The sequence below is a fragment of the Agelaius phoeniceus genome, chromosome 15 (assembly GCF_051311805.1).
Source record: "Agelaius phoeniceus isolate bAgePho1 chromosome 15, bAgePho1.hap1, whole genome shotgun sequence".
NCBI classification, from domain to species: Eukaryota; Metazoa; Chordata; class Aves; order Passeriformes; family Icteridae; genus Agelaius; species Agelaius phoeniceus.
Genome location: NC_135279.1, coordinates 6,783,093 through 6,893,632, shown reverse-complemented (window position 1 = coordinate 6,893,632; position 110,540 = coordinate 6,783,093). Strand labels below are relative to the sequence as shown.

Sequence of the window (110,540 nt, the reverse complement as noted above, 5' to 3'; positions counted from 1 at the left end):
AGCAAAAAAATGCTTTTTCTGCTCTATGTTCTGTTTGCTGTAATGAGTTCAGAAGGAATAGTGCACATGCCTCATGGAGCTCACAGGAGGAAATCTTCATTAGTCCAGTCCTCTCCAGTGTGGTAGCAAGGACTGGGAACATTAGAGGAGAAACCCTCTTGTTTATAACTAGCTTATTGAAGTGCACAGACATGGAGTTGTCACTGTGTTGCTCTGCTAATGTGTCACAAACTTTCAGACACTGCTCATCTTCAAGATTCACAAGCAGCTCAGCCACATGGTGCTTCTTGCTGGTGTGTGGAAGGAAGAAGAAAATCAGGGGATAGACAAAGATTTCAAGATATTCAGGAGAAGATGAACCCTTGGATGAAATCTGGAGGTTGTATGGGTCTTTATGTAAGCTGGGGTAGATTGTTGGCTTTATTGGGAGCAGGATCAAAGGGGAGTGAACTCTGCCATGGTGCAGGAAGAACACAGCCTCCATCAAATTAGAGACAAGTAAGAAATAACAGCAAACCTGGATCCATCATGTCCACTGCTCTGTTGCAGATTGAGGCAATAAAAGATGCTATTTAGGGAAAGCACACATGCTTGGCCACTTTAGTGGTCCATTCCCCTCATTCCTGTAACAGCAGCCACAATTGTTGTATCAGCTATGCTAAAGTGGACATCCCTGCCTAGGGCATTTAGTGTCCATGTCTAGGCTTTTTGCTTGTGATTTTGTCTAATTGCTGCCTGACTCTAACAATTCTGTCTGCTTCCCAGGGCAGCCAGTTCCAGAAGTTCACTTCCACAGTGTGAAAAAGCACTTCCTTTTATCTGTTAAAACCAACCCCCTATAAGATTCAGCAAATGCTGCTGGTTCCAGGACTTCCTGAACAGCAGCTGAACCAGAGCTTACCTAGGGCCTTCTTCCTTTTACAAATCTTGCTGTTGTCCTCATTTTTCAGCATTCTTCTCTCCTGGTTCAATTCACATCTCCTAAGACAGTTTCTTCATACCTCATCATCTTGTTTGTCCTCCTGTGGATCTCCTTTAGTTCCACAAATACTGCAATGAGCTGAATTTTGCTCCCAGTTCCTGTGAAGGAGTGGGATGTATCAGTTTTTTTCTGACCTTGCTTGGGATTGATGATATGAGTGCTTTTCAGTAGGTGAGGAGGAAGGACACCTCTTGGAAAAAATGTCAGGCTGCCTCTCCCTGGCTGCAGTGTTGCTTATTCTTAATGAAATCTCATTACACTGGTCACTGAGTCAGTTCAGTGAATCGTGAAATGCATCCCCAGTTTTGTTTTTGAAGATGAGAGACAAAAGGGCAGTTACATCCCTTCCTCACCCTGAACTCTCTATCCAATAGATTTATCAGGGGCAAGACTGGAGTCTAAATGATCCTGATAGTGAACAAGTGTCATTGATCACAGCTTCATCTGTCCATTCCATGAAACTGAGAAATGAGGAATTATGCATTTCAGAAAAAGAGTGATGAGGTTTTGTTACTTGGCAACTGTAGCTCCCACATATTTTGGAAAAAACTGAGAACATCCTGTACCTCAGAGAAATCAACCAGCTTAGGTGAGGAGGAAGGGAGCTGGCAGCAGATCTCCAAAACGTTGAGCTGGAAAGATCTCGTGGGGCTTCTGGAAGCAAAAATTGCTTTATGTCTTCATGCTCCTCAGCTTGTCTCCTCCACATGACTGTCTGCATCAGTTTCTGGGCTTTTCATGGTGAAATAATCCATTGTTCTGCCATTTCTGTCTCGCAGAGGCATTTCACAGCCATCTGAATGGGCTCTAATCCACCTGCCAGCTGCAATCAGCACACAGCATGGCTGCACTCCTGTCAGCCAAGACTTGAGCGCCAGAAACAAAAACCTTCAAAAGAGGAATCAGCAAGAGATCTGGATGTGAAAACTGGGGAGGGGGCAGCCAAACCTGAGGGCTGGTGAGTGCACACACAGGGATAGCCAACCCAGGCAACGAGGCCACAGTAAACTTTGACTTGCCCTCTGCAGTAGCAGTTGACTTCAGACAAGAATTCAGACATGATTATTAAAATAATAATTTAGGGTTTCAGTTGCTGGGAGCCAATCTCCAAGGTTGAGCTTAGCAGACTGCTGTGTTGCTGGACACCAGATAATGCATTTATGTAGTGGTTCAGCATTTTTGGTCCAGCTTTGTTACTGACAACTTTGCTGTGTGAAATCCCATTTCTCTTTCCTAGGCTGCATATAAGAATCCAGTGGTTTCAAAGAGCACATCTTAAGTCTCCAAGACAACCCAGCAGTAACCAATTAAGTAAAAGTCAGATAACAAAACTACCATGGCAAGAACTGATTGAAACGGTCTGTTGCTTCAAGGAATGAGATTGCTACAGTGGCAAAGATGTCTTACTGCAGTCCTTGTAAGGTCTGCCTGGCACTGCAGTCTGTTCTGTGAAATTCCAGTTGGCTTCATGTAAAATCAGTGACAGTTGGGTTGTTGATACCCAGTAGATCATTTGGAATCCTGTTTTTTCCTAATTATGTCATTAAAAGGACATGAGCTGATCTCCCTGCAGCCCAAGCAGCTGGAACAGCCTGGCAAGAGCCTGTCTCTGAGGCACAGATATTAAAGCACTGCTCAGGTCTCCCAGAGAGTGGGGAGAGGTTCTGGGACATTTTTATCATGTGGATAGTATAACAAAAGATCATAGGAAATAAATGTGAGGGAGATGGAACTTCTTTGGCTAAACCATTCCTGGTCACAGGGTGTCTCACCTCTTCCAAGGCTCCTGTGCTGGTGGTTTCATCTGCTCCCCACACAGTCTAATGTGAGCCCTTCCTAATTGTAACCAATAAATCTCCCTTACTGCAACCTATCACTTCTTGTCCCCTGGCAGACACAGATGATAGTTTATTACCTTCTATACTGCACTTTTACCTATTTGAAGGGTGTCATCATGCATCTCTTCCATTTCCCCCAGATTAAATCAAGTAATCTTTTTTCTGCACCTCCTTCCAGGGCTCATTTGCTGTACCTCTGGTTGTTCTTTCCATTGTCCTCTGGACTCTCTGTGCTCAACAGCCACAAGTCAGGGGGCAGGGGCCAGGCAGTGTGCTGCCACAATGAACACAGAGCAGGTGATGTGCAGGTACCACGTGCACTGAGAGTGTTGGGAGGCAAACAAGTGTCTGTTCTCACATGATTTCCTTCAAGTAAATCCTCCACCATCTTCAAGTACTTCCAGAAGGGACAGTGTGCCTACAGTGCTTGGTACAGGTGAGATCAGATGAGGCTCACAGCCTCGGGGTGAGCCACAGCCACTGTGCCATCCCTGGCACTCCCCCACAGCCTGACAGGGGTCCCACCACCACCTGGAGCACAGAGCAAGAGGGGGCTCAGGGACAGAAATCTGTGTGGCTTGAGTGAAGAGCAGCAGAAGTCCAGTGCCCTCAGAGCAGTGCTGTGCTGCAGTGACCAAAATAACAATCTGGAAGTGAAGCCCCATTACCACTTGGAAGTAATTTGCAGTTGATGGAAAATCTGGGAGCTCCTGTGGTGACAAGGAGCAGCTGTGTCCATACAGGGTGGAGGGAATGTGGCACTTGGGAGAGTGCTGCATGTCATGGCTGAAATGTGGGCAGCAAATGCTTCACCCTTTCAACCAAGAACAGAGGAAGGCTCACAAGATTATGTGCATGGCAACATTTGAGCTTGATATGGAGAAGGCCTTTGCTTTCCAGGCCTGTCAGGTCAAGGTGTGCAGCATCTGTGTGGAAGTGCTGTGTGAGAAACCACCAGCCTCTGAGAGGAGGTTTGGGATCCCTTCCAACTGCAACCACACACACTTCTTGTCCTGCATTTAGCAGTGGAGATGTGCCAAGTAGTTCAAGAAATCCATCATCAAGTCCTGTCCAGAGTGCAAAGTAATATTCAAGTTTGTCATTCCCAATGTGTACTGGGTAGAAAAGCAGAAGAAAAATGAGCTGATTAAGGAGTTTAAGCTGAGTGGGGAAAAAAGCCCTGCAAGTACTTTGAAAAAGGGAAAGGAATGTGCCAGTGTGGATGAAAGTGTCTTTGGAAAGAAGTTTTGCAGGGAACAAAAGGGCTGAAGGAGGCAACAAGGTCCTGCAGAAATGCTGGGTTCTCTGAGCAGTTGTTCTGTATGCTGGAATGCACAATTGGGAATTACTCTTCTCCAAACACAGTGACTGCCTCTACACTATGGCAGGAGCCCAGGCTCTTTGTTCCCCTGTCAGCTGAGCTATTTCCATGTTCTGACTCATCCACGGCTGTTTCTACCCCAGTAAAAGCAGCAGCATTTGCAGCATTGTTCAAGCCCTCACAGGTGAAAACAATTATGAGGCAAAAGTTTCCCCACAAGTTGCACCAGTCATACTGAGTTTTTCACTTTTCCCTTTGCCTCATGTGTGCAGCATAGCCAGGGTTCTCTAGGACAGAGGGACACAAGTGACAGGAGGCCACAGTGATCAGTCCAAACCTGCCTTTCCTCAGGAACCTGGTGCCTCACAAATTGTCTCTGAGTCAACCTCAGGACTATTTCTTGTGCTGCCTTCACCTTTCTGCACTCCCCGTGTCTGTTGTGAGTGCAGCAGTCACTTCTCACTGTCCTGTGTAGCTCCTTTAATTAATTAAGTTCAGGCAACCTTTAATTGCTACTTCTTCCACCTTCCCTTGAAGAACAGCACTTACATTATATTTCCTTCTGGATAGAAACTATAATTCTTTTCAGCTAGTTCTCTCTTCCAGTTTTGTTAAATCCCTGATGAGTTCATCTTAAACAGCTGAGCCTTGCTTTCCTCTTCTAGGAGATAGGACAAGTGCAGCACCCAGAGGCTTGTAAATCCTGTCATCTGTGCTGCTGCAGCAAAAGGCATTGTCATTGAACACATCTTACAATGATTGTCTTGCCATTAGCTGGGGATCTTGGAGGCAGATCTTATTGGAAAGTGCTGCTAAATACTCAGAGAAAAGCAAATTTTGAATTCTCAGGGGTAAATGTTTATTCCAGACACTCAAAAAAGTAGTGATTTGTGAATCAAGGTGTGGGAGGGTTTTTAGTGGTGACAGCGCCTGGAATTTTTCAGCAGCTTTTTTTTCTCTTGTTGAGACTTCCCATTAACAATCACTAATGGTGATGGCAGCAGCTCCACGGGTGTCCTGGCAAATGGAAGAGCTGGGGCAGAAACTCTTTGTGCCCTCCAGTGCACTCATTACTGTTTGGTCTCTTCAAGTTCTGTTTCAAGTCACGGATTCCCCTTGGATCCTTATGGGGCCATTCCACAGATAATAAGCAGCTGCTTTCTGATTCTCAGCACATATTTTCCCTTTGTTACAGTGTTCTCATCAGGTCTGGTCACACTCCCATGTATTCTGATATTTCTGTTACCCTGCACCATCTTAGGAGAAATAAATTAATAAACTTCCTTGCATGCACATCTTTCCCTGTGTCCACTTAAAAACCAGTCCTGTGGCAAAAATTCTTCAGTTCTGCATTCAGATAACTGATGATCTATGAAAGCAAGTTACAAATGAAGTTCCTAAACAGAATTTAATACAACATTGTTGTTGCAGTGACTGTAACACAGTGCAGATTTGATGTTTTCAATCCAGAGTTACAAGGGCATGCACTCTTATCAGTCTATTTGATTATAAAATCCCCATCTCTGTTGTACTGTAGGCATTGGGGTAGCTCAATTTGTGGGTTAATAAACTCTCTTGGATGTCTATAGCACTTTTATAACATCTAGGACTTCTTGAGTTTCATGGTTACCACAATGCTATATAGAGCTCATTCCTTCTATTCACAGGCCATTGTGCCAATAAATATGAGATAGATGCCTTTGGGCATTAATAAACAGGTGCAGCCCTACAGTGTGACAAGGAAATTATTTTGGCTGGGACTTTGCAGCAGTATATTATCAGATGGGATTGTATAAACAAGTCAGTGCTCGTTGGAAGGAAGCATGGGGTATGGGACTTCATTCCTGGCTGTCATCCCACCTCATAGTCCACAAAACCTCTGTAAGACAGTGGATCTCTGAAGGCTGGAGGCAGCTTGCCTCTGTCTCTCTGTGCAAACTGTTCTACTGAATGTCTGTTCAGGGACTTTCCAGAGTCATGAATATGCCAAGTCACCCCAAGGTATTACATGAAAAGAGACCCTGGCACCAAGTTCTGCTTGCCAGAGACTTGCAGACATTTAGAAATGCTGTCATGCAAGCCAAGATACAGCTCCAAGTTCTTTTAATTCCTGCACTGATCAGACAACTGCTGAATGCGATAAGGCAAGGATTTCAGCTCAAAATGGACTAGGGAACAGGAGGGGAGAGGAGAGAGACAGTAGACAGATACCAGGTAGGAGGTGCAGATGTTAAAGCTTTGATGTTCTCTCCTTCAGTGGAAAGAGTGGAGCCAAGATTAGCAGCATTGTGCTGAGTAATGGCAATATCCTGCTCAAAACACCAGGAGATGCAATTGTTGTGAATGTCACTGTGTGAGTATTTGATTGTCCACTCAGTTTGCTCTGTTTGAAACCAGAAGAATATCTGAGACCAGGATTGCACCTTTTATACTTGACAGCTGGAGCTGGTTATTGTTTTCAAGCAAAATGCCTCCTTGCTGGAGTGGCACTCCAGTACCTGTCCCAGAGCAGGAGTGTGGTGTGAGCCAGCAGCTTCCACTGGAGGAGCATTGCTCTCCAGCTGTGCTCTGACTGTACAGCCCTGGTGCAACACTGTCAGCATCCCAGACATACCTCAGACATGACACTGGACAGCACACCTGAGCCTCTTTGCTTTCACAAACATCGCAGAGCAGGAGAATGAGCAAGACTCTGGAGGGATTCAGATGTGTTCTGTACATCCCAGAGAAGCTCTAGTGGCAAATGAGCTCTTTCCAATGTAGCACTAAATGATTCACATCTCTCCTGTTGCTCATTGCATCTCCAGGGGAAGATGAGAGTGCAAGGAGTGGCTGTTCTGGTGGCTCTCTCTAAAAAATATGTATTTAATTATCTTGTAGGAGGCAGGATGGAAAAAACAGTCTCACTGCTCTGGGACCAGAAATCAGTGGAATTTATCATGGATCCCAGTCCAGGGATCCTGTTCATTTCGCATTCTGAGATCAGCTTTGAGAGGACTCTGCTGTCCCTACCCAGTCAAGCTCTTCCATTATTGTGGCAACCAGCTGTGCTGTGCCAGGAGAGAAGCTGTTGGCTCTTGCTTTCCCCCCGGTACTGTGCTGCCCTTTGCTGCCACACTGAAAAGTGTGTCCATAACTTCTGTCAGCCTTTTGAGGAAGCTTTTATTGGGCAGGGGTGAGGACCAGCACTGCTGGGAGATGGTGAGGCTCAGCCTTCCTGAGGAGCCTTATCCTGTTCTCTCAGAGGTCCCTGCTGATGCAGCTAAACAGTGACCAAATCCCTGCCTGTGCCAGGTAAGGCACAGCTCTGTGTGTGATGTGTGGGCCTGTAGGGCAGAGACTTCAGACAGTGTCAGCCAGATCACTTGAATATTCCCTTTCCTTGTTGGCTCTACATTCCTGAGAAAAAATTAAGTTATGGTGCGAGTCACCCCGCAGTCCTGCTGTTTTGGTGACAGCTGTGGGGCAGCTGTGCTGGAAGATGGAGTTTCACAGTGAAAGGGGTAGAGATTTATCTCAATCCAGTTCACTGCTCTTGGGTTGAGAATATTTTAGAGCACCCCAAAAATCATGCCTGACTGTTGCCTGAAAATGAATTTTCAGGGATGCTGAACAGTGAGTGACTCTACTGGGTTTGGGAGATATCCATCTTCAGGTATTCTCTTTAATCTCTTTATACCTCAGTTTTTTAATCATTCAGGTGGGGAGTGGGAAGCAGCATTCTCCTGCCTCCCCTCACATACACTATTGTTGAGGAGGCTTCACTGCTGCTGCTGGCAAAGTCTCAGATCAGAGCTGCACCCTCAAATGCCAGAGCTTTGGGTAGCTTCTCCTTCACAAACCACAGATAAGTCAGGCTTGTCATAGTGAACAGGCTCAGCACAAAGAACACTCTAATTCCACCTGGTGATGCCTTCATAAGGGGCAGCTCCTTATTAATGAATGGATTTCCCATTCAGTGAAACACATTTCTGTACTTCACAAGTTGTAAAGGGATCTGAGCAAACACACTGCATTGGGAACAGTGAAAAACACCCAACATGGATCAAAAGCATCACCATGCTCATAAAAGGAAGGAGGGTTTTATCCTGATTCATTTCAGGAGGATGTCATGAGTGTGCCACAGACAGACCAGGGCTCCACAGGGGTTTGTGGGAGTAAATAGAGAACACAACTTACAAACTGTGGGAGAAAGCTCAGAATCTGTTTCTTGAGGCAAGACCATTTTTCTGGTTCACTGGGGAGAGCTCCAGCTTAATCAGGGATATTGGCACATTATTCCTGATGTTCCTGAGGAAAGAAATGAGTAGGACTGAAATGTTTACTTAAAGAAATATCTTCTGGATCTTATGAAGAGTCAGACTTCATCAAGAATTTGCCTTCAATAGCCACCAGCTCTGTATTCAATCCTCTCTAATACACTCTTAGAGTGACACAGGGCCTTGGGGAACTTGTCCTGGTCTATTAGACAGTGATGAATTTATTCTTCAGATGGGAAGTTGTTCAGTTCCTGTGTTTTTTTTTATCTTGACACAGTTTTTTAGGTGGGTGCATTATCCATGGGAAGCTTTAGTGGGTTTTGGATACTTGCTGATATCCTATACTGCTCTGTGATCAACTGGCAGTAAAGCTGGAGGGATTTCTTCCTCTGAGCTTTGAATGGTCATGTTTCCATTTCACTTTCCAAATCTGAACGAAATTAGAATTTCCAATTTCAAAAGCTCTCCCCTTTCCTTTATCAGCAATAAAGAAGAAATGGGAACGCTTGCCTGGCCTGTTCTACACTGTTCATTATTTTACACAAATGTATCACTAGGCTTCTCTTCTTCATAAAGTCTCTACAGACAGGCTTTTAAACTGTGCTTCTTCTGATAGCTTTCATTATTTTCAACACCTAACATATAATACTTTTATGTCTCATTTAGTGGAAAACTGTAAAGATCAAATTTCTGTTTAAAATATGAAGCCTTGTTAACAGTTTTTTGAAACTGAAATAGAGAAGTCATATGAATCATTGCTTCTCTTCTATTACTTAGGAAATAAAAAGAATAAATGTCTAGAAAATGTTTTCTGTAACCTTTTTGAAAGAAAAATATTTCACTGACTGTAAAATATGTGCTTGTTTGCCTGCTGAGGACAAGATTGGTTGGATGGTGACTCAGGAGCCAAAGCAATTTCAAAGGAGAGGTGGGTTCTGTTTTATAAACACAAAAATCCCAAGTGCTGTGCGTGGCTAGACCTGTCTCACCGAGAAATTGAAATTTTTATGATCCTAGAAGATTAAATGAGAGATTGGTGCAATAACTCTATTGGTTTAATGTATGCTTTGTTTTGGATAACATAAGAGATCTTTTGCAGCCTAAACTGAATGTAACACTTTTGGTCCCTTTTCTTATTGATTTTGTGCTGTGAGTTCAGTAACAGCCCAAGTTTTGTTTTGTTACTCCCACTGCCCAAAACCTGTGTATATAACCAGAAACACCGAAAATGTTAACATTTCTGAGATACTTGATGTTTATTCTTGCAAGGAGCTCCCAAACAGACCAGAATTCATCAGAAATACAACAAATCCCTTTGTTGCTTTTCCACTGGTGCCATTTTAAAAATAGTAACATCTTTATTGCAGCACTTCTGAGGGAAAGGGGCTCCTTTACCCTTCAACAGTCAGACAGATGTCTCCAGTCCTTTGGCTGCTGCTCTCACACCGTGCAGTTACTGCCAGCACACAGCCCACGGATGGCACCATGACATGGGAGCTGCAGCAGATGTGTGCATAGAAAGACAGGCAGGTTCAGTGGGGTTTTACTCTCAGAGGAAAGAAAGTGCCCACAGTCACCAGTGCAGTGTCAGAGCAAATCTCAGGGAGGTTTAAAGCAGCTTGGAAGGACTCATGGAAACTGTCCCTGGTGACTACAGCTGACAGCAGCTCCCCCTGGCTACTCCTAAATCCCCTCCCACACCCTCTTTACCACAGCAGGTCCCATGGGGGTTTAAGCTCTCCACCTCCAAGGGGAAGATGACCCCCCCAAGCCCTTGGCAGTGTTTTTCTCCTTGCTGCCACACTGTCTCAATCTCATCTGGCTTCTGTTTCAGGGGATGGGGTCACGAAAGCCTCCTGGAAAGTGATGCTGTTGGAGGTGACACACAGAGATGATGTCAAATCACATTTTTGAGATGACACCTCTGCCCCACAGCACTTGCACAACTTCAACAACATCGTGGTGGCTGAACTGGAGCAGGGATGGAGCTTTGGGAGGCGTGCAGGTGGGGGAGCTGGAGCTGCATGAACTGCTACTGAATAGCTGAATGATCTGTTACAGCTTCTCGTCTATTTAAGCAGGCTCTGAAGTCAACTCTTCAGAAGTAAAGGCTGGTACCTGCTGCAGTTCTGTGTGCCTGCCTGTCTTTTGAACTCCTTCAAAGAGGCCCTTGTACTTTGTCAGGTAAATGAAGAGGGAGATCCCTGTGTAATCTCCACCAATACCTTTCATTTCCCGAGGTAACGATGCACGAAGTGTCCTGGGGAGAGAGTGCCCTTCCCCTCCTGACACAGCAGGGGCTCCTGTGGAACCCTCCTCGGGCTCACAACAGACACAGCTGCTTCCCCTGCTCCTCAAAGTGCCAGCACCGTGTAGCTAAAATAATTTACATCTTGTTAATGTAGTTTTTTTCTGAGATAAAGCAATGTGAATGTCCATGGAAGAGTCAAAATGCCCAATTTAGGAAAGAATTTGAGTTTCTAATGCCATCCTCAGCATGCACGTTGTTAGAACTCCTCCATGAACAATGAGAGAAACACGGCTGCTTTCCTTCTAGTGTTCTTCTCTTAAATTATTACTTTCAGTTGTTCTGTAAAGTCAACCAGCCATTTTGTTCCAAATATTTGGCTAGGTAATAATTCCAAGAAAATTCTAGTGATCGTGTATTGATCTGAATAAAAATATGGAGCTTTGGAAAAGTAGAGGGGTTGGGTGGAGTGTTTGATGCAGAACAGACAGCTTGCCTCAAATTATAAGAAATAAACATTAACAGAGCATAGAAATGACTGCAGGACTTCAGGAGAATAAATAACTATTTGCAGATTGAATACTGGCTGTTGTATCACTGCTTTGTGAGGTTTATTAATGACTGGCTCGGTGAGAGGAGCCCTTTTTCTGCTCCTCTGCAATCAGAGGAGGCACGAGATAGATGTGGTTTGCATTAACCTAAAGTTAGAAGTCATGATGTAAATTGCAGAAATAGACATGAATACAGAAAAAATCAAAAATGTGTAATTTGAAAAACGTGTTCAAGCAATAGCTGCACGATATCCTGCTTCCCAAAAGGTTCAAAGGAAGAGGGTTATGGGTAGAAAGCCTAATGGGGCTGTTTGTTTCCTGAGGAGCAAAGCACTAAGTTTTAACATTCATGAAAACTGAGAAAACAATTACTTTGTTGTGTATGGAAATTTTCCAGAGAAAAGGAGGCATAGGGGTGATCTTATTTCTGCAAGTCCCTGACAGGAGGGTGTATAGCCAGGTGGGGGTCAGCCTCTGTTCCCAGGTAAGCCTTGGAAATTATGTAAGGCTCCTAATTAATTATTTTTATTAACTTTTCTAATTGATTTTTAAAATTACACCTATTTGTATTACAGTGACATAACCAGCAACACAATGAGAGGACTTAAGCTGTCCCAGGGGAAGTTTAGGTTGAATGACAATAGGATTTTCTTCACAAATTCAGCTATTAATTCTTCTAACCCTTTTCTAGCTTCTCATTTTTAAGTATATTGTTTCTGTCTTACCACTCAGGTTTCAGCTGTATTTTTACTGGTTCTTCTGCTTTTGACCTCCCTGGAAAACTATTTTATTAATAGCTCTGAGAGCTTGTACTAGCCTGTACTCATTAATATGGGCCTTCTTTATATAATACCGGTAGGGGTATTATATTCTGACTCACATTCCCCTAATAATCCATGTTGAACACATTTTTTTCACAAAAAACGTGATTAGACACTGGAATGGGCTGCTCGATGAGGTGGAGTCACCATCCTCAGAGGTGTTTAAGGAAAGACTGGACATGGCACACGCATGGTCTGTTTGACATGGTGGCGTTGTGTTGGGTTATGGGCTGGACTCGGTGATCTCAGAGGTCTCTTTCAACCTAAACGATTCTGTGATTGCTGGATGCCATCCCCGGAGCCTGGAGCAGCGCTTTGCCCCGGGGTGCTGCGCTCCACCAGGGGAAGGGCCAGGCCTGGAGCGCTGCTCCAAGGAGCACAGAAGGGAGGAGCACGTGAAGACAGCGCACAAACGGGAACACACTCCTGGTACTAAAGTGATTTCAGCATTTATTATAATAAAAAAAGGCCTAAAGGATGGGGGCTTGCAGGCTGAGCAGGAGCATTCCCGTTGAGAATGCTGCAGTGCTGGGTTTCCTTGGGCAGTGATGTCCCCTGTGGAGTGGCACAGGTTCACTGGGTCAGATGCTCCTTTTTATCCTGTTTTTTGTCCCTTTGGATTGGTTTCTGTTTGGATCCTTCATTTCCATGAAGGTTTTAGGCCTTGATTGGCCATTACAGCTCTGTCCAGGCTGGCTCGTGGTGCACTTTACTGAGATGTAACACGGTACATTGAGTACCCTATTTCTTATAACGACCCTTCTAACAATATAACAACCAGAGTAACAATGCTTAGCAATTATCAACTATTCTACAACAGTTTCAAATCTATTTTTGACAATTGCACGCACTGATGAACCGAAGAGCTCGATGCTATTCCTGCAGAACGCACTCCCACTGCTGGGCCCAAGCCCGTTACAAACTAAGCGCTGATTAAGCGCTAATTAAGCGCTAATTAAGCATTAATTGCGCCGCGCTTCACGGCCCGTGCCCCGCCCCGCCCCACCCCACCCTCGCGCGCCGCCGCCCTCACGGAAAACGGCGGGTACCGCGCACGTGCGCACCGCCTCCTCACGGCGCACGCGCAGGAAGAGTGACCCCTCCCGGCCGCCATCCCGCTCCGCCATGCCCCGGACGCCGTTTCTGCGGTCACTTCCGGCGGCGGCCCCGGCGCGGAGGCCCCGGTGCAGCCCCGCTCCGCCCGGGCCCGGCCCGCAGCCGGCCCAGCATGCCGGGGCGGCCCGCCCCGCACAGCCCGCCCGCCCCGCACCGCCCGCACGCACGCTCCCCCCTGCGCGGCCGGCCCCTGGCCCCGGCGCTGCCTCCTCCACGCCGCCGCGCCCCGGCGGGAACGTGACCACAGCTCGCCGCCTGTCCGCCCGCGCGGCCGCGGGGCTGTCCGGTGAGTGGGGACACCTGGGAGGGCACCGCGGAAACGTTTGGCAGGTCCGGAGAGAGCCGCGCCGCTCCGCTTGGCCTCGGGCGGTGCGGAGGAGACGGGGCTGGGGGGTAACGGCCCGAGGCTCGTCCGGCATCACCGGCTGCCGGGGCCGAGGTGCGGGCCCTGCCGGGCCTGTGCTGCCGCAGGTGCTGCTGCCTTTATCCCTTATGGCCTCTCCGCCTCCCAGAGCCGTCCGTCACCGCTGTCGAGCGGGGAGCACGGGGAGCTGGCGGTGGGTGAGGGTTGCGGGGCTCCCGGCTCCCGCAGTCTCCGGCCGTGTCTCTGCATTGTGGCCCTGATGTGACACCTTGTCGCAGGCAGCTCTTCTGAGTGTGCGGCTCCTCTGGGTCACCAAACTGACCTGAGAGCTCCCCTTGCAATTACAGCTGTGGAAATGCAGATGAATGTATCTGTGCCCAACTGATGGTATTGAAGTTGTAGAAATAGAAGTTTCCTTCTAAAAGTAGATAAATAGAGAACACATAGTTACCTTGTTTTAATTAGAGTCAGACTTAGATGCCAACAGTGCTGTCAGTTTACTGAAGTGATTAAAAGCCCTATTTGTTGGGAGAAACGTTGTATAACTTGGCAAGAGCATAACACAGACCGTGTGTTTTAGCCATGGAGGCTCCCTATGATGGCGCTGAGGTCACGGTGGTGATGGAGGAGATAGAGAGCACTTACACTTACACCTCTCCGGTGCCATCCAAGAAGAAGAAGAAACATAAAAGTACTGGTGATCATGGAGAAAAAGCCAAGAAGCCTCGGTAAGTTCTTTCTGCCTTCATTTAGTTCCTTTGTAGGGTGTGGGAGCAGTTTTCCCTGTTTCTGACATGATTGGACTTTGCAGTGCACTTGGAACACTTCATAGTGTAAAACATTGTTTATCAAATATCAACTTGGCACTTTGGGCCTGCTCAGACATTCTTTACAGGTGCCACTGTTGCTCAGTTTAGAGTTTGTTTACCGCGGAATAATTTGCCTTAGGCTGTTCCTCAGAGGTTCTCTTTTTCTTCTGAGGTTCTCCCCAGAGAGAGAGTTTTAATTTGGTTAAAAAATGCATTTGCAAATAAAATTAAATGTAACTTGCTTGCCACATGACCTTGAGACAAAGCTAAACCTTGTGGATTTATTTTTCCCCAAGGAATTTATATAGAACGACCTTAATATTTCAATTTCTGGTTGTGTTTCAGATCTGCTTACCTTCTCTACTATTATGATATTTACTTGAAAGTACAACAAGAGCTTCCACACCTCCCTCAATCTGAAATCAACAAAAAGATCAGTGAGAGCTGGAGATTGCTCAGTGTGGCTGAAAAGAGCTACTACTTGGAAAAGGCCAAGCTAGAGAAAGAGGGACTGGACCCGGTGAGTTGTCTTTCTGGAAGTTCCTTGGCTGCTGAGAAGAGAGGCAGTTCCCTGCTGACATAGCTCTGTGTGGGAGTCATTTTACTGCAGATTCCAGTTTGTATCCTAGCTCAGGGCAGCCTTTAGAGAAGCCAGTGAGGCCACTGCCTTTTGCCTTTGCCTTCTGTTCAGTTGAGGGAGGATGGTTTGTAATACAGGATGGATATACCTGGTACCTGCTCATGGCAGGTTTTTTTGTGCCCTTTCATCAGAGTGAGTGTTGGTAATGTGGGTGATAAAACCAGGACTGAGCGGGATTCTGCAGGCTCTGTCATGTGGAGAAATTCCCAGCAAACTACAGGAAACTGTTTGAACCTTAGGCACTAAAACAGCAGGATTGAGAACTGAATCTCTTCCTTTTCTCATCTTCATTTATTCCATCCTCTGCTTTTGCCCACAGAACTCCAGGGCATCCACTCGAACTGCAGTAATCCCTGACATTCCAGGCTTCCGCAAGATTCTTCCTCGCTCCGATTATATCATTATTCCCAAAACCACTCTTCAGGAGGACAGGAGCAGGCAGTCTCTGGAGCTGTGTGTGACACAGAGCCCAGCAGCATCTGAAGGCTTGGCACCTCCCAGGAATGTCACCAGTGTGCCCCGTGACACCGTGCAGAGCATCCTTTCCGTGGACTCGGGCCAGGCCAGCGTCTCGGAGCCCTGCATCGCCATCGAGGGGCTGGCAGAGGACACGGCAGCCTTTGCCCAGCCCGAGGCTGCAGAAGAAGCTGTTACCTCAGAGGTTCTCTCTCACTATGTTGGGCCTGTGACAGAGAAAGTGGCTGGAGAGATCCTCTTGGATGAGACTTCTTTGGAAATAGAAGGGCAGCCGTACCAGGCAGCGCGAGTGGTTATTGAGGAGACGCTGGTGAGCAGCTCCACAGACATCTCCAACGGGGGCATCGCTGTGGCCCGTCCCCAGGTGCCCGATGGGGTGTCTGTGGTGACTGTAGTCACTGGGAGGGTAAGTTTGTCCAGTGACACTCAGGCTCCTGCCAGATCTCACCTGAAATATCTGGGTGCTGTTTCCCCCATTTTACCTGAGATCCTCTGATTGCCCAACTTGCTGATGCTCAATGCTGAGAGAAAGAAAAACTTTTTTTTGTAATAAATGATATAAAAGTAACTCCTTGACTGAGTTGTCTCTGCTTGCAGATTGACTCAGCCCTGTGGTGATATCAATTGTCTTAACATGACTGAGTTCTTTTAATTGTTTGTTATAACAATATTTGAGGTATTGCGGTGCCAGTAATTGGGTTCTGCAGGTGCACTGCAAGATTTTGGTGAGAAAAAATGCTACTGCTGTTCTCCTGATAGCTGTTTTCCTGGTTTTAGAGAGCTAGAAGGGAGTCCTTTTAAGCTGGAGTCCTTTTTAGGGATCAGTCATAGAAACTTTAGTCTGTGAAGAGTTGGATTCTCCATTTTGTTTGAGGAGTTTGGTAATTTCCAGAGTACATCTGGTAAGGCTGTTGCTTTTGAAATGATTGCTGCTCTGTTCTGTATTCTAGTCTCATCACTCCTTAAGACACATTAATCTTCATGAGAGGGAGGGATACAGGTCACCATGTCTTGTTTTCTGCATGTATTTTACCTTTGATTTCATTTTAGGATACTGAAGAGAGTAGCTCCTCCACACCTGCAACACAGTTTATCATGTTACCTTTGCCAGCTCACTCTGTTGTGGAGAACCCAACATCAATTAAATTGGTAAGAAATTCAGAGTCTTGTATGGTATGTTAAAGTTTGGATGTATTGTCATAGATTTCTCTTAAAGATGTTAGAGGGAGGGATTCGCTCATGGTTCAGTTTTTAAAAATAATCCAATTTGGTGTTGCTGTATCACTTGATGTATTTCTTGTCCCTTGTGTTATGTCTTGCATAGGCTAAGAGGATCTCTGACTTCTTCAGTGTCTTACAGGGCCCATTTCTTCTATCTTCTTCCTCAGGGAATTCTTGGAAACAGGTGGAGTAGATAAAGCTATCACAACACATCTGGCCAACAGCAGTTCCTGTGTAGCCATCTGCATCCACTAGTTGGGTGCATATTTCTCTTTATAAAAAGCAATGTCCATCCCTTTGAGGGCAGGGATCTGCTCTTATGGCAGGAAAACATGAACTCCAAAGCTTGTGCTTTGGCAGGAGGGGAGCAATGACCTGAGGTTTTGAGAAGCCATATTAAAGGCTGTGTGGCCTGCTGCATGAGGAAGAATAGTATTATTTCACTGATCTAACCACTCCAGCCACCTGTGTTTTTGTAGCCATTTTGGGAGTTCATTGTACAGTCAGTACTGCAGCTCCTTCTGTTATGTAAGCTAGCATCAAATCTTTTTTCCAGGTTCTCTATGCTTCCAGCTGGTGGAACACTGCAGATATTTATAGTGGTGTATAGTGTGATGCTCTTCCAGTTGTCCTGGGGAGAATGGAAATACCTCAGGTTTTTATGCCTGAGAAGGATCTGGTTAAAATTGACTCATTTCCTTGACAGCAGCACTTGCAGTTCTAGAAAAAATCTGTACCTAGTTAGGGAGCTACAGTACAACAGCTCCCTCGGGAGTGTTGAGAACAGGATATTGGAAGTGCTGTGCTGACAAAAACTCAAGTGTGTTGCTGCAGTTGTCCTGGCACAGATGACATGTCCTACTTTAGTTGTTTGTATAAATAGTGCCTGGTGATGCTGCTCGTGTTTCAGTAGTTCATAGCAAGTTACAGTGAAGGACCAGGGAACACTTGACCATCCCATCCAGCACCAAGTTACTGACAAAACTGCCTTTGCATCACGAGTGTTTCTCTTCAAGTCTTTTTGCTGTGTTGTCATGAGTGTTAATCATATCTTGTCTTACTGTGGATTGCTGTTAGAAGCATTTTAATGCCATCTTACTGTGACTTTTTCATGCTCAAAAAGAACTTTCCCATCACTGTAAATGCAAGATTAGTTTCTCCAGGAGGTTATGTGCATTGTTCATCTCTGCTCTGCAGGTTGATCTAAATTCAGGTAATTCCAGAGGCTATTGTGTAGACTGAGCATTTAGACTCACAGTAGTTATGGTGCTGACTCACCTGGTGCTGACCCAGCTGTGTGGTGTTTGTTCAGTAAAATGAGTATTAGTGGAAGGCTGGTGATTTGCCATATAGCATTTGTAAGGTGCTTATGAGGAAAAAGAAGTGATCAACACAGCTTTGTGGTTTTCAGGTCTGTAGACAAACTCTTGACAATTCTTGTTTCAGACAACCACCTATACTCGCAGGGGACATGGAAATTGCACCAATCCTGGCTGTTCCTTCACTTATGTCACCAGGCATAAGCCACCAAAATGCCCAACGTGTGGGAACTTCCTGGGAGGGAAATGGATCCCAAAGGTAAATTTGTCTTTCTTTTCCTGACTTTGAGACGAAAAGTGCTGGTTTTGTGAATGCCTGTGATACTTCTAGACTGTAGATCTAGCACAGGAGGTCAGATACACCAGAAATGATCCCTGCACTCGTGTTCCAGTGCACGTGCTGGAGCAAGTCACTGTTGCAGAGGACACTTGGCCAAGGTGAGACCTCAAATCACCACAGCTTGGGTAAAGATGCTGCTCATATCTGTTAGAATAGATGGGGCTGCATTTGCTAAAATATCTCTCATTGAGAGGATACGCATGCTTCTGGCCCTCTGCCTGCACAGCTCCTGTGACTGGAAGGCATTGCCTGTTCCTCCTGCTACAGCCCAAACTAAGCTTGGGAAGCTGTTTTGTGGTAATTAATATCAGCATTTGAAGTTTTCCGACAAATTTCGTTTTCTGTGGTCTTTCAACATTGTTTTTTTAACAGAGAGGAGGAACAACTCTCCATTAACAATCCTTTAGGAGCTTGTTAATAAAGTTGATCTAGTGGAAGCTGAAGTGCTGTTGGGTATTGTTGTCTCATGGCCATGTGCCTGATCATGGTGTTCTGACCACTGACTGGAAGGAAATTTCCAGGTGTTGGTAGAGTTGTAAAGCCTGTCTGAGTGGAAAAGTCTTTCTCCACATGATGCCTACTCTGCTTAAGTTATTGGCATCTCTGCTAGCTGTGTATAGAAAAACACACTTGATCCTTAAACCTTGGCACTATCCTGGTAATTAGTCAGCTCTGAACAGATGTGCATTTCTGTCTGAAGCAAGACTCCTCAGGCACAATTAAAAAGATGTTCTCAGTGTGAAAATTGGCATTGACATTCAGTGGCTTTATGTGGATTTGTTCTGAACCTCCTTTGTTTTGTGTCTGGATCCATTAAACATTCAGGGATGAGAACTCTTTTGGGCAGCCTGCAGACTCTGTGGTGTCTGAACTGAAGGCTGAGCTTCCTGTGTGGTAGGGTACAAATAGTGATGGTGACATCTTTGCTTTTGTTTGGTAAACTTGCTGATGTAGAGAGATGGCTGAATGCAAAAAGTATTTCTGGATTCTGCCTGAGCATGGCATGTCTGCTGCTGTTCAAGCCTACTCTGGTTAGAACCTGAAAGGTTTTAGAGGGAGCTTTACTTTTTGTCTTTCAGACTCACTCTGGTCTGCTGGATTCCATTTCTGATATATTTTTCCATATTCCAGTTTAGTGTTCATTGTACCTTTGTTGATTCCAGTGCAATGATTTTTGTAGCCTTAGTCTTGGAACTAACATTTTTCTTAAAGTCAGAAAATTTTCCTAAATAATCCTGTTTTCTGGTTGGCTCACATGCTTGCTTTTTTGAAAGCTTATATCCAAAAGATGCAGATCCTCTGTCTTAACTCCCTTTGATTGCTGTCTGTTCTTCCACATTATTAAGCATCAGAGAGCTGAAGCCAGGAAAGAGGAGCGTAGGAGGTGGGCCCTTGGTGGGTGACTTTGTGGTGTTGATGCTAATGGTGATATTTTAGGGAGTTTAAGAAAGATTGATTCTTCAAAGTAAACAATGTCTAAAAATAATACATGAAGGGCCAAGAGGCCAGATACAGATAGCAGGGCCTTTGCTGTTGTAGGAGATGCTGTCTGTCTACTCCCATACAATTCACTGCTTAAACACTTAGAATTCTGCTGTTTTGAGCCAACATTAAATAGGCCACGGCAAACATGGCATATGTGCAGGGGACTTGCTTATCTGTGAAAGCTGAAAGCTCTGAAATGTGACTCTCTCCTTGTTTCCAGGAAAAGCAACCAAAAAGCAAATCTGAGCCAAATTCAGGCACCTCTCTTAAAACTCCAGCAGCTAAAAGAGGTCAGCAGTCAGCCCTCACAGAACCCACGGCCGCCAGCGAGAGTTCCTCCAAGTCTGCCTTGGAGAGCTCCGAAGCTGTCAGCCAGCTGCTGAGTGCTGTGCCTGGTGGAGGGCAGATGCCTGAGATGGAGTGGGAGGAAGTGATCATCTCTGAGGACCACTTTCTCCCAAATAATGTGCCTGCTGAAGACAGGAGGAGTGCCCAGCAGCAAGCAGACACCTCTTCAGAGCAGGCAGAGAAAGGAAGTGTAGGGCTGGGGATGCCCACATCTTCTGAGGTGTTGAGTCCAAATGCCTCTGTGAAAAAGCCAGTGGTGGGGTGAGTCAGTTTTCCATGTGTTATGGGAGCATATGATGCCTATTGTGTGCTCATGGGACTAGTCCCAGAAGTTGAAGGTTGTTGGCAGTGCTTCCTGTAAGACTTACTGTGTTTGCTGTCTGTTTTATGCCAGTTCAGGATTGTTCCTTTGAGTCTTTGTCCATCAGAACTAATATTTTTCTTTAAATGACAGATTGTAGTCACAGGGCAGATGCAGCCTTAGCACTGTCTCTCTTTCTATTGCAATAGCTGTGGTTAGTGTGGTAACAAAGCACAATTCAGGGAAAAGAGGAAAACTGAAGCTGAGGGGAAATAGATGGAATGTTTTTCCACTTGTAGCTCTTATTTTTCAGAATTGATGCAACAGCTGCTACACACAAGGGACAAGAAGCAAAGAGCAAACCAAGACCCAAGCCCTCCTTGCTGGCTGCAGCCAGACCCATGCGAGCCATTCTGCCTGCTCCAGCCATCGTGGGGAGAGAAGCCAGCACGGAGCAGCTGAGCAGCAGGCAGGCCTTTGCAAGTACTGGTAAAAGCAGCATCTCTGTGTGCTTTGGGAGCTGTTGTCTTTCCTCACCTTGCTGAAGTGGTGTCTGCCAATAATAAGATAGGTTTCAGGGGAGGTGGTTACCAATGCTAGGAAAAAACCAGTTTGTCTCTGCCTGAATGGAGTAAATGGGCCATGAAACACCTGCTTGGGTTATTTCAAGCTCAGAGGAAAGATCTCACATGACTATAGTGGCATTTAACTAAGATGTCAGAAAGAAACAGAACCTGTTTTCTTACATTTAACCTGATGCATCTCTTTCCTCCTTCTAGACAAGCATTCCCCTGTGAGAACATCAGGCTTGAAGCCCAGTACACTGAAACAGTTGGGCCAGTCAGTTCTGCAGCCACCAACTGCTGAGGAGCAAAAGGTTGTTCTTCAAATGCAAACTATTTTCATGAATTTTTTGGGGGGAGGGTTTTGTTTGTGGTTTTGGTTTTTTGGTTTTTTCTTTTTTCTCTCAGGTGAGTGATATGACCTGAGTGAGAAATAGAACAAAAAATGTATCTGCCTTATGATGATGAGATCTGTGAGTGGCTGTTTTTATGATATGGCTGGATAGCAGAATGACTGCTTGGTGGCTGAGTGTGGGAGCTGAGCTGAGAGATGCTGTTGGACAATCCTGCTGTTGGTTACTTTGGGAACCTCCCAGCTACTTCCAGAAGATGCATTAAGGATCTGCTGGTGCTTTGATAATCTGACATGCAATATTGAATACTGAGCTTTTCACCCATAAAATATGACTCAGTATGCCAAGGTGCTGAAATGAATCTGTGAATTGTATTGCCTTTGCATGCAAAATGGTGTCTTATGGTATTTGGGATATTAAATGGACATTAATCAATCTCTTAGCGGCAGTAATGCTAATAGATATTGATATTGGTGCATGTATTTAGTAATAGGTGTCTGATGGGTGTTGTTTTTTCTGCTTTCAATCTCTAGCTCCACAGTTCTGTGACAAGCAGGGCATCTCAGGTTAAAGTTGTGGAGGTCAAGCCAGACATCTTCCCTTCCTACAAGTACAGTTGCACCGTAACTTTGGTGAGAATTTTTCAAAGTGTGGAAAACTATTTCACTTCTGCCACAGGGAGTGTCCTCTCTGGGATGAGGATGATATGGGACTTCTGTTTTACTGACTGGCACAAATACATTTCATTTTTAACATGAAATAATCTGTGCTTTATGTCATCTCTAGACCTAGTCCAGGATGGCTGTGCAGGGCCTTGTTAAGAGATGGATTTTAACTCATGTCCCCATGCAGAATCCCCATGCCCTCCTTGAGTTAGCAGGGAGGATCAGGGGTTTCTGAATGAATTTAATGTGCTTCTGATCTGGAGAACTGGCCTCAGAATGTTTAAGTGCTACTTACAGGATTCTGTGCAAAGTGACAGGGCTTGCTATTGATTAAACAAGATGTTATAAAGTGGAGATAAAACATATAATAATCTTTCTTAGAATCTTGTTGGCTTAGAATCATAGAGCCATTCAGGCTGGGAAGGACTTTTAAGATCATGGAGCCCAGCTATTAAAAGTCAAGGTCAGCAAACATCTCCTTTGTGTCATTCAGGATTTGGGATTAGCAACATCACGTGGCAGAGGGAAATGCAAGAACCCCTCCTGCAGTTATGTGTATACAAACAGGCACAAGCCACGCATCTGCCCAAGCTGTGGATACAACCTTGCCAAAGACAGGACTGAGAAAACAGCAAAATCCCTGGTAAGGTTCAAGTTGGCTTGTTTTATCACATGTCTGTTGTGAGCTGGGCAGAGAAGTTTGCAAGTCCCTATGGAAACATGGTTTTGGCTTTGCTGCTTTTTTTTTCCTTTTCATTATGATAAACTTTTTTGACAGAATGGTTCCTATTTAAAATATCTGTGGTGATGTTTGTTGAATTCCTTTAGCAGTGGTGCTTCAGGCTGAGAGAGTCTGAGCACACCCATTGCTACCACTGGGTGTCTCCTCAACTTAAAAATCCTTCTATTGTATCAGCACATGCTGGGAAAATCGACCCTGAAGTCACCACATTGCTGTGTCAGCTTTGTTGAACTTCAGACTTCATCAAGAAACTCCCAAGTATGCTCTGCTTTGTGAGCAGTTTGGGGCTGGTGTCAGTTAAGTTGGTACATCTTGTATTAGAGCTTCCTGTTTTTAAGGGTTTGTAGAGCAATTTTACTTCCAACCTGAATTTATTTCTGTATGTAGGGGGTTTTTTTCTGATGTATAAATATGTTTTCAGTTGTCTGCTGTTCTATGTGGATGTAATTAATTCTGGGGTTATTTTTTTTTTTGCTTTTGCAGTTTCAGAGGTTATCTTTTCTCATACTGAATTGTCATGTTTTTAAAACAATAAATGAAAAAAGGACCTTTCCTGCTCTTAGCTGAAATGCCTACTCAGCAAATAGACAGAATTTTAGTCTGTGTAGTAATGACTCATCCACTTGCCCTTTTTTTTATTTTGAAGAACATAACTTTGTTTGGTGGTGGTTTTGTTTTTTCTTTAAAAACACAAACAAACAGAGATGGCCTGTGTGAAACTCACACAAACAGCTGTGTAAGGAACAGCAGTGTGCTTAGCTCAGCTTCCATTCTGAGAGGCATGTGGCTTGTCTCTTCCTCATTTAGGTTTTGTCTTTTTTCTGGTTGTAGATCTGTTTAACATTCCTGTCGCACAATTCAGTGTTGTCTCGGGGCTTTTGACTGATCATTTATCTCATTGCTGGACTAGTCATAAAACCAGGTTGAAATGTTGACAGAAGAGTTTGAGGGATTAGACAGACCAGCCTGTTTGGGTTCTCTGTTCTCCTGGCACAACCTGGAGTTTGGTTCTCCTGTGTTTGTGCATTTTGTTGTGATGGTATGTGTTGGAGAAGGGTAGACTGTAGACCCATCAATTGTTATTGATTAGTGTGTTCTGTGTATCACAGCCCCAGTTCTCTATTGGTTCCTTGATTCCTCCAGCTTCTGGAGAGCTGTGCAGGCTGCCCTGAGCCTGCCCTGATAGCCTGTGGAGAAAGACAGTGATAACTGGAGGTTCAAGTGATGAGGGTTATTGAAGTGTACCTGTTGGTGGTTATCCTCACCTTCTGGATCCCCAATCCCTGCACTTAACAGTTTAATGGCCAATCTGTGATGGTTTGGCAGTGCAGGAGTTGGGCTGTAATAAACTATTTTTGTTGATGTAATTTGAGCTTGAAGTGGAATCAATGATTCAGCAGTAGAGTAGAAGTTGGGTTTACTGAGTGCAAAGGCTGCTGTGTTTCTGCTACCTTTATGACTTCTTTGGGCTTAATATTTCATCCCCACGCTTGCCTGTTTGGCTGTGCTGCTTCCTAGGAGGTCAGTGCAGGTCAGCCGAGCGTGCTGAACACCAGCGAGCCCCTGACGCCGTCGCAGAAGGAAACCCAGCGTCAGTCCACGCTGCAGCTGCTGCGCAAGGTGATGCAGATCCCCGAGAACGAGTCCGAGCTGGCAGAGATCTTCACCCTCATCCACGAGCTCAACAGCTCCAGGCTCATCCTGTCCAACGTGAGTGAGGAGACAGTGACCATCGAGCAGACCTCCTGGTCCAACTACTACGAGTCTCCGTGCGTGCAGTGCCTCCTCTGTAACAGCCCCTTGTTCAAAGGGGGACACAAGTAAGATTCTGCTTTGCATTTTGACTCTTTCAAACTCGTGCTGATTTTCTTTGTTCTGAGTCTGCCTGAAATAATATTTGCTTTGGCCCCTGGTAGTGAAGCTGGTGAAAGTGACACTGAGTAAGCTAGATGTGTGTGGAAAGGGTTTGGCAGGATCAAAGAGTGACTGCAAAGTCCAGATGTAACTTTTTTCTTATTGAAACAGAGTATTTTCATTAGTCATCCTCTCTTTGTTTTCCATTCTGATGCTTCGAGGCTGAGAGAGGAAAACTTGTGTGTTTATAGATGGCATTGTGTGATTTCCTTTTTCTCTCTCTCGCTGGTCTGAGTATTTCCTGTGTGGGTCTTTTTGCTTATGATATTTTCATTCCTTTCACTTCTTAGTGTGTGCTTGAGTGAATGCTTTTTGGAACAAATATCCAAATTGAAACCTGAAGGACTTAAGGAAACTTTTAGTAAATAAGCTAGATTGCCTTAACTAGATTTAAATGAAAGCCTGTAGGATATCTCTTCCCTTAGTCTGGCAGGCATTCTCCTGTTTCTGAAAATATGATCTAAGATTTTTCCTACAGCAAAATGTCAGGGAGTTTAATGTTGTGTTTCTTTCTTCCACAAAAAAATTCTTGATATGAAGGATGGACATTTGCTTTGGTCAGGCTTGCACTAACTGAGATCTTTCCAGAAGAGTTACTTTTTATGCTCTGTATTGTTTTCAGAACAGAGCAGTCTCACACCCTGTCCCTCACCATGGGTCTTACCAACCTGTGCATTGTAAATCCTTGTCTGTGCCTGGCTGCTTTGCAGTGCTCTGCACATGGGACTCTCCCATGTGCCTGCACAGGCTCTAATTGAAGCCCTGCCAGTGGGAAGGAGGTGACTTTGGCTTTGATTCCTGTTTTCTCAGGTGGACAGCAGTATTTCAGCCACTGGCACTCTCCTGTCTGAACTCCCCCCTTGTCAGTTACATTGTAGAGGAGCAGACCTTTCTGAATCTCTGTGTGCAGGACAGGCTGGCTGGTGGATTATTGATCACCACAGCAGTGGTACAGCCACTTCTCCCAGGACAGCTGGGGCCATGGTTTTTCTCCACCTCTGCAATAGTAGGTGCCCAGTGTATGAAGCTGAAGGGATGCTCTAGTGCTCTTTAAAAGAATGTGAGCAGTGACCTGCCTTTGCCTGAGAAATCTGTTTTAAAATGTAACTTTTTCTGGTGTGATGTGATGTGGTGAGCTGGCTTAGATTTACATAATAATGAACTCATGTCAACTAGAATGTCTGAAGTTACTGCAGGGTTGGACAAAAAAACCCATTGGCTTCACTCAGAGTGTTTGCTGTTTTTTTTTTTTTGTTGTTGTTGTTGTGTGTTGCAGTTCCCTTGCTGGTCCTCAGGAGTGCTGGCTGCTGACAGCCAATAGATTACAGGTGGTTACAGCTCAGGTCAAAGTGTGCTTGAACCTGCAGTGTCTGGCCCTCCATAGCTTCACTGACATTTACACAGGTAGGAGAAATATGAGCATACAGCATGACTACAGTCTGAACCCTTTGGAAGCCTTGGGGTTGTATCAGGGCATTGTCCATGCATTAGAAAAGCTTGTTCCCTTCCCTGGTATGCTAAATTTGAATTATTTTTTATTTGCTTCTGCTTATTCTGCAAGTAAATCTATATTTGTGAGTGAAATTTTCATGAATGTTCTGGTGAGCAAGACCTTGCCTTGATTCACTGGTGTAGGTGTCTGTAAATGTTGAGTTCTGCAAGGCAGAGATCATAGTCAGAGACATAGTTTGAGACTCTCCCTGAGATCATAGTCAGAGACATCTCTGGAGAGTGCTGTTTGATGGCATTGGCTAGTGAGATGGATTGACAGCTGTTCCTTGTGGCTTTTAAAATCAACAGACAAGTCTGTGAAAGGATCTGATGTTTCAGCAGGGAACTCTGCATTTCAGAGGTGCAGAAGCACTGTTTGTGTTTCCATTATCCTCTAAACTGTACTCATGAGTGTGTTGTATATCAAGAAGGAATAAATTTCTTTGTGAGGAAGATCTGGAACCCTACAGAAAATAACTGTCTTGTTTTAACTGCAGGCCTTTTCAATGTGGGTAACAAATTGTTAGTGAGCTTGGATCTTCTGTTTGCAATCCGAAACCATATTAAACTTGGAGAGGATCCCAGAGTGGCTGTTGGCAACATCCTTGACTCTGTTCAGGAGCAAACTGGTGAGTTTTCCTTCTTGCTTTTTACCATAATATACCAAAATGTGACCTGATGATGATGGTTAGGTTATAAAAAGGCAAACTTCACCTATTTTAGTGTGGTATGGTTCTATTAAACCACTTCTTGAACCAAACAGTACCTCTATGACCAGTTCTTTGCAACAATTCTCTGGAGGGCAGGTTTGGTTTTATCCTGTGTAGAAGAGCCCTAGTACCTCTCCAGTGGCTTCAGGATGTGAAAACTGTAACAGTGGCATGTTCTCTTTTCAGATAAAAGCCTGAGCCCTGATGAGCAGGCTCAGCTCCAGGAGCTGCTGTGCAATGGCTACTGGGCTTTTGAATGCCTGACAGTCCGGGATTACAATGATATGATCTGTGGAATCTGTGGCATAACCCCCAAGGTGGAAATAGCCCAGAGGAATACGGAAAATGTCCTAGCACTGAAAAATATAGAGGTAGGTTTTTCCCACAGCTCACATCCTGTTTGTGTTCAAAGCAGATCATAATGATTTTTTGCTGACTCTGGTCTTCATGATGCACAATAAATACATGAGACCTTTGTGAGTGGTTTTCTGCTGATGCCTGAGAAGAGGATGTGGCTGGTGCAGCAATGCCTGTGCTTCCTCTTAGAGGTGTTGATGTGTAGTTCAGGGAAAACGAGATCCTTTGTCCCTGGACCACAGCTTTTGTCCAGCAGCCTTGGGTAGGAGGAACCTTGGATGGAAGTTGTTGAATTTGGTCTTCTTCCTTTGACATGAGCACATTCCTTTTTTCCTCAAGTTTCCCTGAAGTGCTGTCTTGTCTAATGGGGAAAAAAGCACTAGTAGGAGAATGTAGCATGTCTGGCTTTTATGTCAAATAGGTCAAGTTTTGAGTCTTACCTGATGCAAAGTGGTTGTGGGAAGCTTTAGGAGACTGAAATCATCTTGTTATATTTGAGCTAAGCACTCTCCTGGATAGTCCTCATGCCATGAGTGAGACTGACACAGAGCTGTTAAATGAACTGTGTTTTTTGTATTTGACCACTCTTTCTTTCTTTCTGTAGTTTACTTGGCCAGAATACTTGCCATCAAGTGAAGTGAATGTGGAAGACTTTTGGTCCACGATGGAGACAGAGGTGATTGAGCAGGTGGCTTTTCCTTCTAGCATCCCCATCACAAAGTTTGATGCCTCTATTGTTGCTCCTTTCTTCCCTCCACTGATGAGAGGAGCAGTGGTGATCAATACAGAGAAGGACAAGAACCTGCATGCACAGCCAGTGCCAGGTAATGGCTCAGGTTGTGCCTATTAAGGGAGTGCTTGATGTGTTGGTGACTTCAGTCTTGGTGATGTTTAACATTAAGAATAGCTGATTGCATGACACTTTAAAAGTCATGTGTGCTGAGGAAAGACAGGAACACTGAGGTTATTTCAGCTGTTCTCAGGCTACTTTGTTACTTGAGGCTTGGCTTTTCCTGTGAAGTTTGGATGCACTGGTGGGCTCTGATGCATTTGAGACGTGGGGGACATGAGAGCATTGCACCCCAGGTGAGGTGGAGTCTGATTGCAGAGGGGTGCATGCACATCTTGAATGCCAGTCAGTGTTTGTTTCATGTTAGACTGATATTTGGAGTGTGGAAGTTACTGGTAGTGCTTGGTATCTCAGTGTTACAATCTCAATAAAGGGTGAATAAGTTTTTGCAGAACTTGAGAAAAAACTAGGAGAGTGGTGTGCTAGTCCTGATCAGAGTTGTCAACATTCAGTACATCCACTGCATATTGGTTGCATGGAGCAAGAAACAGTGAGAGCAATAATCTCGCATCTAAAAGCCAAGATGAGTTAGCACCTGGTTCCCTTAAGAATTTAAGTGTTGTGTATAGGAAGGAAAACTGGCTTTGCAAGCTTAGCAAGTGTGTGAGTTGGCTTTGCAGACAGGGCTGCAGCTGCTTCAGAGCTGGGCTGCAGAAGAGCTGTGTGGGCTTTTGTGGAAGTGGAGTTCCGGAGAAAGAACCAGGGAGATGTGAAGGCTGAGCCTGGAGCTGTTCAGCCCAAAGGCTGCAGTGACATTTATCTCTGCTCTTCTTCACTTGGTTGTCCTCCCATCAGTCATTTAAAGGTTACAAATGACAGGATAGATAAGTGCTTATGGGATCTGCAGCTATGCTGGGCTCAGTCGAGTGACCTCAGCAGTGAAGGGCTCAAGACAAGTGGTCTGTGACGTGCTCTGTGTGTAGGACTGTTCACAGCTCTCTCTTGCTGGCTGTGGGTTGTGCAATCTCTGCTTCTGTCATCTTCTTAAGAAATTATTTTGGTAAGTTCCCTTCCTGAGAATGAGTGCTGAGACCTATTTCCTGCCTTTGCAGGTAATGGGAGTGCCTTGGTGAGGCTCCTTCAGGAAGAAGTCTTCAGGCCTGAGCTGATAAACTCTTACAGTGAGGAAGAGCTGCAGAGCTTTCTGACACAGTGTGGCATCCCCTGGGAGGCATCACATACAAAGGTAATGGCTTGTTTGCCCACAGACAAGCCTGCAGGAGTGGAGCTGTTCTTCAGTGTCTTTCCCTCATCCACTCTTGCCATCCTAGACAATTAATTTCTCATCTGACTGCACTAAGGGCAGGGATGGGTGCCAGCAGGTTATAGGATAATTTACACATGGTGAAATAAATTGAACCTTTGTGGGCTAGAAGAAAGGAAGCCTGTAATTACCTTGTCACTGGCTCAGCATTGTGTAATTGGTTGTCATCCTCACACTGCTGAGTGTGGGATTAGGAAGTTATTGGATGAAGTGCAAATTAGGATTTGGGAGATCTTGCATGCTGCCTTTTCCCTCTCTGCAGGAGTCTGTTAATTTTAGTCAATTTCTCTGGGACCTGTCTTTTCTAGGATGAGCTCTGCTACTCCCTCCTGGCTCTCTATGAGTTTGTACAGAATGGAACAAGCATTACACCATCTTCTGCTCATCACACAGGAGGGAAAATCTACAAAGTGTGTCCACATCAGGTAGGGAAGACTGGAGCCACAATGTTTTTTTTCTTCCTTGGCTCTTCATTATTTGACTTAACAGCATGGAACTTTCTTATTGAACAGAAGCAATGGAATGGGCTTCTCTGAGCCTTGGGAATGAAACCTGTTCCTCAGGGCTTGGAAAATTCCCCATGACAAGGTGAATGTGTATGAGGAGGAAGCAGAGTATCTTTAGAGAAAGTATCTGTCTGGTTACTGTATAGTCTGCAATACCTGGAAGAAACCTGTATTTTTTTAAGACTAGATTTTTTTTTCTGTAAGTTTTCAGTTTTATTGTGCTGCTGATATCAATCATTTTTTTTCCCTAGGTGGTGTGTGGCTCCAAGTACATAGTAAGAGGAGAAAACGCTCGGGATCACGTGGACTTGTTGGTATCCTCACGTCACTGGCCTCCAGTGTATGTTGTTGATTCAGCCTCTTCAGTGGCACTGTGTGCAGACCTCTGCTGGCCTGGCCTGACTTCCCAGATGTGGGGGAAGAACCAGGGCTGCTTCTCTGACCCCATGGAACCTCCAACGGTTAGTTATGTCTTTGCTCTCTGCTCTGCCAATCCAGCATGGAAAAGCTGCAAGGGAGATTAAAATTAACACACCCCCCATATGTAATCTGCATTGTGGCTCAAGATAATTTTGTAGAATCACACAATGGTTTGGGTATGAAGGGCCCTTAAAACTCGTCCAGTTCACCCTCCTGCCACAGGCAGGATCACCTTCCACTAGGCCAGGTTGCTCACAGCCCCATCCAACCTGGTTTTGAGCACTGCCACGAGTGAATTTGACCTAATAAGTGTCTCCTGATTTAAGCTTTGCCAGGGCATCACCCCTAAGCATAGCAGAATGTATTAGGTGTTGCCTGGAGATCGTTTGATTAATTGTCCTTAATAGGAAGAGCTGTGCTGGGAGTGCATTGTAACAGTTCAGATCATGAACTTTGGAGCACGTCACTTATTTTGACACAGCAACTCACTTCTTTCAGACTACTGCTATTCCTTGAGAAGTGGGAGAGAAAGATGGCTCCTAGTGCCTTGGGATTATCTGAGGGCACACAAGTGAGGAGGGAGTGTGGCATGTAGGGGAAGCCTGGATCATTTAGCCCTCCGTGTCTCCTGGGTCGTAGTGTTGGTTGGAGTTTGGCCAGCCAGTAATTTTATCTTCTCGGCTGCGGGGAAGTTGTTGTTCCACCTGCTGTGTGTCTCCCCCAGTACGTGTCCTGCCCTGAGCTGCTGGACCAGCACTACAGCGTAGATGTGACGGTGGCTGAGCCCTCCCTGCAGCACCCCATCACCAAGTCCTGTGCACGCCGCATCGTGCAGGCGGGCCCGGAGCAGAGCAGCCCCTGGGACGCCACGGCCCGGCACCGCTGCATCGCCCTGTGCCGCGAGCTGGAGCCCTACGGCGCCATCGCCGCCGCCATCGGCGACAGCAGGACCAGCACCGTGCGCCAGCGGCCCATCACCTTCGAGAACCCCACGCACTATTACCTCTACAACCGCCTCATGGACTTCCTCACCAGCAGGGAAATCGTCAACAGGCAGATCCAGGAGATCGTGCAGAGCTGCCAGCCCGGGGAGGTGGTGATCCGTGACGCGCTCTACCGGCTCGGCGTGGCCCAGATCAAAACAGAGACGGAGGAGGATGAAGAGGGGAAGCAGGAGGAGGATGGAGGTTGCTGAGTTGGTTTCTCTCTCTGGTTGTGTGGATGGGTGGGCTGAGCCAGCTTTAGCAGCTGTCTGGCTTGAGAGTTTATTTTTTATTTTATTTTATCAACCTCCACAGGTTGGAGATGTGATGCTGGTGGCTTTGACTGCTGTTACTGACCAAAGAGCTCTGTGCTTCCATAGCATCGTGATAGCTGCTGTGAGCATAGGTCTGTCACCCCCTTGCAGAAGGCTGCAGCTGCCTCCAAGGCATGTGATGGACCTGCTGTTCAGGGCTGTGGGATGTTGCCCTCCCTGCAGCTGGAGAGGGGAGAGGAGTTGCTGGTAGCAGGGAGTGTGAGTGGTCAAGCACACACAGGTCATTTAATTCTGAATCTTGCTTGCTGACTTCTTTGTGCTTATTGGTGGCAGGGCTGGGGGTGTGGGACCAGGCATAAACGGTAGATGGCTACGTTTCCCCCAGAACATTCTGAATAGGTGAATTTAGGATACTGACTCCTGCTTGGTAAACTTGCAGAGCTCTCCACAAGCATTGGCTGCAAGGAGTCATGAGGAGGAGGAGCTGTGCTGCTTTAACATGCTGTATCTGGGGAACCTCCCTGGAGGCTGCACTCTTGGTCCAGGATTGTGGGTGCTTTGGCTGCAGGGAGTTTCTAGAATTGTTTGTCTCTTCACATGAGCACTAATAACTTAGAAGCCAAAAGGTACAGTGAGAGGAGAGGTAAGAACTGAGCCCCAGGGCAGCCAAGGGGTTGGAGGATGGTTTAAGTGCTGTGCAGGAGGTGGCTGTGGAGAGGGGAGGGACACTCACATGTTGTCTGTGGGATCAAGGAGGAATGATGAATGCAGCGTCACCAGAGCTGCACCCACGTGTGCAATCTCATCACTTTGTCAGGTGTCACACCTGCCCTGCCCATGTTCCCACAGCACTCTGGGGGTTAGAGGAGTCTCCTGCTGCCCAGGTTGCTTTGTCAGCCCCTTGAGAGGAGTCAGGATCAGACTCTGCCTGTGCAGCACACCTGAGGAGCACCTGGGTCTGTGGCTGCAAAGCTGTGCTGCCACTGCTGCAGCTCCCTTTGGCCATGGCTGGTGGTGAAAGTGTTTGGTGTTTGCTGTGAAACACACAGGAGACAAGCAGGATGCCAGACTGCTAAGTTGCCATCTTGGGAGTTTATTTTGTCTGAGTGAGCAGTGGGGAAGATTCTGAGGCTTGCGGTGTGGTTGAAAACTCCCTTCTGTGAAGGGGAACCTATTGAGTACCGTACTGTTAAAGTAAATGTATTAAGTCTGAGCAAATGCAGTAATCATGGCTTGGGGTTTTTCTGTTAAGAACATTAACTTATTATAAGAGACATTAGTGACTTTTTTCAGTCAGTGATAAAGTTTAATAAATTATCTCCAATTTTGGGGGTGAAACTGTGGTCAAGTGACTTGGGTTGTTTTTTTTTTTGTGTGTGTGTACAAGGCCTGGATGGCTCCAGGAGAAAAGGCACAAACACTGCTGAATCTCTTCTGCATTTGCCCTGCTTTTGCCATTGCACTTGCCCCAGAGACTGCTGCCATGTGCCACATGGTGACTTGTCAGATGTTCCATTATCATAACTGAAATTACATTCCATTATATCCGTGCACAGGGACTACTTCAGAGCTTTAAAACCTTGCTTTTAATACGTTTTTGTGGTACACAAGAATGAGTGGTTTTGAGAACTGGTACTGAGGAACAGAGTTGCAGGGTGAGTGGGTAGGCCAGTGCATCACCCATGCTCTGAGCTGTTCCCCTCTGAGAACAGTCCTTAGAGTCCTAGGAGAGATTAATTTTGTTAAACACATTTTATTTTTTATAATGCTGACAGAGTTACATTAGCTTTTCATTTAGTAAGGAAGAATGAATCACTTGGTGTTAGCATAAAACCAGGTTTAATAGAATCAGAAATGGCCCACAGTGAAATTGCTCAGTGTGACAAAGGCCACCTGCAGTGCAGTTGTAGTTTCCCTGAGCGCTGTCAGTTGCAGTTTCCCTGTACCTGGAATAGAAATCCTTTACCCACCGAGTCAGGTGAAGCTGAGAAGGTTCTTTAGCTGCTTCTGGTAGGTACACAGGACTGGGTGGCCAGGGCAGTAGTAACCCTGAGCAAGAGCTAGCTGAGAAATAGGTTGAAGTGTGTTAGGCCCTAGCTTATGAAAAAAATCACCTCAGCTGTACTATTAAAGTACATTAAGGAAATTTCGTACAAGTCTGTAATAGTGACAAAGGCAGTGATTGCTACATGCTCAGTAACTCAGAAGTTCTGTAGGATATGTGTAATGTTGATCATTTCTAGACCTCTTTAAGCTGCCATTCTTTCCTGGATTGGGGTTGTGTTCAGGGCTCTCATGGAAGAGCACTGTTTTCTGTTGTATTTTACCTGAGAAAGAGCTGTCCTTCTGTCCTGTTAGTGAGGCACAAGTTCACATAACCCTGGGGTTGGCTCTGTGGCTCACTTCACCCAACCACTCCCTGCAGAAGCATCATCTGCAGAGAGGTGGATTGCACAAGGAAGTGTAGGGGTTAATGCATATTTAATGCTATGTAGAAGCTTTACCCATTTCTAAACACACTGCACTCTCCAGGGCTAGACTGACAAAGGGAAGAGAGCAGAACCATCAAAAAAGGGAGTGTGTGGAGTAGTTCCAGTGCCCAGACATTTTTCAAGATGTTCTTATAAAACTCTAGGGTTCAGTAATGTGAGTGACACTTGGAAATGTCTTGGCTGTGACCAGTATTTTTTTTAAAATTACAAAACCCAAACTCCTGCAGCCTTCTCTGGGGCATGGGGAGGCAGCTCCTGGGGACCTCTGTGTACCTTGTAGAGATGGAGCCTTTTTACCATCCTAACAGCTCTATGCTATGTGTGAGATAAGACTCAGGGACCCCAAGGTGTCTTCCTTGCTCTCCTTTTGGTGAGAGAGTCCATAACACTCACACTTCAGAAAGCACAGAGAAGGCCAAAGCAGAAGGTGTCTGTGTCCTAGGGTGAGCTCTGTGGAGCCAGGACAAGGATCAGCCCCAGGGTGAAGGTCCCACCTAACAGAACTGGTAGTTGTTGCCCTTGAGAAGTGGCTGCCCACTCTCCTCTTGCTCACAGGACTCCTCACAGCAGCCAGAGGTGTCACAGCCACTGTCTTCCTCTGCACTGGAGGGGAGGTTGGTGTAGTCCTTGAAAGAAAAGGAAGAAACACAACACCCTGAGTGTGTTTTGGTCCCTTTGATGTCTGACACCTGTTCCCGTGGGGATGTGCTCACTCCACTCTACCACCCTTGCTGTGCCCACAGGGCAGGGCTCACAGGCAGGGCAGGCATGTGCCTGTGCTTTTGTGGCCAGCTAGTCCTGGGAGAGTTCACAGCAGCTCCAGGGGAATGGGGCAGGGTGCTGTGCTGGCAGTGCATGAATGCCTGTCACATTGAGGTTTCTGCCAAGAAGCTGTGCTTCCCTGTCCAGCCCTCTTTGGCCGTGGTGGGGAATGACTTAACCCTTCAGCTGGAGCCTCTCTGCACTTCCCACCAACACTACACTGCTCCCATCAGCTTATGGTAGGGGATATCACAGAAAACGTGTCCAGAAGCTGTGTTCATACAGGGGGAAAGATCCTCCCCCTTCTCTCCAGAGGTCCTCACCTGCTCCTTATGCACCTCCAGCTCTTTCTGGATGAAGCAGCCAATCTGGTCGAAGGTGGGTCTCCGTGTGGGCTCCAGGCTCCAGCACGCCTGCATGATGCTGTACCTGCAGGGCCACACAGGGACAGGGAGGTTGTAGGTGCTGCTGGAGGGGTCTGCAGCCCCAGGCTCTTCCCTGCAGCACTCTGCATGTCAGGGACACATGCAGAGAGAACTGAGCAGTCCCTTCTTGCAAAAAACCCACGGTGAGTGCAGTGCTCCAGGGAATGGTGAACACTGGAGTGGATGGAGCAAACTAATCAACAAGAAGCTTTATGCCATCAAGACTTCAGGCTTACACTCATTACCTCCTGTAGCCTACTCAGGCTTGTCTTCTCATAATCATAGAGTCAAAAGAAGCTAACTAAAAAAAGAAGAAAACCCCACCAAGTTCAGGAATGTAGACATGTAATGTGAGTGTTCCTATCCTCCTGTCCCTAAACAGGAGGTGCTGGGTAGACTGGCCCAGGCCTGGTTTTCCTACAGGAGCAGGAGCAGCCTGGTAGGATCATCCTTAACCTCAAGGCAGACAGCTGGGAGCAGCAAGCAGAGCTGTGGACAAGGTCCCTGTGCCATGTCCCCTGTCCCGGCCTGTGGCCAGCCCCCCTGTTGCTGCTGTGTGAATCTCAGTGCATCCACTCACATTTCCAAGGGAGCAAAGTCAGGCCTGGCCATCTGGTATCCCTGCTTCACCATGCTGTAGAACTTGCTGTTCACCACCATGCCAGGATAGGGGCTCTTCCCTGTGACAGTAAAAGGAGCAGAGGTGGCTCTCAGACCACAGTGTTCAACACTGCAGCCTTGAGGGGTGGGAAGAGGCAGCCTGGAGCATCACCAGGGAGGTCTGAGTTAGAGGAAATGATGTGGGATTCTTTGTTTTGAATGGTCCCTCTGGAAACATAACACAGTGTTTTACAGCCCTGATAAACCTAGATTTTTGTCAACCTTCCTCCTTTCTTGGAAATTTTTCTGCAGATACATTAGGGCAGTAGTGAGCCACAGAAAACAAAAGGGGTTTGCAAGCTTGCTTTCTTACCAAGGGAGAAGATCTCCCAGAGCAGGATGCCATAAGACCACACATCACTCTGCACTGTGTAAATGCAGTCAAAGATGCTCTCTGGGGCCATCCATTTCACGGGCAGGCGGGCCTGGAAGAGCAGAGAGTCCTGCAGACTGGGACAAGCTGGCAGCTTATGCTACACCCTGTCTGTCCTTTCCAGCCCCTTTTACCCTTGTACCTTCTCTTGTGTCCATTTCAATTACTTACATTGCCTTTTACAACATAGTTGGAGTCATTCATGATGTCCCGGGCCAGGCCAAAGTCACAGATCTTGGCTACCCGTCCATCTGATATGAGCACATTCCTGGCTGCTAGGTCACGGTGGATGCACTGGGGAGAAGAGACCACAACTGAGACCCAGTAACTGGCCCCCAGCAATTCCAAAAAATTCCCTACAGCCTAGGCCTGCCACCAAAACAACACTTGTAGGGGCAAGGGAAGCATGTACTGCTTGAAGAGCCCTGTCTGAGGCACCATGTCATGTACAAACTCTGTGTTTGTAGCTCTCTTTCAATCACTTCATTTGCAGTGTTAGACACTGTGACATGTTCTTTAATCACTCCTGGGGCTGTCATCTTCCCCACAAGGAAAGGGTCAGAACCAAAGGCTGTTGACACTGTCCTCATCCCTGAAACAGTCACAGGGTGACGGTCACACTCTGAGCCAGCTCTGGCAGTCAGCTCAACAGCCACTTTCAGTTCCTTGTCCCTGGGGTAGCAGGGACACTGCCAAAGTGAGAAAGCTTCACAACAAAGCTCCTGACCTCGTGTAAAAGCAGGGGAGAAAATGTTGAGACCAGCATGATGCACAGCCCTGGGTTCCCCCTGTAACACTGCCCTCCCATGCAGGGCAACACCAGACACCAGGGCCCAGCCTGTCTGAACCCAGCAGACACAGCAGAGAGGCCCATGTCCAGCAGCAGCTTGCTTGAGCTTGGCTACCCCATCCAAAGACATCCCAAGCCTTCTGCAGCCAGGATTGGGTGGCTCCTGCTTGGCTGGACTGGTGTTTCCCACTCAGTGTGCTGGGGGCAGTGTTTGTCTTGGCACTCACATTCTTTGATGCCAGGAATGCCATGCCCTGGGCCACCTGGCTGGAGAACTGTAGCAGGTCAGAGAGATTGAGGGGACGGAGATCCTCCCTGGCTTCATCTTCCTCCAAGCTTCTCCCTGAAAGTCAAAGCAGAGATTTAGATTTGCTGCAAAGCTGGTGAGTAACACAAACGGTGGCATGTTGGGGTTCCCAGAGCTAAACCAGACAGGATGGCCAAAAGAAAGAAATCACAAATGACAGAAATGAGCCTTTGACTCACCCCTGACTTGTGCAGAATCTGATGCTGCTGAAGATGATGATGATGACACAGGCCTCATTTCAACATAAGTTTCCAAACCCTGGCTTGAGAAGCCACTGTCACTGAGTAAGAAGCAACAGAGAGGGGGGCAGGCTGTTAGAACCCTCCAGCAGTACCTTCTGCCCTGCTCCATATCCACCAAGAGGAGAAACCACACACCTGCCCCCAGAAGGTGACTTAGACAGGGGCTTAAGGGCAAAGGCAAACTAGAAACTGACACAGAGAGGGGACCTGGGCCCTCTGTGTTAAGGGGCTGTAGGGTTCCCCTTTTTTAAGGGTGACGGGGAGCAGTCAGCTCCATCCTACCAAGTGCATGTGCCCAATAGTGCAAGAAACCAAAAGGTTTTGTTTCTGAATTGCGGAAGGTCAGACAGGGCTGAAACCTGCATTTATTGTGGGATATTCAATGACTGCTGTCAAAGTCCTTGAAAAACTTGGAATTATAACCAGGTCTAAACATATGCAACGCCAGTGGCTTTTACATCCTGGTATCCTGCGTGTCCCCAGGCAGGATTTGATCTCTCCCCAGCACAGTGCTCTTCACACTTCTCCCAGTGGGTACCCAGGCCTGCACTGCTCAGCCCTGCACCCCCCGGGCTCTGCTCCTACCTGCGGATGTATTTTTTCTCTAGCTCAATGTTCTTGTAATCAGCAGCACTGTCTAAAGAGGTGTCCAGGGCAGAATCCTGGATAATTATGGATTCAGTCTTCTTCCTCAGGAAGTTCAGCAGATCTCCATAGCGACAGTACTCGGTGATGACAAGGATTGGGCCTGGGAGAGCAGCAGAGAGGGTTCATTAAGGAATGCTGTTACTGTGCCCTGCCCTGAGGACTGCTTTCCCTGGGAGGGCAGCAGAATCCACCCAGCTCATCAGCTCAGCTGTGCCAAGAGGAGGGGCCCTGTCAGGGGTCTGTGGGGGCAGCAGGGCTGGGGGGTCCTACCTCCACAGGTGCATGCCCCCAGCAGGTTAACAATGTTCTCGTGGTGTCCCAGGTGACTCATGATCTTCAGCTCAGACATGAGAGCCTCCTGCTCGTCCCTGTCTGCTGATGCTGTGGGGTGAGAGAAGGACTGTGTGAAGGAGTGAGGGAGGGACAAGGGGGAGGTTAAGAGAGAGGACAGAAAAAGGTGCAGACAGAGTTATGGAACAAAAGGAGGAAACAGACTTAGAGTGAAAACTATGTCCTCTAACTGTGCCTCTGGCCTCCCCTGTCCACAAAAAAGGCAGTAGTGTGATTCCAGCATCTGGTACTTGGCACAGAAACAACTTTAAAAAGTAGCTGTAGCAGCCTGTGAGCACCAACATCTGGTGAACACACTCTATATCCTGCCCAGAGGAGCTTGGAGGATTTCAACCCTTGCAAGTTGCTCTGTGCTCACACTTTAGCATCTTCACAGCCACTTTGAGCACCGAATCTTCTTTGCCCAGCCCAAAAGCTGTGGCTTCTACCACTTTTCCAAAGGCTCCTGCTCCAAGAGTTTTTCCTGCAGAGAGAAAAAAAATGTACTTTTAAGACATTTGCTAGAGCAAGATTGAGCAGCTGTCCTGCACACAGCCTTGAGGAGGATGTCTGGTGGACAGGGATGCCTGCTGTGCTCACACAAGATGACACATCCCTTAGTCAGGAGATGGCAAACATCTGTGGGGAACTCTACAGCGAGCAAAGGTGGAGTGAAAGAGGCCATCCCCAAACGTTGCCTCACCAAGTCTGTGCCTTAGGAATGACCCCACATGCAAGAGGAGGGACAAGACCCCTGCAGCCTTCCTTGGAGCAGGGAGGCAGGCTACACCCTGCCACTTGCCATCCTTTGTGGAAGAGAGCAGCAAGGCTGGTTAAGGATGCTGCTAGAATGTCTGGATGCAGCTTTGGATATCCCCCAGAGCTTTGGCTCTGACCCTTGAAACATTTCAGCTCTCTGATGAGCTTCATGCCACCAGGCAAGCAGCAGGGAAGGCTTCTTACCAAACTGGAGGTTGTTCCTTGGAAACTCCCATTTCTCATTGTATGGCAGCTGGGTGGGATCGATAAAGATGTAATTATTGCCCTCACAGGCCTCGATGATCTTCCACCGCACCTGGTACTTGGGTTTCTGCAAGGAAGAGGCTCCAGTTACTCAGTGTTTCCCAAGCTGGGAGGGTTCTCCAGCCCCAGCATCCCCTCAAGCTCACTCTGCAGGTGCAGAGGGAAGATACAGATTTCAGCTCATCAAATATCTTTTAAATCTGGACTGAGTGAGAGAGGTTTTTTTCTGGACAGCCTGGACTCTTTGCAGTTATGGAGCCCCCCAAGTCATCACCTATGACTGAGGAAGGTTCTCTTGCCACTGGAAGCAGCCTGTTGCCATCATTTGGGATGGCAGATCTGGGAGATCCAGCCTGTCCCACCAGAGCAGTGGCTGACAGTGCCCAGCTGGTGCTGGAGGGAGATGTCCCCACTGTGTCTCCTTCCTTGGACCCCTGGTTGCTGAGCACAGCAGAACAGTGGGGCTGGCCCACCCCCACTTCCCTTACAGGGGTAAAATAAAAAAGGAGAAAGAGAAGTAAGAATTTCTCTTTTCCAAGAATGTCATGGCAGAAGTAACAGGGCAAGGCAGAGAAGCAGAGCTGGAGTCCCTGAGCAGAGAAGGCTGGGACTTGTCTGAGATAGGTAACCATGTTATTTATAGACATGTCCTGCTTCTCTTGGGCTTGCAAGCCCTTCCAAAAAGCTGTTTATTTCAGATCTGTGCTTACACATTGATCCATCTTTGTCTGTCTCTGGACCACTGTCCAAAGGCAGCTCTGCCTGCTGAGCTGTAGGTGCTTGTCTGAGAGAGGGCTCTGATGGATCTTCTGACAACCAGCACCAGAACTTTGCTGCAAAATCTTCAGCCTTGATAGGCTGTCAAAGGAAGGGTGCCAAAAGGGAGAGATGAAAAACAGGAGATTTTCACCCACTGATGGAGCAGAGGTGGCTACTGATTGGTTCAGTTTGTGGAAAAAACAGAGAAGGAATCCAAATGCTGGAAATGAGCCTTGCAGAGAAAATGGGGCAAGTTCTTATATAAAAATAGTGACCAAGTCTTCCTGGAAACAAACTACTTCTAACACCATCCTGTTTCTCCATAAAAACAGTTTTTTATAAAGCAGTGAACAGAATAAAAAGTAGATGCAAACTGCAAACCACTTTTTTTTTTTCCTCCCTCAATTCAGTCCATGGATTTGTGGGGACCAGAGCAAAACCAGCTGCAACTGACAGCACAGAGTGAGCACCCTTGTCTGGCACCAAACAATAACCACACTGACCTGTGGGTTACAAGACTGAAGGAGCAGGGCAGGGGAGGTTTTAATAGCCTGGGTTGGGTGCATGAGCTTGGCCCTGCAGCAGGAAGCTCCAGATGGGATCTGGGAGGCAGGGGAGGTGAGGGAGGCAGCTTGCCTGGTCCCTCCAAGCTGGATGGTCCCAGGCCTGGCTGCCAGCAGAGGCTGTGTGCCCCTGAGGCTGGGCAGCCCTCACAGCCTGAACAGGGAATCTCACCTGGTTGTACTTGTAGAGCAGGAAGAGGAGTAGGAGGAGCAGCAGCACCAATGCACCTATGCAGGTGGACAGAACAGGGCTGAAGAGCTTGTTTGGAAGGGCCACGACACTCCCTGGAAGAGGAAAAAAAGGAGAATGAGTAAACACTCAGTTCAATCCCAACTCTTGGGAGCATTTTGCCCAGCTATTCAGTTTGGGTTCCTCTGTATGCCACACACCCAGCACTGCCCTCAGTACACCCTTTTGGGAGCTGCTGGGAGCTGAGGGAAGGTCTTGATGCCAAACTCTAGGCTGCAATGGTTCTCCACATACCCCCCTATTTCCACACAAACAGCACCAGATGAAGGTCAGACAGAGCAAGACCAAGATCTGTGCTGCAAGAACAGCCCCACCAAAAGAGGCAGCCCCTGTATTTTCATGGGCTGAGAAGCTGCTGGATGCACCATGCCCTGGAGCTGAGTGCTGCAGTTATAAGATGCTCATGGTGTGGCTCAGTCTTTGGCTCCAGGCTATAACCCAGCCAGAAATTCCCACAGGCCTCTCAGGACTGGCAAATGCCAAAGCCCCATATCTGTGAGGGTAAAGGGCTTGTGGAATCTGCTCCAGCTCTCTTGCAAGAGAGTGGGGATATAATACATAAAGGATGTAATCTCCAAGCCCCCAGATCCTCCCCCACTCTGCCCAGCTGATGGTTTGTATCTTACTGGTGATGGTGAGGGAGTGGAACATGTCAGAGGCGTTCCCTTCCCCATTAATGGCCACGCAGCAGAAGGTGAAATTGTCACCCAGCTCCTCGAAGAGGATGCTGCTCTCCACCTCCACCTCTTGGAAGGGCAACACATTCACCACCTGGGGTCTGGAGTCATTGCTTATCAGTCTGTAGTCCTCAGTGTACCTGCAGGGATGGCGAGAGGGGACAGTGAGTGCTGCTCTGCAGCACAGCAGCTCACAGCTGAGGGGGGCTTGTGTCAGACAAGAGAGGAGACACAGGGAATTAGGCTTGCAGCTCTGTGAGATGTGTTACTCTATGCCCAATTAAAGATCTCCCCCTGAACACAGGAGTATTTTTTTCTCCCTTCATTCAGTCCATGGATTTGTGGGGACCAGAGCAAAACCAACCACAGCCCTGTATAGATAGAGCCATGAGTGCCTTTATGTGGCTCAGCACTATTAATTAACACTTTATGTGTTCTGCTATCAGTCCCTTCAGTGGGGCTGGTCCTGAGACACAGCAGCCCTGTCCAGGCAGCTGCAGTTGCTTCCCATGACTCTGTAGCTCAGTAACCCATGCTCTGCAGAGCCTCAGGCCTGTGGAAGTCCCAGAAAGATGACTGGGCCAGCCAGGATGTACCTCTACAGCAACATACACCAGGGCACCTCTCCAAAGGATCCATATATTCCTTGGAAAAGCATGGGGAGAACATGAATCACAGGTGGACAATCTCTTCAAGCTCAGGACTTTAGGAATAGAAAGTTCCCCCTGTTCTCAGGCAGACCCCAAGGACCGCTTTTTCCAGCAGAGCAGCATCCCTGTTGCTGTTACTGGGCAGGATTGCTGTACTGCCTGCCCAGGAGCCCATGTGGTGCTGCTCAGTGAATGCCAGGCAGGGCCAGGGGCACAGCATGGAGGGCTCAGAGCCCTGGGCAGCCCTCACCTGTCAGAGTGCACGGGGCACTGGTACCACTCGATGCGTGGGGCAGGGTACCCGATGGCCACGCACTGCAGGAGGCTGGAGCCATCAGCTGGCACCTTGATTTTGCAGACCCTTGGAGAAGCTGTTGGGGAAGCCACAAAAACAGTGAATGCCGTGACCAGAGGAAGAGCACATCCCCCATGCTCTGGTTTCCTTTCCATGCATGCAACAACAAACCAGAGGAACCCCTGTGCTACACACAGGCAGCTTTGGGCTGGGTCTGTGCCCTGTGCGTGCTGAGCTGGAAGCAGCCTGGAACCCCAACCAACTGTTTTATTCCAACTGGGAATCAGACCCAGAGGCAAGCAGGGTGAAAGAATGGACAAGCACTTACATTTTAGGGAGATGCTGAAGGTAACTGACTCATTGGTCACACTGTGGAAGGCATAAAAGGTGTAGAAGCCTCCCTCTCCCTCCTTCAGGCGGTTCAGGGAGAGCGTGTTCTTGTACCTGCTCACAGAGAGAAACACTGTGAGGAGCACACAGGCCTTGCTCAGTGAGATGCTGCTGCTTCCTGTGCTCTGGAACACTTCCAGCACTAATCCCAGCCCATCAGGGAGCCTGCCAGTTGCTTCTGTGGGGGAAGTAGGGAGGAGCTGATCTTCCTTAGGTGAAATACCTTTTGCCACCAAGAGCACTTCAGCACTTCTGAAAGGCTACAGGTGGGTGAATGCTCAGAAATAATTTAACATCTAAATAATTGCCTTTCAAGGGTCGGGGGATGCTGGTCCTCCTGCCTTTGGCAGAATGAGTTTCTCCATGAAGTTGTGCTCCCTATTGCCCACTCCCCTCTGCCCCCAGCCCATTGCTCAGCCCCCAGTGCAAGAAAGAGTTCACCCTAAAACCATAATTTTTGCTAAGTGGCACAGTTCCTCTTGTGGATTGTTTTTTGTTTTTAAGAAAATGAAAGGGGAATTGCCCAAACCACTAACAAATGAAATTATTTTCTTTTAGTCTCCCCTTGGTCTCAGTTGGCTGCAGGCTTTGGAAGAGCAGACCTGTACCCTCTGTTAGATCACATTCACATAACAATGTTTGTGACATGGGGCTCTCAGTGCCTCTCAGTGCCTCTCAGTGCACACTCTTTCAACCTCAGAGCAGCGGATGGGTCCAAGGACCAGTGAGGAAATTAAGGTTTTTGTACCATTCATCCTCTCCTGCAATTTCTTCTGGCAAGGAGAGTGCGGAATTGAACAAGCAGATCACAAACATGATACTGATTCCCACAAGGCTTTCTAAAGAGAAGGCCACCAATTTAGAGAAGGGTGGTGTCCTCCTTGATCTGATCATACTGTGGTTTGCTAATAATACTGGAAAGAGAAAACAGAAATGCAGAACAGTTTCCCTCTTTAAAACCAGAGAGTTTTCTGTAGAATAGGGCCTGCCTGTTTCAAGGAAAACTCTCTTGGAAACATGCCATAGTAGTGTAGAAGACAAACAGCACATACCAGTTGTTTCCAGAGATCATTTCACCCTTGAATATGGTGGTTTTAGAGTGCTTCAAGGGATTCCTGTGTTCCCAGGCCCACTGGAGAAGTTTTGGGTAAGCCTTAATGTGGACCTGCAGCTCCACATTCTCTCCCAAAGCAACCTCCAGGCTGGTGGCTTGCACTGGGGTCAGGTGCACGTAACCTCTCTCTGCAGGGTGGAGGAGAGCATGGCTGTCAGCAGGCATGTCCAGAGACCTGGAATAACCTTACAGCAGCCCCATAAATGGATCATTATTGGAAAGAGCAGCCTCAGCTGGGAGACTGCAGGAGGGAGTGAAACATTACACAGGTTATGTTCCCAAAGGAGTACTCTTAAATTATTTCTTTGTCATGGCGCTGCCTGAGGAGAGCTAGGAAATCTTAGTGAAGTCTCTGAGGAAAGTTGTACATGCTGTATCCTAGGAAGTGACGAGGTAAAACAATATCTCCTAATTGTTCAGAAAAGACAAGCCTTTTAGCCAAAATCCTGACTTCTCACTAGGAGAGAACAGACTGAGCCTTCTTTCTGAGCTGTGGTTTTGGATCATCAGCAAACTGTGAGCTGTAAGGATAAATTTTACATCTTGAGATACAAACAAGTGTGTAACAGACCTGAATCCCCTTTGGTGGATCTGTGGCTGGGAGAGATCAGATCCATGCTCTGCTCATGTGGCTCACCCTTCCTTCTAACCAGCCTTTCCTGGTCTTCCAGCACAACCTCACCCCACTCCCTTTTTACTGTTTCAAAGCTGTTTATAAATGCACAGAGACTAAGACTAGCACTCCAATTTTTCACCCAGAGCCCAAAACATGTCCTCTGGCCCCTCAAGATACGAAGGGAACACCAATTCCTTTCCTAGCAGCTCCATAGTTCCCATGTAAGCCCTTGGGCACAAGTGAGAATAATGTTTTCAACAACAAACCTAGGAAGAGAATGGAGGCAGAAGCAGCAAATACTCCAGGCTACACATGATTCAGCCCTACTAGGCTTTTGGGGAAGTACTTACCTACTACCTGAAGCATTGTTGAGGCATTCCTGGATCCTACTGAATTGTTAGCTATGCAGATGTACTTCCCACTGTCTTCCATGGTCACAGCTGCAACGGACAGGGTGTCATTGATGAAGTAGTCACCATTTTCCAAGTCAGTCCTTTTAGTTCTCTTGACCTGTCAGGCAGAGAGCAGGGAACAGCACACATTGGGAGGGCAGAACAAGCACATCTCACCTGCTCTGGGCTTGAGAGCTCATCCCTGAGAGCAACCTGTGTGGAGACCCAGAGGCACATTAACCCCAAGGATCCAGGGCAGATATTCCACAGCAGTCAGGTTATAGCTACTGTCAGACTGCACCCTGGCCTTACACTGTGTGATCCAAACATATCTTGTGTGTGGTTTCATCACCTTAATAAAGGCATCAGTTATAATAAGGACTTCTAGCAAACCTCATCCAACCATCTAGCAGAAGATCAGCATCACAGAGATTTTGAAATGTATTCCTTTTCTTCAGATGTATCTTTTCTCTGGACAAGTCTGTCCTGAAAATGTTTGCTGCTTATAAGCCCTGGCAGGGCTGGGTGGAGAAATGTTGCTTTAATAGGTACTGTGGCTCCTGTCCAATAAACTCAGCTGAAACAACACACTCTCCTCTCTTGCAGCACAAATCTGACAACAGGCAGGTGTTTCTTAATCCTGTGTCATCCCAAAGAAAGGATATTCAAATTTCTACAGCTTGAATAGCTGCATTGGTTGGGTAGTTCAAGGCTTTGCTGTGGGTCTGGGCAGTTTTTACCGCCCTGTGTCCCCCATTTTCCAGGAAAGCCCCACACCCCAGCTTACTGTCTTTGCTGCTGTCTCCCATCTGATGTCATACTTGTGGGTAGGAGCAATCACTCTGCAGGTGACTTGGAAAGGTTCTCCCACGATCCGCACATGGTCCACAGGGTCCATCACCACGGACACAGGCTTCTCCAGGGCTGCACAAAGGCAAGCAGGGAAAGATCCATGTCAGCTTGTGCAGGGAGCCCATGAGCTCTGGGGACTCCCCAGGACCTGGCTGCCTTGGGTGCTGAGGCACAGGTTGCCCAGAGAAGTTGTGGATGCCCCATCCTCACGTGTTCAAGGCTGGGATAGGTGGGGGCTGAACAATCTGATCTAGCAGGTTGGAACTAGATGATTTTCAAAGTCTCTTCCCACCCAAACTATTTTATTTCTCTATTCTATGATTCTACCTCCTCCTTTCCATCCTCTTTACCCCCTGCCTTCCTTTCCCTAGAGATCACCACTCCCTTTTGAGCACATGTCTGTGGGAAGCAGTACGGGGGGGAGAGTACAGCAGTCAGGACTGTGGGTTGAAAGGGAAGGAGAAGCTTTTGCCATGGTTACAGATGGAGCATCAGGACCTGAGGACTTGCAGAACATTGGACAGATTTTTCTCTGGTCTGTGATAGTGCCTGCAAAGATTTGGAGACTGCTGAACCCATGCAAACCTGTTGCAGTGTGAAGCAATATCCTGTTTTAGCTACCCCAGTTTCCCAGGTGTGCCAACCTCCCCCTCCCCCTTGCCAAGTGCTGTCCGTCAATCTTAACATTCCAGCAAGGGCCTTGTCTGGTTGGTCAAGTTCAAAAGATGCTTCTCAGCCCTGGGGTCATTGGCCAGTCCAGGTGTCATTGTCCCCTGAGACTGCCCCCCTTTCCACCTGGTTGGTGGCACACCTACCCCTTCCCTCCCCCTTTCCCCGGGCTTAAAAAGACACGGGACCATGTGGTCTGGATTCTGTTGGTGCTGTTACCAAGATTCGGAGGTCTGTGACCATGGAATAAAACTCTGGATTAACCCTCTGGCAGAATCCATCTCCTTTTCCTCTTCACCTCGCCTAAAGCCTTTCCATTAGAGGTAAAAACTGAATTCCTGCTTGCCTGGACTTGTTCCAAGTGCCAGCTGCAACATCCAGCCAGCCAGGGGTGTGTCTGAGGTGAAAACACCACAGCTGCCGCCTCTGGTCAAGCAGCAAAGGCCAGAAGAGCCCAGGCATGTTCCACCCGGTAATATTGGGATCTTATTCCAATACAAACCCATCTGAAGGAACCAGCTTGCCAGAGGCTGATGGAATTTGGCCTCCATGAAATGACCTTTTGAAACTGCAGGTTCAGAAGGTCTTTCCCTAACTATATACTGTGCCCAGCTTAGCTGTATGTGGCCCTTAGGACAGCAACAACCCCTGTTCTTTACCTTCTTCCACAACCAGTTTTATTCTTGATGAAGTCTGTATTTTTCCGTTTATCTGTGCTTGGCATCGGTAATAGCCCTTATGCTTGCTCTGCACATTGTAGAGTGTTATTCCTCTCTCAGCACTGAAGGAGTAGTTGGTCCCAGGTGGGAGAGGAGAGGCATCATCCATTATCAGAGTCACACTGGATCCGTACTCGGGGGCCGTGACGAGACAGGGGAAATCAACATTCCCACCTTTGATTCCCCAGATCCGGAAAAAGGGTGTGTACCACACGTTATTAGGGTCTGCAGAGGAGACAGGACAGCCTTGTGAGAGGGGTCAGAAAATGCACTGAAGTGAGAAACACATTCCAGCAAGGCAAGCCTCCAGCACTGCTGCCCAGTGGGAGTTCGATGCTGGGGCAGCCCTGCTCAGCCTGCCTGACTCAGCCTCCAAACACTCACATGACAAACCCAGCTCCAGCTGAGGCATTTGAGGGGATCACAGCAACCAGCTCACAAATGGCTATGGATAAGAGAGGCTGAAAATATGCATACCTCTAATTAAACTTTTCACCGTGGTGAAAATTTTACTTATGAGACCTCCAGCTTCCCTGCTCAGGGCAGCACTTGTGGTACAAGGGAAGGGGTGAAGTCAAGTGGTAGAGCTACCACAGCACAGCTTCTTTTGAGATAAATGAATATTTGGGGTTCAGGTCATGTTGGGAGGATGTAATTCATGTGACCCTCTCCCTTATCTGAGGTACTGGCAATAGAGTTCTCTGATTTTTTCACTGCTCATTACAACACGGAACAGACTGTTTTTCAAGAAGGGAAGCCACAGCAGAAGGAGGGAGAGATCCACACAAATATGAGATGTAGCTCTACACTTTATCCCAGTGCTTTAACCATGGGCCCCATTTTGTGTGGCCTCACATGGCTGTGGCTCCACCAGGAGCCTGCCCTGCTGCCCAGGCACACAAGCAAACACAGCAGAAAGCACCTGTGCAGTGCTCCCTGCAGGAGGCTGCTCTGCCAATGGGAAGAGACAAGCAGGGTTACCTCTCACAAACAGGTGGATGGCTGCAACGCCCTTGTCACTGCTGTTGACATAAGCACAGCTGTAGGTGCTTGTGTTCCTGTAAGTGGCCTTGGGAATACTGAGGGTGCTGCTGGTGTGGTTTCTGAATGTAACCTCTTTGCTGTTCCATGCAACTTCAGACTCTCCTGAGCAGTGCAAGAGGACTGGATCACCCGTGTTGACAACCAGAGCAGGGGGGTCAGGGCTGATCACTGGAGATGCTGAGCCTGCAAGGGAAAGAGAGAGTGAGAAAGCAAAAATGATCCCTAAAGATTCTCTGTTGGAGTTCACACTGCTGAGAATGGAGTAGCTCAGCATCAGGAAAAGGCTGAGCTTGGGATTCAGACTGGCTTTTTGGCTCACATCACTCCACCATTCTCTGTCCCACCAGACACACATGGCCTGATACTCCAAGGAATGCATTTCAGGGAAGAAACACCACCCTCCACACTTCCCTGCCATTTGAGCATTTAGACAACTGGGACAGGAAAAACAATCATCTGGAGCTGATTAGGGCAAATGCCAGCTTGGCAATTGTTCCTGCTGATTTTTTGCCTCTTCTTACAATAGTTTTCCTTTTGTGGCAGAGCTGGAGCTGCTCTGTGGACTGGGTTAGCCCATAGCATCATTTGGGGGAGTTTAAGCCAAGTTTGGTGCATGGGGCTTTTTGTTGTATTGGTGCTGAGATGAGCTAGAACAGACCTGGAAGGCTCCTGCAGAGCAGGTCAGTGCATATAATTTGGCTTTTTGTTGCCAAGTACTGGATTTTGAAGGACACCTCCTCGTGTGTATCATGGAAGCACACACTGCATTCTCCTCACAGACACCAACAAAACATTAGGAAACGACACAACATTATTATTATTCCTGTTTGGGAGAGGAAACTGAGGCATGGAAAAGCTAAAGAGCTGATGACAGCCCATAGCTGCAGTTGCTCATACAACACACCAGTCCTGCAGACACCAGCATCACAACCAGCCAGAGTTCTGAAGCATCTCTGCTTTGAAGATGCCTGCTCTGCTGGCTGAATAAAGGGGAACCAGGGTCCTACTCCAGCCTTAGTGTCAGAGGGAAATATTTTTCCCCAGTTTTGCCCTGTCAGCGAGTTCCTTGAGTCACCTCCTATATTTAGGGTGGGGGGAAGTGCAGAATGAATCAGTGCCACAGGGCTGGGGAAGAAGTGGTGCAGCCACCCCGCTCCAGGCCCTCAGGGAGGACAGGAAACACATTGCAAATGGCTATCTGTGCCTGGGGGGCTCTGCACCCCCTCCCAGCCCCTGTCCAGGGCTGTTCTCCCACTTCTGCTTTCCTTCTCAGTCGCTCGCCCAACCTCACATTTAAAGGGACACACACCCTCATTCAAATAATACTAACCATAAAGGGAGCTGTGCAATTATCAATTCATTGCTCTGCAGGCAGTGATCCTCCTGCCATGGACACTGGCCCTGTAAGAGCCAGCAGAAGCACAGCCCCATCCTCATCCAGCCCTGATCACAGCTCTTTAGGGGAGGAAAGCAATGCCCAGGGTACAGCTGTGTGTGCTGGGCTGCCAGCTGTGCTCAGGGCTGTGCCCTCCAGAGCCCACACAGCAGAGCCCAAAGAGCAGCATTTAAACCATCTTGGGCTGATGACTCCCCCATGCATCAAAGGGTTGGGAAGACCCTGGAGAGCGTTGCTGGTGTGTGTCAATGACACAGTGGCCATGGGGAAGCTCAGACAAGGCCTAGATTAAACTCACTGGCCCTGTAGGGAGAAGCAGAGAACAAGAATCTTTGGAGCATGGAAAATTTGACATTTTATCTCCCTGTTCCCCCCCCCCCCCTTTTTTTTTTTTTTTAATTCTTTTATCTTTCTGTGGAAAGAGGAGAAGCCCAGAGTGGAGAAAAACATACCCCAGAATAATTTACAAAGCTACATTTTCCACATATCTGAGGGAAAGCATTCCTCCCTTTTTGCTAAGCTGTGTTTTCTAGTGGGGTTTGATATCTCTGTTGCTTTAACTCTTTGTCACTGGATCCTTTTCCCTCACCTACTCTCTGCTTTGGCTATCCATCCACATCCAGGGCTTCGGCACCATTTCATGGGGAAAATGACTCTTTTTGCAGGAGGACAAGGAAAGAAAACAAAACAAACAGAAATTACCTCACTGTGCATCTTTGTTGTCACCAGCTCACAGGTACTACTGAGGTGCTGGGGCCAGAAAAGGCTCTGGGTAGGTGCTCTCCAGAGCAGTGAGGAAAAAGCCTTCAGGCTGTCACTAGAGCCTCACATCCACACTGTAAGCACCACACAGGTGGAGTGAGGACAGACAAGACAGAGACACCAAATGCAGGACAAGGCGAGCTGGAGGTCACTGAGCACCCACTCCTTCATGGGTGCTGGGGGATGAGTCAGAGCAGTGGGTCCTTTCCAGAATGGGGAAGCAGAGCTGCTGGGGGAGGCTCTGTCCCTGCTGACCACTGTGCAATCTTGCACGAAGCCCAGGGATGGCTCTGTTCTGCTCTCCAGCAGCTTCCGCAGCACTGCCAGTAACTGCTGGCCAGAGGTTTTACCACACTTGGGTTGTGTAACCATGACCTCTCCTCACAGCTGCAGACAGTCCCTGCCTCTCCCATGCCAGCCAAAACACTGCTCTCCCCTGCAGAGCATTTGGTGAGGAAGGAGAAGTGAAGGCTGGTATGACAGAAGTGCCCAGGATCCTTACCACAGGAGCCAGCCACCAGGATTTTGAGTTAGTTCTGGGGAGTAATTAGGCTAAGGTCTGGTCCAAAGAGGGATCCATACCAGACCTGAGCTCCCTTTGTCCCACCCTCAGAGATAGCAAGGAAAAGTTTGATTTCTGAGGACCTCAAAGTCACCTACAGTATCTGGATGGACAAAAGTGTGCTCATCACAGCTCTGCTTGGAGCTTCTACCTCAGAGGTTTAGGTTACCCACAAAAAGAAAACAAACCTCCCAGGAATACATCTCAAGATGGCCAAGAACACAGATGCAAGATGATCAGGTTTACAACATTTCCTCTGCTTGATCTGAGCCCCTTACCCTCCCTCAGCAAGAGCCCAGATCACAAAAATCACATTTCATCAGCCCTGGGTGCTCACAGAAGATGCCCTGGCAATCCAAGAGGCAGGAGAAGGAAGTCAGGCTCTGGCTCCAGCTGGAGGCTGTTGCTTTGTAGAACTTTGGCATGGTGCAGCTTTGAGCTGCAAATGGCCAGCAGTGCTGGTACCCACACAAATGTGTGTCCTACAGCCTGGCATGGCAGACAGTGCCTCATGAAAGTGTCACAGATGGTGATCTGGCACTGGCCAGTGGCTCAAGGAACTTTTGGGGAGATCCTAAAAGCTATTGTTATGATCTCTCACAGATCTGCATTAGACCTGCCTAGTCCCTATTATTGTAAAAATCCACAAGACATGAAAAACCCTGAAGCCTTCACAACCCAGTTCCCAGCACAGCAGACAATTAGAAAATTATGCTCAACATATTATAAATGTCACTTGAAGTGAAACAACAAGTGAGAGGGATGCAGATGTCCTGGGCTGAAAAGATGAGCACTGCAGTGGCCCAAGAAGGATTCACTGCCTGTCACATGCTAAATGCTGTCCCCACAGGCTGTGCCCTTCCAAGGAGGACTTCACAGCACAGTCTCCAGGCATGCTCAAAAGGAATATTAAGGTGAGCACCACACAGGACCTGAGAGGTTCCCTGCACTTCAGAATGCAAGATAAGTAATGCTGGTTTCCACCTCTTTGGTTGTAAACCTCAAAACAGGCTTAGTGACTCTTTTTTGAGGTTGGTGGGTTGTCACTTCTTGGCCATCTCTGCAGCCTCAAAAAACAGGCGTGTTCACCTTTCCCTTCTTGCCTGGCTGAGTTGTTTCCATCACACCCTGGCTCTACAGCCCTGCAAACCAGCAATCCTCAGACACTCCAGCCAGGCATAAGGTGCTTTGGAAAGTGCCACTGCAGCTGATTTTCCCAACTCCTCCACCTGCAGACCAAACATCTCCAGCTCCTTCCCCATCTGAGCAAAGTGTTATTTTGGAAAGAGCTTCCCTCAGGACACAGTTGCTGCTGAACCATTCCTTCATCTTAAACCCTATCCAGACCCATGGAGTGGGAAGTTTCCTATCCCCCCAAGGCTCTCCTTTGCTACATGCACCTCTCCATCCTCCTTGGCCTTGCCTTGGCAGGGCTGCAGGCAGCCAAGAGCAAGCCAGGCTCCAGAGCCAACACAGACCAGCAACACACCCTCTTTCCACCACTGCCCTCCCTCTCTAACTGCAGCCAGCTCTGGGTGACCTTCAGGAAGCTGCTACAGCCAGGCCTGCAGTGAATTCCAGCACTGGTATCTCTTCCCTGCAGTGCCACAGAGCACACACCTTCTGCCCAGCCATGCCCAGGGTCCTTGAACCTGCTCACAGCAGTGCCCACTCCATGCAGCAGCAAACAGGGACCATCCCAGCCCACAGCAGCCTTTTGGGACCCAGCCCAGCTTCACTCTCCACCTCCAAGAGCTGAGTGTCTGTGAGTCCAGCTCCAGCACAGCCCCGTCCCCACCAAGGCCTCCTCAGCAGAGAAGGAATGGAGCACTCACACCAGATACCCAGGAAACCCTCACCACATCCCACAGCTCCCCTGGAGTGACCTGGGGCTTTGGGAGTACTCACCATGCCAGAAGCCAGCTGTGGTGAGCAGCAGGAGGAGAGCAGGAGCCATGTCCCCAGGCCCGTGGTGTCCCCAGGCGTCCCCAGCGTGGAGCCGATGCTGCTGCAGGATCCTCTCAAGCAGTGGGTGCCTCTTCTCCAGCACTCCCCTCTCAGGAGCTTCTCCTTTCTGAGCTGACCACAAGTTAACAAATTCCCTATTTTGTTTGTTTTTGAAACAGGGGGAAAAAAACCAGGCCATGCCTTGTCACGTCACCAGTGACAAACCCATGGCAGAGGTGGGGCCATGTGCACACCCCGCTGCAGGGTCCCCTCAGGTCTCAGAGAGGAGCCCATCCCCAGACTGGCAGGGGCCACTGCACCATGCTGGGGTTTGGGAGAATCCTGATGTTCTCTGGCTTCTGCCACTCCAGTGCCCAGGGACATTTATACACTTTTGCCTTGCATGGGGACACAAAGTGTCCCCACACTTGCAGGCAGTGGATTCCATTTTATTTCAGGAGGACAAGTCTCACCTCAGGCCCAGTGCTGGCTTTGGGACCTGAGAACCCTCACAGGGCATGGCAGACCTCTCACAACAGACCCACAAAGGCAATCTAGCCTAGGGCAGCTCCCAGGTGGGAAAAAGGCAGTGAAGATGCCAAATTATTTTGTGTAACCAAAAGTGTGATCCCTGGTGCAGAGAGGGGTCCTGTAGCCACACAGGATCACCCCCAAGCCCCATGCCAGCTTCACCACTTCCCTGGCAGGGAGGGTGTTGGGGTCCAGCATGCAGGCCCCTTCTGGTATGGGGGCACTTGGGAACCCCTGCTCTTTCCTGTCCCCATAACCTCCAGTCCTGGGGCTCAGAATGACCCTGTCAGCCCCAGGCAGCCACAGGGCTCAAGCACAGACCCTTCCTCCCCCAGAGCCCATCCTGCCCTGCTGCTGGGGAGGCTGCTGGGAGCTATTGTATAATTGGCAGCCTGGCAGGCACCTCGGAGTGGTAATTAAACAGCTAATTAGAAGTGTTAGTAATTAATAAATCAGGTACTTTGTTAACCCTCCACTGGGCTGTGAGTATTCCAGAACAGGTGTGAGGGGAGGCTTGACGCTAACCAGTTACCCAGGGACACCCAGGATTAGCAGCTCCTGTCGGACACAGGGAGCCCCTTGCTCCCTGCTCTGTCTCTGGATAACCTCAGGCTGCAGCAGAAGTTCAGGGCTGTCCACAGCAGCTCTGGGGTGGGAAGTGACAGCCATCACCTGACAGTGCTGGGCAGGAAGCTCAGGGCAGGAAGGTCCAGGCTCTGCCATCTGCCCCAGCTGCAGCCCCAACAGCAGGGAGGGGACAGGAACCCCCTGACAAGAGAAGAGTTGTTCCAAAATATCTGCACAGAGGTGGCTGTTGAATCTGCTCCTGCAGTGCCCTGAAAGCCTCCAGATCCTGGAGGGGAACGGGCTGCTCCAAAGGGGGCACTTAGAGAGGCACCAGCAGGACAAGGCCCCGGGGCCAAGAGATGAGAGCATGGCTGACTGTGCTGGGGATGACTAAGAGTCATGGGAGCATGGAGAGCTCTTGGGTTTGGCCAGAAGGATGGCTGGAGACTGTGAGGGAGTCCAGAGAGAAGGAAAGGCAGCTTCTGGCCAAAGAACATTTCCCCTCAGCAGTTTTTCCTGGCAGGATGCAGGGAAGAAGAACATGAATTAGAGGCAGCATGGTGCTCTGGGGGGCTCCTGCCCAGAGCTGGGGGCTGTCAAGCAGCTGGGCCACAGGAGATGTCTGCTTGATTATTCTTTCCTCCTTTCAAGCCAAAGGGGCTTTTTAAAGGATGTTTGTTTCCCTCCTTCTTCTTTTTAAGGCTTCTTTTTTTTCCAGGAACAAATGCCAGCTCAGAGAGAACTGACTCACCAATGTGAATAAGTATTAAACCAGACAGGTTCAATAGAGAGAAGGGAAACAATCTCTCAGCCTTCTTCTCTTTGAGGGGGCCCCTTGCACAGCATCTCTGCTGGCAGTGATCCCCAGGTGACAGCCTGGACTGGGCACACCTGGGGATGCTCACTGGGACAAGCTTGGGGTCTCTCCCTCTTTTGTGTCCCTCTCTTCCTCCTGCACCCCAAATCTTACGTGCAAGCAGCAGCTCAGCCACAGGAGTGCTGCTGGAACTGCAGCTCTGAGCACAGGGCAGGGAGGCTCTCAGAGAAGCTGCAACCTTACTTTGAGCAATCTAAAGCCCAGGAGTATCTGTGGAGGCCCTGCTGGTTGTGAAAGTTGGGATGAGACTTGCTCAGTGCCTGGTAGACTGGCTGGGGAAGGGGGAATGGAGGCTGCTCTGAGCCCTGGTTGGGAGCACTGGAGGCTCAGTTGTATCCCAGGCTGGGACCCCAGCACTGAGCACAGCTGGCCACGGTGCCAAGCCTGCCTGAACTGCCCTGCAGCAGTTTGGGGACACATGTGGAGCACCTGTGTCCTGCTGGTACTGAGCTGTTGGTGCTCCACAGCTCCTGGGTTTGTCACTGCAGTCTCTCTGCTTCCCTGAGCTCCTCCATGGGGTGTCTGTCTCTTCACTGGAGAGGAGACTTGTTTTAGGGGGGGGAAATGCCCTGCTGGGGGTCCCCATGTTGTCCTGCTCGTTTCCAGCCCCAGGACCCCACCCCAGCACGGGCTGACATGCAAAAGGTCTGCTGGGTAGGGATCAGTGGGAGCCTGCAGGGTTCAGGCTGAGCTCTGTCCATTCCACCTCTCTGCTGTCCCCCAGGCCTTTGATGCAGCCTCTCTGGACAAAAGGGGATTCTTTTTCTCCCTGCTGATTCAGCTCCTGGAGAAAAATGCCCTGACTGAGCCGTGCCAGGTGACTCAGAGCATATCTGGGGAGAATCAGCCCGAGCTGGTCAGGGAGGCTGCAAACCTCCACTCTGGAAAAATGAGCAAAGGCAGCAACCCAGGAAAGGCTGGAAAAGGGAGCCTTGCTGGAACCTGGACCTGCTTGCTGCTGCACTCCATGCCTTGGACCTCTGGGTACACAGGGAGCTTCCAGGAGCTGAGGGAGGCACAACTGATGCCAGTGGGGGCTTCATTGTGAAGCCAGAAAACCGGGTCAACACTGATATGATTCAACCAAAAACCCCTCTTTGCAGCAAGCACGTGGCTCAGAGAAGGTGCAAACATCTCTGCTCTGCAGTTTGAGATGGATTTTGGGGGAGCAGTTACATTTGAGCTAGAGAGGAGAAAACTTTGGGCAAGACTCACAGGGTGCTTGTCTCTCATGGCTGGGGGACCTCAGTGCCTCTGAGAGGTGACTGGGGAAAGGGGATAGGAGGGGAGAGCACGTGGGTCTGAGGGAGTGGTGGTGTGGGGAGCCAGGATTTTGGAGTTGCAGCTTTTGAGGGCATCAGCAAATTCCTCATGTTAGAGGGAAGGAGGAGAGCTGGGCAGGGGGGCCCTGTGTGCTGCAGGGTGGCTCCTGCTGCTGCCCTGCCCTGTTGCTGTCTCCAGGCCCTCCCACTGCCCTGAGCTATCGAACTGGGTGGGAAAATCAGTGCTGTGGTACCTGCATCTCCTTCAGCCCAGCCCCTGTTCAGTTGGTCATTTCTCCTGCATGCCCACCCTGATCTGAGCACAGCCCCAGCAATGCTCCAAGGGGCCAAGCCAGTGGGGATACACATGGGAACAACTCCTGGTGTCCTTCCCTCCACCCACATGACCCACAAGCTGCACAGCCACCAGAGATGGGGCAGATCCTGCCCCTTTTCCTTACCCTGCCTCAGGGCTCAGCTGCTCCCTGCAGTGCTTCTCCCTGCCTGGCTCCCAGCTGGGCTTTCACTAAGCACTGGGGTCATGCACAGAGTATTAACATGCTTAGCTTTCACCCACCACAGGGTTAAGCTGTGTTCCCAGCCCCATCTGAGTTGTTCCCAACCAAAAGCAGGCAAATAAAGTAAGAGATGGGACTTTGCAAAATGAAAAACACCTTTATTTTTAAACTCTTTCTTTAAAAACATATTTGTAAAAGTTTACAGCATAAAAATAATCTCATGGCTATAAATGTGACATAGTACAAATCCTACAAATACAACTGTAAACCTAGAAAAGTGTTAACTCTTTGGTACCTTAGTCTGAACTCTGTTTTTCCCTTTGCCCTCGTGCTGATTTTGACAGACAGCATGGGGATAGGTGCTGCTGCTGTTCAGAAAGGCTGCAGAGGAACAGTGTGATGCCAGCAAGCCAGCACAGCAAGATGGGGAGAGGGCACACTTTGGGCAAGATTGGCAGTTCTGGTGCAATCAGCCCATGAAGGAGGAAAGAACAGGAATGATGGGACACTGCAGGCCTCCCAGCACAAGCTGCCCTTCCTGCCTCCTCCCACCCCAGGCAAGAGTCCTCACTCCAAAGTGCTGCTGGAGCAGCTCCCCTGCCTTTGCCAAAGCCAACCAGATCCACCTTGGCATTTCCCAGAGGCCTCAGGTCTCCAGGTGAAACATGGGAATCATGCTGGTAGCCCAGAAACCCGTGTGCTGGTCTATAAAAACTTATTCTTAGCAATATCTGGCCTGCTTTGGACAGGTCCTGCAGATGCCATGGTGCCTCCACTGTTACACTCACATGCAGGCAGGGCTGGGATGTGCTGCAGGAATGACCTGTGTGGCCCTGGAGCTGCCCTGGCTGCTCTCTGCCTGGCAACCACCCGAGGCAAAGGATGCCAAAAGGGCCACCAAAGGGCAACCTCTGTGCTCTCCAAGTGGGAGCACAACCAGGCTGCATCCAGGCTCCCTGATGATCCTGGAACCCGAGCTAGGCACTGAGCCCAGCCAGGGCTCCTCCTCGCACGTGTGTGTTGGAACAGGGGCTTTGTCTCCTTAGCACTCTGTGAAATCCCCTTCTCCAGATCTGCCAGCTCTGCACAGACCTTGGGCTTCCTCACAGGCAAACCCTGAGTGCTCAGTGCCCTGTATTTGTGGTGCTGTCTCCCCACAGCCCAGAGCCCTGGCTGGGAAGAAAGAGAAGAGCTGCTTCTCACTTCTGGCTGACTTCCCCTGGCTGCACATCTGCACTGCACTTCTGCCCCCATCCCCGTGGGACCCTGCCACAGCCCCCCTGGCAGGTGAACAGAGACAATTTAGTTAAAGTCCACTGTGCTCTAGATTTCACACAACACAAACAAACACTAAACGTGACACTCGCGCTTAAGGAAATAACACACTCAAACTGAGAGGGACAAAAGGATTAAAACCTGTGCACACATCAGTCTGAGGAACACCTAAATGTGGAAAGAGACACCAGAGTGCTGCATTAGTTTCTGGGATACACATATGAAATAGTGACTGGCAGTAGGATTATGCATATACTGGTTCTGATAACAATGTAACAGTTGTAGAGTAAAATATAATCTACAAATAAAAAGATATTGCACTAGAGATGGGCCCAAGCTGTGGCATGTGTTCCTTCATGGGGGGCTCAGTTTGGATCCACCTCTAAACACAAAGACACACCCAAACAAAAATACTGATTATCAGAACAGAAAACCCAGTGGGACCGGTTCCCTTCAGAGTCTCACTGGAGAAATGATGGCTACAAAACTGATGGGCCCAGAACAGGCAAACCTTTCTCCTGGCCCTCACCTGCCAGGCCATGCAGGGACTGGAGCAGAGAGAGAGGGAGTATGGGGCTGGATCTGTCATGCCCAGCTCTGCCAGGCCCTCTCTTGGAGGGATGCTTAGCAAAATATGTTGGCTTTGTCCAGCTGCCAGCTTGTCCCTGGCTGAGAAGGTCTGGTCACTGCAACTTGCTAAAGGTGCTGTGAAAGGTTGAGTAAGGACAGGAAAATACCACAAAGTGCAAGACTCAGCCCTTAAAATCATGGGCCAAGGGCAAGTATTTGGTCATATTCCTCTGGAGTGCAGAGTGTACCATTTTGCAAAGTCTGGCGCACCTACTTTGAGAAGGAATAGGGAGGTGAGAGTAGCATCTCAGCAGCAGCCAGAACAGATTTTGATGCAAATAATAATTGCAGTAAATCTACAAAAGGGACAAAATGCAATAGGCATTCAAATATAGCTAATGCCCAGCTAATAGGACAGGATACCTGAGCTCCCCCAGCAGGGAGATCTCCCCTTCCAGGACTGTGGAAACTATTTGATAGTGGGAAATTAGTAATTTAACTAGCAATTAAATCTGTACAAGATGAAGTTTAGAACAGGATTTTTGAAATAAGCAAATGGCCAAAGGGAAAGTGAGAAGGTGTTAATTGATGGGAAGTCTTTGGGCTGGAGGGAGGTAGTAAAAGTATCTCTCTCAGATTGCTCTGGTTGCTAGAAGTATCTAATATTTTTATTAGTCAGTCCAGCCCAAAAATAACAGTTTGTTAACAAAATTTGCTGATGACCCAATGTCTGGAACAGCAGGGAGTATCTTGGTTAGTAATGCTGGAAGTGTAGAAAGACGTAGGTGCCTAGATTGGTCAGAGGATGACTCCAAGCTCTCAGTATGTTGTGGCTGGGAAAAAGCCAAAATTATCCAAAGCTACACCAGATAAGTTGAGACCAGCACAGGCCAGAACTGATAATACCCTGTGTGAGGTGTAGGTTTGACCTCACCTGGAGTACTGGGTACTTCTGGTCACCTTTGGTAGAGAAGGGTGAATTAAAAATGGAGCTGGTGCAGACAGGGGCTGTTGGGATAATCTGATGTGCCATCCTCTGGGCTCAAGTTGCAGTGACACAGATCCTACCAAGCACCTTACATGTTAAAAAAAAAAAAATCAAGTGATCTGACCCAAAGGATCTCATAAATTACTGCTTCTCTGCAGTGAGGATTATTTAATGAACTGTGGCCATAGGAGATGGCTCCTTCATTACAAGCAGGAGGAAACAGAGGATGGAAAAACAGTTGTCATTCACAGTATGTTTCCTATGGATGGTGGGGAATCTGACCACATAGGCTGAAAATATCCTCTGCTGGCTGCCAATAAAAGTGCTATTTCTTATGTTCACATTTTACCAAGGACATCAGCCCACAAAACACCTACTCCTCCTTTAGCTGCATAAATGGCAGAACTGGAATGGTAGAAAACTTTAAACAGAAGCTGTTCTGCTGGGGATTTCTGACAGAAGTTCCATATTTTTTTAAAAATTATTAAATTCTCAGTGGCTCTGAGGTGGCAGAAGCCCAGCAAGATGCTGACTGAATTTCTGATTTTGTAAACCTGCCTGTGCAGTTCTTGTAGGATGCACAGAGAGATGTGCATGAGTAGGGCAATGAAGAGTTAATGGGAGCAGGGGACAAGCAGTGAACAGAGCTCTGTGTGAAGTGAAACTCATTTCAGAGAAAAACCTGCTGTCTTCTGTGGTGTCAGAGCTGTGGTTTGGGGGGTCCAGCTTTCATCTCTGCAGAGGTGGGGCTCACAACTGATTTCCCAAGCCTGGTGCCCCTCCTGCTTTGGGTCTGCTCATTCAGTGCCAGCTGAGAGCACAAGAAGCCCCTGACCCATCTGTGAGAAGTGGGGAAGGAGGGCAGAAGCAGGGGGAGCCCATTTAGTTTACAAAACACTCACCAAGAGAAGGGAATCCTCTCTGATTCCTCTTGCCCTGCTTGGTTCCCTGTGACATTTCACAGCCCTGGCAGGCTGCAAGTGGCTCTGCCTGACCCCAGAAGGTGGCAGGGTGTGAGATACAGCTCAGCTGTGACCAAGGAGCTTCCCAGCCTCTCTCCCTCTCTTTCTTTGGAGCTATCCCTGGGTTGGTGTCCTGGTATCCTTATTTCTGCCCATAATCTTGCTGTGACTCAGGAGGGAAGGGTGAGCCCTCCCATCCTGAGAAGGGGTGTTTGGGTGAACAGTTTATCAAAGGTGAGCCTTTGCTTCCCAAAGATAAAGCACAAGGATTCTGCAGCTGGCGTGGTTATATGATTTCCCAGCAGATGAACTGGGTGTAGTGGCAGTAGATTAATGAATAACCATATTGCTTCCTTATACTGGCCCTGGCTAGTGGATTAATATATTTGTTCCCTTTAAATCTTCAATGGAGAATAATTAGCTTAGTGTCCACACAGACAACACGAACAACAGTGACTGCCCTCCTTGCTTCTATAACCAAGTCATTGTGAGGGCATTTGGAGCTCCTGGCATGTCCCTGGGGCTCCTGGTGCCACGCTGGGCACAGAAGGGTGTGACAGCCTCCAGGGGGATGCAGAGCTGTGCCCCAGAGCTGTGAACACCTGTAGTGCTTGTGATGCTCCATCCACCATGGAAGCACTGCCAAGAGAGGAAAATGGTATTTCTGTACCTCCCAGACACTGGCTGGCCTCTTCAGGCTTGGAGGAGAATCCAATGTACTCCTGACCTCCAGCAGCTGAAGGCTGGCGTTGCAGGTCCTCTACACCCCAGCAATGGGCTCCAGGTGGATGATCTGTCCCAGTGGCATTTCACAGAACCACGGTGTGGCTGGTGCTGAGACCATCAGAGAAGTGCTGGTGCAGAGGAGACGAAACTCTGTGCCATAGAGGAGGAAGAGGCTGGAGTGTCATCTTAGCAATGCAGAAAGTGGCCTCTCATGGAGATCCAACCATGTCTTCCACTTGAAAAGGTGTTGGTCTGTGAGATGTCTCCCTCCTGCAGTGGTTTGATCATTGAGGAGGATGTGGCAGTGATCTAGAGGGTGTCTGGCACTGAGCCACCTCTTTTTAAGGGGGAAGGGGATGACAGTGGGGAAAAGTCTTTAATTCCCCACCCAGCACTGGGAGACAGGAGGGAAGGAGGAATGCTGGGGCAGGTGGGGATGTCCTGATGTACAAGCACAAGCATGGCTCTCTGTGACATCTGGGTCAGCCCCCTCAGCTGGCCTCTCCATAGGGAGATGCAAAGTCAGCCCAGCTCTGACTACAGGAAACTCTCCTCCACTTCTTGGTGTCCTGTGGTTGGCTCCTGGCAGCCTGGTTGTGGGTCAGATTCCTGCTCCTCGTCCTGCTGGAGGCCCAGAGGGCTGTCACAGGATATTGTAGATGATGTGTTGGCCTCGTTCAACATAGAGCTGAAGAGAGACAAGAGGGAGAGAGAAATGAGTGTCTTGTCCCAGGTCTGTGGGTGGGAGAGGATTCCCAGAAACTGGGAAGGTTTTGAGTTCCCAGCAGCCCCACTCTATGTGAGTAGCTTCCCCCAGTGGAACAGACCATACCAGGTGGGTCTATCCAGCCCTCAAACACAACACATGGCTGGGTGGGTTCTACAGAACGTGGTTCCCTGCCTGCTCCCCTCCCTGTAAGTGGGGCTGCTTGTCCTCAGCTGTGCTGGGTGACGTGCAGGGATGTGACACTGTGCCCTATCTTAGCTCATGCCCCAGCTCCTCTGGTTCATCTCCACCCTTGTGGGCTCATGCAGGTCACAGCACCTCAGATGGGGTGACACTGCCCTCCTTCTCTCCCAGTATACCCATCCCTAGTCTGTGCCTCAACAGAGCATCCCCATTTTCTCCTGAGGTCCCCGTTTCAGATTTGGACAGCCGGAGCAAAGGACAATGCTCAGGAGCAATGTTCTTACCTGGCCCTGCTGATGGAGGCCTCCTGGGGGAGGTCAGAGCTCCCCTCAGGTTTGGGGTCGGGAAGGGGGATGATGTAGTCGTTCTCCCCCCCGTGCTGGTGCACGGCTGTGTAGAGGATGTGGCTGCTGGGGGAGCCGGCAGCCAGGCGGGCGTTGTTCAGCACGGGAACCGCGGGTCTGGTGCGCACGACCGCGGGGTGGTCGCTCTTCATGAACTCCTCATCCACCTGCTGGTACCTCTGCTCCCACAGGAGGTGACCAAAGAAAGGGAGAGGTTTTGTGAGTGGGGAGAATGCACTCATGTTGGGTTTCCTTGTCCTGCCTGCCAGGTTTTCCTAGAGGGGCTGGTATCTCCTAGCTGGGTTCAGCTGCTCTTACTCCAAGAAAGATAGGCCATGGACCTTTCCTAAGGGAGAGGTCAGTGGCACAACTTCACAGCTCCAAAATACCACACAGTTGGAGGCAGGATTTTGATCTGCTGCCAGTTCTGATTTCTGCAGTTGCTGAGTTACCAGCTGCCTGTCTGGCGATGCAGTTGTCTCAGCAATGTTCCTGGGATGCCCAAACCACCTTCACTGGCTGCTCCAACTACTGCAGCCTTGGTCACAGCAAAATCCTCTGCCATGATGAATGCCCACATGTCACATTGTGTGTTCTCTGTTCTCTCACTCTTGATGAGGTTGCTGACTTGCACAACCTGACCAAAGACTCCTGAAGAAAGTCCAGACCAGACTAAAGACTGGTCTCCAAAGCCTGACTGAGGGCCCTCACCAAGGCACTGACCCCCTTCTGTCCCTCCAGCACAGGGTCCTTTGGACATACCTTCCTGTAGCAGTCCACCAGGAGGTTTCCCATAAGCACCACCAGCTGTGAGAAGGATGGCCTGATCTCAAACTTCTCCTCCCAGCACTTCTGCATGATGCTGTAGCTGCCAAGAGGGAAAGGAGAACACTGAGTCAGCAGGTGAGGAAAACAGGTAGAAATGCTTCTGTGGCATGTAGAGCACATCCAGGGGAAACACATATTGACAGCACTTACATCTCATCAGAGGCGTGGGTGGGTTTGGACATCCGATAGCCACGTTTGATGGCGTTGTAGAACTGTTCATTCATGGGCAGCTCAGGGTATGGAGTCCCTCCTGGGGGTAAAGGGAGAGCAGGAATTAGGCTGCAGGATTGCCTGCCACCCTCCAGCCAACATGCATTTCACACCAAGGTTTTCTTATTTCTTTACCTTTCTTGTTTCAGTTCACTTCCAAATGCAACGTGAGCATGGGGAAGAAGGAGACAGGGAATGAAGTGCTACTCTGACTGGCAAAGTAGGGACTTGGAGGTTAGAAATGCATTTTTGTTGTTTTAGAAGGGATCCTGCTAACATGTTATCAGAACTACAGACACCACCATGACCTCCAGGGCACTCACCTAGGGTGAATATCTCCCAAAGCAGAATCCCAAAAGACCACACATCGCTCAGGGTAGTGTAGAGGTTGTTGAAGATGCTCTCTGGAGCCATCCACTTAAGGGGCAAGAAGGTCTAAGAGAGAATCAAAAATGAAACAAGAAGAGAGTCAGCTCTACCCACAGCAGTTGTTTTAACAGATAAGAGCCTGACGACCAAATTACAAGCAAAGAAGAGCCTTCAGATCTGCCTGTGAGTCCAACACATCTGTTGACATCTGCTGTCAGTCAGTTCTGGGAGGGACCAGTTGCCTCTTTATTTGTGCAGAACAGACCCAGCAGGCAGGAGGAAAGAATGGATGTGTTGTGTCCATTTCCATCCCAGCCTGCCATGATGAATGCACACATGTCACAGTGTGTGTTCTCTGTTCCCTCACTCTCAATGAGGCCACTGACTTGCACAACCTGACTTTGGAAACCTGAGACCAGGCTGGAGGAGGCTAAGGGGTGACCAGAAAAGAGCCATCCAGCTTCTCTTCTGTTCTTATTCACTCAGAGTAATAAAAATGAAAGCCTCACTTGTCCAGCTTGTATGCAGAACTGGCTGCTGCTCCTGGGATTTGCTTGCACAATGAATACCAAAATAATCTCCAGGAAGGATTGCAAAGGGGCTCAGTTTCATTTCCCATTTTGGACAGGAAACCAGCTATGTCAAGGCTGGACTGAAAACCCCAACCCCTCTGGGGGAGGGTCCCCCTGACCAAGCTCTGAGTATCTGTTTGACAGCACGTGGGAGAAAGCATGAGAGAGCTTTGCAGATTAGATAAAGGTGGGGGTTTAAGGCACCTGTCTCCATTCTCAGCCTCAGTTTCTCTGGGAATTACATGGCCTGTTTTGCTTGGGATTGGAGATTCACAAATGCCTCAGGGCTGGAGTGGATAGGCTGTTGTTAAAATCACAGGGAAATGCTTTCTGGCAAAGATCAATTACAGCTTTATCCTCCCCTGCGTTGAAAGATTGGAGACATCTCTCTGGAAAGTAGCTGCTTGCAAGAAAACACTTCTTCTTAACTTGTGGTCTAGTGGTTAGAGCAGAATCCTGTGAATCTCTTCCCAGAGTGGTCAGTGAGTCACTACAGCCCTACCAAGCTGCCTAACCTTGCCCTCTTCCTGCCTGAAGCTCAGGACCACACTCAGTGCTGGCAGGATGCAGCACTGCTGCTGTGATCAGGACAGTGTACAGGGGACAATCCTGAGTTTTGCTACTTCAGGTTCTTCTGTAAAGAGCCAGGAGATGGGGACAAGCAATTCTGCTACTTGACAGTGTGCAGAGCAAACAAAGTGAAGGATGGTTGGCTGTTGACATCATCTCCTGAGAGTCCTGCTCTGTCACCATTTCTGGGCACAGTGGTGGACAGGTGGCTCACAGGGGGACTATGTAGGGGGTGCCAGGCCCAGAGCCCTGGGAAGAAGGAGCTTGCAAGGCTCACATTGGTACTCACACTGCCTTTGGAGATATAGTTGGAATCCCTCATGATGTCCCTCGCCAGGCCAAAGTCACAGATCTTCACCAGCTTCCCCTCACAGATGAGGACATTCCTGGCAGCCAGGTCACGGTGCACACACTGCAGGGGGGACACAGAGCACTGTCACTGTGAGGAGCCTTCACACAGCCTGAGAACACAGCCCAGCTCCAGCACCAGCCCACGCCTGGGGCTGCAGGGACAGGAGGCACCTCACGCCATTTCAGGTGTCTCCTTCACCTCTGGGGACAATCATGGCTCCACCACCAGCAGAGCTAACACCTTTTTGCTGTTTGCCTGGACTGCTTCCTCCGTGACAGCATCAGCCATGCAGATCCAGCAGGGGAACCTGACCAGCCCAGGAGAGAGGGGATTGCCAGGGCTGGACCCAGCGAGGGGACTTGGTGGGCTGGGAGGAGGGGGTGTCTCTATCTCTGTTTGGACAACCCAGCCCAGCAGCCTGAACACATCTGAGTTACACCAGCCTGGCTTGTGCCTCCTAGTCTGCCAGCATGATGGATGTTTTCTGTATGAGCAGCCCTGACATTTGCTGTGGGAGCACTGAGCATGCACTTCTAGGGATCAGACTGTCTGGCTGGGGGCACAGAGCCAGGAATTTCTCTCTGCATTGATGCCATTGACGCCTTCTGTTAGCTCTGCCCTGTGTGATGCTTCACACAATCCAACTTTATTACTGCCTGCCCTGGGCTAAGCCAGACCTTAGGAAGCCCAGAGCCTAGACCTCCACGGTGGCTTAATTTCCACTGAACAAGCACTTCTGATGAGCTCTGGGGTGCTCAGAGCATGCAGTGCAATAAGGGTGTCTAGGAAGAGTAGTTGCTTGCTGCAGAGTGCCTTGTGCTTTAGCTCCCTGCAGGCTGTTTGGTCATCCCAGTAAACAGGGATGATATAATGCCACAGCTGTGCTGAACACGGCTCAGGAGGAGCAAGAGTCAGGGAATTTCAGGTCTGAAGCTCAGTGTGAGCCAGGGTTAGCTGTCACATGCAAATACAGTCATGCTGATCTCCAGGACTGTGTTTCCAAAGGGAAGTGGTCAGCAGCTCTTCAATTGCACAGCCACTTATCCCACAAGGAGTTTGGCACAGACAGAGGGACAGTGGGAGGAAGCCGACCGCAGGACATGGCAGAAAACACACTGCTGGCCACCACAACAGACCAGCCAGCATACATACATTTTTGGAAGCCAGGAACTCCATCCCATTGGCCACCTGGAAGCTGAAGCCCACCAAGTCCATATAGCTGAGGAGTGGAGACTCATTTATCAGTGTCACCCGGTCTGTCCTTTCAGGAGCTGGAGGGCAAGCAGAGATGGATGTTGGTGTTATCAACATCAGAGATGGATGTTGGTGTCACCCAGCACACTGGTGAGCCTCCCAGTAGTGAGAGGACACACTGGGGAATGCTCTGCCTCCAGCAACAAAGGGACACATCTGGGAGCTCTCATTGTGAGGACATCTAGCACTGCTTCTGGACAAGTCCCAGAAGTGACCTTAGCAAGCAAAGGCATCCAGCACCCAAAGCACCTCTCCCTCCTGCTGTGGCCAGGCTGTTACCTGAGGGGGAGTAGCTGTCCAGCTCATAGGGGGTGCCATAGTTAGAGGACTCGATGTCAGCATACTTGACTTCACCCTTCATGTCAGACATGGGCACATAGTCCAGGGAATCATCCTTGCTCATGTCCATGTAGCCCCCGTCACTCTCGACAGACATGGAGAGGTGGCTGTGGGGGGAAGAGAAGAGGCTGCTCAGGTCCAGAGGAGAGGAGGAGACATGAGGGCTGGGGGCAGTGATCTGTGAGTCTGAAATTCCCAAACCCTCAGCCCCAGCACCGAAATTTCCCACACAGCTGGCAAAGAAGCCCTGCATCATGGATGAAGTGGTGTGCAAATGGCAGAGTGCTTAGGAAGACCTCAGCTGCCTTCAGGCAGAAAGGGCAGGGGGGAGCTGTAACACTGCTCTATTTCACTATTGTTTTGCTATGTTGGAAGGAAGTGCTGCTTTCTAACTTCCCAGGGGAACATTTCTCTGCACTGCTGTGCCTGCATCCCTTACAGCTGGCAAACAGATAAAGGACCATTTCCCTTTCCTTGTGACACCTCTTGTGCAATTGCCCTCCTTTAGCACTTCTCCCTTAGGCTCAGTAGCAACTCAACCTGCCCTGGAAATGCACAGCTGAGATCTCCAGTGGTTCAGACATGCTGGAAAACCCTGTGTCTCTGCACTCACTGCATGGCTATGGTTATGCAAATAAAGTTAATGGTGCCAGGAAATATTCCCAACTGGCATGGAGCAGCTGGCATGTGTGCTAGCAAACTCAGGCTCTGTTTGCTAACTCCTCTCTGTCAGGAGCTGCTTGGAGGTCACTGGTTGGCACGTGGGCTGGTCTAAGAAGGTAACAGAGGAGCCAGCTGTGTCCCAGTGCTGGGCCAGTGTTTATTTCACTGCTCTGGAGAAATGCAGGATCCTTCCTGAGAGTACCAGCTGTTGTAGTGTGTTTTTATGTTTTATAATGGTTCTGTCTTTGTATCCCCTTATTTTCCCCAAATGGTTTACCTCAGATTGTATCCCCTCCCTCTACCTGTGTGATCCCTTTCCTTTGCTGAGATCATCCTCAAATCCCCACCCTGGCTCTCTGTCAGTCACTCAGCATCCCATCCCCTCCATCTAGAACTTTCGGTCCAGGACATCGAGTGATTAGCCAGAAGCTGGGGTCAACCCCCCAGGTGTTATCCCATACGCTGTCCTAAATGTCCATTTCCCAGTACCCATCCCTTAATTTTTCTTATTGGTCAGTAAAATGTTATCTACTTTAGGTTACCACCTCCCTTTAAATGTAACCTTGGCGCCTCTCCCGGAGCTCTCAGCAGGAGCCCCCTGAGGTTGTAGGGGCTCCCCGGAGCTCCTGAAATAAACCTTGCATTAACCTCTGCTAAGAGTCGACCCCTTCATCTTCCACCGTTGTTCCAGCATCTCCTTTGCTGCAGGCATCAGCCTGGCTGCCTTCTGTACCCCCAGGAACCAGCCTGGCTGCCTTTGGTACCCCCGGGGATGGGGATCAGCCTGGATGCCCTCTGTGCCCCCGGGGATGGGGATCAGCCTGGATGCCCTCTGTGCCCCCGGGGATGGGGATCAGCCCGGCTGCCCTCTGTGCCCCCGGGGATGGGGACCAGCCTCGCTGCCTTTGGTACCCCCGGGGCACAGGGGAGCGCCCCCCTCGCTGTCCACCGTGTCGGGGCTGGCCAGGGTTCCCTCAGTGGCACTCAGAGGGACTCAGTGGCACTCAGACAGACCAGCACACAGCCTCCCTCCGTGATGGGGCCAGGACGGGGCGGGCAGCAGGGAGGAGGAGAGAGCTGCTTTCCCGTACCTGTGCACAGGGTCCTCCTTGGGGGTGTTCCCGTAGAGCTCCGCCTCTCGCCGCGCCTTGTCCCCGCAGGCCTGCAGGAAGGTGTGCTTGTTGCGGTGCAGGTAATCCACCAGGTCCCCGTAGCGGCAGTACTCCGTGATGATGTAGATGGGTCCTGGTGGGACACAACACCGGCATCAGCCCTGCCTTGGCCATCCTGGCCGTGAATTTCACTGCACAAGGATATTACCAGACTGCAGGGTGTCAAGGCAGGGCCAAAGGGAAAAGCCACTTTTCTGGTACTGAGCATTTTTTGGCATTTGAAATTTGTGTTTGTGGAGGGAGGTGGAGGTTAAGACACACATGCCTTCCCAGTTTCAATCAGGTTGGAAGAAAGGTGTTCAGAGTCCCACATGGTTTTCTTAGGAGAAGGTTGAATCATTTGGAACCAGAAAACAGGTTGAATCATTTGGAACCAGAAAACAGGAATTACTCTATCTAAGGACAGTTGTCCTCCTAAGCACAGCCCAGGGAAGCAGAGATTGGGTGCTCAGGGCTCATCTACCTCCTTTGGTGCAGGCCCCCAGCAAGTTGACGATGTTGAGGTGAGGTCCCAGGTGGCTCATGATCTTCAGCTCAGACATGAGGGCTTGCTTCTCACTGCTGCGGGCTGTGGCTGTAGGGGAGAGCCAGTGTGAGCAGCAGGGCAAGGAGGGGAGAGTGTGGCACTGACTGGTCCTGTAGCTTTAGGGTGGGGAAAGGGGGAGAACTCACACTTGAGCATTTTGACTGCCACCTTCATGGTGGACCGGGAATGGCTCAGGCCATGGGCTGTTGCCTCCACCACACGACCAAAGGCACCGGAGCCGAGAGTGCGTCCTGCAAGGAAACAGCCAGGAGGAAAAGTTGGCAATGTTCTAGAGGAGGGGTGAGGAGAGGAGCCTGGAAAATACAGCTCCTTGTCTGAAACCACACCAGCATTGCTGCAGTCATCTTGGTGGGCATGGACAAGGCCGTGAGCTATGGTGTTTGGGGTTGGGGCTGGTTTCCAGAACTGCCAGATACAAGGTGGAATAGCCAGGAATAATATGGTGCTTAATGCCAAAGGGGGCAGCTGGCCTCACACCATGGTCTTAGATGATCCCCCTGTTCCAGGACCACATCATATCTCCAGGGAACTCTTGGATTCTGGGTTGGTCTCTTTTGGATTATCACCCCCAGACAGCCAGGACCTCAGGAATCCATCAGTGGGACTGCAGAGCCTTTACCTAACACCAGTTTGTCCCTGGGCACCTCCCAGGTGGAGTCATAAGGGAGCTGCATGGGATCCACATAGATGTACTCGTGCCCATCAGAGCTGACCGACTCAATCACCTTCCAGCGGATTTCATAACGAGGTTTCTGGAAAAGGGAGCAGAGAGAAAAGAGACTTCTGAGAGGGTGGGAGTCAGAGAGGGTGTGGGGGATTTGTCTGGACTTTGTTAAGGAGCCTTTGGTCCCTACAGCCATTGTCTAATTTCCCATCTACCCCAGAGATGCCAAGGGCACACAGGAACTGATGGAGGCCCATAGGTCCTGGTGTAGCTGGGACATCATGAGACCCAGCCACCCTAACCCTGGGGTACCACTGTATCAGGCTGGGAACACTCTCCTCTCTTACCTTCTGCCACAGCACAATCAGGATGATCAAGGAGATCACAGTGAGCACCAGCAGGGCCAGGATGACAGAAATGATGACCACCTTGAATGGCAAGGCTACAAAGATAACAGGGAGAGCAGTCAGACTCCTCCACCCCTGCATGGCCTGAGCACCCAGGGAAAGGAGGGGAGAGCAGTGCAGAGAGGTCCCCGCACACTCCTCCCCCAGACATTGACCCTGAGCTGTTCTCTGAGTGGGGACAGTCTCTTCCTGGGCACACTTTCCCAGCACCTGCAGCCCCCCAGGGATGATGGGGTGATGGGTTGTTACTGGTTTCTGCCTCGGGAGAGGTTTGGCCACAGGAGGGTGGAAAGATCTAGAGGGACTATTTTGCTGGGGGGAGAGGTGTCAGCCCTGGGCCTGGGCTGAGACCATCCTTCTTCATATTTGGGATGTTCAAGTCCGTGGCACCATCTAGTGACCTGTGGGCTAACAACAAGACACTGGGGACCTGCTCAGGCACTCCTGTCTTGCCTCCCTGGAGAGATGACCCTGCCAGTAGTGGGAAGAGCATATCCATGGCCATTGGACATAAGGGCTCCACACTCCAACTGGAAAAATCTTTTCTGTTCAACCCAAGGGAAGCTTCATTTGGGGCAGAAGCAGCCAGGTTTCCAGGCTGGCGACACAGAAAGGTCTATCTCCCCACTACTGCCTCAAAACTTGTCTCATCCCTCACCGTGTGGCACCAGAGTGATGTCCTGGGAGCTGGTGCCCAGGAAGTTGTGCACGGTGCACCTGAGGAGCAGGGGCTCGTGCACCCTGTGCAGCTGCAGGGTGCTGTTGACGCGGTAGAGCTGCCGCTCCGCCTGGTACGAGGCGTTGGTCTGCACGCCCATCTCGGCCGACTCGTTCCCCAGCAGCCGCCTGGGCTGGCCCTTGGTGCTGCACCTGCTCCAGAGAGGACAAAGGCACCTGAGAGCCAGCAGGGACCCCGTGCCACCATGGGATGCCCAGGTGAGTGTGCCAGCAGAATGCAATTAAATAACAGCCTGTTATTGTAATAAATAAAAGCACGGCTGTTCTCATGGCCTCCGTCCCTGCACTCACCATTTGATGTCACTGCAAGTTGACCAGCTGATCTCTGGTTGGGGCATGCCTTCAGCAGAGCATGTTACAGTCTGCTCCCCACTGCTGGCACTGCTGTTCTCCTTGAGCTCCACCACTTTAGCTGGCACTGAAACCAAAAGGCAGTGATGGGAATTAATCTTCCCTCCTGACTGCAGGATGGAAGGGGAACATGATTCCTCGGGAATGTGAGTCTACTGTATCCCTGCCATAGCCTAGGGATGAGGTGGGACTCATCACCTCCATTGTGGTTTATTTTTGAAAGGGAATGGCAAAAAGAGTAAGGTTTGAGGGGGTTATGGAGGAGATCTGCCCCCACATAGCCTGACTGGAGAGCAGGGTTAGCATGGGGGAAAGCCCAGGACATCACAGCTGTGCAATCAATCATCTCTACATCTACTACCTTGGGCCAAGCTGATGGTGTCTGTGCTGCCTCCCTGTCCCCCTTGCTCTGAGGCCAAGTGTGAGATATTTCACCCAAGTGTTTTTGTTGCTTGAACACTCTTTCTTTAAGCAAGACCACTCTGGAGCTGCAGCCACAGGAGTAAGGGCTTCATTCTGAGGGTTCTGCAGCAAAGGATGGTGCCACCCCTTGAGGCTGCTCCTGCTCTCCTCAGCCATGTGTGTGCATGCCCATCCTCACCATTTATCTGCAGATGGAAGGAGATCTCCTGCTCATCATCCTCATTGGAAACCCGAATGGTGTAAAATCCTCCTTCTTCCTGCTTCACCCGCACCAGCACCAGAGCTGTCTGGTACCTGGGGAGACACAGTCCCAGAGTGATGGCTGTGGGGAGGTACCCAGGGACTGGTAGTGCTCCCACCCACCTGAGAAGTGCTCAAAATCTTCTCACAGAAAGCTATTCAATCACCAACTGTGCCCAACCAGCAGTTTGGAGATTCCTTTGTGAATTACCCCTTCTCTGCACCCTGGTGAGGAATGATGGGCCCATACCTGGTTTCTGACAGGTTCCTGCTGGTGATGGTGAACTCGCTGCTGCTCTCCATGGTCAATGTCTTGTTGTTCTTCAGCCACACAATGCTGGGTTGGGGATAAGCCTCCACTTCCACCTGGATAGTGTGGCTCTTGTGGACCTCAGCATACACCGTGCTGGGCAGGTGGGTGTGGAAGTGCACAAAGCCATGCTCTGAGGCAAGAGGAAGAGGGTGGTCAGAAAGGGGAATAACCCCCTCCCTGGCCCTTTAGATAAACATGGATCTGGAACAAAACTCTCTGAACACCCAGAAGTGGTGGGGCAGCTCCAGATCCATCCCTCAAGACCTCAGGCTTGTGTGTGAGAGGAGTGTGGATGCAGAGCCACACCGGAGCAGAGCTCACAGGGTAGAAGCATGTGGCTGTTATCTTGTGGAGATAATGGAGATGGGATAGTTCCCCTCAAATTACATGAAAGAAGGTCAGATGCAGATGGAAGACAACATATCTTAACATCACCCTGGCACTGCACAGTGCAGAGGAGCTCTTACCAATACCCTCAAGAGTCTTAAAGCCATGAAGGGAAATTTGGGATGTTTTGAAGCCAAGAAGCAGGCAGGGGTGACATGGGGTGAGGTTTAGCTCGTTGTCATGGTTACTTAGAGCAGAAGTGAGGAGGGGAGAAAGCTGGAGGCTGTGAGAGAGGAGGGGGGGTCACTCTGGGACATCCTGCCTGAACGCCCACACGGTTTGGTGGCTCTGGGAGTGTGGGCAGTGACGCACCGATCACTTGGACAGTGATGTCCTTCCTGTCTGTCTTCTCATGGTAGCCCTCAGAGACATTGCAGACATAGGTCCCACTGTCCTCCAGCTCTGCATTCTGGATGATGAGGATGGAGCGGATCTCATGAGTGGATCCAGGCAGGAAGTCAGTCACTGGCTCCACAGCCTTCCCTGCCTGCAAAATGGGGACAGGAGATGTGGTATGAGGAGCCAAAACCATGTTCTGCCACTGGGCTCACAGGGAGGGGGGAGAAAGTGGTAGAGGACCCCAGTCTGGCTGCCACAGGACAGGGAACACACAAATCAGAGACCCCTGAGACAGTCTTAACCCAAGCATATCCCCATCAAACCTCCCTGTGTGGCAGCAGCATCCCATAACTTCTGCCATGGAATATCAATGAGTGATTGCCATGGCACATCTGGGTGAAGGCTGGAGCTGCTGCCCAGAGCCTGTGGGTGTGGAGCACTCACCTGCTTGCGGGGATAGTCCCAGTTGAAGTTGACCAGCTCGTTGCCACTCACAGTGCACATGACGGTGACGTTTTCCCCCTGGCGCACCATGGTCTGCACTGCACTGATGGACACGTTCACAGATGACACTGGGGGAGAGGTGGAAGAGAGGAATTAATTATGGAGGGATAAGTGTATTATAAAAGCAGGACCCCCAAAGAAGGAAATGATTGGCATCTGACTCCATGGCTTTGGAATGCTGAACACTCGCTTTATTAAAATTATATTATATTATATTAAAAAATTATATTATATTATATTAAAATTATATTATATTATACTATCCTGTAACTATACTACATCATACTTACTTCTAACTACTACTGAAAACTTGTGACTGTCAGCCAACAGTTCTGACACCCACATGTGGATCCAACTGGTCAATGAATCAAAATACCATCACCAGAATCCAATCAAGTGATCACCCTGGGTAAAAAATCTTCCAACACATTCCACATGTTCAAAACCACAGGAGCAGCAAATGAGATAAGAATTGTTTTGATCATTCTTTTCTCTGCTTCTCTCCATTCAGAGGGCATGTGAATACCACATAAGTGGGCAACCAGTCCATTTACCCTGGGTGGACTGATCCACTGGGAACTGTCTTCCCTGAGGGATGGAGCTGACTTGTAGGCAAAACCCATTCTCTAACAGAGAACTAAATACAGCTTCCAAATTGATCATCACTGAGGAGACAGGGAGAGAGTTTGGGTGTCTCCTGCCACTGGCCTGAATAAACAGCCACAGCAGGTGCACAGGTGTGCTAAGACAATGTCAGCTCACCCTGGATCCTGTAGACATAGAAAGTGTCAGAATCCACCTCCTGGTCATCCACAAATGTCCGGCAGAAATAGGTTTTATCCTCAAAGAAGCCTTTAAATCCCTGTTGTGGATCATATGTAGCTGGGATGGGGTTCTCCACCTTCTTCTCATAGAGGGTGACCTGCATCTGTGGGTTGGTCACACGGCATGGGATGACAGCCTCTGTGTAGCCCGTGATGAAGATGAAGACCTCTTCAGAGGTGACTGCAGGGAGGAAAACCAGGGAGGGATCTGTGGGAGAGAGGGAACATTGGTTAGAGAATGCTGTTTGGAAGCTGCTTTGTGCTCCTCCAGGAATACTCCACCACAGGGCCCTGACTCCATGCCAGTGGGAAGCTTCCCATCCTTCCCTAGGGAAAGTAGAGCTGCATGTTGTGTGCTTGTCACCCCCACCACTTGTCCCAGCACACCACACTCTCCATGAGCTGGCACACCAGAGACATGCCACAGCAAGAGAGACCTACCATGAGGGCTCTCCTGCTATTGGAGAAGGGATCTGGGGATGCCAGGAGCTTGGAGACAGAACAATAAGTCAAAACCCTTTTTTCCCTGGTTGCTAAACCCCATGGGAACCCAGAGGCAAGGACATGCTGTCCCCTACCTGGAACGTAGATGTAGAGGGCTCTCCTGTCTGCTGGCTCTGGAGCCTGCTCAGGGCTGTAGGTGCAGGTGTACTCCCCGGTGTGATGGCCTGTCACGTTCCTGAGGGTGAGGTTGCTGACAAACACACCGTCCCTGTGCTCCAGCAAGGCAGCGAGGGGCTGCCCCTCCCGTTCCCAGACCAGCTCTCTGTCCCCATAGCACAGGAGGGAGAAGGTGCTGTGGGGGCTGAGGACAAGCTCAGTGTCCCTGGGTTCGATGTGCAGCCTGCGGTCCCCAGACGTCACCTCCAGCAGACCTGAGAGAGGGGTGAGACCAAACTGAATTCCTCTGAAACCCACAGAGAAGCACACCTCATGGCAATGGGTTTGCTTTGTAGTGTCAGCCTTTACACTGTAAAATAACTTTCCTGGGCTTGCCTTCCCTAGTGTAATCAGCACTGACAAACCCACGGTCTCCTCAAAAACATCCTGCCAGTCCAGACTGTGGTGGGTCACCCTTCATTCCCTGTACCTCCTACAACCCTTTCTGGAGAGCAAATCAGACATGACAGGATTCAGCAGTGTTCAGTGCAGCCCATGCTGTCTGTGGCAATATTGGGTGGAGAACCCCCAAGGAGGATAGGAGGCAATTCCTTGCTCTTCTGGCTGCCTGTCCACGTAGTGTCAGACAGGACACAGATGAGGATGAAACAATGTCAGTTTACAAGAAAGTGAAAAACCTTGCAGGAAATCCTTTGGAAGCAATAGAGCAGGCAAGGTCTTCCTGAATGGTTCCCCATGTCTCTCCCAGCTTCCTTGCTTCACCATCTGCCCAGATGTCCCAATGGGGCTGTGACACGCTCCCCTCTGGTGTCCCCACAGGTGGGCAGGACAGCTGGGGACAGCTCAGGGACTTGCAGCAATGCTGTGAACAGCCCAGGTGCAGCCAGGAGCCCTGGTGCCTTGCTGGGGGGGTTGTTGGATATTTGGGATCTGACCAAATCCCTCCTGCTCATGTGGGTTCTCAGGTGTCTGCTGAGGAAGGTCTGAGCACACCTGGCACTGCTGCCTGTGGAAAGGTCTCCTCCTCCCACCACAAAGCAGGAGGGCACTCTACATCCATGCCACCACAGGACTGAGTCAGCCCAGGCATCTGAGCAGGGACAGATGTGCCTGGGGCATGCTGTGCACCCCAGTGCTTCCCCATGGCACTGCCCCTTTGCTCCCCTCACCCCGAGGTGAGCCCCCCAGGCACCACACACCCCTGCCCAGCCACAGCACTCACCAGTGAGGATGAGGAGCCAGAGACACGTCCTGAGAGTGGGGCACGGCATGCTGGGCCCTGGGCTTGGTGTCTGAGTCCTGTCAGGAGCAAAGTGACATGAGCACAGCACTCAGCAGAGGAGGGGTCCCTCGGCTGTCCTGGGCAGGGGTCCCTGGCCTCACTTCTCCACCTCAGAAACTTTCCATCTCTCCAGTTTTCAGCCTTTCCCTCCTGGGGGAGTGGTGCTTCCCCCTCATGCTGGATCTGCAGTTTCTAAGGCTTCTCCCACTGGTAAACAGGGATTTTGCTGGAGGCTCCAGCAGTTGTGTCAACTTTTGCTCATCTCAGCTGGAAATGCCTCTCCCCCTTGGCAGAGCCCTGCCTTCCTCCCTCCCTCCCTTCCTCTGCTTTACCACTTGCCTTTTTTTCCTTAGTTTTTCTTCCCTCAGTCACAGTGAGATAAAACTTGCTAGAAAACAGATCCCCCTCCAACCCTCCCACATTGTTTGCTCCTTCCAATGAAATAAAAGAAGCCTTGTCATGGCATTTGGTTGCTGGCTGGGGTTAAACCACAACAAGCCTGAAGAAACTTCACCAAAAAATGAGTTTCGTGCATTTAACTTTTAAATACATAAATTGAACAGCATATCTATGAGGGTTTTTTTTTTTTAGTTTAACATTCTTCTAATCAACATTTCTCAAGAAATCTTTTCTACAGAGCTTTTTCAGCCTTCCTGGTGCAAAGCAGGAGCCAAAGGAGACGAGGCCAGAGCTCCCTAAGAGCAGGGGTGTCTCCTGTGTATGGGGGTGACAGGTACCCCTCCCCATGGTGCTGCAGGGGTGGGAAGGAAGGAGCATTTCTGAAAGGCAAAATGAACACACCAAGAAGAGGAAGAGTAAAGGAAAAGGCTTCTCTGTGCCTGGGGGAGATGAGTTCACTGGGGAGCTCGGGGATGCTCCTGCATGGAGCTGAACCTCCCAGCTCAGCCACTGCAGCCCGGGCTGAGCTCCTGCCCTGCCACGGGGCCCCCTCCAAGGCAGACACCAGGAGAAGCCCCCTGAGATGCTGGCAGTGCTCTGAGGAGCTCTTGCCAGGCTCAAGGAGGGCAATCTGGACCTGCTGAGGCAGCCCCAGGCTCTTACTGAGCTCTGCCTTGGCCCCGGAGCGGCCTCCCGGCCTGCTTGATGTTAAGGAGGAAATGGTTTTTAAATGACGTGTGCTTGTCAGATGTTTTTATTATTCTCTTGCTTTGGCTCAACAGAAGTTTGATCTACCACAAATCCTTCCAGGTCTCCAGCTTATTCAGCAGCGTCCGTCTCCCTCCTCCCGAAAAAATCTCTGTAACTCTTTCTCTCTCTTCGTTTGCCAGAGGGGATGAGAGCACTTAGGGCAAGAGATGGGGGTGGGTAGGATGAAAGGACCCAGGTGAAATTCAGGCTGTAAATGAATGTGACCTCTCTGCACCCACCCTCAGAGCACCAAGCTGCAGGAGAGAGAAGGATGGACAATCTAATCTCTGCCCCCCAAGGCACTGCCATGAGAACAATCACCTTCCTTTCCCCATTCTCCTTTACAGAGGTGTGTGATTCATCCATTATTCAATGTTCAAGGTTGTAAGGACAACTGGGATCCTCTCCTTTGACCCCTCCCTGCCTGCATGCCCAAGCCAGGTTGTGTTCGCCACCCCAGCCCCCAGATACCTGCCTGTAAGGGGCTAAGATCCTCCCGAGCCCGTGCCCAGCTTTTATCTGCCCGTGCAGCTCCCTGGCTGTCACTGCCAGTCCTGCTGAGCAGCCGGGCTTCCCACACAGACAGACAGACAGACAGACAGCTCCCAGCCTGAAGCAGCGATCTCTGCAGGGTCACTGACGGCAAACCCCGCCTGCCGGAGCAGCGGGGAACCGGGCAGAGGGGCTGGGCTAGCAGGGCTGGGCTGGCAGGGGTGATGGAGCTGGGGCTGGGCTGGCAGGGGTGATGGAGCTGGGGCTGGGCTGGCAGGGGTGCTGGTGGTGATGCTGGGCTAGCAGGGATGCTGGTCCTGGCCTAGCAGGGATGCTGTGTGCTGTGTGCTGGGCTAGCAGGGGTGCTGGGCTAGCAGGGGTGCTGTGTGCTGTGTCCTGGGCTAGCAGGGGTGCTGGGCTAGCAGGGATGCTGTGTGCTGTGTCCTGGGCTAGCAGGGATGCTGGTCCTGGGCTAGCAGGGGTGCTGTGTGCTGTGTGCTGGGCTAGCAGGGGTGCTGGGCTAGCAGGGGTGCTGTGTGCTGTGTCCTGGGCTATCAGGGGTGCTGGGCTAGCAGGGGTGCTGGGCTAGCAGGGATGCTGTGTGCTGTGTCCTGGGCTAGCAGGGGTGCTGTGTGCTGTGTCCTGGCCTAGCAGGGGTGCTGTGTGCTGTGTGCTGGGCTAGCAGGGGTGCTGCTGCTCTGAGAGCCCCGCAGCCTCCGCCTGCCGCCTCTGGCCGCCTGCGCTGTGCTCAGAGCTGGTTTCAATAAAGCTGCTGCTTTTGCAGAAAGGCATTTCTCTTGGAGATGCTTCCCAAGCAGAGTGGGAGGGTGGCAACGTCTCGCAGACAGCGGTGACCTCTCCCTTGTTTGCGTGCTCCGGCCGGGCGAGAGGCATGCTCAGAGCCGCTGGCCGAGCTCGGTGCTGCGGGAGGAGAGGGACAAGGCTGTCCCTCCCCGGCACAGGGACACTAGTGCTGGCACATGTGGGCGAGCACAGGCGTCTCACAAGGGATGCAAATGCGCCCAGCTCACTGCCAGCTTTGAGAGCACTTGTTTCTCTCCTCAGTCCCAGCTTTTGTTCTTAGCAGGAACTGTGAGTGCCACTGAGAGTGCCAGACGAGGAGGAGCAATCCTACTCAGCGACACAGAAGCCGGCACCCAGACATTATCCCACCCAGGGACCCAAAGACAGGCACCTACACCATGCTCAGCTGCCTTGGGTGATCTCCTCTCACCCCTTTGGCTTAGCAGGGTGCCACAGACCCCTCAGACTCCTACATCCTTCCCACAAGCCAGGACCTGAGTATTTTCAAGCCATGGCATCCTTTGCCTTCAGCCATCCAGACACAATCATGGAGGCCAGGGAGCTCCTGCAGCAATGCCAGGTCCAGCACCTTCACTGAGCCCTGCATCTCTGTGGCAGCCTCCCAACCTGCAGAGCCACCAAGGTGCTGTCCCAGCTCTCCATCCCCATGCTCCCTCCCTGCCAGCACTGGTACAGACCTTCCCTCTGCCCCTCTCCAGCTCCTCCATGTGAAGGCAAACCAGTCCTAGCCAGGCAGGGAAAGGAGCCTTTCTCTTGAGCCACACTGTTTATTATTCTAAAGGAGGAATTTGGCTGGGAGAGGAGACAGGAGGTCGGCTGGCTGGCGGGGCTGGCTGGGTGACACAGCCCCACAGCACATGCAGCCCCTCATGCCTGTGGGGTGGCTGTGCTCCCCAGGGGCCCAGCTCCACGAGGGCTCAGGTCCTGGGGGCCACGCTGGGGCATGGCCAAGTGCCGTGGGGGAGGCTGGTCCCAGCAGCTGGCACGTCCCTGCTCGCCCCCAGTGAGGCCAGAGCTGGGCACTGCTGGACTGAGAGTGTCTGGAGTCCAAACAAGACACAGATACAGGCAACTGTCCCTGCCTGGTGACACAGACACTGCCTGTCCTTATCTCCCCTCTGTAATCACAGCAGCCTGGCAGAGCAGAGCGGAGTTTGCAGCAGAGATGAGGAGAGCTGAGCCAATCCTGGGGCTGCTGGCTTTCCCAGCTGGCAAAGGAGTGTCCCAGGGCTGGATGAGGTCAGGCACTGCTGGAATCCTGTTTGAGCATCTCTAGCCCTGTGCTCTTGCAGGGAGGATGCAATAAAAGGGGTCACCCCGATATCCCAGAGCAGCACTGAGCACAGGGCTCTGATGTGATCCTGTGATCCCACAGACAGGACACGGGTGACAGGGCCAGAGCAGAGGTCAAACAGCACGGCCAGGGCCATGGCCAGGGCCACACCACACCAGGATCAGATTCAAGTCTCATGATTCCCCATCCCATGACTGCACAGCTTTTCCAGAGCAGCCTGCTCCCATTTCTCCTGCATCCCAGATCTGATGACAGCTCAGCTTTCTCCTCTGCCCCCTCTCTCAGTCCCTCACTCAGCTCAGGGCTGGGGCTGATGCCTCTGTGGCTGATGAACTGGGACAGGAATTTCTGCAGCAGGAGCAGGGCAACGCCCAGGAGTTTGGATACAAGGATTGCTGTATCCAGCCTCTGCTGGGATGGTACCACCTGAATTTAGGGAGCCACCCCTACTGCTCCTTGCGCCTCAGAGTGCCTTGCTAAGCAGCTCAAGCATCACCAGACCTTACTGATTCATTAATGTTCCCCCACTCCAGACCTCTCTCTTGCTTAAGAATGCTAGTAAGCCTAAAATGTCTTTACTAATGCCCAAAATATGCTGTGTGGGTTCAATCTTCTCTATTCCTGGGTAACAAGGCAAGAATTTCCTCTGACTTTGCTCTGTGTGCCCTGCCATACTCTGAGCCCCCTTCTTTGTGCAGTTGCTCCCTGAGTGTCTCCCGGCACCCTGGCAGAACACACATGGCAGCCACTGCTGGTCTGCATGGCCCTGGCAGAACACACATGGCAGCCACTGCTGGTCTGCATGGCCCTGCCCATCCCCAAGCATGGATCATGGGGGACAGGGCCATTTCAGCCCTGTAAACACCATAAACCATGGGAGAGGATGGGTTAGGAACACCAAGGATGTCCTCCCAGCCCACTGTCCTCCTCCCAGCCCACCTAGACCATGTTTCTTGCCCATCCACAGCCAGTGCCCTGTGCAGAACCAGTGTGTGTGTGGGGAGGGAGTCCCACAAGCACCCCCAGAGCTGTGGGAGCTGAGAACCAGCCTGCAGAGCTGGTGCACAGGGACAGGGATGGCTCAGCATGCTGGGGAGTGGGAGAGCAGCCACAGCCACCCTGAGAGCCACCTTGGCCAGAGCTCTGCTGGAAATCAGGGTGCACAGCCCCCCTCAGCAAACTCTAGTTTGTATTTCCAGGGGCAATTCCTGCACCCATTGCCCACGTTGCTCTTCCCTCTGGCCGGGCTCTCACTGCTGCTCCTGTGGTGTTGGGCAGGGGTGCTGGATGCTGGCCCTGCCCACAAGGGCATCTTGAAGGAGCTCTCACACAGCTGCCAATCCTTTCCCTTCCTCTGGATTTCTATTTCTAGCCCCTTTTCTTGCAGGGCTGTGCTTCCAGGTGCTCCCACAATGCTTGATGGCCCCGCTGTCCTGCCAAACAGGCAAGGGACATCTGGTGCAAATTAGTGGGAAGTCAAATATACTTTATTTCTTCTCTGTCTAATCACATCTGAGTCATTAAGTGAGATCATGGGTGCCCATATGCAATAAAAAATTCCATCTATGGATCCTCATGATCAATACCACTCCCAGCCAGGGAGCAAAGGCATTCCTGGCAGGAGGAGGGGGGACACCATGGACACCATCCCCTGCTTTTGAAGGCAAAAAGCTCCCTGAGCAAAGGCTGATGACCCCTGAAACCCAAACCCTGCTTGTCCGGCAGTGAAACTCTTTGGCTTGTCTTGTTTTCCTCTGCCACGCTCCCTCTGGCCTCTGAAACTGCTTCTTTCCCACCCTTTAATCTAAATAAAACTGAGTGGTTGTTGGGTTTTTTTTCCTTTGGCTGGAATTGTCCGGAGTTGCAACATCTCTCCTCTGGGGTCCCTTGGCTCCCATGACACCATGTTTACTCACAGGCCAGATTATCATCACAGAGCCCTTTTTCTTTTTCCCAGCAAAAGGCTGGGATTAGGCAGGGCACACACATGGGGAGCTTGTCATCCCAAGGCCCATAAACGGCTGCTGATAAAACACAGAGGTAGGAAATCTGAAACCAGACTGAGGAGCAGCAGGGCCGGGGAGTCCCTGCGTCCCACAGACCATCCCTGCCCCAGGATGAACACCTGGGGGCAAAACCCTCCTCACCTGGCCACCTGCCAGTGCCAAGGGGGCTCCAAAGCTTTCCCCAGACACTGTGAGACCGGGGGATGCTGAGAGCCTGGGTACCTGCTGGCAATGTGCTGGATCTGGGCGTGTTTCAGGCTGGGAGAGGTGAAGTTTTGCAAGCACAGGAAGTGTCATTAAGGCCAAAACCCTCTGAGTGGTTTTGTGAGAGCTCCTTGGCTGTGAAGATGTTATTAAAGCACAGCCTTGGTAGGGACTGAGCTCTTTAGGAGGCAGGAGAAGCACGGGCAGATGCCACCTCTGGGATGAGCTGAGGGACGAGCCCAGGGACACTGTGCCCACAGGAGGGGTCAGCTCTCCTGCTGACCTCTGCATCAGGGAGCAGCTCTGACATGACCAAAGCCCCTGCCCAGGACCCCAGATTCTGGTCCCCAGCCCCAGTGGCATCTGGAGAACGTGGCTGTGTGGTCATGAGGGTCCTGCATGCAGCAGATGCCAGCACACGGGGTGGCACATCCAGCCTCCTCCAGGGCACCCTGACACAGGCTTTGACAGAAAGCTGGAAACGAGGACTGTGACCCTGAAGCAGGGGAGGGAGACTGCCAGGGGGGATGACAAGTCCACATGGAGCCCCAGCAGAGTGATTCAGCTGCCCTGGGGTCAGCCACGTGAGGAATGGGGTGGGGAGCCCCACACAGCCCTGTCTGAGCACGGCCATCCTCCCCCTCTGAGTGAGGGGGGACCACAATTTCCAGCCCCAGAACCCAGCAAGTCTCCAGCCATGGGCTCTCCACAGCACTGTGAGGAACCAGCACAGAGGGACGTGGGACCAGGGCGAGCCCTGCACTCTCACCCATATCCCCTCCTCTCTCCCCCTCTGTTTTAAACCCATGGGAGACAGAGGAAACGAGTGACCCATTTAGTGCAAGTTTAGAATAAAAAGAAACATCTGTTTGGAGAGGTGCCAGTGTTATAAATAATCCCCCAGCCCCAGTGATGGTATCCATGGCCCTTTTGGCTGCGCATGCTCCCCTGCTTCCGCTGTCAGAGGAAAGGCCAGACCCCGTGGGCTGCTCCCCAGAGCCTGCAAGCCTGGCCTGGACTGTGGGAAAGCCCTGGGTGAGGACCAGGCTTCACCTGGGCCTGGGGAAGGAGGGAGGGGGTGGCCCTGGCACGTGCCAGGCAATGCCCAGCTGTCCCTTGCTGCATCCCCTGCTTCTCACCCAGGTCAGATCCTGCCCACCTCGGTCTCCCTGGGGCAGACAATGTGTGCCAGGGCCATGGGGGTACTGGGGCTGGCTCATGGTGGTGCTGGCACTGCTCTGGGGTGGTGCTGGAGGCTGGGCAGTGTTTTGGAGCACAGCCCTAAGTCTGGCATCGTGCATGTCTGGGGATGCTCTTGGGTGTGGGGAGCAGCCCTGTGCAGACTCAGGGCTCACCCCTTGTAGTGCAATGACCCCCCCAGGGAGGCACAAATGTGCCCCTTGGGAGCATTTCATCCCTTCCCAGTGCTCTTTTCCAATAGGCTGCTTTAAAATATCCAACACAGCCCAGCCAGGGCCATCCATGACAGTCCCATAATTTCTCTATTACCCATGACAGCAAAGACATTTTTGGGAGAACATACCACACTGCTTCACAAGCATGTGAGCAATGTCAATTATGAACATTGCTGCAGGGACCTAAACCAGACCTACACATCTCCCTGCCTCCCCCTGGCCCCTCCAACTGGACAGCAAAGCCTTGGGGCTGGCTGAGTGACTCAGCTCTCCTACCCCTCCACCCCCAAACTGGCACATTTAGGGGTCCCAGCTCCTGGCCATGTCAGACTGGATGGGGGCTGTTTGCTGCTTCTCCCCACCAGAGCACAGAATGAGGGAAGCAGGGGACACAGAACAAAGATCAGGGATTATCTTGGCTTCTCATCCCTTGTCCTGGCATCTCCAGGGCTTTCCTCACTCGTGTTCCATGGCCACCAGAAAGCCCTGTCTGCCTTCCCATGGTGATTCAAGGGAAGCTCTCTGCTGGTGTCTGCACAGGGAGGAGAGTAGTGCCCAGCCATTCAGCACCTCCATCACCTGCTCACAGCCACTGACCCAGGGGGGCAGCTCTGGTGGGGCCAGGGCTGGAGACAAAGGTCCCAGCTGGCTCTAATTAACCACTAATAAGCTGTGAAGGGAAAGCAACGGAGGCAGGATGAGAAAAAGAACCATCCTAAGTCCCAGTTGGATGTAGGGGCTTTGCAAAGCCCCAGGAGCAAGCAGAGTGTTGAGGTCTTACCAGTCCAACACCCCAGGAAAGGCTGAGCAACCTGATCCTCTTGTGAGCATTTCCCTGAGATCTGCAGAGGAGGAGGAGATAATCTCCGTGGCTGCATCAGCTCCTCCCAGCTGCCTCCCAGGGACCCCAGCTAAATTGCTTTGTTCTGGGGGTTTTAGGCTCTCGTGGCTGGGATTAGGCACTCACCATCTCTGTGGTCAGGGCACCCTGTGCCTGTCTGTAGGAGCTGGAGAGGAGCCTGGCACTGTGGCCAGGGTGGGAAAGGATGGAGCCAGCCAGTGCTGGGTGTGAAGGGCAGAGGCTGCTTTCAGAGGGTTTTTTTGTCTGGCCCTGTTCTGGATTTCTGAGAGGGAGCAAAATGCAACTTCTGGTGCAGCTCTTGGTGCTGTGAGCTGATTCTGCCCCTTCCTGCATAGGCTCATGTGTGGGGCAGGAAGATCAGGATGGTGGCACTTGGCACCAGGACTGCAGAGATGGATAATCCCCTCCTGCATGCTCTGCCCAGGCAGTGTAAGCCATTCTTGTCAACCTGCAGGCAGGGTTCTTTATAACTTCCCCTCTCAGTCACAAATTAGAAATCAGCTCCCCTCTGCACCCATGCTCTGCAAACAGCCCCTATCCCCAAAACCTGACAGAACCTCCAGAGGAGAAGCTGAGGCAGGACTTGGCACCAGCAGCTGCCAGCACCCCCTGCCCTCCCCCTAAGTGCAGCTTTTAAATGGGCACTGAGGACTGTTCCTGAATCAGACCATATTCTCCCAAACAGCTCCCAGGCTGGAGAAGGAAACTTGGCACTGCCTGTGGGCAGAGAGGAGGGGACCCTCTCATGGTGCCTACAGCCCCGAGCAAAGCAGTGTTTCTGTTCTGCCACCATTGCTTGGCAAAGGCTGAAACCAAGGTGACTTCCAGTTTGGAAGAGGAGAATGAGCTTGCAGAGCACAGGCCTTGAAATGGTGCATTTTCTGCTGGCACTGGTTCAGACAAACCCACAAGCAAACATATTTTTTTGTATAAATAAGACAGTGTGTCTCGCCAGTTAAAGCAATTCAAACATGAATGTAGCAATTTAATTGGTGCCAATTGCTGGCTCTTGGTAGCATTAAGATTTCAGTCACAGCCTCTTTCACATGGGAGCTGGGCCGGAAGGGGGAAGGCAGAGGGCCTGGCAGGATGGGGCTGAGGAGCAGCACTGCCCATCTGCTGCTGCTTCAGGAGCATCACCCCTGTGCTGCCCAACCAGGCCCCTTCCAGAGCAGGAGAAGGTGCTCCATCTGTTTCCTGGTGCATTTCCAGGGTTGAGCAATCAGTGCAGTGCCCTGATACATCCCTGCATTCTCCAACCCCTTCCTGCCCCAGCTCCTGCACCCCACAGCTTCCCACCAGCTCCATCACACACTGGCTCTAGCTGAGCCCCAGGAAGAGTGCAGGATGGGTGTCAGTCATTCCTGGATGGATAAGCAGGTGCCCCTGCAGGCATGGCCTGGGGAGGATGAGTCCATCCATGGGTGCAGGACAAACACCACACACTGCCCTGCCCTGGCTCTGCTGGCACCAGCCTTTCTGTGGGAGTTTTGTGAGCTCCCAGCTCCCTGCACAGGCTCCACACACCATGGTCCTCTTGTTCTGCAGGTTGTGGTTGCCAGGGAAGGTTGCACACACGGACCAGGGTATGCCACAGCCTGGTGTGCACCCAGGGATGCTGGCACAGCAGGGTGTGGGGGGCAGTCCATCACTGCACAGCTCCTGTGACCACACTGGGGGACAACTGGCCCAAGGGACCCCCGTGCTCAGCACATGAGCCATGCCAGCACCCCTCTGTGCCCCTGTCACAGCTGGGGCTGCTCTGTGCTCCCCGTGGTGCTGGAACGTGCTGCCCTTCCAGGAGGAGGTGTCTGAGTGGCAGCAGAACAGGACAGAGGTGAGCTTAGCTTGGGAACCCTCATTAGGCAATGGGGGAGAGGAGGAGGAGGAGGAGGGGGAACACGACCCCTAAACCCAGCCTCGTTATGTCCAATTTGCCTGGCGGAGCGGAAGGAGCCTCCTGGAGCTGCTCCAGCCCCTCAGGAAACAATGCCCAGCCTGTACCCTCCCCCTGCAGCTCCTCTCCAGGGGATTTCTTTCCCTTGGTTAAAGTACAAACAAACATACTCCACGAAGGGTTCAGCTCCAACCCTGCCTTGCAGGGATAGGACAGATCCAGCCAAGCCCACACGGTCCCAGCTCCTTCCAGCTCTGGGTCAAAGGCAGCCCCAGCTGCCAGGGCTCCCCCGGGGCTCAGCACAGCCCCTCTGCTCCCTGACCTCTGCCACTCCATCCCAGGAGGGGCCTTTGCTGCAGCCTGACACTGTGGACAGCACTGCAATCCCATCCCACTTCCCATCACACACCGAAGCCAAAGGAACCTTGAGGACCAGGCAGAGAAGTCCCTGCCTGGAGCCCCTGGCAGCAGCTGGACTTTTGGCCAAAGCCACATCCAGCCACCATGTTCTTTTTGCATGGCATCACTCCCACAGCTGGAGAGAATTTCTTAATCTCAGCTTTCCTGTGGTGCTCACTGAGACAATCCTGTCTTGCTCTGCTCCTGCAGACAGGCTCAGTGCTCTCCTCTGCCTGAGGGTGTTGTTCTGAACGCCTTGGAAATCCTGTCACACACCCATCAAAACAGGCTGAAAGAGATCATGGGGTCATTGTCCTGTTGCTGTGCCCATGTCTTCCCAGCCAGAGCTTTCCCTGACATGTGCTTTGAGACTTGTGAGGCTGAAGGAACTCAGCCTTCTGTCTTTAAGCCTACAGATATTTCCCCTAAAAGCTCTTTTCACTCTGTGATGACTTTTGCTGTGCATGAAGACTGTGTGTCACCTTCCCACAACACCCAAGGAGTCCCATCAACCACTCTCCCAATCCTTTGCAGCTTCTTCTGGACTTCTCATCATCCTCACAGCTGTCCCTGAGCCCATCCACTCCATGTCTCTCCCTGCTGAAGCACCTGGAGCTGGGGAGGAGCTGCTCCCTCCACCCTGCCTCTCTGAGCTGCCTCCAGCCATGCATCTTCCAGCACATCCCTCAGGAACAGCCTGAGTTTCCTGGCACCCTGCTGCAGTCTGGTTTGTGTCCCCTACAGCCACTCTGGATGGTTCTGGGCTCTGCTGGAGCTCTTGGGATCCCCCCACACTGCCATGCACACCCAGCTTGGTGCCTCCCCAGGGTGAGGATGTGTGCTCAGCCACCTGCAGGTGGTTCATGCGGGGATTGCACAGGACCAAGCCCAGGCCAGAGCCCTGCAGCACACCCCCAGATGTGCCCAGGACTGGACAATGAGCCATGGCTAACTTCTCCCAGCCTGCAGAACTGCAGCTGGCCCTGCTTGCTGCACACTGACCATGGCACCCCACACTGCCCGTCCTGGGCAGGGATGCAGGGGGTGATCCAGGGACAGGGAGTTGGGTGGCTCTTGTCTCCTAGCCTGCTCTTCCTCCATGCTCCTGAGCTAGAGGAAGGGACAGCAGCTTTAGGAAGAGAGAAGAGCCCTGTGCATGCTGCAGTTGAGTTGCTGTGACTTGGTGCTTGCCCAAAACACTGATCCCTCCTGATGCACTGGCTGGTTCAGGGGTGTTTCCTGGGCTCAGGGACACTGCCCAGGGCTGGTGGCTGCTACAGCAGCCAGAGCACACCCAAGCTTGGGTGACATCCCTGTCAAGGAGTGACTCCAAGCCTCATGTCAGGGCTGCCAACCAGGGCAGCTGCCTGGCAGCTCCCCCTCCAAGCCAGCCTGGCCACATCCTTGACACTGGATCACAGTGACCACATGAATCTCACTCCTTCCCCAAGAGCATGGGAGAACAAGCATCTTGTCCTGCAGGGTGCTGAGGGAAAAATGACCCTCCCAGCCACCCCTCAATGGTCTCTGGGAAGCACTGGGTCTCAACATTGCTAATCCTTGTCATCAGTGGGAGACCTTCTGAAAAGATTTGGGAATGCCAAGCCTCTGCCAGCACAGGGTTTGCACACCAGACCAATTACTTTAAGCTATTTGCCCATGCTTTAGAATAAACCCCACTTGCTCTGGAACCAGGATGGAGAAGCACAACATCCCTGTCCACCACAAATCCTGTTTTGAATGACTCCCAGTGGGCAGGTGAGTGCAGAAGCTGGATACTCTGAGCCCACTGTGAGCACCAAAGCCCTGCAGGTCATGCTCACCCCTGTCCCTGGGCTGTCAGAGCCTCACTGCAGACCAGCTCTGCCCTGCTGGAGGCCCTCAGCTCTTGTGCTTTCAGGACAGCAGGGTAGTTGCCCACATCCCTGCCTAGTAGGGTTTTACCAAGCTCTGCCCTCTCCAGTGCACAGCACCCCCAGGCACAGACCCTGGGCAGGGCTGGCAGATGTCCCTCTGCATGGCCCACAGGCACAGGAGCCCTGCCATGGCACAGACAGAGGTGACACGGTCCCTGGAGCAGCCTGCAGTTAGGGATGGCCATGGGTGTGTCTGGACAGGCTGGCAGTGGGGTGACACTGCTCTGCATTCACACCTCTGGAGGATATCTCCCTGGGCATGGTGAGGAGCCTCTTCCCCGTGCACAGCCCAGCCCTCCCACCAGCCTGCAGAGCCAGGGAGAAGCAGAGATCACCCGGGCCCTCCTCCTGCTGCAGTGGGGTCCCTGATCCCTGTCCTACAGCCACAGCATCCCCCTGCTCCTCTCAGCTGTCCCCATCCAGGACTCTGTGAGAGTTAATGCCATGTTCTTTCCCACGGGATGCCACAGAATTCAGCTGCTTCCCACCAAACACCCTCTCCCCAGAGCTGGGTGGGTGTTTTGGGCTGCCAACCCCTCGGAGGGGAGCAAAGCCCCTTCCCAGCAGCCGGGCTGGCTCAGGGACAGGCGGACAGGCTCCTTCGGGGCTGTACCAGCTCCAACACGGCGTTTCCCAGCTGGAGAGGCAGAGCTGGCCAGGAGGGCGAGCCAGCCCCCGGCTGGGCGACACGAGAGCTTACCTTGAGCAGGGTCCCTCCAGCCGCACGTCCCAAGGGGAGGCTCCGAAATTCCTCTCTCTCCTCCGAGCTCTCCCTCTCTCCTGCCGGCTGAGGCTCTCCGTGCCCTCTCAGTCTGCCCCAGCTGGCAAGGCTTTTCCACTTAAAGGCGAAAGAGAGGGAAAGAACGAAATGAAGTGGAAGGGAGGAGGGGGGGAAAAAAAAGTAAAATAAAATCAAAAGGAGAGGCAAGGCTGTGCCAAGGCTGGGCTGCAGCCAAGCCCCTGCTCTGCTCCTCTAGTGCATCTCACAGTGCCCTGAGCAGCCCCCAGCCCAGCTGGGAGGGGGTTCTGCCTGCTCGGACCCGGGGCCGAGGATGTGCACGCGTGTGTGCGTGCGTGTATAAATAAAAGAGACCTCGGGAGGAGGAGAAGGGGGGAGGCTGCTTCGCCAATGAGGAGCGGAGCTCCTCCGACTTCCTCCCTCCACCCTCTGTGGGGACCCTTTGCGGAGCACAACTTGCGATTAACGCCCGGCAGACGAGGGTGATGGGTGAAAAAAAAAATTTTAAAAGGTGGAGAAGCCAAAGTGGCTGCAAAGAGAGGGGAGCTGTGCTGCGGGCTGCGATGGGGCGAGCGCTGAGGGCCCAGACCAGGGAACAAAAGGAGCCCGGACCAGCCCGACTATCGCCTCCTTAAACCGCAGGGAAGGAGCTGCTCGCTCCCTGTGTCTGCTTTCAATTCTGGCCTTTTTCCCTGTTTTCTTTTTCTTTTATTTTCTTTCTCTTTTTTCCCCTCAAGCCCCCCCTCCCGTTTTCTTTTTTTTTTTTTTCCCCTTTCTCAGGATATGAGGGGATGTTTAGAAAATCCACTGCCCACGCCAGCAGCTGACTCATGTTTTTATTAAAGAAGGCCTGCAGTGAACTGACTCCGTGTGCTCCCCCAGATGCCTCCCTGTGCTGGGGGCTGCAGCTCCTGGCCCCTGACCCCGACTGGCCACTGCCCCTTGGGGACCACCAACGCACCCTTGCAACTCTTCTTCTTTTTTGGAAAGGGGGATAAAAGGTCTTCTGCTACTGGGATGCTGCAGCAGAGGGTGGGTTTGCCTGGGGATTTGGGTCTGTTGGGCACAGAGCTGGAGAGGTGGCATCATCTCAGATGTCTTACACCCCTACTGCCCTGGGGGGATGGAATCCAGGTGATGAACCAGCTATAAATCCTCCCAGCATCTTAATGAGTTTAAATCAAGTTTCTGAGAAACTTTCAGTAGGCAGAACAAGAGAGGTTGGGTTTTTTTTTTTTTTTTCAATTTGTTTTAGCACTGTAACAAGGGACAGGATAAAAACTGCCTTTTGATCCATCAGTTCTTGCCACTGTTTTCGTCTTTTGGATGCTAAAGGGTGGTCAGGCATTGGAACAGGCTGCAGAGAGAAGTGGTGGAATCACCATCCCTGGAACTGTTCAAAAACGTCTAGATGTGGCACTTGGGGACATGGTTTAGTGGTGAAGATGGCAGTGGTGGGTTGGAATCTATGATCTTACATATCTTTTTTTACCTTAACCATTCTGTGTTTCTCTCCGATCCAAACAAGAAATAGTGCAAAACTGCATTGGCTATCCTGAAAAGATACCTGTCCATCTTTCTTTAATTTTCCTTTCTAAGAATTTAAAAGCTCCCCCCATAATGACAACACTGCTGAAATCTGTATTTCTGCCTTTTTTGCAAGGCAGACTCATCCCCTCCTGATTCCCTGGCTGGACCAGCCCAAGAGATTTGCTGCTTATCTGACATTATCTCCATGTTTTCTTTGTATCTATGGAAAACCAAAGGGGAGGTGTTTATTCTGTGCAGCTGTGGAGGCTGAGGAGAACCAGGCTGCAGCACCCAGGTTATCCCTGCGTGCCACTCATGGCATGGGGCTGCAGTGCCTGGCAGCAGGACAGCTGCAGGAGGGATGCAGCCCTGGCTTGGATGGATTCCCCCAGCTCCAGACCTGGTGGTGGCCTTGTGTCAGAGCCCTGTCACCCCCCTGTGCAGAAATGGAGCCAGTGAGCCTGAGAGCAGCTTGTGAGGGGAGCAGGAGGCAGAGGGGACGTGCTGTGCACATGGCTCTTCCCAGGGCTTCTCCCAAGGGACAAAAAGATGTGTCTGGTGGATCCATGTGTGGAGACCTAAGGGCTGCTGGGAATTGCTCAGCAGAGTTATTTCCTGGCAGTGTCCCTGCTCTGAGGACGTGACTGCTCCAGGCAGAGTGGGAGAGGGAGAAACTCACTGGTGCAATCCTGCTGGGCCCCTTGCACTGGGGATGGGCTACCTGGGATGAGCAGGGGGTGGAAAAGCTGCCACAGACCATGCTTGAGGGCAGAGCATCCTGAGCCTGAAGTGGGACATATTTCCCCCTCTGTCCTTTGCAAACAGATGGCCCCAATACCCACTCCAGGCTGGGACCAGGAAGAATGTGGCAAACAAAACCTCCCAGTCTGCAAAGGCCAGGATTCATTGTTTGGGGATGCTGAGAGAGCCCTGGGGAGCCCAAAGCATCCCGGCAAGCACACGTCAGCCCACTCTGAGCATCCCCAGGGAGCATCCACAGCCGCACACTTTGTTTAGGAACAGCACGCTGGGGTTACGGCGGCTCCTGGGAAAGGCCAGCTCAGAGGAAGCACCAAAGCCAGAGGAACTCGCCTGTGCAAGTGTGTGGGTGGAGGGCAGCAGCTCTGCTGCTTTGGCCTCATCAGCCCTTCACTGCTCACCTCTATTTTTGGTGCTTCGTGGTGCTGCAGGACCCAGTGGTCCCCCTGGGGCTGGGACAGCTGCGGTGTGGGATGCCAGACCCCTCTCAGTTAAGATTTCCAGCCTCAATGAACATTGTTAAGTGATAATGGGGGCTTGGGGTCATGTTGTGCAGCATCTCTGGTAGTGCAGTGGCTGGTAGGGAAACCAGCCACTGAGACAGACATTCCAGGGTATTTGTTCTGCTCTGGCATCACATGGATCAAAGCAGCTCTCTGTGCTCCTGCCCCATCCCAGGCAGAGCTGGGACCCAGAGAAAAGCCCATATCCCAAGCCTGGCATAAAGGAGAGAGACCTGAGCCAGGTAGCCAAGACAATGGTGGAAACAGCCATGCTGGAGCCAGCAACAGGTACCATGCACCAGCTGGTGACAGGCAGGTATGAAAGAAGCAGCAGATGTTGTCCTACCCCACTTCTCTGAAGGTTTGATGAGGGCCAGATTTGCTCCAGCTTCAGTTTTCAGAGCCTCTATCAATTCCAAGTCAGCCCAGGAATTTCAGCATTGCTCTGAAGTGGTGTCGAGCCACAGACCACAAGAGAGGAGTGGTGGGTGCCAGGGAGCACAGCCCCACATCTGGGCAGCACATCTGGCGTGGCAGCTGCCAGCACATGCTCCTGGCTGCATCCAGCTCCTGCAGGGAGCTGCACTGAGGCTTCATCCAGCGTCTCTAAAGCTGTGCCCTGGTGTCCAGAGGAGCCTGTACCCCGTGTGTGTGTGGTCCTGCTGGGACTGGGTGGGTGACACCAGTGCCCAGGGAGGAAGGGGAGGCAGAAAGTGCTGGGCTCCTTCCAAAGTGAGTGTATGCCCAAGCATAACATGATGGGGAGCACCCTGGGGAGTATCCTGCAGCATTCCCCAGCACTGGGAACACTCCTGCAGCATTGGAAACCCTGGCCATGGACACCACAGGGTGCCAGTGGTGCCAGGAGGTAACTCTGGGCTGTACACATGGATGGTGCTGGCCCCTTGCCTACACCCCTGGGCTGGGGCACTTGGAGGAGGCAGCAGCCAGAGGACGATGTTATCCTGCTCCTTTCCCCACCTCGGGGCCATTCCGACCCCGTCCCACGCACTCCTCCTCACCCCCAGCACGAACCTTGGTATGAAATGTGCTCGGCAGAGCCCCGGGAGGCAGCGGCAGCTCCTGGGTGAATACTAATAGCGGTGCCTCCGCTCGCCCCAGCCTTTCCCACACATCTGCAGCCACTTAACGTGGGAATCGTTAACCCTCTGCTTGCCCCGTGCCCGGAACACAGCCAAGGAGGGAAACCAGGATGCTCCCCACCAGAGCAGGGGGAATCACACCCCCAACCCACTGAGAGCAGGGCCCACACGGGCTGGGGAGTGATGAGGGCTGCCAGCAGTGTCCCTGTCCCCGGTGCCCTCTTGAGAATACTCAGTTTGTGGCATTTGCATTGGCCAAGAAAGCTGATCCAGATCCCAAAGAGGATCAGTGAGCCCTGGATGGGGAGAGGGGAGCTGTGTGGCAGCGCTGGTGGCACATCCACTCAGGCTGTCCTGGTCCCTCTCTCTGGGGACCAGCTCTGCAGACCCTCCTCGGCATGGGGACACCAGTGACAGCACAGGGGTGGTTCAGGCATGTGGGGAGAACCAAAGGCCACACACAAGTCTGTAGGGGGGCTGAGGGAGATGAGGCAGGGGTTGTCCTCTGCAAGAGGGTTGCACTGATGTCTCCATTGCCAGAGAGGAGGGGTCACTCTTGGGGCATTCAGGAGCTAGGGAATGACTGCAAGGTCCTGGCTGGACTGGGATGGGAGTGCGGCCATGCACTCTGGGATATGCTGGTCTGAAGCCACAGATTTGCCTTTGGGAGCAATAGGAGGTGGAGTATTGAATAGCAATAGGAGGGGAGGTGGTGGAGGAAAAGGCTGTGGGGGAAAAGGGGAGCAAGGAGAGACATCTACTTGACTCTCCGTGGGCATCTCCTGCTCCTGCAGAAACCATGGTGGGGTCCAGAGCAAGTTGGGGGACAAGGCAGGACTTGGTTTCCCATACTGAGTGCCTCCTCCACGGGAGCAGGAGCTGATGGGATGGTGTCCCTGCTCCATCTGGGATAGCTGCGTGCAGCCTGGCCCCAGGGACCTCCCAGCCCTCCTCCTTCCAGGAGATGGCATCACTCGATCACGGATAGCAGCACCGAGCCCAAGGGAGCAGCCAGGGAGCCCTAACTGCTCTCCCTCTCCTCCATCTGCCTGGTTTCTACCAGGAGTACCCGGTCTGAAGGACTAGGGGTGGTCCCCAGCTTGGGTGCATTTCTGGGGGTCTCTAGGATGGATGGAGGGGGTACTGCCACCTGCTCTCACCCAGCTGGGGACCCCCAGGGGCTCTGTCATCTGCTCATCCATGGGACCCCGGTGCAGGTGGCATTCTGAGGCACTGAGGGTCCCCCTCAGCACCCTTCAGACCCCTCTGAGCAGCTGAGATGCTGCTTGGGGAGCCCATGAAGGCCTCCTTATCCGGCTCCTCCCCAGCATAAACTTCACCACCAGTAGTAAATGGGTCAAAGAAAGGAAGAAGAGGGAAGTTATTGTTGGTGGATCTTTATGGCCTAATTGTCCTCCCCTTTGCCCACACTGAGGGAGATCATGCCCAGCTGTCAGTGGGCACCTGGCCATGCTGTGCCCTGCCCAGCCTGGGGAGGATGCAGGTGTGGGTTGCTGCCCCAGACCTCTGAGCCCCCCAGTCCCCAGCAGCTGCCTGAGCCCTTGGCATTGGCCCCAGAGACTGGGAAAAGGCAAGGGGGGCCTGGGCTCCCTGTCCTGCCTTTAGGAAACAGCCAGTGGCAGGAAGAACCCAATCCCTAAAAAACACAGCCACCCCTGGGGTGGGACCCAAGAGCCACCTGTGCTCCTCTGTACCTCCCACCATCTGCGCAGGGGAGATTTTTTTCTTGTTTTCCCCCACTTCCTGAGCATCTTTGCTGATGGGAGGAAGAGGAGGAGTAGGGTGGCCTTGACTCTCTAGTTTGCACAGAGCCATGGCTGTCCTGAGATCTTGGGAAAAATCCAGGATAGATGGGCTTATATGGCACATCAAGCAATGTGAGCTGAGTGCTGAGCTGAGATCATCACTGGGTGGGATGGTCATGACAGCCACCTTTGTCACGAGGGAGGGACCAGGGACAAGGCTGAGCAAGGGGTTGGGGACCCCGGGATGCTGCAAAGTGCTCACCTCTCCTGGTGCCTCCAGCCATGCCGGGTTTGGGGGGGCAGAACCCAAGTGATGCCAGCTCTGGGAGTGACTTCCCATTGCTGGGGGTTTACCCTTCTCTGTCCTCATAACCAGACCCCTCACCTCCTATCCCTGTCCCCTCCATCTCATCCTGGCACCCACCCTTGCAGGAAGGGGATGTAGCACAGGGGAATATGTGCACCCAGTTTCAGGTAGAACTGGGGCTAGACCAATGGGATGAGGTTCTTGGGACTGACACAGACCACTGAGGGTCCAGAGCTCCACGACAGATGTTTTATCCTCTCCTCTCAATATCTTTTTTTTTTTTTTTTCTGTTTCCTATTGTCAAATTCCAGGCAGTTTTGCTCCCAAGAGGGTGAGGATCATCCTTGCCCTGCTCACATTTGTAGCAGGGGAGGGGGCTGGTGCAGAGAAAAGGACAGAGGTGCCTTGAGGAAGAGGCAAAACACCCTCCTGAAACCTCTATAGACTGCTTCTGACTGAGGAGCAAAAAAAACAGCCTGTAAATGACAGCTGTGGCTGCAGTGGTGGCCAGTGCAGCTGGAGTGTGACACTGGCAGGGAGGGGGACAGCAGTGGGGCCGAGGGTCCTGGCTGCCAGTGGTGGGGGTTTCTGGGCAGTGTGTCACCCATGGGGTCTCTGGGCAGTGTGTCACCCACAGGTCTCTGGGCAGTGTGTCACTCAGGGGTCTCTGGGCAGTGTGTCACCCATTGGGTCTCTGGGCAGTGTGTCACCCAGGGGTCTCTGGGCAGTGTGTCACCCATTGGGTCTCTGGGCAGTGTGTCACCCATGGGGTCTCTGGGCAGTGTGTCACTCAGGGGGTCTCTGGGCAGTGTGTCACTCAGGGGTCTCTGGGCAGTGTGTCACCCATGGGGTCTCTGGGCAGTGTGTCACTCAGGGGGTCTCTGGGCAGTGTGTCACCCATGGGGTCTCTGGGCAGTGTGTCACTCAGGGGTCTCTGGGCAGTGTGTCACCCACAGGTCTCTGGGCAGTGTGTCACCCATTGGGTCTCTGGGCAGTGTGTCACCCAGGGGTCTCTGGGCAGTGTGTCACCCACAGGTCTCTGGGCAGTGTGTCACTCAGGGGTCTCTGGGCAGTGTGTCACCCACAGGTCTCTGGGCAGTGTGTCACTCAGGGGGTCTCTGGGCAGTGTGTCACCCACAGGTCTCTGGGCAGTGTGTCACCCATTGGGTCTCTGGGCAGTGTGTCACCCACAGGTCTCTGGGCAGAGTGTCATGCAGCCCCTCTGGAGTGCAGGTGTGTCTGGCCTGACAGGTGACGAGTGGGTGATCTCTGCTGGGGTGTTTGCGGCTGGCACCTCCCACCTTGCAGGCAGACAGAGCTTCACAGGTGTCCCCTTTCTGCTTGATTTTCCCTATCACCAGCATATGGGGATGGTTTTGCTGTCTTAGGAGAGAAAGCAGGTGGGCAGCTCCTCTTGCTGCAAAGAGGAGCTTTGCAAGGCTGTGAGCCCCTTGGAGATGTGTCAGCGCAGGTACTCCCAGCAATGGCCATGGTGTCCATTCCCCCTGCACACGGAGTCTGCCCATCTGTCCCGCTCCCTGAGGCTGGGCTGAGCTTTGCTCTCAGGATTGGAGGGGTGGGCTTGCCCTGGGATGAAGGAAATGCAGACCCAGAGCCTCCACCAGCCCCTCTTTCCAAAGAGGCAGATGCTGCTGCTGGCACAGGAAAATGCCATTCAGAGCAAGAACTTGGTGTCCTCCAATGTAGGGACAGGGCAGGTGACACGGGCCAGCTTGTCCCCTCGTGCAGCCAGCTTTTAATCCCAAGGTATCCTGTTTCTGGGGTATGGATGGTGGTGGGGTCCCTTGGGGCATCCTCACGGGACTCCTGCTGCACCCTAATGTCCCCAAAGCCAGCTACTACAAAGGGACCACATCCTGTGGCATGGGCACGGTTGTGGGGTAGTGACAGAGGGGCTGGGGGGTCCTCCCTGGGGTCACCCCCTACCTCATCCTCCTTGCAGCCAGAGTGGGAAGCTTGAACTCGTCCCCCTCACCCGCTGGGGTTTCTGCACTTTGAAATGCAAACCTGCCTTTCAATGCAAATGCTGCGAGAGGTTGGGCCCAATAAAAGCCCGTGGGCAGGGAGGTGCCTGGCCCCAGGACAGCTCCCCAAGGCGCCCAGGTGAGCGCTGCTGAAGGAGGGGCGGCCGCCTCCCGCCGAACCCGGGCGGCCGCAGAGCGGCTCGGCGGCGCAGCATGAGCGCGGGGCCGGCCCGCGAAGATGTACGTGGGATATCTTGTGGATAAGGACACCAACATGTATCCCAGCCCCGTCCGGCACCCCAGCCTCAACCTCAACCCCCAGAACTACGTGCCGGGCCCGCCGCAGTACTCGGACTTCGCCGGCTACCACCATGTGCCGGGCATTAACAGCGAGCTGCACCACGGGCAGCCCGCGGCGGCCTGGGCCTCGCCCTACACCCCTGCCAAGGAGGACTGGCATTCCTACGGCACCGCCGCGACCCCTGCCACCGCCAGCCCCGGCCAGTTCGGATTCAGCCCCCCAGATTTTAATCCCATTCAGCCTCCGGGCTCTGGACTTCTGCCCCCAGCCATCAGCAGCTCGGTGCCCCAGCTGTCCCCCAATGGCCAGAGACGCACCCCGTACGAGTGGATGAGGCGCAGCATTCCCAGCACCAGCAACAACGGTAAGGAAAGCGCGGCCCTGCACCGTGCCGCGGGCAGAGGATCCCTGCGGGCTCCTGCAGGACTGGATCCTGCTCTGTGGCTCACCCTGCGTGGGGACTGCCAGAGGGACAGCGAACTTGGCCTGCCCTTGGCACGACAGCCAGTCCTCAAGGAGCAGGGGAGCTCTGAGGTGGCAGGGGCTGAGGATGGGTGCTGTCCTTACACACTGGCTGCTGGGTTTTCATGGCTGGAAAGTCATTTTCACAGTTGGTGCCATTGCCTGTGGCCACTGGGTAGGATGGGCAGGGCCAGAGACCCTCAGAACCCTGGGGGATGTTGGATTGGGGAGGGTCTCAAAAGTGAAAGGGTGAGAGCCTGGGGCTGTGGCCGTACATGAGAGCATGAGCTGGCATGTGAGAGGCTGTGTGTGGTGGGTGTGCAAGGGAGTGTGAGCTGGCATGTGAGAGGCTGTGTGTGGTGGGTGTGCAAGGGAGTGTGAGCTGGCTGGGTGAAAGGTTCTGTGTGGTGGGTGTGCAAGGGAGTGTGAGCTGGCTGGGTGAAAGGTTCTGTGTGGTGGGTGTGCAAGGGAGTGTGAGCTGGCTGTGTGTGGTGGGTGTGCAAAGTGCCCGAAGCTGTGTGCGTGTGCAGGGAAGGAGCTGTGTGTATGTCCATGCTCTGTGTGTGCATGAGGTGGATTCAGTGCGGTGCTGCAGGCTCTGTGTGTGTGTGCAGGGCACCATGACCAGTGTGCGTGTACAGGTCGTGGCGCCAGGTGTGTCTGGGGGAGGTGACAGTGTGCTCTGTGTGTGTGTACAGAGTGCTGTGAGGATGGAGTGGTGCATGGTGTGTGTGTGAGGGGCACCGTGTGGGGACAGTGCCACATGGAGGGTGGCTGTGGCTGCTGCAGGTGCACGGGCCAGTGGGTGCCCAGCTCTGCAGGAAAGGGGGCCCTGGTTCCTGTGATTACCTCTGGCCCTGGGCTCGGAGTGGTCATGCTGTCCCCAGGGTCCTGTCCCCGCTGAACTCCTGACCTGGGGGAAGCGTCTGGGTGACCCCAGCCCCCTCCCCGCCCTGCTGCCCACTTCAAAGGCAGTGGGCAGGTCCCCCTTGGGGCCAGCCCAAATTGACAAGGACTTCTCTTTGTCATGGAGATGGTGGCCGGCTCCTTTGGCAGTGAGGTGAGGTGCGGGCCCTTTGTCCTGACCTACCCTCACCCTTTCATCTTCCCAGCCTGGACCCTTCCCAGCAGGACCCATGGGGCTTGCCTGAACCTGCCACCCCTCTCCCTCTGCTGTGCTGGCCATGAGCTCCTCAGAGCACTGCTGGGGCCAGCTCATTGCAGGAGTGGCTGTGGGCATCTCTCAGGGGTGAGTTTGCTTGGGGTTACTGCTGCCCCAGGTCCCTGGAATCAGGGCCTGGGCTCCCTGTTTGCAAAGTGCCTCCAGTTTTTGGCTCTGCACTGTTCCCAGTGGCCAAGGACCTACTAAGGGCCTTCTGCAGAGGTGCCTGGGGTCTTACAGCATGGAAAATACCTACTCACATTCCCAGAATCTGTGTGGCAGGGATGGGGACCGATGTGCAGTAGAGCAGGCAGAACATCCAGATAAATGGAAAAAAACCCAGCCCCAGTCTGGAAAGAGGAGGGAGAGGCAGGCTGGTATTTCCTGTCCCATTTTAAGCACTGAATGTAACTATTTAGGAAAAATGCTTCCCCCCAGATGCAGGGATGGAGACCCACAGGCGTGAGGGCTTCCCTCTGCCCAGGGTGGAAAGGGAAATGTGATGTGCAGCCCTCCCCTGCAGCAGGGACCCTGCCACTTCTGTGGGTTTTGTAAGTCTGAACATCTTGGTTTCTTCTGAGAAGGGAGGTGGGAGGGAAAATGAATGGGGAAGGAAAGCCATCAGCACACCTCTCCTCTGGATCAAGGCCATGGGTTTACACCCAGCAGTGGGGCCAAGATAAAGCAGGAGCTTGAAAGTGCCTCTGATTGAGTTAGACAACAATTGAGCTGATTGAATTCTGGAAAAATATCATTAGTTGCTTAGTTTGTATCTCTTAGATCAAATACATACAAAGGAACAAATAAACCAGCCTTGTTCCTCTCACACACAGAGGAGCTGCCCCAGCACAGCGATGCAGGGGAGAAAGGCTCTTTCTTGGGGTGCTTTCCTCTGCATGGATGACCTGAAAGCTCCTTTTATAAGTCACCCACAGATTAAGGACCTGTCCTTGCACCTCTGCTGGGTCCAAGCCCAATGCTGCTGCAGGGTTTGGTGGTGGTGGGCTCATGAGCTGGGAGATGGTGGGATCAGTTGGTGCTTTCCAGTGCTGCCCTTTAAATAAAAGTCTTCATTAAGCTTGAAAGAGAGTAGGGCAGAGATGGGTTTGACATAGATAAGGCTGAAGTTCTTAGATGAATCATTTTATTGAAATCAATGAACTGGACTTTGATCAGTCTGGATTGATAAACTCCTCATCTCACCGCAGTGGGAATAGGAAATGAATACATGGAGTTTTTTGCTATAAATATCAACAGTTTCATTGTGAATGCTATAAATCATAATACTTCAGAGGGTTGTAAGTTAATGTTCCCTTTGTGTCTTGGCTCCTATGAACAGCTTCTGGCCATAGTTTGAAAGCTTTTAGGGAAGAGTTGCGTGGTAGCAAAATAAAATGTTGTGCAGGGAATATGAGTGTGTCAGGCACTTCTGCAAATATGATCCAGAGCTTGAGAAAAATCAATGAGAAATCTCCCAGTGACTCACTGCAGAGTCAGGCTTTACAGGGGGGTGATTTTCTGTACCTGTTGCTACATTCCTGCTGCAGCTGAGTTGAGCTAACCCAGCAGCAGAAGGGATTAAACCCCAGTCACCAGGAATTGAGAGTTACAGGGAACCGGGCTGGAAGATGTCCCCAGGCCTCGTTTCTCTCTCCAATGTCACCTCCTTTTCTGCTCATAAAATCTTCACTAGCAGCATGTCAGAGCAGCATGCTTCCTCCTTATTCACAATTATTTGCAAACTTCCCTGTGAATTGCACCCAGGGTTTATAAAAAGCTCAGGAAGGTGGCTGGAAGTGGAGCTGGCTGAACTTTGAAATTCACCCTCTGCTTGTTAGTCATGCAAATCCTCAGATACTGCCTCGGGTCTGGCTTTTAGGTCACTAATTGAGCAGGGGCTGCAGTGCTAAATATTGCAAGTGAAAGTGCAGTTGGAGAATCCCTTGCAGAGGCAAATGTGCTCAGAGCTTTGTGTGGTACCAATGCCCGTGGCGCCCACGCAGGCTTTGGGGTGATGGAGAGCAAGCAGTGATGCTCTGAGCATGTGGTGATTTGCTGGGTGTGCAGTTTCCCATCTCAGTTTTATTATTTTTAGGTCAGTTTTCCAGGTCTGTTTATTTTCCTAGTGGGGCCCGTGAACACTGGGGGAAAGAGTTCAAATCCCAATAATGAGACAGAAACGTTTCCCCTGGGCTGCTGGGATTCCTGCTGTGCTTGGTATGTTTTGGGATGATGGTGCTGGCTGGAGGACAGTGCATTTATTTCCCTGGTCAGTCCCGGCATGGGGAGCCTCTCTTTAGGCCATGCTCATTCCCTGTGAGACCCTTTCCTTCACTGGGACACTCAGGGTGTGTGTCAGGCCCCATCAGTCTTCTCCCTTTGAATTATTAACCCACAACCTGCTCCTGGCCCCAGCTGAGGTTTGTTGACTGCTTAACCTACTGGCCAAGGTACAGGCCTCTCAAACTTTCCTAGAATTGACTTTCCTTGAACAAAAAGGGCTTCCCTGGAGCACTGGCAGTGCCTACGTGATGGGCTTGGCTGGCTAATACCCCGGGATTAGCAGAGGGACACTTTAAACCTCTGGCCAATGACAGATGTTTCCTATAGGGGACCTTTCAAGGACACCCACTCCAGTCCTGTTAGCTTTGTGATCCCTTGGATAAGGGGCTGCATCCTTCCCACCCTGCCCCATGGCAAGGATGGGCCAAACCCTATGGGGCTGCAAAGGGGGAGAAGAACCCTGGTGTCCATATGGGCCCCCCACTGCCTTGCTGTCCTGCTCTTCCTACTGCAGATGAGCCATATCCAGGCAGGAGGCAGGCTGGGATGAGCTGGATCAGGCTGGAGTGAGGTGAGGTGAGGTTCTGGATGGGGCTGTGTCCAGCCCACGTGTGCCAGCAGCCCGTGTGCCACCCAGCACTGCTCTGCTCTTTGACCCAGCTCATGAGCCAGCCTGGCACTCAGCTCGGCCTCATAAAACATGGCAACAACTGAAGGAATTTGCCAGTTGCCAAAAGAAAGGATCCAGTCACTGCAGGGCTGGGAAAGACTTGCCCCAACACCCAGCTTCGTGCTGCTGCCCCTGGGGATGAAGGGTTTCTGCTTGTGATGTCCAGGAACATGGGGGTGTGATGGGGAATCACCAGCTTGCTGCAAACACCAGGCATTGCTCTTCATTCCCTTAGGGCTTGCACCTCCTGGGAGGAGAATGGGGCTTGCAGGGGGGATGTCCTCACCAGTGGGTGTGGATGTGGGTTCAGCTCTGTCCCTGTCCCACTGTGCTGGCTGTGGAAAACCCAGCCAGGGCCAGCTTGTGCTCCTGTGCACCAGTTTGCACTCTCCAAATCCAGCTCTTTGACCAGGTGTTTCTGCCTTTTCCTGGCAGCAGGGCTGCCCTGCCTGACTGTGCCATGCATCAGGCTCTGCTACAACCCCCAGGCATGCATTCCCCAGCACACACTCACACTTAGAGCAAAGCTTTTTAGGGAGCACAGAGCTTGATCCTCAGTCAGCAGGAGAGCAGAAAGCCATTGGGTCAAGCAGTGCAGTTTGGCAAGTGAAATGTTTCCAGTGCTCACATACCAAGTTGAACCAGGTTTTATTGCTACCAGGTGCACATGGGAGAATTGCAGTTTACTCTGAGGCCTTTGGCACCAGGAAGAATTATTCAGGTTGTGTGAGGTGAACCACCATGGAGAGAGCTACTCTGGGTGTAGGAGCATTGCTGGGTTCCTTGGAGGGGCCCTCAGACTCCAAGATGAGTCCTGCCTCAACCCTGATGTCTCAAGTGCCCATTTTTCCAACCCAGAGCAGAGATGGGGGAGCTTTGGCAGAGTGAGGATTCACGCATCATTCCCTCCCTCCTCATCACTGAGACATTAAATATGTACAGAGAGGATGTGTGGTTCCTCTCACCCAGTTTTTGACACCCAGCAGTTGTCTAAATGCAGCGCATTCTGGCAGAGGAGTGATGTCAGGCAGGATCTCGGGGAGGATTGCCCTGCAGAGGGGGGCGTTTCTCCCTGGCTGGGATGAAACAAGCCACATGGCTCCGCTCCTTCCCCCGGGCTGGCCGGCCCATCCATCACTGCTCTGCTTCCTGCGGCACGGGAAAAATAGCTGAGGCTGTTGAAGTATGCAAGGCAAGGGGAAGGCTTGTGAAAACCGTGAGCTGCTGGTTCCCAGCACTCAGGGAGTGTGAGGGGCTCGGGTTTATCCCCCCCTCCCAGGCCACAGAGGAGCGTGGGTGTTTTGGAGAGGCTGCTGGAGCCGGAGGGGAAGGAAGGGGGAAAATGAGTGTGGGGAGAGGGTGAACAGGGAGGGCATCAGAGGCTCAGCCCTTGCCACCACCAGTGCAGGCGTTGGGGTTCCTGTTTCTGGGCGGTTCAGGGATGGTGGAATGAGCTGGGCTGTCTGTGCCCAGCCTCAGCTGAGCTCTGTGCAGCACAGCTCCCATCAGTGCTGCTCGGCAGAGGGAGCATCGACCCCTCTGCACACAGGCAGCTGGAGCACATCTGGCCGCCAGATGAGGGTGGCTCCAGCCAGCCTGGAGGCTCCTGAGCTTTAGGAGCTGACCTCAGCCCTTTCCTGGGCCTGGGGTCTCTGTCATGGGGTATTTCTCTGCTGGCTGTCCTCAGTTTTGTGGGGTTGTGAGGGGGATTTCCCCCCATGGAGCTGCAGAAGGACTGGGGGGCTCAGCTGTCCAGGGAATCTCATGGCTCTAATTGTGGGACTGTGTGCCTCAGTTTCTCCAGCTGTTGCATTGCCTAAGCTCTGTCAGGGAGGAGGGAAGTTTTCCTTGATCATTTCCCTGGGTAGAAATGCCAGATCCTGGCAGAGCACTGATTCCTCTGGGATAGGAGGATTTTATCCTCTTTGCAAGTAGATGCTGCTCATTCAGAATGGAGCAGCTTTATCATGGAGAGAAAGCACCCATGTGGAGGGGACAGCCTTGTGCCCTGTTTGCTGCACTTTACCTCCAGTATGGACCAGTTCTTTCCCAGGTCCTCCGTGGTGACAGGACTTTTACACCTGATGCTTTTCAGCGTTATAAGATTGCAATGCCATCAGATAGTGTGGGAGCAGGCCCCCAGTGCAGACAGATGGGCAGACAAGGCTGGACAGATGGAGCCAGTTGGGGCCAGAGCACAGCCAGGAAGATGGGATCAGGCAGGATGGATCAGGCAGGCTCTGGGATCAGGCAGGATGGCTCTGGGAGCACAAGGACACAGCACAGAGCAAGGCATGAGAGCTGCTGAGGCAGCCTGGCAGCAATGCCTCCATCCCCCTGCCAGCACCTCCGCTGCAGAGCAACATCCAGTGTGTCCCCAGGCCTTGGGGACCTCTGCTGTCACTACTGTGGGTTCTTATCTCAGTGGCTCCAGCCAGTGAGTTGGGGCTGCCATACCCCAGCTTCCCTGACCAGAGCCCTGAGGGCTGCACAGCTGGACAGAGCCAGAGTTTGTGGTTGTGGTAATTTTGAGCTGCTTTGACCTGTGAAATAGAGACTTTTAGAAAAGTGTTGCAGTTTGTGCTCCTGGCTGCTGGCAGCTTGCTACTCCTGCTGTGCCTGGGAGAAATGTGTCCCACGGATGGGGATCCTCCCTTTGGAGCTGATCCCCTCACAACATGCCAGCTTTTGCTCCACCTTCACACAGGGTGCCACTGCCACTCCACAGTCTCTTTGCTCCCTGGTTTGAGGCAGCCCCTTCCCAGCTGTTCTTAGAGCTGCTCAGCACCAGTCTCAGTGCCCATATTCTCAGTCAGTCAGGGATTTTGGGGCACAGTTTTTTACTCTAAGCCATCCTTTGGGCAGGCCAGGACTGGGGATGGTGAAATGTCCCCTTCCTGGCAGCCTCCACTGTGGCTATGAGGGGAGAGAGCTTGGGATGGTGGGCACAGGATCCACTTTGCTTTTCCCTTCCCCTGCCAGGCTCCCGATGCTGAGCCCTGCTATGCCTGTCTTGGGGCAGGGCTGCTGTGGGCAGTGACTGCAGGCTGGGGTCAGGGCTCCATCCCCCGTGGGTGTGTGTGCACACTGGGGAGTGTGTCCCTTGGGCTTTGCAGAGCACATTAAAGCTATTCCCTTATCTAATCATGGCTCAGGTGAGTGCTATTAGGGTTACTCATTAACAGTGCTAACGATACCCTCTCTCCACGCTGTCATTGGCCCTGCCTTGATCCCAAAGCCCAAACCATTCCCACTGGCCCCACGGATGGCTCCATTTGCCTGTCCCAGCAGTTCCTTTGCCTGGTCTTTCAGGGACAAGAGGCTGTAAATGCACAGCAGGGTCGGAAGGGGCTAACAACTGTGCTAAGAGACATCACTGGCACCCCCTCTGCAGCCCAGCCACGCTCCCTCCTGGGGCAGCAGCCCCAGCTCCAGGTTATCCCAGCCATGGGACAGCCTGTTTCAGCTTTGCCAGGCTTGGCTGGAAATGCAGGAGCAGTTCCATCCCTCTGTTTGGTTCCATCCCTCTGTTTGGCCATAGGCACGAGGGCTCCCCATGAGGAACCGGATTGGCTTGTCCCGAATTTCCTCTTTCTTTTCACAGAGCCATAAAAAGTCTCCAGGAGAGAGTTAAGTGTAACCCAGCATTCATATTCAAGGTAGTTGAATTATTCATTGTCAATAGTATTTCTTGCAAATCCTTTTCTTTTCCCTGTGAATCACCCACAGTACATCCCTGAATTCAGCAAACATCCGAAAACAGCAATTAGTGGAGGTGAATAACTTTCCATCTCTGGCTTGGTCGTCAGCCTCCTGTTTTGAGTTTTTTCTACCTGATATTGAGCAGAAAGTGATGATATTGATACTGATATTGAGCCTGGTGCCCAGCTTACCCCATGATGGCTCTGCCAGCCCTAAGGCAAAGCCCAGCCTCCATCCAGGATGAGGGATAAAGAAGGAATAACAAAGAACAGGCTGTGATGGATCTATTTACAGCTGCAGCAGGAAATAATAATTCCTACTGAAATTCATGGCATATGTGATATTCACAAACTGCCTTATTTCTTTAGTCTTTAATTTATTTTTTTTTACTCTATCTGTCAACTCCTTCACTTTCCAGGTGTTCCTTTTTTCCAAACAGTGGTATTCAAATAAAAACATTGCAAGTAAGACCATTTTTAAGTTATTATCTCTTTAGAGAGGCTTTTGCTTTCAAATGAAAAAAAAAAAAAAAGAAAAAAGATAAGTCTATGAGAAAGAAAAATCTTGCAGGAGCCCCTGAGCCTGCAGCAACCAGAGGGAGCCCAGTTTCTCATGGAGCTGCTAAACCTCACATAAATCTCCACCAGAGCATCTGGTTTATTGTGTAACTTCTTGGGAATTGCTGTGTTTGCAGATCCAGCACAGGTCCCCCCTGGGCTGGGCTGCAGGAGTTCTTTTGATGCTGGTGAAGCCGGTGAGAGGCAGCAGTGACCCCCAGGATGGAGAGGGGCCCTGTGGGAGGCTGAGGGCAGGGTGGGATCCTGCATGGGCTGGGTTCCCCCAGCGTCACTCCAGCCCAGCAGGGCTCTTGTGAGCAGTTCTGTTTGGAGCTGTCACAGCTGATGTGTGCCAGGCAGGGGACAAGAGCCTGGCAAAGCTGCCATCACCCCTTGCACTTGGAATATCTGTGTTTCAGCTCTGTCTCTCAGACACTCCATGAACACCTTGCTCAATCAAATTAACCTTTTTTACCCTTTTTAACCCACAGAGTCACCCTGTGTGGTATGCACAGGTTTGACCTGATGGTGGTGAGGAGGGATTAGGTGTTTGCTTCTGACCAGCCCTGGGATGAGCTGGGCTCCCCTCTCTGAAACGTTCACTGAATTCATCACATCCCTCAAATATGAGTTAATGGCTGAAGTCCTGCCCTGGTGCTGGAAATTTGGTTCTATTCCTGGTCATGTTGCAGCCTTGCTGGGCTCCTTCCCTTTTCCATGGATCACTGGACAGCCTCAGTGCTTCTTGGGCACTGTGCTGGGACGCTCAGCCATCACCTGCTCATGCTGTGCTGAGCCCGTGCCAGCACCACCAGGAGCAATGGCAGGAGGACACAGACAGTGGCACAGTCATGGAAACTGGGTGCTAAATTGAACTGAGTGACTGCTGCTTGGGTGCCTGGGAGGGCCAGCATCAAGTCCAGCAGGGTGAGATGCCTTCCATGCCCATCCCAGGTCCTGCTGGCTCCCACTCGTGCTTCCACTCTTGGTTTGCTCAGTGGTCAATGCCATGAGCTGGATTCTTGTGGCTCCTGCTTATTCAGTAGAAATCCAGCTGTTTTCATCCATCCCATGGGATGCTGCAAGGGAGCCCCTCTCCCACCTGCAGTACTCTGTGGCCATGGGTCATCCTGCCTTGAACTCTTTCACATTTAGGTTTCAGCATAAGAAGTGGCTTAGGAATGTCTCCATCTCCTTGCAATGGGAGAGCAGGAGAGAGATGCTGATAAAAATAAAAATAAAACTGAGCTGGTTGACAAGCAGATTTGCAGCCTGGAGGTTGGAGTTTGCTCTGTGGATGTTCTCTGATGTCTCATTAGGGTGTCTAGAGCCCAGTTTTCCTCTGCACTGCCTAAACTCCTGCTTCCACTTGGATGGTGTCAGAATACAATTGTACTGCTGGGACTGCCCGGTGTCCAGCTGATTTGGCCTAAATGGGTGGATGTGCAAAGGACTCGTTAGGGAGAACAGATGAACAGGATGGCAGGCACACCAAGATCCCATTTCCTGGCAGAACCAGGCTGCAAGCACAGTTATGTAGATTGCTGGGTCACTAGAAATCCCTTTCTGCACATCTGCAGCAGTGGTGTGAAGTATCTTGTTGATACACCCAGGGCAGCCCCAGGGAGATCCATGGAGCTGTTCTGAGCTTGCTCCCACTCCTTCCCACAGCAGCACTGCTCTCAGCATCAGAAATTCAGAAGATGGGCAAACACATCTGCCAGGCAAACAAATGGCCAGGCATCATCCCTCTCGATTCCCTGAAACAGGATTTTGTAATTTTGGGTGGAGAAGCAAATATTCACAGCTGTATTTATTCCCTGCCTATGGGCTCTTCTGCAGAGGAAAACACCAGGAACTTGTCAGCAAACTGCCAGGCATGGGTGTCCTCCCTCAGAGTGCCACCTGCCCCCACAGCCCAGGCAGAGTTCCACAGCTCACCCTGTGTGCCTGTGGAATAACAAAGGAACTTAGTGCCTTCTGTCTTAGCTCAGTACAGGGAGAAGGAGAGTGACCCTCTGGGTGGCAGAGAAATGTGGTCCTTGCAGGCCTTCCCCTCTTCTGATCTATGCATGTTCAAGTGATGGCACCTTGGTTTGGGGCTTCCTAGAAAAGGAGCTGGGCATTCCTTAGCCCTGCCTGGCAGCCTGTCCTCAGCCCACCACAGGACCTGCAGCTCTGCTCCTCTCAGGAACCATGCATCATGGCACAGGAGATTTATGGTCCATCTTCTGGGGTGCCTCTGAATCCCTCCTACTCTTTCCTCCAAGCAATTCCATCAAAGTCCTGGTACTTCCCAACAAGAAGAAACAATGGTGCAAAACAGGAAGGATGTTAGAGCCAGTAGGAGCTTCCTGATTGTCCCACTGGGCCCCAGTGGGGAGGCATTGCCATGTTGTCCTGAGCTCTCCACAGGCTGTGTGTCTCCTCCATGCCCTTGGGGATGCTCCTTCCATTCCACTGCTCCCCTTCTTCCCCTGCTGGCTCACCCCCCGCTCTGCTCTCTCTTCCAGGCAAGACCAGGACAAAAGACAAGTACCGGGTGGTGTACACGGACCACCAGCGCCTGGAGCTGGAGAAGGAGTTCCACTACAGCCGCTACATCACCATCCGCCGCAAGGCCGAGCTGGCCGCGGCCCTGGGGCTCACCGAGCGCCAGGTCAGTGCTGCAGCACCCCACAAACCCCAGCCCCGTGGACATGGGGTGGGGAAGGGCCAGGGCTTTAGCCCAAGCAGTCAGAGGAGGCCCCACCTTGCTCCGCAGACTTCCCTTCCCTTCCAAACTTTGGGATGCCCTCCCTGCCCCGTGGGGACTGGAGGTTGTCATCCTTGCCTGAGTCCATCCTCATCTCTTCATTGCCATCTTTTCCGTTCTGCAGGTGAAAATCTGGTTTCAGAATCGGAGGGCGAAGGAGAGGAAGGTGAACAAGAAGAAGCTGCAGCAGCAGAGCCAGCCCACCAGCACCACCACACCGACCCCACCAGCTGTCAGCACCCTGGGACCCATTGGAGGCCTCTGCAGCAGCAATGCCCCCAGCCTCGTCTCCTCATCTCCGCTGACGATCAAGGAAGAATTCATGCCTTAACCCTCTCCACCAGCTATGGACCCCAAGAGAAAAGCACTATGCAGCAGAGCCCTGCCAGCCCACGTGCTCTGAAGGGTGACAGCCCCTTCCCAAAGACATGACTGTCCCTGGCTGAACCGATGGGGCAGGCAGCGAGGCTGGGCCGGGTGGCACTGGGCCTTCCCAAGGGACTGGTGGGCTCTCCACTGTGTAAAAACATGGGTTAGGTACTGCTCTCCCATAGGAACTACACACTGGCTTGGTCTCTGGTCTGTGTAGCAAGGTGCTGATGTCAGCAGAAGGAAGGGGGTGATAGTGGAGGAGGGCTTTCCTGTGGTGCTCCAGGTGCTTCCTTTGGTGTTCCTGGCAACCCAGCTGCCTGGTGCTTTTGGGCAGTTTGAACAAGACTGAAATAGGAAAAAGACCTGGCTGGACTCAAGGCAAAA

At 51.3% G+C, this 110,540-nt stretch overlaps 4 protein-coding genes and 1 pseudogene across 8 annotated transcripts; 3 read left to right on the top strand and 2 right to left on the bottom strand.

Moving 5' to 3' along the window:
• The first annotated feature begins 2,717 nt into the window (after nt 1-2,717).
• Nucleotides 2,718-4,555, top strand: LOC129126953 (E3 ubiquitin-protein ligase makorin-2 pseudogene; annotated as a pseudogene).
• An 8,584-nt stretch (nt 4,556-13,139) lies between these two features.
• On the top strand, nt 13,140-32,876 carry HMGXB3 (HMG-box containing 3). 3 transcript variants are annotated; one of them, XM_077186281.1, is made up of 20 exons: nt 13,140-13,422; nt 14,081-14,228; nt 14,655-14,829; nt 15,269-15,736; nt 16,477-16,575; nt 18,094-18,225; nt 20,012-20,400; nt 20,754-20,929; nt 21,220-21,317; nt 21,890-21,988; nt 22,515-22,664; nt 24,282-24,583; nt 25,954-26,081; nt 26,666-26,797; nt 27,065-27,249; nt 27,840-28,059; nt 29,138-29,271; nt 29,658-29,774; nt 30,107-30,316; nt 31,000-32,876. In XM_077186281.1, the coding sequence occupies exons 1-20, from the start codon at nt 13,146-13,148 to the stop codon at nt 31,468-31,470; spliced, it is 4,110 nt and encodes a 1,369-aa protein (XP_077042396.1). In that variant the 5' UTR covers nt 13,140-13,145; the 3' UTR covers nt 31,471-32,876. The 3 variants fall into 3 exon arrangements, with proteins under 3 accessions (XP_077042396.1, XP_077042395.1, XP_054498738.2); XM_077186280.1 differs by having other exon boundaries at nt 15,269-15,832; nt 20,754-20,923; XM_054642763.2 differs by having other exon boundaries at nt 15,269-15,832.
• A 224-nt stretch (nt 32,877-33,100) lies between these two features.
• CSF1R (colony stimulating factor 1 receptor) lies at nt 33,101-53,398 on the bottom strand. Its single transcript, XM_054642764.2, has 21 exons — nt 53,204-53,398; nt 48,513-48,758; nt 47,472-47,756; nt 46,079-46,215; nt 45,250-45,409; nt 44,222-44,411; nt 43,108-43,223; nt 42,735-42,855; nt 41,784-41,974; nt 41,080-41,192; nt 39,526-39,652; nt 38,942-39,046; nt 38,503-38,613; nt 38,170-38,332; nt 37,522-37,622; nt 37,263-37,378; nt 36,417-36,539; nt 36,186-36,297; nt 35,793-35,892; nt 35,111-35,216; nt 33,101-34,651 (listed from the first exon to the last, which is right to left on the bottom strand). The coding sequence occupies exons 1-21, from the start codon at nt 53,250-53,252 to the stop codon at nt 34,520-34,522; spliced, it is 2,904 nt and encodes a 967-aa protein (XP_054498739.2). The 5' UTR covers nt 53,253-53,398; the 3' UTR covers nt 33,101-34,519.
• Nucleotides 53,399-57,134: 3,736 nt separating this feature from the next.
• Nucleotides 57,135-90,318, bottom strand: PDGFRB (platelet derived growth factor receptor beta). 3 transcript variants are annotated; one of them, XM_077186389.1, is made up of 23 exons: nt 89,901-90,314; nt 76,682-76,758; nt 75,417-75,713; nt 74,777-75,046; nt 73,955-74,082; nt 73,484-73,658; nt 72,722-72,914; nt 72,410-72,525; nt 71,749-71,875; nt 71,378-71,592; nt 70,660-70,754; nt 70,268-70,400; nt 69,774-69,878; nt 69,565-69,675; nt 69,021-69,174; nt 67,207-67,373; nt 66,826-66,944; nt 65,611-65,733; nt 64,134-64,245; nt 63,751-63,850; nt 63,535-63,640; nt 62,713-62,951; nt 57,135-62,206 (listed from the first exon to the last, which is right to left on the bottom strand). In XM_077186389.1, the coding sequence occupies exons 2-23, from the start codon at nt 76,728-76,730 to the stop codon at nt 62,056-62,058; spliced, it is 3,285 nt and encodes a 1,094-aa protein (XP_077042504.1). In that variant the 5' UTR covers nt 76,731-76,758; nt 89,901-90,314; the 3' UTR covers nt 57,135-62,055. The 3 variants fall into 3 exon arrangements, with proteins under 3 accessions (XP_077042504.1, XP_077042505.1, XP_077042506.1); XM_077186390.1 differs by having other exon boundaries at nt 71,378-71,589; nt 89,901-90,313; XM_077186391.1 differs by lacking the exons at nt 57,135-62,206; nt 62,713-62,951; nt 63,535-63,640 and adding an exon at nt 63,946-63,963 and having other exon boundaries at nt 63,762-63,850; nt 89,901-90,318.
• Nucleotides 90,319-98,130: 7,812 nt separating this feature from the next.
• CDX1 (caudal type homeobox 1) lies at nt 98,131-110,115 on the top strand. The gene is made up of 3 exons (XM_054643112.2): nt 98,131-98,557; nt 109,543-109,688; nt 109,909-110,115. The coding sequence occupies exons 1-3, from the start codon at nt 98,131-98,133 to the stop codon at nt 110,113-110,115; spliced, it is 780 nt and encodes a 259-aa protein (XP_054499087.1).
• The last annotated feature ends 425 nt before the right edge of the window (nt 110,116-110,540 follow it).

Bases quoted from the DNA above. Each gene is read 5' to 3' on its own strand.
- CSF1R (XM_054642764.2), bottom strand. From the start codon at position 53,252: ATGGCTCCTGCTCTCCTCCTGCTGCTCACCACAGCTGGCTTCTGGCAT. The intron at 44,412-45,249 runs GTAAGTACTTCC...TCCACCCTGCAG, and splicing joins AACAATGCTTCAGGTAGTAG to AGAGAGGTTACGTGCACCTG. The intron at 41,193-41,783 runs GTAAGATACAAA...TTCCTCTTCCAG, and splicing joins CCACTCCCTCACCATCACCA to GGAGTGTCGTGGCCCTTCCA.
- CDX1 (XM_054643112.2), top strand. From the start codon at position 98,131: ATGTACGTGGGATATCTTGTGGATAAGGACACCAACATGTATCCCAGC. The intron at 98,558-109,542 runs GTAAGGAAAGCG...TCTCTCTTCCAG, and splicing joins TCCCAGCACCAGCAACAACG to GCAAGACCAGGACAAAAGAC. The intron at 109,689-109,908 runs GTCAGTGCTGCA...TCCGTTCTGCAG, and splicing joins TGGGGCTCACCGAGCGCCAG to GTGAAAATCTGGTTTCAGAA.
- PDGFRB (XM_077186389.1), bottom strand. From the start codon at position 76,730: ATGCCGTGCCCCACTCTCAGGACGTGTCTCTGGCTCCTCATCCTCACT. The intron at 69,175-69,564 runs GTAGATGAGCCC...GTGTCCCACCAG, and splicing joins GGGGGCCTGCACCAAAGGAG to GACCCATCTACATCATCACG. The intron at 67,374-69,020 runs GTACGGGAAAGC...TTCCCCCCACAG, and splicing joins AAGGAGGACCCTGTGCACAG to CCACCTCTCCATGTCTGTCG.
- HMGXB3 (XM_054642763.2), top strand. From the start codon at position 13,146: ATGCCCCGGACGCCGTTTCTGCGGTCACTTCCGGCGGCGGCCCCGGCG. The intron at 18,226-20,011 runs GTAAATTTGTCT...CCTTGTTTCCAG, and splicing joins GAGGGAAATGGATCCCAAAG to GAAAAGCAACCAAAAAGCAA. The intron at 26,798-27,064 runs GTGAGTTTTCCT...TTCTCTTTTCAG, and splicing joins CTCTGTTCAGGAGCAAACTG to ATAAAAGCCTGAGCCCTGAT.